General features: G+C 49.9%; 3 protein-coding genes and 3 pseudogenes across 3 annotated transcripts; 3 read left to right on the top strand and 3 right to left on the bottom strand.

The window, feature by feature from the left end:
- Positions 1–544: 544 nt before the first annotated feature.
- Positions 545–34154, top strand: LOC139001771 (vitamin D3 hydroxylase-associated protein-like). Its single transcript, XM_070403301.1, has 15 exons — positions 545–742; positions 19998–20111; positions 20251–20400; positions 20739–20872; positions 21721–21927; positions 22593–22633; positions 23046–23170; positions 24077–24202; positions 25089–25186; positions 25479–25578; positions 26045–26088; positions 26815–26854; positions 27265–27373; positions 28943–29088; positions 33834–34154. Exons 1-15 carry the CDS (start codon positions 545–547, stop codon positions 33960–33962), a joined length of 1761 nt encoding a protein of 586 aa, XP_070259402.1. The 3' UTR covers positions 33963–34154.
- Positions 5245–15883, bottom strand: LOC139004376 (NF-kappa-B inhibitor-like protein 1; annotated as a pseudogene).
- Positions 34155–52035: 17881 nt separating the features above from the next.
- On the top strand, positions 52036–61517 carry LOC139002387 (fatty-acid amide hydrolase 1-like). The gene is given in 14 exon segments (XM_070403711.1): positions 52036–52128; positions 52264–52397; positions 52478–52608; positions 52611–52683; positions 52934–52974; positions 53253–53366; positions 55678–55814; positions 56294–56391; positions 57598–57697; positions 57988–58028; positions 58891–58930; positions 59414–59522; positions 60044–60189; positions 60669–61517. Coding segments are annotated over 14 exon segments (1386 nt in total). The 3' UTR covers positions 60798–61517.
- A 7523-nt stretch (positions 61518–69040) lies between these two features.
- On the top strand, positions 69041–101805 carry LOC139001772 (vitamin D3 hydroxylase-associated protein-like). The gene is made up of 15 exons (XM_070403302.1): positions 69041–69238; positions 87719–87832; positions 87972–88121; positions 88459–88592; positions 89362–89568; positions 90234–90274; positions 90687–90811; positions 91720–91845; positions 92736–92833; positions 93126–93225; positions 93698–93741; positions 94487–94526; positions 94936–95044; positions 96608–96753; positions 101485–101805. Exons 1-15 carry the CDS (start codon positions 69041–69043, stop codon positions 101611–101613), a joined length of 1761 nt encoding a protein of 586 aa, XP_070259403.1. The 3' UTR covers positions 101614–101805.
- Positions 73244–76952, bottom strand: LOC139004377 (NF-kappa-B inhibitor-like protein 1 pseudogene; annotated as a pseudogene).
- On the bottom strand, positions 81017–81619 carry LOC139004378 (large ribosomal subunit protein eL15-like; annotated as a pseudogene).
- Positions 101806–107613: the final 5808 nt, after the last annotated feature.

A 107613-nucleotide genomic window follows, 5' to 3' on the forward strand; every position in this document is an offset into this window, starting at 1 on the left:
CCTTGCATCATCTCCCCTAGGGTGGATGCCTTCTGAGCCCTGCCTGCTCCCCCAGGTTTCCTTCCTTTATTCTCTGCCTGGGCCCCAGATGCCCCCCAGAGTGATTTGCTAACTCTGGACACCTATGGATTGTTCAGTCCACCTGGCCTGTGCGCCATATTAAGGGCAATTATCCTAAAAGCAACTGGAAACCAGAGGCAACCCTAGCAGGAACTGGCAGCGGTCAGACTAAGGTGCTGGGATCTGATGGGTGAGATCAGGGAGGAGGAAGAGAAGGAGGTGTAATCAGAGCCTGGTCATCTGTCCACCTGCAAGCTTGTCTCTGCCAAAGCCTCTTGCACTGAATGGCCTGAGGAACAGGGTCCTTGTCCCCAGGAAATCCAGGTGGAGGTAAGAACCAGCTGGGAGGATTTTGTGGCCTCCCACACCCAGGGCCTGGCTCTTCCCCTCGGGGCCCAGAAGTGGGAGGGTGCTCCAGCAGTGTAGCTGACAAATAAATACCAAGTGATTTTGAGGAAGCAGTTGATACATCCACACAGGCCCCATGATGCTGGAGATGCTATTGCTGCCTTACCCCCTGCTGGGGCTGCTCCTGCTGACCCTGCTGGGGGCCGCCCTGCTGGGGGCCGCCCTGCTTTCCAGGCAGCGAGCTCCAGCACGGAACAAGATCCCCAGGGCACAGAGGCGCAGGGAGGTGGCGCTGCAGCAGATGGCAGCCCTGGCACAGCGTCTCCGGGAGCAGGTGAGTAGAATTCAATCCCTGAAGCCCCCAGCCTCAATCTCAACAGGTGGGTCCTACCTCAGGACACACCCCTCTCATGGCCTCATCCCCTTCAGAAGACAGAGAGCCTGGGGGGACAGTCCCCCATTCCAGCTCTATGCTAGATCTTTGTGTCACCAGTTCCTCCCCATTTATGTCCTTCGAGCCCTTGAGGTCGAGGGCAGTGTGTCTTCTCTGTTCTCCTAGTGGCTCAGTAACATGGTGGTGAGCACTTGGGCTATTTGTTGAAATAAAATAAACTGATGGAGAAACTGAAGGCAGAGGGCCAGGCCTCTTTCAGCTCCAGACCATCCCCAAACCCCACTGAGACAGGAACCCTGGTCTACATATTCTCCCTCAGTCCACCACCCACTGGGTTTTGCATATGTTTGCTGAGCACTTGACAGATGCAAAACACAGGGGGGTCACTGGAGATAGGCTCCTCCTGGGAAGTTATGTAACTTAAAAGAGGGTTTTGACAGCCCGGATGGGGTTATTTCAAGGCATTGTGACAGCCATTAGGACTGGGTTGGGATTTGCAGGTGAAGTAACTGGGCCCTGGGTGTGTCAGCAAAGCCCAGCTAGAGTGGAGGCCAGAAGGGTGGGAAGGAGGGGCACGGAGACAAGCTCACACTGTGTTTGCATTCGCTGTATGGCCTGGAGGGTGTGACAGCCTCTTCTGGGCCATGGGCTCCCTGACTGCTCAAGGAAGGGTGGGCTCGCAGTAGCTTAGGGTCCCCAACTTTGGTTGATGGTGGTGGTCTTCCTTTGGACCCTGGGATCTGGGGTTGGCGAGAGCGCCTGAGGTACTGACCCTGTGATCTGGAGTTCCTGAGTGTCCTGTGCCATCCTCCGGACAGTGATTGATGGCCCCAGTGGGCAGCTTCTGTGCTGGAGCTGCTGCAGCTCCTGAGAATGTGTATTAATATTAATTGGGGCTAATTCGTTGGATGAATCAATCTGCCCCAAGAGAGCAGCTGCCCCTCGTTGGTTGATGGGAAGGAAATCGAGGCTAATGGGGTTGCTGTGGCGAGTCAGCATGATGGAGAGGGTTCCTGTGTGCGTGTGGTGACCCCAGCTGTGTGCGGTGTTGGGTTTAGGTTCCTTTACTGCTAACACCAGGGCCTGCCTGTGTGTGCCTCCTGCTGGTGAGGTATTGTGTGCTGCTTGTGCTTGCTTCTATGCCTGTGGTGTGTGTGTCTGGCTGGGTGTGTATGTGTCATGTTACTGGTTTGGAGTGTATACATCTAGATATGTTTGGGTCTGAATGTTTGATTGAGTGAGTTTATGTGAGGTCATGTGTCTGATGTGAAAGGACATCTGGATGGTATATGTGTGGGCATCTGGAATATATACCTATTGGGTACCTGGTGGGGCTGTGTGTGTCTGGTTGGCTGGGGGAGTGGAAAAGTTTGGGGTGAGGTCACCCATGGTGTCTCCAGCCTCCCCTCAAGGCTATAGGCGCTCTGTGCCTATTCTCTCCCCAACAAAGCTATCACAGGTCTGTCCTGGGCACCTCCCTAGTTGGGTCACTCCTCCGCCAGGGATACCCTCCAGGCCTCATATGTCCAGCTTTATGCCTCAGGGAAGTGGGAGGCTGAGACCTAGGCAAACCCTCATAGGGTTCAAACAGACCCAATTCAGTTCAGTTTAGCAAAATTTCACAGATGGCACCTGGGGTCTTGTTTTCTGCTGAACTCTGGGTCAGAGATCTTATGTCTGGCTCAGACTTGTCTTAAAAATGTTCTCACTCTGGGTGGGGTGTAGAGGAAACAGAGCTGTGCCAACCATAATGGGAAGCAACTCAGCCAAATGTGGTGAAAGCCAGATGCCTATGGAGCTGTGGGACTTGGCAGGAGGGGTGATTTGCTCTTTTTGGAGTAGGTCATGTGGGGAAGGCTTCAAAGAGCTGAGCCTTGAAGGATGTATGGGAGTTTTCCAAAAGGAGGAAAGAACAGGGTAGGCGATGCCAAGCAGAGAAAAGCCTGAGATAAGGGATGCTTCTATAGAACACATAGGAAAGATCTGCAAGGTCCACTGGGGGAAGCAGACAAGCTGCTCATTCTGAAGGCTGCTTACCAGAGGCTCTGATCACTTCAGGGGGAAATTGGCTGCCCTGAGGGTTGATGGTTTTTACAATATTAAGCATATTTAACCACCACTTTGGAAATATTAATAATAAATCAACATTCTAAAAACTTTGAAATATATTTTCTTTGATCTTCAAACCATGATAGAAGGCAGCACCAGGTGAGTGTGGAGAAGGCAGATGTCCCCTAGGCTGTGGAGCTGGGCAGGAGGCGTGATTTGTTCTAACCTGAACTATATATTAAAACAGCTTAAAAGTGATAGAAGTTGAGGCTCAATTCTTTCACCAAATGATTCTAACAATTTCCCAATAATTTCTTGATTTTTAAAAAAACTTGTGAAGGTCTTTTGATGTGACTCTCATCTTTTGAAGGTGTCTCTCTCTTTCAAAGCTCTCCCAGTAACTGAGTCATTGGTGACTGGAAACCTCATTAAGCAGAGACCCTTCCTCCTCCTCCTCCTCCTCCTCTTCTTCCTCTTCCTCTTCCTCTTTTTTTTAGAAATAAGTGATAAAGATTAATTCATGGGTATGAAAAAATGGAGACATAACTCGGCAAAAACCCAGAAATGTTTCTGAAGAAGAACAAAAAGTTGAGTTCTAATAGTAAAACTAGAGGCCAGTGCATGTAGGGTCCCTAGTGGCTCCCTCTTCTTCCTCTTCGGTAGAATCCTGGGCGGGGTGGGGGGGGGTGGGGGGGGGGTGGGGGTGGTGGTGTCCCCATTCCTACATTCTTAGCTCTATTATTGGTCCAGGATGGTTATCAGTCAGATGTCTAGTGATCTGGATGACTGATGGCAGGTGGTCTGGAAGATGCACACCAGGAGGTCTGGTTACACCCAGTGCTAAGGGTAATGATGTCAGGTTAATGTATACATGAGTCCTGCAGAGGTAATCAGGGGTTATCTGGAGATCTGATGTATGTCCAGGCACTGATGCAGGACTGGAAAATTCAGAAGTTTAAATTCCCAGGCTAATTAAAATGAGAAGAGAATCACTTCCTCAGCCTACTTGACTTTAGTATTTAGTAGCTTGACTATAATGAGTCCACTTTACCTCTTCGCTCTTTCCTCGGGACCTGGAGGAGAGATAGGACTGAGAAGCCAGAGGGGAGAGATGGCATCGGGTGTGGATCCCTGGTTGCGCAAGAACAGACAGCTCAGGTTACATAATTTGGCTTTCTGCCTACTTCCCCTGTTTACATTTTAGCAACTGAAATTCCACTCTCCCACAGGCTCTTCTTCCATTCATTCTGCTTCTATCCCCTGACCTTCCAGGACCTCCTTATGGCCCCCCAGCTCCAGCTGTCCTAACCCAGACTATCCCGTGACTCAGCAAAGGGGGAGGAGAGGAAAACTGGTTTCATTCCTTTTTTTTTTTTTTTTTTGTCTCTGTTCACATTCATCTCTCAAAAGAGTGGAGTAGACTGGAGGGCAAACTGGGCCTTCTGAGGACCAACCTTGCGGGTGGGCCAGCAGGGGCTTCCTGTCTCCAGCTGAGTGTCGAGTAACACTCCCTCCACGTTCTGCGTGGAGTAGGGTTTGGTATCTGAAAGAGGAGCCGCACACAAGTGAAAGAAAAAGACACGAGATAATTTTGCAATATTGGGGGACCAGGCGGGCAAGTCCCGAAGGACTTCCACTGATGCTCAGGCCGCTCCAAGCTTTTATTTGATCTTGGGTAGCCCTAGGGTAAGGAGGTTTGTCTGGGGTAGCCTTAGGGTAAGGAGGTTTGTCTGGGGTAGCCTTAGGGTAAGGAGGTTTGAATGACACATGGATTAGCTCATTGGTAGACAATTTCCAGAAATAGGCAGAGTATCTGATCAACAATAATCAACAAGGATCTACACAAGTATCTAAGGAATTAAGGAAACTAAGGTGGGGATGCTTCACCTATTATTACCTAAATTAACTGGGTGGTTCCTAGATTAACTGGGTGGTGCAGTTCTGACCTTTGCTAGGACTTCAAAGGTTACTAGCTTTTGGGGGTCTCTGTCTAAACTCAGCTAGTGAAGACAATGAATGGATTCCGGCAGCTGAGGGCACGTGTTAGTGTGTGTGCGGGTCACAGGTGTGTAGGAGCTGTGGGTTTTGGCAGGTGGGGTGGGACAGGAGATGTCATAGTTGATGAAAACCACAGCAATGGAAAAAGAGGAGGAGATACCGGGAATGAGATGTGGAACCAGGCCTTATTAGGAAAGGGCAGAGTCAAGGAGCAGTGGTGGTGACTTGTCCTCCCCAGCCAGCTCCTTTCAAGTTCCACTCCCACCCCACCACATCCTCTGCTATGCAGCATCGCCCTGGTCCTGGTCCTCGTCATCCCCATCTCTGACTGAGCCCTTCCTGCCGCCCTGCCTTTAAGGCTGCGTTCCCAACAGCTTCTCCTTGTTTCCCTGAAGTCACTGGTGGGCCTCCATGTGGTGATTCAGGACTTGAGAAAGAACTGTCACCTCTCCCAGCACGCGACCCAGATTCCAGGTCTCAATCTGGCTCTGGAATCACTGTAGGAAGCAGTTAAGGTGCTTCAAGTACCTCCTCAGAGCCCCCTGTCCCCCCGCCCACAGCTGGGGGTGGGGCCTTGCCATCAGGGCTGCAGCCATGGCCTCCCAGTCCTCTCCCCCAGGGCAGGGCCGGGACAGGTTGTCAAAGTGCCAGAGGCTGCCCATCCTTGCTTGTCTGGAGTGCTGAGCCCTGGGCTCTGGGTCTCTGTGAGCCTCCTGTGCCTGCTCCTAGGCCTGCTGGTCTGGCTCTCACGCAGTTCCTCCTCCTTGGCCCTTGGCTCACTCTCTAAGGAGCCACTGCTCTTCCTCCTGCCCTCATTCTGTGGGGGATGCGCAGATCCCTTTGCCTCAGGCTGCTGCTGGCACTTCTGGGCATGTTCCCGGGCCAGGTGATCTGACCAGGCTAAGAAGAACTCGAGTTCCTGGGCCTCATGGGAAGCATCGTTTTGGAGCTGCCCGTTGACCTCCTGCCACTCGTCTTCTAGTTCTCCCTGCAGCTTCTGTTTCCACTCGTTCTCCCTGTGCACCGCCTCTTCTTCCGCTTCAGTAGAATCCCAGTGGGGTCCCTAGCTCAGAATTTGCCTAGGAGTCTCCCATTCTTATTCTTTTATTTAAAAATTAAAAATAAATATATTTTTATTGATTTCAGAGAGGAAGGGAGAGGGAGTGAGAGATAGACACATCAATGATGACAGAGAATAATTAATTGGCTGCCTCCTGTATGCCCCACACTGGGGATTGAGCCCACAACCCAGGCATGTGCCCTGAATCATGACCTCCTGGTTCATAGGTCAATGCTCAACCACTGAGCCACACCGACTGGGCTCTCCCTTCTTATTCCGATAGCAGGGGGACAGCGACTCAGTCTAAGCATCGGGGCCAGTGTGTGGCACCATTTTCCCATGGCTGTCCTGGTGGGCAGGGTCAGGAGCTGAAGAAGCAGACAGAGGGCAGGGGCAATGTGGCAGGCGCAGGCCTGGTGCAGGGATGGGTGGGGGGAGAGAGGGGCTGCCTAGTATCTAATTTCTATATCAAGGCCTGGATGTTGCTGGAGGAGGTTGTGGGCCAGACAAGTACCTAAGGAAACACACTGTATAGGCACTAGCAGGGGGAAGTGGAAGTCTAAGCAGACTTGCAACATGAATGATCTCATTCCCTGGGTTGAGTTCTTGCTCATTTTCTACTGAACCAGTAGCAATTACACCCACAATTGCTAGATCTCCTAATGCCCTCTGAGATTTTACATAGTCAACATCTCTGTTGACAGTGAACTCATATATATTGTCACGAGGATCATATTAAATTACTTTGACCCTAATAGTACAGGCCTCAGTGAGAAGTTGTGTAACATAGTTAAGAGTGCTGGACTGCCCTAACTGGTTTGGCTCAGTGGATAGAGCGTGGGCTTGCGGACTGAAGGGTCCCAGGTTCGATTCTGGTGAAGGGCTGCTGGAGTCCAACCCCAGCAGATCCAGGGGTCCCCAAAGGTGTGGACGGAGTCTGTGAAGAAAGAATGACAGGGAGACAGCGTTCAGTTGATCAGCAGCTTAGCCAGGATCTCTAGCCAAGTTCTGGTTAGGATCTCCAGCCAAGTTCTGGCTAGGTTCTCCAGCCAGGTTCTCCAGGTTCTCCAGCCAGGTTCTCCAGGTTCTCCAGCCAGGTTGGGTCGCTAGGTTCTGTTTAGGTTCTCCTGCCATGTTCTCTCGCTAGGTTCTCCAGCCTGGTTCTGCTGCCAGGTTCTCTCGCTAGGTTCTGTCTCTAGGTTCTGTGTGCTGTTGTCTTGCTACATCTGTATTTATACCAGTTGATTCCAATCCTATCAATCTCTATTCCAAAGGTTAGGGCGTTTCTTAACTCCATTCCAGGGAGTAAAGATTATGTAGCTTAAGGGTGATTGTTTGTAGTTAAAGTGATTAACTACCCGCCTGGCACTTAGTTAAGGGGTTTTATTCCCTCCCTAACTTCAGGGGGAAATCCCTACCTGGGGAAACAAGCTTTCTGGGAGAGGTGACCTTGGTTAAAACACATAGCGCCAAGAAGGTGAGCAGACATATTAAGAACAGTATGGCATATACACCAGGTCCCTTGAAACATATGCTGTGCAGATGTTTCTTCCCTGCAGCGACTGTGTCAAGCAGCAAGGATGGACCGGCTCCCAGCAAAGGGCATGTACCTTGGTTGCAGGCACAGAGTGTGCAGGAGGCAGCTGATCGATGTTTCTCTCTCATCGATGTTTCTAACTCTCTATCCCTCTCCACTACTCTCTGTAAAAAATCAATAAAATATATTTTTTAAAAAAAGGAGTGCTGGGCTGCCTGACTCTGACACTTACAGCGGTGGACAAAAGTAGGTTTATAGTTGTGAGTATGTCAACATAGTTTACTCTTGTATTATTTCCCATACAAACAACTGTAAACCTACTTTTCCTAAGCATGTGTATTTTAAATAACTTCTCTGTGCCTTAACTTCCTCATATCTACAATGGGGATGATGATTAGAATAATACTATTTAATAATAGTAATTATAATAATAGTATAATTATAATCATTCAAGGATGATTATAAATATAGTATTGAATAATAGTAAACATTCAATAAATGTTTACAGTGGTGCCTGGGTACCTAAGCACTATCTACTAGTGCAGTGGTCGGCAAACTCATTAGTCAACAGAGCCAAATATCAACAGTACAACCATTGAAATTTCTTTTGAGAGCCACATTTTTTAAACTTAAACTATATAGGTAGGTACATTGTTATTAACTTAATCAGGGTACTCCTAAGCTGGCCTTTGCTAAAAATGTCCTCAATCTGATTGAGGTACGTTCGCTGAGGTCGACCCCTTCCAACTCTCCCATCCACACTTGTCTTGTATACTTGTTTTGTCTATCTGCTTTCGTTCATCCTCTCTATATGTCCACCCCCCACTTCTTCTATCACCACTTCTTCAAAATAGGCTCACCCAGGCTGAAAACCGACTTCTGCGCACGGGCCATGAAGTTTCAATCGCACTGTTTGTATGCGCCCGCACGTGGTATTTTGTGGAAGAGCCACACTCAGGGTGCCAAAGAGCTGCGTGTGGCTTGTGAGTTGCGGTTTGCCGACCACTGTTCTAGTATGTGATAATTCTCACTTTCGTAATCAAACTGTTGTCTTTGATGAGTGGTCATTTGGTGAGTCAATGAATTTGATCTATCACATGGAAATGACACTCAACAAGGTTGGTTGAAAAGGTGTGGTTGGGCCTCCCCCATCCTCTCCAGGTCACCAGTGTGCCTGCCCTGGGGAGGGCGGGGCAGAGGAACAGTCCCAGCAGACAGACACCTGCAGGGGCCCTCAATAGGATCTGGTGGTTTGCTCTCTCCACCTCTCCTCAGCTCTCTGAAAAGCTGCCACTTTGCCCTAGCTGGTTTGACTCAGTGGATAGAGCATCTCCCTACAGACTGAAAGGTCCTGGGTTTGATTCTGGTCAAAGGCACATGCCTGGGTTGTGGGTTCAATCCCCAGTAGGGGGCATGCAGGAGGCAGCCAATCAATGATTCTCTCTCATCATTGATGTTTCTATCTCTCTCTCTCCCTCTCACTTCCTCTCTGAAATCAAATTATATATATATATATATATATATATATATATCCTATATAATAAAAGAAAAACATGCAAATTAATCATCCCTCTGCTGCGCTCAAGCCACGCTCACAAGCCAATCAGGAGCGAGTATGCAAATTAACCAACTAAGAAGGCAGCGGCAACCAAGCTGGAGTGAGCAGGAGGCTTGGGTTGCCCCCGGTGATGGAGGAAGACAAGATTCCTGCCTGCCCTGGCTGGCCCTCGGCTCTGCTCAAGGCTACAAAGTTTCAATTATAGAAGATAAATAAATCCCAGATACCTGCTTCCAGCCAGCTATGGCCTCTGCTCAAGGAGGGGCTGGGAGCCTGGGTTTCCAGGAGCAACCCAGGCTTCCAGCCAGACTTGGGCTCTGCTCAAGACTACAAAGTTTCAATTATAGAAGATAAATAAATCCCAGAAAAAAAGAAAAGAAAAAATAGAGAGGCTGGGAGCTTGGGTCGCCGGGTGGCATGGCCAGCCTGAAAACGGCCCTCAGCCCCTCACCCAGGCTGGCCACACCATCATGGGGTGAGGGTTCCCCCCTGGGGGGCTTGGCCAGCCTGCAAACAGCCATCAGCCCCTCACCCAGGCTGGCCAGGCACCCCAGTGGGGACCCCCACCCTGAAGGGGGTGTGACCAGCCTGAAAATGGCCCTCAGCTCTTCACACAGGCTGGCCAGGCACCCCAGCGGGACCCCCCCCACCCTGATCTGGGACACCCTTCAAGGCAAACCAGCCAGCCTCCACCCATGCACCAGGCCTCTATCCTATATAATAAAAGGGTAATATGCAAATTGACCCTAACAGCAGAACAACTGGGAATGACTGGTCACTATGACCCACACTGACCACCAGGGAGCAGATGCTCAATGCAGGAGCTGCCCCATGGTGGTCAGTGCACTCCCACAGGGGGAGCTCTGCTCAACCACAAGCCAGGCTGATGACTGCCAGCACAGCGGTGGTGGTGGGGGCCTCTCCCTCCTCCTCAGCAGCGCTAAGGATGTCCAACTGCAGCTTAGGCCTGCTCCCTGCTGGCAGTGGAGTGAGTTTTTGCTAAGTGACTCAGAAGCAAGTGGACATCCCCCGAGGGCTCCCAGGCTGCCAGAGGGATGTCTGACTGCCAGCGTAGGCCCAATCCCCGAGGGAGCTGGCCAAAGCCAGCAGGTGGACATCCCCCGAGGGGTCCCAGACTGTGAGAGGGCACAGGCCGGACTGAGGGACACACCCCGAGTGCACACATTTTTGTGCACCGGGCCTCTAGTGTGTATATGTGTGTGTGTGCGTATGTGTGTGTGTATATATATATATATATATATATATATATATATATATATATATTGCCACTTTCACCAGTGGCCATGTAAGGACAACTGCCAGGGAGTTCTAGCCTCAGGGTTTTAGATGACACTGAGTACTTGCCCACAGGGATGCCACCAGGGGTATCATCTCTCTAGTAGATATGTAATTTAACCTTCAGTATTGGTGGTGAGCCTGTGGACTGGCAGTGAGTGATGGGGTGGTCCCTGGTGGGTCCTATTGAAAATCCTTAGGGATGGGGATCAGGCCAAGGGGTGGTCACAGGCTGACCCTCCACAGTCCCTGAGGGAATCAGAGGTTGTGCCTGGAGGGCCCCCATGGGCTGAGCATTAACCCTTTACTGCTGGACTGTGAGGAGTCCCAGCGAAGGGCCTGAAGCAGCTGGGGTGGTGGTATGCTCAGGGGAGTGAGTTTTTGCTAAGTGACTCAGAAGGATTTCAATATTTTAGCCACAGTGCAGCAGTGGGGATGCATGCTAACTGAATGCCCACTCTGTCCATGCCTGGGCCTTCCTGAAAGTCCTTGTGGCACACAGGCTGGGGAGTTATATTAAAAAAAATAATTTTTCATTTTTCAATTACAGTTGATGTACAATATTATATTTGCAGGCATACAACCCAGTGATTAGACATTTATATAATTTTCAAAGTGATCACCCTGATAAATCTAGTACCCATCTGACACCATACAGTTATTGACTATATTCCCTGTGCTGTAACCTTACATCCTTCTGACTATTTTGTAACTACAAATTTGCACTTCTTTTCTTTTTTTTTAGTTTTATTGCTTAAAGTATTACAAAGGGTATTACATGTTTTCTTTTTTGAACTTCTTTACCCTTTCATATTTTTCACCCAGCCCCCCAAATCTTTTCCCATCCAGCAGCTGTCAAAATGTTCTCTGTATCTATGAGTCTGTTTCTGCTTATTTTGTTTTTTAGATTCCACATGTAAGTAAAATCATATGGCATTTGTCTTTGTCTGACTTATTTCACTCAGCACAGTACCCTCGAGGTTCATCACGTTGTTGCAAATGGCAAGATTTCATTCTTTTTTATGCCTGAGTCATATTCCATTGTATATATGCACCACTTCTTTTTTATCCATTCATGTATTGCTGGACATTTACTAGTAGGTTGCTTCTATATCTTGGCTATTGTAAATAATGCTGCAATGAATGTATAGACGCATATGTCTTTTCGATTTAGTTTTTAGGGTTTCTTCAGACAAATACCCATAATTGGAATTATGGGGCTCTTCTTTGTCTCTTGTTTTAAGCTCTATTTTGTCTGATATAACTATTGCTACCCCAGATTTGTTTGTTTTTTCCATTTTCATGGAAAATATTTTCTATCCCTTTACTTTCAGTCACGTGTGTCTTTTGATCTGAAGTGATTCTTGTAGACAGCATATGTAGAGGTCTTGTTTTGTTATCCATTCAGCCACTGTATGTCTTGATTGGAGCTTTTAATCCATTTGAATTTAAAGTAATTGTTGATAGGTATGTATTTATAGCCATTTTATGTTTCATATTTTTTATCTTTTCTTTTTTCTTTTTCATCTTAAGAAGACCCTTTAACATTTCTTGTAATACTAGTTTGGTAATAAACTCCTTGAACTTTTTTCCTGTCACAAACTGTTTATTAGCTAAGACTTTTACAAACATTACTTATATTAGAGGTAACAATGGAGCTGGAGAGTATTATACACCCAAGCTGCATGGCAAGAACCACCAATAATGTGGTGGGAGTTGTGGCCCTTTCTAAGACAGGGCTCTTGCAGCCTGAAGATGTCAGCCCTCGCATCTCCCTGTGCTAGTGGGCTGGTGTGGTGATCCACTGGTTGCCAGGATTCCTTCTGATAGCCTTATGGAATCAATAAGGATAACCTCAAAGAATTTGTACACGTGGAATCTTTACCAACCCAGTAAGAACCCAGGTCTCTTAGAGCCCCACAGTGGCATCCAGCTTGCTCACTCCTCAGCAGGAGGCTGAAGGTTTTGAGAAAACTTTAGCTGGTTAACACCATGATGGAAAGGCTTGCTGTGGTCACACCCTTAGGAACTGGGTGTTTGAGGCCACCATGACTCACATGACATAACCTGCTTGGCCTTGTATCACAGCCTGCATATTTTATCAGGCTGAGTGGGGTGGGGCTGGGGGCCTGTGGAGTGCAGAGAGCTGACAGTACTGCCAGCAGCACACCCTGAGAAAAAAGTATGTTTCATAGGACTGCTGCTTCTTCCATAGCTCCTGGATGCACTTGTAAAAGCCCATCCTGCTTACCCGATGGCTGTAGCCTCCTTTTGCCTTTTCTTGTCTGGGAAGCTCTTCATCTGTCCTTCAGTTCTAAGTGATAGCTTTGCTGGGTAGAGAAATCTTAGTTGTAGGTCCTTGCTTTCATCATCTTGAATATTTTGTGCCAATCCCATCTGGCCTGCAAAGTTTCTGTGGAGAAATCAGCTGACAGCTTTATGGGAGCTCCCTGGTAGGTAACTAACTGCTTTCCTCTTACTGCTTTTAAGATTCTCTCTTTGCTCAGCCAGTGTGGATTAGTGGTTGAGCATTGACCTATGAACCAGGAGGTCATGGTTCGATTCCCAGTCAGGACACATGCCTGGAACTCAGACTCCATCCCCAGAAGGGGGGCATGCAGGAGGCAGCTGATTAATGGTTCTCTCTTATCATTGATGTTTCTATCTCTCTCTTCCTCAACCTTCTTATCTCTGAAATTAATAAAAACATATTTTTAAAAAAAGATTCTCTCTTTGTCTTTAACCTTTTGCATTTTAATTATGATGTGTCTTGTTGTAGGCCTCTTTGGGTTCATCTTGTTTGGGACTTTCTGTGCTTCCTTGACTTTTATGTCTATTTCCTTCATCAGGTTAGGGAAGTTTCTGTTACTATTTTTTTCAATTCCTTGCTCTCTCTCTTCTCCTTCTGGCACCCCCATGATGCAAATGTTGGTATGCTTGAAGTTGTCCCAAAGACTCCTTACACTATCCTCATTTTTAAAATATTTTTTTCTTGATTTTGGAGAGGAAGGGAGAGAGAGAGAGAGAGAGAGAGAGAGAGAGAGAAACATCAATGATGGGAGAGAATCATCAATTGGCTGCCTCCTTCACACCCTTAACTGGGGATTGAGTCCACAACCCAGGCATGTGCCCTTGACCAGAATTGAACCCAGAACCCTTCAGTCCATAGGCAATGCTCTATTCACTGAGCCAAACCAGCTAAGGCAGTCCTCATTTTTGACATCAAAATTACAACTAAACTACAGAACAACTATCATTCAGAACCACTAAAATCTGGCTGAATGGAAGTCCTGTGATTCTTGAATTTAAAAAGAAGTCACATAGAGACTGGCAGGAGGGGCTGAGATGCTGAGCAGACTGGTCCTACACTCATATGTGGCAGATAAAAATTGTGAGAGATATCTTGGTTGCAGAGATCCCCATGAAGAGGAAGGGGTCCCAGGGCCATCCAGTCCAGGGTTGTAGTACCAGGAAAAGAAGTTCCCATAACTTCTGGCTATAAAAACTAGCAGATATTGTGACTGAGGGAGACGGAGGGCAGCTGGAATCCTAGGCAGTTCCTGTTAACGGTCCTGTGCATGGACTTACTCGGACTCACTCCTTTAGAGCTCCAGCACTGGAGCAGCAGCTTGAAATGCACCAGAGATGTACAGGGAGGAACTGAATTGTCTGGCATCAGGATGAGAGTTGGCAGTGTGTGTGTGTGTGAGCTTTCTTCCAGACAGAAATGCTGGCAGAAGACATTATTCCTTTGATAACCCCCTTCCCCCACTACCCTGAACCTCCCAGCACAGACCTGGCAGGCAGATGCCATATCAGAGACTCCATCAATCTGGCTCACATTGTTTGCCCATCTCCTGGTGATTGCCTAAGGCACCACTCTACCCAACTTTCAATCCCACCCAAGCTGTTTCCAGTGACTTTTCCATGTGAATGGCCTGTCTTGGCTTATGCTTCATATCTTCCTAAAAATCTATCAAACAAGTAGCATCTGGCTTCAGTGTGTCCCACACCTCTCGCTAAGTGGTCCCAGGCCTGGCTCTAGCAATAGCCGGCCTTGGTTCGCAACTTGGCCTCAACTGGGCACCTCCAAGGTCAGCAGCTATCTGCAGTTCACTTTGTAGCTCATGCCAGGTGGCTCTGGGCAGGACACAGGTGGAGGCCCCAGAGCCAGAGTACCCAGTGGACAGCTTGAGGCCACATTGAAGCACCACCACCCAACTACCTTCACAAACAACACATTCAAGGGGTGGACTCAGTGAGCACAAAGCCCTGATGAAGTAAGTCCTGTTCTGTTGAGTAAGCCCCTGCACAGCTGGTCCTCCACAGTGGTCAGAGGTCATTGGTCAGTGGTCACAGCCAGTTCTTGCTTGATTGACCTGGGGGTAAATCCCTCCCATTGATGAGCCAACAATAATCAAGGCTCAACTATAAGAGGAGGTTACACAGCCCACATGTTGATCAGAGAGGCTGTACCACTGGATTCTACAGAACACCTACTACATCAGGCTACTCTACCAAGCCTGGGAGATGTAGCAGCTCTATCTAATACATAGAAACAAACACAGTGAGGCTGCCAAAATGAGGAGACAAAGAAACATGTCCCAAATAAAAGAACAGAACAAAACTTCAGAAAAATAACTAAACAGAATGGAGACAAGCAATCTACTAGATGCAGAGTTCAAAACACTGGTTATAAGAATGCTCAATTAACTTAATGAGAACTTCAAAAGCATAAAAAGAACAAATCAGAAATGAAGGATACACTAACTGAAATGAAGGGTAATTTACAGAGACTCAACAATCCAAAAAAATGAGGATAGTGTAGGAAGCCTCTGGGACAACTCAAGCATTCCAACACTCACAGTATCAGGGTGTTTGAAGGAGAAGAGAGAGGGCAAGAAATTGAAAACCTATTTGAAAAAATAATGACAGAAAACTTCCCTAACCTGGTTTAGGAAATAGAATAAGATGAAGCCAAAGATGTACACACCAAGACATATCATAATTAAAATGCAAAAGGTTAAAGACAAAAAGAGAATTTTTTAAAAATTAAATCTTTATTGTTCAGATAATTACATTTGTTCCTCTTTTTCCCCGCATAACTCCCCTCCTCCCAGTTCCCACCCCACCCTCCGCCCTCACTCCCCACCCCCTGTCCTCATCCCTAGGTGCACGATTATTATCCAATCTCCTCCTGCACCCCCCACACCCTTCCCCCGACCCCCGCAAGAATAGTCAGTCCATTCCCTTTCTATGTCCCTGATTCTATTATAATCACCAGTTCATTCTGTTCATCAGATTATTTATTCACTTGATTCTTAGATTCACTTGTTGATAGATGCGTATTTGTTGTTCATAATTTGTATCTTTACCTTTTTCTTCTTCTTCCTCTTCTTAAAGGATACCTTTCAGCATTTCATATAATACTAGTTTGGTGGTGGTGATGAACTCCTTTAGCTCATTAGATTTCTTGTACATCTCATTAAGTTTATTGGCAGTCTCTAGAAGACTCTTGAAAGACCTCAAAAGTGTGGTTTTGAATTCTATATCCAGCAGCCTGCTTTCCTCCAGTTCTGTCATTTGTGTCCTGTTTCTTTGTCTCGGCATTTTTTATGCTTCGCTGTGTCGATAGAGTGGCTTTCTGAGTTAAGTGTCCCAATTACCTGAGGTAGACACTCTTGGTGCACCCCCTTGTGGTCTTTGTGCGCAGTCTTGTTGTAGCTAAACCTTGATTGTTGTAAGGTAACACTGGGAGGGATTTGACCTCCAGGCCAACTGGCTGTGAGAATCAGCTGTGTTTGCAGTGGGAGAACTTCTGTCCTCTAGGGAGGTGCTAATCTAGCCTTTGCCTGAGGCTATCCGGCAAATGGCTCTGTGCATGGCTTGGGCGGGCCGGATCCCAGGGGATCAACAGGGCAGGCGGAGCAAGCAGTTATGGCTGCTCTCAGTCCCGTCCCCAGAGGCTCTGCCTCTCAGTGTCCCAGCAACCGCTGCAAACCTCAGAAAGAAAGCTGCCCTCGAGTTCCGACCAATGCCAGACAGTCCTGCTTCTCCCGTTTGAGTCTGGGTCCCTAGAGACTCGCCTGGAACTGGAGCTCAGAGCCTGAGACTCCCTCCCGATTGGAACAGACAACCGCACCCTCAGCCGCCAGCCCGTTCCGCCCGCACCTCAGCACCTTAGTATTTCACTTCCGCACTGCACCTCCTCTAAGTCTCGGTATGCTTTTCTCTTTCCTTCAGGTTGTGGAATTTCCACTCAGCCAGCCTTCCTGTGGTTCTGGGTGATGTCCGTTCCATCTTTTAGTTGTATTTTTGAAGTGGTTGTGCGAGGCAGCAATCTCCAGTGTTTACCTATGCCACCATCTTGGTTTCTCCCCTAAATTCCAAAGAGAGAATTTTAAAAGCAGCAAGAGAAAAGCAATTAGTTACCTACAAGGGAGCTTTCATAAGACTGTCAGTTGATTTCATAACAGAAACTTTGCAGGCCAGAAGATATTGGCAAGAAATATTCAAAGTGATAAAAAACAAGGACCTACACCAAGATTACTCTACCTAGCAAAGCTATCAGTTAGAACTGAAAGACAGATAAGGAGCTTCCCAGACAAGAAAAAGGTAAAGGAGTTCATTATCACCAAATCAGTATTACAAGAAATGTTAAAGGGTCTTCTTGAAGAATAAGAATAAGAATAGGAGGGAGAAGAAGGAGAAGGAGAAGGAGAAGGAGAAGGAGAAGGAGAAGGAGAAGGAATGAAACAAGATAAGCAATAAAATGCCAATAAATACATATCTATCAATTGAATCTAAAAAAAAGCAACAACAAAATAAAAGAACAAGCAGAACAGAAACAGACTCAATAGATACAGAGAACATTTTGATGACTGCCAGGTGGGGGTGGGTTTGGGGGATGGGTGAAAAAGGTGAAGGGATTAGTAAGTACAAATTGGTAGTTACAGAATAGTCAAGGTGGTATAAAGTGCAGCATAGGGAATATAGTCAATAATATTCTATTAACTATGTATGGTATCAGATGGGTGCAAGATATATCGGGATGATTACTTAGTAAATTATGTAATGCCAACGTAAGAAGTGTCCAAACCTGTAAGAACTTTTATGACTTTATTTGAGCCAAACTGATGACAATTGCTGGGAAGCAAAATCTCAATGGATTGAGAAAATGCTCCAGAGAATGACAGTTTTGCATCCTATTGTATACATTACAATCAAAAGAGGAGTCATAAGGAGGGTTTTATAAAATTCATTGGTGATAGATTAGGGAGGTGGGAGAAAGCAAAGTGGGAAAATCTACGGGATTGGATAAAAAACGTTAAATGAAGAGACACATACTTCTTTCACATTGGTGGGTGGAGGATAGTTAATAATTAACATTTATAGCACATAGAGTGGTATATATATATGTATTTTTTTAAAACAAACTTGAGTGTCTAGATCAAAGTTGTGTGTGCATCTTTTTGTTTTTAATATATTTTATTGATTTTTTACAGAGAGGAAGGGAGAGGGATAGAGAGTTAGAAACATCGATGAGAGAGAAACATCAACCAGCTGCCTCCTGCACATCTCCCAGTGGGGATGTGCCCGCAACCAATGTACATGCCCTTGACCAGAATCGAACCCAGGACCCTTCTGTCCGCAGGCCGACGCTCTATCCACTGAGCCAAACCAGTTTGGCGGTATATATTTTTTAAAATTTTTTATTAGTTAAGGTATTACAAATGTGTCCTCATCCCCCCCATTAACCCCCATCCTCCCTACCCCCCCCCCCCCCCCACACACACACACATAGAGTGGTATTCGGGGAGCAAGATAACAATGAGGGAACAAGATACCCTGACCTTGGGCTCTGGTGGGAGATTGTGCCTTGAGGAGTCTGGGAAAAAAAGGATAACTCAGACATTGAAAAGGTACGTTATCTTAGATGCAAAAAAGACAATAGACAGGCTCATTTAAGGTAAAGATCGCCTTTTTGTCAAGGAATATATGGGCCTAGGACTTGACAACCCTCCACAGCTCGCTTTCATTTAAGAAGTTTTAATTTCAGACCATAGAGCCAGTAGAGCAGCGGTTCTCAACCTGTGAGTCTCGACCCCTTTGGTGGTCGAACGACCCTTTCACAGGGGTCGCCTAAGACCATCCTGCATATCAGATATTTACATTACGATTCATAACAGTAGCAACATTAGAGTTATGAAGTAGCAATGAAAATAATTTTATGGTTGGGTCACAACATGAGGAACTGTATTTAAAGGGCCAGAAAGTTGAGAACCACTGCGAGGGTAATGGTGAAGATATAGATGACATGGGTTAAAGTCCAGGCTCCCTTACCTTGTGCAAGAGAGTAACCTCTCTGTGAGTCAGTTGTCTTCACTGGTGAAATGGAAATGATAAGAACACCTGTCCAAGGGTTTTTGTGAGGACTTAATGAATTGGTGCAGGCAAAGTATTTGAAGATGAACACATTGGTGTATCTGAAGATGAACACATGCTATATGCTTATTTTGAAAGCCTTATAAACCACACTGACGAGAATGGTGTTGTAACTTTATTCTGAGGGCAGTTGGGACCTATGATCAGATTTAGGTTATATAAGATCTTAAAAGGATCACCCAGGTTGTAGTGAAGAGGTTGAGCTGGAGGGGAAGAACTTGAGGCAGAGGGTCCAATGAGGAGGCTGTTGAGAAAACTGAGAAACACAGAAGGTTCTAGGCAGGAAGGAAGCTGTGGAGTCAGAGGTGGGAGATATGAAGGAGGCAAGAATACCTATTGGCAGTATGTATTGCTAAGGGAGTGGTCACTGGGGTCCTCCTGCCTCCGTGGGGGGATGACTCAGCAAGCGTGTGGATCCAGGCTCTGCCACTTACTAGCTGTGTGTCCTTGGGCAAACAGTGCTCTCTCTCTGTCCCTCAGGGTCTCGACTGGGGCTGAGGACTAAGGGAAGACAACTTTGCCTTCCTGAGTGCCTGCTATCTTCTAGGGCCTTGTCGTGGAGTCCTGAGGGGGTAGTGTTAGGCTTTCCATCATTCCCTGAAGGACCCAGCTCAGAGCAGGTGGGGGGCCTGTCTGTGGTCATCCTACATGACTGACTAATGATTGACTTTTAGTCCTTTCCTCTCTGAGGACACCTAGGCCATGGCAGGGGAAGGGGCCCACCCTGGGTTATCCAGTTGAGCCGTAGTGTGGCCAAGGCTGGGTCCCAGCTTTCCTGCCAGTCATGCTAGACTCTGGTCCTTTCCCAAGGTCAGATCAGCAGGGATGGGAGGACTAAATAAGAAGGAAATGTGGGATGCTGGATTGCTCCCCTGAAGGCAAATCACACAGAGCTGAACCTCATTCCCATAACCCCTGAGTCTCAAGATATGCATGTAATGTCACTCCCACTCGAATTGTGCCCCTTCTGAATAGCAACACTAGGGGTCAGACTCTCCTCTGTGCCAAGCCCTGGGCTGGGCATTGGGGAGGCAGAGACAGAAGGGAATATCTGTTTCCTGTAGGTCTTTCATGCCAACCTGGAGACAGACCAATAAATGTTTTTAATGCTAAGGGTGAACACAGGGATAGATATGTACTGAGCACATGTACATGTGTACAATGGAGTGTATGGGGAGTGATGTGGAGTGTGTGGCAGTGGGCCTGAATGGTTCAGTCTTTGATATCTGTCCTTCCCACCTCATTTCCACAGGAGCCAGGCCTGGACCCCAAACCCATCCTGGCGCTGCCCCTGGTGGAGCTGGCTCAGAAGCTGCAGGCGGAAGAGCTGAGTCTGGAGAGTGTCCTCTGTAGCTACTTAGAGGAGGTGGGAGTTAGGGGTCAGGGTGAGGACTTAAACCTGCCTCTGGGCTGGAGTGGGGATGGAGGGAGGGGCTGTGGTGACTGAATGTCCTGTCCCTGGCCTCACTGTGAGCCCTTATCTGGTTTCCCTCAATGTTGCTCAGGCGCTGAAGGTGCACCAGGAGGTGAACTGCCTGACAGATTTCCTGGAAGAATGTGAGGAACAACTGCAGGCATTGAAGAAGCTCAAGAAGAGTGAGAGAGGCCTTCTCTATGGGGTCCCCATGAGTCTCAAGGACCCCTATGACTGCATGGTGAGTCCTGGGGTGTATATTCTCAGGTGTACATGTATGTGTGGGTGCACACATGCCACTGAGCCTGTGAGTATCTGAGTGTGTGACATGGGCAAGTTACTTAGTCCAGGATGCACAGCTGGAAAGTGGCCAATGGAGACTGAACCCAGCAGCTGGGTTCAAACCGAAGCCCAAACTCTTAACCACCATGTTCTTCTGCCACCTGTGAATCCACCTAAGGTGCTGCAGTGTCTCAGAGGGTGTGAGAATGGATGTGGGTGGGGGTCGAATGGGGAAGAGTCTGTTCACTGTAACTACCCTGACCCCCAAGGACTGGAGTTAATGTCACTTTCCTGCAGGGCCATGACTCTACGTGTGGCCTGGCACAGTTCCTGGAGAAGCCAGCGGCCAAGGACGGGGTCCTTGTGAAAGTGCTGAAGGCCCAGGGGGCTATTCCCTTTGTTAAGACCAACATCCCCCAGACACTGCTCAGGTCTCTGAAGTGGGCAGGCTGGGGCCGGGGCTGGGGCCAGGGCTGGGGCCGGGGCTGGGGCCGGGGCTGGGGCCGGGGCTGGGGCTGGGGCTGGAGCCAGGGCTGGGGCTGGGGCTGGGGTCAGGCCCAGGACTGAAACAGCACCTTGAAGTCCTGATTTAGAGCAGAGGGTGAGGTGGGAGTCAGTCATGCAGGCCTCAAGGACGAAGGTTCTTGGGCAAGTCTTTGTGCCCTCTGAGCCTCAGTTTTTTCCTCGTGTGTGGGCTCAATGGTTTCTAAAGGCTCCTGGGCTTGGAGGGTCTGAAAAGTTATGTCTCTATTTCTCTCCCAGCTTCTGTCTCTAATTGGTCTTCTCATCTTGTAGTCTCTCCTCCCCATTCATCCTTTAGTGTATCCAGTAAAAACAAAACAAAACGAAACAAAAACATTGGTTTTAGAGAGAGAGGGAGAGAAACATTGATGTGAGAGAGAAGCATAGATCAGTTGCCTCCTGCACACACCCAATCACACCCTGATGGAGGATTGAATGTGCAACCTGGGTATGTGCCCTGACCAGGAATCAAATGTGCAACCTCTTGGTGCATGGGACAGCACTCAACCAACTGCGCCACACTGACCGGGGCTAGCACGTCCATTTTTCTGACAGCAGAGCTGTGGGCTCCTTGCTCCTTATTTTAGGAGGTGATTGGTGCCTGCTATGGGTCTTTCCTGCAGCAGCGGCATCTCACCTCAGCCCTGGGAGGAGCTCATGAGTTGAAGCAGCCGGTGGTCAGCCTCTATGTGGGGAAGGGGCAACATTCCCCAGTCAAAGCTTCACCTCCCAACTCCTTTTCTTCTGCATCCCTCAGCTTTGACTGCAGCAACCCCATCTATGGACAGACCCGGAATCCTTTGAACTTAAAGAAGACCCCTGGAGGGTCTTCGGGGGGTGAAGCTGCTCTGCTGAGTAAAGGGGGTTCCATCCTGGGCATGGGTACCGACACAGGGGGCAGCATCCGCATGCCATCCAGCTTTTGTGGTGTCTATGGCCTCCGGACCTCAAGAGACCGCCTCAGGTACTCAGTGGTGGTGCTGGGGTGGGGGTGGGAAGAGCAGGCTTAGCCCAGCCTAGAGGAATTAGGGGTCTGGAGAACAGAGGGGCCTGGTCCACACATTAACTCTCATTCACTCAGCCTAGTACTAGGGGAAAGTGGTGAAGGTAAGAGGGCTTCAAATAACTCCTGCCTCAGCCACAGCATGTTTGTTACAGGTGGCAGTGGAATAGACCTTCCACTCATTCATTAACTCATTAGTTCATTCATTCAGTCATCTTTCATTTATCCATTTACCTACACTTTGAACTTTTAGAGGCAGGGCAAGGAAAGGGAAGGCTTCCTGCAGGAGGCAGCATTTGGATTTGGTTTTGAAGGCTGGACATGCAGAGACAGTATGGAGTCCAGAAGGCTGTACTGTAAGCAATTAACTGCTTGGAGCAATATGTGTTCATGGAAGAGCTAGAAGAGGAAGCTACGGAAGTTGATACTTTAGAGCCTTGAAGGGCAGTCAAAGAGATCAGAGTTTGTGTTAAGGGGAATAGTGAGTTATGAGAGGGTTGAAGCAGCTCTCATACCTGTGTGTTAAGCTCTGGGGGAGTGCATTGGCTGGGTGCTGAAGCCTCCTTGGCACCCAGGCCCTTCCCTTCAGGTGCTGAGCTGGGCTCTTGGTGGGTGGGGATTTGCAGCTACACAGGAATTGCCTCTGCTGTGAAGGGCAAGAAATCAGGTAAGCTCCTGTCTGTGCCTATTCAAAAACAAACCAGCCAGCCTTTCTCCAAAGGACATTTCACTCAGCCTCGATGTCAGACCGATCAGCCCCGCTGTTGATAAAGGCATCTGGGAGAAGGGACTTCATGGCTTCTGCCTGGCCTCCCCTAGCCCAGTGATTCTTGCCCCACTGAGAAGTGCATTCTGTTACCTTGCTTTAATCTTTCCTGTCCCAGATGAGATTCTCCCTCCAGGCACCAGAGCTGCTTTGGCAGGTTTATCAACTGCACCTGTCCTCGATCCCTGACCCAAAATGGCCCCCATGAACTCTTCCTTTGGCCCTGATCATGGCCCTGGGCCCCACCCTCTGAGGCCAGGGAGTGGGGGGTCCCCAGAGCAGAAAGGATGCCTCCTTCCCCTCTGCTGTGCAGTGGCCACCGTGGCTGGCCCCATGGCCCGGGATGTGGACAGCCTGGTGTTGTGTCTGCGAGCCCTGCTGAGTGAAGACATGCACCAGCTGGACCCCACTGTGCCTTTCATGCCCTTCAGGGAGGAGGTAAGCCGGGTTGGGGAACAGACCTGGAGGGCTCCTTCCTCTCCCCGCCCCTCATCCCTCATTGACCAGTCTGCCAACCCCTCTGAAGATCTCATTTCCTAGTCCAAGGTGCAGCAAGCAAGATGCCCACATGTTCAACTCCCTACACACATCCTGGTATGATCAACCTATGATCATTGTCTGTCATCCATTCTTTGCCTCTGTTGATCTCTCCATCCTTATCCTGTTCTGACACTTCTTTAGCTTAAAAATGCTCATGTCTATTCATCTACTAATACTTATTTGCCCACCCATTCAACTCCAACTATTCATTCATCCACCTACTCCTCTATCCATTCAAATCTCTGCCTACCCACCCATTTACCTTCTCATACATCTACCCACTCATTCATTCATTAATTGATTTACCTATCGGTTTCATCCACCCAGTCACTCACGTCCCCATCCATTTCTTCCTTTTTTTTTAAATCTTCACCGGTGGATATTTTTCCATTGATTTTTGGAGAGAGCGGAAGAGAGAGGGAAAGACAGAGAGAAATATTGATGTGAGAGAAACACATGAATTGGTTGCCTCCTGCATGTGCCCAGGCCAGGGCCTGGACCTGGGAGGAGCCTGCAACTGAGGTATATATCCTTGACTGGAATTGAACCTGGGACCCTTTGGTATGCAGGCCAACGCTCTATCCATTGAGCCAAACTGGCTAGGGCCCCATCCATTTTTTGTTATTCCAGGGGAGTCTCCAGAGGAGCTAAAGCCTGAAAAGTATATAGGAAAGCCTATATGTGGGTAAGGCCAGCTGTGGCCCAAGGCCCCAGTCTATAAGTCTGGCTCCTGGAGAGAGTGAGATCACCTTGTCCCCAGCCCAATCTCCCATCAGAGCCCTACTCTTCTCCTCTTGCCCCCAGATATACTCCAACACCCGGCCCCTTCGAATTGGCTACTATGAATCAGATGGCTTCTCTCAACCATCTCCTAGCATGGCCAGGGCTGTGAGGCTCACCTGCAGACTGCTCCAGGATGCAGGACATGAGGTAGGCTTACTTAGCCCTGGGGAAGGGGGGTGGAGTTTGGGGAGAAGGCTGGACTGGTGAGGATGCTGGACTGGACCATTCTTGGAGAGAAAGGAAATTATATCCAGCATGTGCTGGGGTGTAGGGGAGGCCAGGGAAGGTCAATAGGGAGGAAAAATAAAGGAGACATATGTACTACTATCTGTAATACTTTAAACAATAAAATAAAATTTAAAAAAATAAGAAAGAAAATTATATCTAAGTTTGGGCTGCTGAGATCATTGTGTTTTCCCTAAATTCCATGGAGAAGATGGACTAAGAGGATATAGGGAAGCGGGGAGGGGGAAGCTCACCTTGTGAGAAAGGCATCATGATTCTGTGGTTTCTCCCTTCAGCGGTGGGGACTCAGGGATTCACTCATAAAATTCCTTCAGCCTTAAATGGCCATAAAGATCTTCCTGTCTTCAAAATCCTCCTCCCCGTCCTCCCTTGCCTCTCATGTCCCAGTGGCTTGTCCTGGCCCTGCCTCCCCTTTGAGAACTGCTGCTTGGCCACACACGTACTATGTGACCTTGGACCACTCTCTTAACACCCTGAGCCTCAGTTTTCTACCACATGGGGCAGCTGTGCAGGTTACTGGTCAGTGAGGTCACATGTGTAAAGCATTTGGTCTGAGGCTGGATCACAGTGGAGCAGGCAGGAAATAGGGCCTGGTCCAATTCCCATCACATCCCTATGAGGGAGTGGGCATGGCACCCACCCACAGGCCTCCCCTGCCCTGCTGAGGAGCTGAGGTAGAAGGAGATGAGTGACGTGATCTTCTCTCTTTAGATCCTGAGGGATGCGGAGAGAAAACAGAGCTGGGTGGGAAAAGCTCCAGGCCCTGACTCAGCCTCTGTCTCCACAGGTCATTCCCTTCTCCATCCCCCGGATAGAGTATGCCATGCAAAAGCTCTACACAGGGGGTCTGTTTGCCGATGGAGGGGCCACCCTTCTCGAGAAGCTGTATGTTTGATGGGACTCAGACGTGGAACATGGTGGAAATGGGGTGGGAGAGGGGACCTGTGGGTCTGGATTGGTGGGATGCCAATGGCTAATTGTGTGGCCTTAAGTCATCTATTCAGGCCTCGTTTTCAGAATGAACATGTTCCGGGTTGGTGGTGGTGGAAACAGAAGTGTTTCTTTGGGTCTGACCTCCCTCTGTGGCTTATCTATGGAGGGGGAGTTGGGTGGGTGTGGGAGTCAGTCCATGACTGAAAAGCTGTAACTGATGTGCCATGTGCCTGTGGTTCCTCAGTGAGGGAGACATTGTGGACCCCTCCATGAAGGCATTAGTCACCGAGCTCCGCCTGCCAGACCTGCTGAAGTGTATCTTGGCCAGGATCCTGAAGTACATAGTGAGTGTGGGCCTAGGATGGGGAGGGGTTCAGAGGGGGTGAGACCCAGAGAGGAAGAAGCTCAGAAGGGGGGAAGGTTGACTCAAGGAGTGGGGTAGAGTCAGAGAGGAGCGTGAGAATGTTGGTGGCTCAGAGCTGGATTCAAGAGCAAGAGGAGCTAAAAGGGGGGAATAGAGGCTACAACAGAGGAGTGTTCTCAGGGAGGGGAGGAAGCTTAGAGAGGCTCTGATAGGGGAAGGGCATCTTAGAGAGAGGAAGGGGTTTCACAGAAAGAGAAAGGGATTTAGAGAGGGGTGAGGGCCTGAAGGAAGCTCAGGGCGGTGTGAGGTGGTAGTGGCTTATGAAGGATTGAGGGCTCCATGTCAGTGTACCAAGCAGAGTTGCTCTTCCTGGACCCCCACCCAGGGCAGGTTGGCACTGGCCTGTGGTTTCTGAAGTTGGTGGCCCCCTCTCTTCTTACCTCTAGGAGCCCCGATCTGCCCAGAATTTGGAAATGATTCGTGGAGTGAAGTGAGTAGTTGAGTCTCTTCAGGTTCAGCTCGCCAGGGTTTTGCATGGGGTGGTGATAACTGAGTGAGGGGCATGTGGTTAGAGTCGGTGTTCACTGGGGGCAAAGACAATTTAGACTTTGGGATCTAATTCGGGTTTTAGAGTCATGCCTGACACTGGGTTAAATTTAGACATTTGGGTGGGTTTGGGATTGGGGTTTGATTTGGAGGTAAGCTCTGAGTTTAGGCTAGAATTGGGTTAGGTTGTGGTAAAGGTTGGGTCTGAATTGAGGTTAGATTTGGGCGGGGTTGAAGTTGGTTTGAGTTGGAATTGGGGTTAAGGTTGGAACTGGGGTGGGGTTGTGGGTTGAAGAGAATTCTGATTTGGGCTTGGCCTGGTGGGACTTGGAGTTGAGTTGCTGGTTGGAATTGGGGTTGAGTAACCTGAGGGCTGACCTGGAGCCTCACAGGTGAAGAAAGGAACTATAGTTTTGGGGGGCACTTGTGAGTCCTTGTGGCTGGTGGTGGTAGTGGGGTATCGACCAGAGGATGTGTACTCTTGGGAACATTGGACAGGCGAGGTGTCTTGGCGAGGGGACAAGACACAGGGTTATTCCCAGCCCATCAGCTGATGTGCAGCCTGCACTGAGGCCAGGCCCTGCCACTTGGGCATCATGCCCCATTTGTATAAGAGAAGATCCTCCCAATCTGCCCTTTGGACTTCCCAGTGTCTTCCTCATTCCTCCAGGACACCCAAGAAACTGTGGGAGCAGCACACAGCAGTGCAGGTGATGTGTGCCTGGCAAGACCTCAAGGGACTGCTGGATCAGGGGCAGCAGAAGCCTGGTGGTGACACGAGTGGCCAGACAGGGGGCAGAGCTCTGTCCTGGCCTGCAGGGGAGGCCTGGCTGGACCTGGATGGGAAGGCTTAGTGACCTATGAGGTTAATCTAGTTCATCTCTCTGGGGCCTGGATGATATGTTGTCCCGCAAATCACTGTAGTCTGAGACTCCTCTTCCCATCCTTTCACCTTAGCCCCTGGTAAGATCCTGACCATTCCCAGATGTCTCAGTCTGCCTCTCATAGCTTCGGAATTCTTCCTGGTGCTTAAGCCAACTCAGCCTGGCAGCACCTGACCTTGTCCTGCAAACAGTGACCTCTGCTGATCTTATCCCTCCTACCCCTGTTGTTGCTGCAGGAATATCAGCAAGAGTTCATAGCCAAGTGGAGGTCCTTGGACCTGGATGTGCTGCTGTCGCCAGCTCTGGACCCTGCCTTCTATATAGGCTATCCTGCCAAAGCATCAGGTGAGAGGACACTGGGTCCTGGTGGGGTTAGACAAGGAGTCCAGGACTTCTGAGTCCGGCCACAGCCTATGTGACCTTGACCTTTGTTTTCATTCACCTAAAAACATTTTTTCTCTTAAATTGAGATAAAATTCAGGTAGCATAAATTCACCATTTTAAAGTGTATGATTTAACAGTTTTAGTATAATCAGAATATTATGCAACCACCACCACTATCTTATTCCAGACCATTTCCATCACCTTAAAAAAAATATCGTACCTGTTAGCAGACACTCTCAATTTCCGTTTGCTTTAAAAATGAACTTTTAAAAGTGAATTTCCATTCGCTTTAAAAATGAAAAAAGCACAGATGCTCCTCAACTTAAGATGGGGTTATGTATCAATAAATCCATTGTAAGTTGAAAATATCTAAGTCAAAAATACATTTAACCTGGTGAACATCAGCTTAGTTTAGCTGGTTTCTGCTGAATATGTATAAGTAAAGTAAAAAAAAAAAAAAAGCAATCAAGCCATCATAAGTTAGGGACCATCTGTATAAGCTACATGCAATAAAATTCACAGAGTGCAATTTAATCCATTTTGACAAAGGTATATAGTGGTATCACCACCACCATAATAAAAATATAGAATAGTTCCATCACTGATCAAATTTCTCTCATGTCCCTTTGCAATTTTTCCCTAACCTTACCCTGCCTCGCCTCCCCCACAACCACTTAATCTGCTTTCTCTCACTATAGATGTGCCTTTTCTAGGATTTCATATAAACAGAATCATAAAATAGGAGGCTTTTGTGTCTGGCTTCTTTCACTGAGCATGTGCATTCACTCTTAGCATGCTTTGTGCTGCCCCATTTCTAGAGGTGTCTGTAGCCCAACCCACCTGAAATGCAGGCCTCAGCATAGGGCAGTGTCTGAGGCATCACTGGGTCTCGTGCCCAGAACAGGTGCAGTGTCAGGGGTGATGTCAATGCAGAATGAAAACCCACCTCAAGCCTGGAGTCCTCTCCCCTGGGTCCCCCACAGAGGCTGCCCAAAGGCACACCCACACCGTGCTCTGCTCTCTGCTGTCTGTAGGCATCACGGCCACTTCTGTGATGCTCCGTCCCTGCGCACAGGTGGCTGTGGCCATAGAGAAGTCTTTTCAACTCAGGTTTGCACTGCACACGCCAGCCATCTTGAAGCCTAGTGTATTGGAGGGCATGGGCGGAATCTCTGCCACTCACCAGCTGTGCAGCCTGTGAAAAGCCATCTCTCCCGTCTGGCACCTGGGTTTCTTCATTTGCACTCAGGGAATAGTAATCCCCATTTCGCAGGGGTGGAGAGGATTCAGAGAATCAGCAATGCAGAGATGCCCTGCACTGAATAAGGCTTGGACAGTGCGATTCTCCTTCCCCAAGCCTTGTGGGAAGAGCAGGGAGTGTTTGTCAGGTGATTCCTGGGGCGATTTCAAGCCCACAGGGATGCAGTTCCGAGAAGGACCGGAGGGGGAGTGCTTACTCACGTCACATTCTTCCCCACTGGAGTCTTTGGGAGTTGGTGATTTCCTGGGCTAACCTGGGTCTTCCTACAGCTAGCAGCTCTTACCACAGCCTGTACAATATGTTGGACTTCCCTGCTGGCGTGGTGCCTGTCACCACTGTGACGCTACAGGACGAGGAGGAACTGGCCTTCTACAAGGGATACTACGGAGATAGTAATGACAGAAACTTCAAGGAGGTCAGTGTCCCTCTCCTTACCTCTCCCCCAGGAGCACAGACCAGTACTGAGTCTTGCCTCCATTGCCGGCAGCCGGTCCATCCTTGCTGTTTCAAGGGACCTGGCGTATATGGCATACTGTTCTTAATATGTTTGCTCCCCTTCTTGGCGCTATGTGTTTTAACCAAAGTCACCTCTCTGAGAAAGGTTTTTTCCCCAGGTAGGAATTTTTCCCTGAGGTTAGGGAGGTGATACAACCCCTTAATTAAGTGCCAGGCGGGTAGTTAAGCTACATAATCTTTACTCCCTGGAATGGAGATAAGAAACGCCCTAACCTTTGTAATAGAAATCGACAGGATTAAAATCGGCTGGTATAAATACGGATGTAACAAGACAATAAACGTCAGATCCTAACCAGAACCTAGCCAGAGAACATGGCAAAAGATCCTGGACAGAACCTGGCTACAGAACTTCACTGGAGAACCTAGACAGAACATGGCAAAAGAATCTGGATAGAACCTGGCTAAAGAACCTGGCGACTGAACCTGGCTGGAGAACCTGGAGAACCTGGCTGGAGAACCTAGGGAGAGAACATGGCACCAGAACTTGGTTGGAGTTCCTAACCAGAACTTCGCTGGAGATCCTGGAGGGAGAACCTCCCTATGCTGATGAACTGAAACCAGTTTCCATGTCATTCATTCTTCGCCGACTCTGTCCACACCTTTGGGGATCCCTGGACCCGCTGGGGTTGGACCCCAGCAATAGGCGCCCGAACAGGGACCCTTAGGTAAGCCCCCCGCACTCGGACAGATAGGACTCCACCGTAGAAAGAGGGTGGATAGTCTTCGTTGACTCCATCCACACCTTTGGGAACCCCTGGAACAGGATTCCCCTAGGTAAGCCCCCCCCCCTCATTGAGAACCCCCAGACTCGGGACAGATAGGACTCCACCAGGGTGCTACAGACCCCCCTATAGAGGATAAGTAGGGTAAGAAGGTGGATAGTACAGAACTTAATTGAGAAGATGTGCCATACTGAGTCCAAGAAAGAAGACTCTGTATTGATCTTTAGATTAAGAAGATGTGCCATACTGAGTCTAAAGAAAAAAGACTCCGTATTGATCTTTTAACACATATGCTTGCTAGCAGAGGAGTTAAGGTTACTCCCAGTCAGACGGAATGTTTTATACAAGAAGTATGTCCATGCTTTTCTGAGGAAGGAAAGGTGCCGGAAAGGTAAATGTAGAGGCATGGGAGAAGATAGGCCCAAGGAGCCTTATCCTTAACCCCACTGCAGCCTTTCCACCCCAGAAAAGTGCAGGATTGGCAAGCTCTCCCTGAGGTGATAGATCAGGACTCAGGTAATAGCAGAAAGTGCCAATCCTACTCTTAAAATGGATACAAGAGAGCATTTGGGGTTTTTCTTTTTAATGCCTGCTTTGGATTGAGTAAATGCATTACGTGCGTCACCACAATGGACCCAGAGAAGCTCCTTGTCCCATCGTTCCAAGACTTAGAGTTGCCCCAATGACAGAAAAGCGGAAAAAAGAAGAAAAGGAAGGCTATGCAAGGGACTGAGGTGCCAACATGGGATCAGCTGAAGAAGTTAACAACTGAGGCCCAACAGATGGTAGAAAAGCAAGAAGTGGAAGCTACTCTCTCAGCCAAGTCCGAGGACTCTGAGTAAATCAGCAAAAGAAACTTTCATTTAGCAGAAACTCACTTATTTCGTCAAATGGAAAGACTTACTTACAGGAGCCTGGAAGGGACCTGATGTACTTTTAACCTGGGGGAGAGGAGATGCTTGTATATTTCCACAGGATGCAGACTCACCTGTGTGGATTCCAGACCATCTAATCCGACCTTATGTCACACCACTCTCCATCTCCTCCTCATCCTCCTCCTCCCCAGTATCATCCATATTGTCCAACCCAGAGGGCACACCTAACTCCTCCCGTACACCGACACCACCATCAAGCACGGCCCTAATGGACCCTTTGATGCAGCCCTTCAACTCGCTGACACTTTGGGAAGCCTGTCGCCAATGATGAGGACCTCTAGCCAGATCAACAAGGACAACCAAACCACCGACTTGAGGACAGCTGAAATCCCTTGACTGAAGAGATCAGTAACCTTCTACAGAAACAAGGCTCCTTGTGCGCTTCATCCACTATGTTTATAGCTATGCTTATTGTCATTGCTTGCCAGTCTTCTTCTGAGTCTTAAACAGCCCAATCTGAGAGGTGGCCACTGATTTGCATGCGCTATCATTTAAAAAATAAAAAAGGGGGAATTTGCCGGGAGCCGGTCCATCCTTGCTGTTTCAAGGGACCTGGCGTATATGGCATACTGTTCTTAATATGTTTGCTCCCCTTCTTGGCGCTATGTGTTTTAACCAAAGTCACCTCTCTGAGAAAGGTTGTTTCCCCAGGTAGGAATTTTCCCCTGAGGTTAGGGAGGTGATACAACCCCTTAATTAAGTGCCAGGCGGGTAGTTAAGCTACATAATCTTTACTCCCTGGAATGGAGATAAGAAACGCCCTAACCTTTGTAATAGAAATCGACAGGATTAAAATCGGCTGGTATAAATACGGATGTAACAAGACAATAAACGTCAGATCCTAACCAGAACCTAGCCAGAGAACATGGCAAAAGATCCTGGACAGAACCTGGCTACAGAACTTCACTGGAGAACCTAGACAGAACATGGCAAAAGAATCTGGATAGAACCTGGCTAAAGAACCTGGCGACTGAACCTGGCTGGAGAACCTGGAGAACCTGGCTGGAGAACCTAGCGAGAGAACATGGCACCAGAACTTGGTTGGAGTTCCTAACCAGAACTTCACTGGAGATCCTGGAGGGAGAACCTCGCTATGCTGATGAACTGAAACCAGTTTCCATGTCATTCATTCTTCGCCGACTCTGTCCACACCTTTGGGGATCCCTGGACCCGTTGGGGTTGGACCCCAGCACTCCATCCCTGTGGATGGGTGAGGGCAGGGTAGGATGGGTCTGGGCATTCCCAGGGTTTAGCCTTTATCACTTCTGCTAAAGTGATAACGTGTCACCCCATCCCCGAGGACACACCATTTAATGTCCAGGTCATCCTCTGTCCTTGTCAGGGGAGAATATTTTACAAAAACAGTGGTCTGCTCGACACCTCTGTAAGGAAAGTCCAATGCAGAGGCAGGAAGGGTGGATCAGGGCAAAGGCCCCGGGGTAAGAGCTTACTGGGAAACAACTGGATACCGCCCTTCTCTGGGCCTCAGTTTCTTTGTCAGAAAAAAACAGGAATAAAAAAGTCTACTTGGCAGAATTATGTTAAAGGTTAAATCAAAAAAGACTGAAGCAATTGGCATAAGGTCTTATATGTAGGAAGTGTAAATGCTACTATTATTAATTCAGAGGTGACTTACCAAAAGGAAATGTTTCTATGGGCCTATTCAATGCAGGGTCTAAAATAACAACCCTGACTTGGGTGAAAGAGAGAAAGGGAGAGAAAGAGAGAGAGAGAGAGAGAGAGAGAGAGAGAGAGAGAGAGAGACTGACTTTGAAAAGTATGCATGTGTCTGAGTAAGACATTAAGTAACTTATTTTTCTGGAAATTATTTTATTTTATTTTTTACTTACTGATTTTAGAAAGAGAGAGGAAGGGGAGAAAGAAACATTGATATGTTGTTCCATTCGTGCATTCATTGGTTGATTCCTGAATGTGCCCTGACCCAGGATTGAACTCGCAACCTTGGTATGTTGGGATGACACTCTAATCAACTGACCTACCTGGCCAGGGCTGGGAATTGATTTTAGTGGTAGAATTACCAGTGGAACTGCTGAGAAAATAATAATAATGACACTATCTAGTGTGTCTTGAGCTCTTCCTCTGTTCCAGGAGCTGTTTAAAAGTGATATATAGAGTGCAGCCATAGTGGCTCAGTTGGTTGAGCATCGTCCTGTGCACCAAAAGGTGGCCAGTTTGATTCCTGGTCAGGGCACATACCTGGGTTGCAGTACAGGAGGCAACTGAGGCAACCGATTGATGTTTCTCTCTTACATGGATGTTTCTCTCTCTTCCTCCTCCCTGCCCCCCTCTCTCTTTCTCTCTAAAATCAATAATATATCCTCAGGTGAAGATTAAAAAACAAAGACAGGCATTCACAACAGATGGCTATTGTTGTGTTGGCTCTTGTCATTTTTCTATTTGACAATCTAAGTAAGAGATAAGAGGTCAGTGCCCCTGACTAAATAATCGGGTATTACACGCTTTAAAAATTCTTGCTGCACACTAGTGTGATGGAAAAGTGCTGTCATAAAGCAATGAAAACATGTTTGAATTGCTACAATTATGTTTGGATTTCATGGCAGGCACTCAGGCTCAGCCTCATGTTCCCGGGCTTGTGTTTGGAGTCAAGGCACCTCTTTCACTGCAGAAGTGTAACTAGGTTCTGGATCAGGGACTTGCACATTCTTCTTTCCTGTGCTAAGGACATGGGCTGGATACTTGGTTTTATATTTCATTGTTATAGTCAGCTCTTTGCACAAGGAACAAGTTTCACCCTGGAGAATTGTAGACAAAGTCAGAACAATTTTTCCAGGTTTTACCGAGAGCTGAGGAAGCCTGGAACTCTGAGATCCAGGAAATCTCTATCTTAATCTGGACTGGAGATGAGATATTTGGATTAATGCATACCTACGGGAGGTGAGGAGGGGTGGGCAAGGGGCTTGTGGGCAGGAAGCAGGCTCTGATTTACAGACACTCTCTCTGAGCAGGCGGTGGAAGGATCCGTGGGGCTCCCAGTGGCTGTGCAGTGCATCACTTTGCCATGGGAAGAGGAACTCTGTCTTCGGTTCATGAAGGAGGTGGAGACCTTGACCAAGAACCAGAGGGAACCCAGATGAGAGGCTATTTCTTTTGGAGATCTTCCTACATCCTTATCCAAGTCTGTTCCCAATGCCCCTTCCTTCTCATGAGTGCCATATCCACCTCCTATCTCCTCTGGAAGCCCACCATATTCCTTTTCTTTGTAGTTTTTTTCTGTCCTTGTAGGTGCTTCATTGGTGGACTCAAAGCCACTCAAGATGGGGATCAGGTTGAAGGTCTCAATAAACATTTCTTACTGGCCAGCCTTGTGATTTCTGATCTAGGTGGACTATAGCCTCCTGACGGCCTTCTTCCTCCAGCTGTCTTCCTCCAGCTCAGTCCCCCAGATGCTATCCCAGATTGCAGCAGAGGGGAACGAGCCCCAAACTGAGAGGCTGCAGGCGTGGGTTCAAGTCTTGGCTCTGCCACTGGCTTGCTATGCAGTGCTGGGCAAATTCCTTCCCCTCTCTGGGTCTGTTTTCTCACCTACAAATTGAAGGAGGTAGATTTGATCACTTAATTATTCTGTGAGCTGTGATTCCTAGGTATTTCCGTGACAAGCACTTGCCACGGCCCCCACTGGGGTCTAGAGAAAGTTTCAGAGAGCAAGACCAAGGAAGGGAAGCCTAGTCAGAGCACACCCTGGGTTGGGACCCAGGCCTCAGCTCACAGTCTGGTGCTTTGCCCACAAAGTGCTAATTTCTTGGTGTGACCCACAGCACCTCCCGACGTCCTACATGTCCTCTGCCTTGGCTCTGCTGGAGCACAGCCTCCCTCATTTCCTCAAACGGGAGCCCTCTTGGCAGCAGGATGCGCTCTGCCTCTGTTCAGACTTTCCTTTTAACCTGAACATCACCACTGTCCTTTCTGTCCTGGAGGAATTGGCATTTGTCCTTTGTCAAATGCCAATTCCTCCAGGAAGCCTTCTTTGATCCCGCCAACTCCATCATGACCTTCCCTTTATCTGATCTCTTGAGATCCTCCTGTATCAAAACTTACCCTTCCTCCTAGAAGGTAGCTCAGTTGATTAGAGCATTGTCCCAACACATCGAAACCTACCCTTCCCACTCCTTTCATCACCGGGTCTTATCAGTATGGGGACAGTGGCAGCAATGAGGCAGAAGCACTACCTTGTGTCTGCAGTGTGGAAACCGCAAGATAGCTGCCTGGACCAGGCCTGTTACCGCCGTTGGGCCCATAATTTGTCACACAATGCAAAAATCACTTTTGAAGAAACATGCCCATTCTATTTCCAGTTGCTTGTTCCAGACGGACTATGCAAATGCACTGAGTGGCCAGATTATTATGACCATCCCATCAGTACTTCATTGACACTTCCAAAAATAGTGAATATTTAAAACTTCCTAAGCAAATACTCTCAAGGTTTTATTATTATTATTATTTGCAGAACTAATTCACTTCATTGTACTGATGGGGTGGTCATAATAATCTGGCTACTCATTGTAAGAAGCGTTTAATGGAATTTCTGAAATGAAAGTTAGTCAGAAAAACAGATTTTAGATAACTTTTATTTATTCTCTAAGTACATGAAAACTAGCATCCAAAAGCATTCTTCAGTATTTATGGAGTAAAGACCTCATTAGAATGAATAACTGAAACCTGCCTACCTCACAGTGTGGGTCTGAGAATAAAAAATATATGAAAGTACAGAGAATCTACACTAATAAAAGAGAAACATGCAAATTGGTCATCACTCCCCTATGCCCACCAGCCAATCAGGATGAGTATGCAAATTAACCCAACAAAGATGGTGGGTTAATTTGCATATGCAGGCACAAGGCGAAGACTGAAGGCTCCAGCTCAAGTGAAGACTGAAGACTGAAGACGACTGAAAACTGAAGAGGCTTGGCTTCTCTGCTACGGCCGGAGCGAAGGCCTGGGTCCCGGGTGCCAGAGAAAAACCGGTGCCAGCAGCCAGGGGAAGGAAGGCCTATTGCACGAATCTCTTCGTGCAACAGGCCTCTAGTATATTATAGAAACCATATACCTAAAACCTATATGATTTTATTACCCAATGTCACCCCAATAAATTAAAATATATATGAAAGGTTCTTGTAAGTAGTAAAGATATACACTGAGTGGCCAGATTATTATGACCACCCCACCAGTATTTCATTGGGCCACCTTTTGCCTTCAATACTGAGGCAATTCTTCTTGGCATTGACTCCACAAGATGTTGAAAGGTGATGTGAGGAATCTGACACCATGCCTGATGAATAGCACTGTCCAGTTCTGTGAGATTTGATGGTTGTGGAACCAGCTGCCTGATGGCTCTTTTAACTTCATCCCACAAATGCTCAATTGGATTGAGATCTGGTGATTGTGGGGGCCACCTAAGCAAGGTAAAGTCTCCCTCATATTCTTGAAAGCACTCCTGCACAATACGAGCACTGTGGCATGGCGCATTGTCTTGTTGGAAGAAGCCATCTCCATTGGTGTACGCCATCAACATGATAGGATGAACTTGATCAGCAATGATACTTAGGTATGTTGTGCTATTCAGATGTTTATAATGGTCTGTCCCTCTAGCAACTTCAGCACGAAATTATAGCTAATTTGCCTACAAACATCAGGTGGTCATACTAATCTGGCCACTCAGTGTATATGGACAAAAGGAAAACACACACACACACACACACACACACACACACAACTTCCCCTTCCCCTATCCCATTCCTCTTAGTAGTCCCACTTCCAGTCAACTAGGAAAACCAGTGAACTCATCGCCCCTTGTGCTTGACAGCACAAACCTTCTGGAGATAATATCTCAGTGCAAAGGGATTGAGTCCATCCATCCATCCATCCATCCATCCATCCATCCATCCATTCAGCCAGCCATCCAACATTTGTTGAAGACCTCCTCTGAACACAAATGGTGGACTTTCAGGCAGAAAAAGGCCTGAGCTTAATTAACTGAGTTGAAGACCCCAGGAGTCACACTAGAAGGGCAGCCCTGACTCCACTTAAAATAGAAGAAACCATCTGGGGTGTCCAGGTGCAGGGTGGACTGAGCTACTGCTGCTGTCACTATGGCCTCCATCCGTCTCCAGGCTTTACCACAGTCTGAGACCTCTGCTGGAAGAGCCTCGGGGCTTACCCTCACTCAGTGAGCAGGGCTCCTGCTCTGTTCTTCCTCCCCTTTAGAGGGAGGTCTAAAAGGTTCAGAGATGGTGGGGTAGCGGGGAGCCAGGCAGAGAGGTTTTATTTATTTTTTTACCTCAAGTGCCTCCTGCCTCCTTTCCCTGCGGCTTACTGGCTGTAACAGTCTGGGCACCAGGGGGCAGCATTGAGCTTCATACAGCCCAGACATTACTGCACTGCTGCCTTTTAATTAGATCCACTGTTACCAGGACTTTTTCAGTCGGATCCTTGTCCAAACTCCATTGTGAAGATGGGGACACTAGAGGGTGAAAAACTAAAGATAGGGGGACACAGAAATAAGCCAGGTGCTTTGACTTGGTAAAACATTTGCGTATTTTAGGAGATAGGGGGTGGAATTCTATTTTTTGGCTGAAATTAGCCTGGAGAAAATACCAGATACCAGGCTAAGGGACTGAGTAAGCCCCACCGTGGGGCCAGAATTCTCTCCAGGCTGGGATTTGTCTGCTTTCTCTTGAGCTGACATTTGGGGTCCACATCTGCCTTCCTCCCCAACTCCAGCTCCCACACTGACCTCTAACCTCTTACTACCTCCCAGCATCACCTCTACCTGGTCTGTGTGACTGTAGGCAGGGCATTGGCATCCTCTAAGTCTCTTGCGTAGGGGCCTCTCTGAGGCCCGTGTGTGGGTGCACATGGGGCCTCCAGGGACATGATATCCCCTGCGACCCCCCTTCTCCCTCTAGTACTTCCACCTGGGAGGGCTTGGCCTGGGTGCTCATATACCCAGGCTCGGCCTTCTCGGCGGCCCTAGGCAAATCTCCCAGCTTCTCTAAGCCTCCGTTTCTTCTGTAAAATGGAAATAATGATGGCATCTGTCACAGCCTCAGGATGAGACAGATCCACAGAAGGTGAAGGCCCAGCGGAAGATGACCTGGGAGTTGCTGTGGGGTGAGAAGCGGGCATGGTCCGGGTGTCTGTCCAGCATTCACTGGAAGAGCCAGCTCCTCCTGGGAAAGCCTGCCTGAGGGCAATAGAGGACTTCAGCTCAGGAACAGGGAGATTCTCAGGGCCAGATGTTCTACCAAGGCCATGGCGAGGCCCCGTGGGAAGGGGGCACCTTGGGTTCTAGTCTCCTTTCTGCGCTGTGGCATATGGGTAAGGCCTATCCCCTTTCTAGGCCCCAGTCTCCCCTTTGGCTGCAGGGGGAAGGACTGTCAGCATGTCTTGCCCCCCACCCCACCCGCTTCATTTCGAAGGCTCTGCCAGTCGGCCTATCGTCGTCCCCTGACCCCGCACCCCTCGCTGGCGCTGGGACTTACCGGCTTCTCCACCCCACCCACCGCACTCCCATCTCGTCACGTAGCCAGGCCCACGAGGGCCCGACAGACCGACCCTAGCGGGGGCGCCCCCTCCTCTCCCGCGCACGGACAGACAGACGGCCGCGGCGGAAACCCGCCCCGAGTCGGACTCCCTTTCCAGCAGCCCGGCCGCTGGCTCCGCAAGGGCCGCCCCGCCCGCCGCGCTCCCCGGGCGCCCGCATTAAAGCGCATATGCAAGCCATGAATTATCACCTGAAAGGAGTCAATTACCGGCTCTAAAAACCAGTGTCTGCGCCGGGAGCGCCCCGGGCCATCCGCCTATTTACGGAGCGATTTCCCCCGCCCGGCCTCGCGAGGGAGAGAGAAGGGGGAGACGGAGCCGGAGACGGGGAGGGAGAGGCTAGAGAGAGGGGGACAGGGGCAAAGAGCCAGAGACACAGGGAGTCAGGGAGCCAGGGAGAGAGACCGGGAGGGACAGCGAGACCGAGATGAGAGCCAAGCGCACCAGGCGAGGCAAAGGCAGCTGGGGTGTCTCTTCCAGAGCAGCAGAGAGGGAGCCCTGTGCCCCCCCGCACCCCCACCCCCAGTGTTGGAGTGAGGACCCTAACCTCCAGGGCCCAGGGAGCTGCTCTGCTGTCTCTCGGGCAGTGGAGCTGGGGGACAGACCTGGGGCTCAGGAAGTGAAAAGGTGGGGAGCATAGTTTTCAGAGAGGCCTGTCCTAGCAGGAAACTGGGAGCCGGCTGCGGGGTTGTCCAGTGTGGGGTGAGCTGAACAGCGTGGCCTTGAAAGGAGGAACGAGGGAGGGAGGAACCAAGGGAGGATAGAGCCCGAAGGGGGGAGAGGGGGCTGGGAGCGTCTGTGCGTCTCCTCCGCATTGAGAGCGAAGTGGTGACACCAACCCCGTGGGCTCCGTCCCGTCTGCCCCCCAGGCTCTCAGCCCACTCAGTAATTCTTCTCTGCCAGGTCCCTGCCCCTAGCACAGCCCCGGGGTGGCCCCTCTCAGGTGCCTCCGGCTGGGGAGAGGTGGGCGTCCTACGGTGCCCGCGGCGGCAAGGTTCTCCCGGAAAAAGCTGCTAAGCAGGTTGCGGGCATTAATCAGGTCCGCGAGCCCAGTCTGTCTCCGCTCCCAGTGCTCTTGGTTGGCCTTTCCCGCAGGGGCTCCGGCTGTCCGCGTCTTCAGGGAGTTGGGGCTCGGGGGTGCGCGCGGCTGAGGCGGGGCCGGGCCGAGCCGTGGCGCCGAACCGCTGCGCTCGTGCTTCTGAGGACGCCCTCGGGAAGCAGGTGCCCCTCGCGTCCCCCCAGCCGAGCCTCACGCCCTGCGCGAGGACGCGGGAGCTACCCCAGCCCGGCCGCCAAGCTGGGCCTTGACCGTTGCGCGCCCCCAGCCGCGGGCCCGTTGCCCGGCAACGGCGCGCTCCCGAGCGGGCCTGCGGCCGCGCAGATCACCTCCCGCTCCACCCGCGCAGAGGAGCGCGGATCCCCGGCGGATCCAGGCCGGGTTTTGCGGCGAAACCGGCGAGTGCTGATTCTTGTGTCGCTAGTGGTCTAGGCAGCTCCGAGCGGCGGGCGATCGTGGTGCTGGACGAACTGTGGGCCGCGCTCTCGGGCGCCTCCGGGGCTGCCCTGGCCTGCTGCTTGGTGGCGGCGGCGGTGGCCCTGCGCTGGTCCGGTCGCGGGAGGGCGCGGGGCGCGGCGGCCCGGGCGCGACAGAGACAGAAAGCGGCTCTGGAAAGCATGGACAAGGCGGCGCAGCGCTTCCGGCTCCAGGAGACGCGCGGGGTCGGGGTCCGGGGTCGCCGGGTGGGAGTACCCCCGCAGCACTTTCAGCTGCCCGGACGCGCGTGTGGGGGTTGGGGGGAGACAGCGCAGGTGTGTGGGCAGCGCAGGTTTGTAACTTTCGCAACCCTTTCTTGTTCAAATGCATTCCGAGCTCTTCCTGAGCCAGGTAGGGCCAAGGGGAGGAAGGGAAAGGAAAGAGACAGGGAGGTAGTTTTGGAAGGCCATCACGGCGCTAGGTCCAAAGAGAAGCCTTGCTCCGTGGCAAAAGAATCTCAAGATCACTTGCCGGTTAGAATGCCAAAACGCTGGCATGGGAACCGATAGGATGCCAGGGTTAGGACTTTGGAATCGCTGGCGATGGCCAAGTGAAAGCGGAGAGCTTACAGTTCACACTCATTGATTTGTGCGTTAGGAGCCAGAGAAGGACTGGCCCAAATGCACCCGGGATTATGGACAGCCAGCCCGACTGGAATGGAAGTCTCCCCAGCTCCTTCCGCTCAGGTTGTGGTGGCCGGCTCCTGACAAGCCCCTTCCGTGAGCAGGTTTAGTTCCAGCCCTTCGCTGTGTGATCTGTCAACAGCTCCCTCTAGATCAGATCAGTGTGTGTTTGGGGGTGGAGGAGGGGCTTAGAAGAGAGGGCTTTCTCTCCGAGTATATGAGACAGAAATCAAAATGCTAAACGGTGGCAGCTGTATGTGCTGAGGGAGAAGAGACTTGCCAGGAGTGTTTGTGAGGGTATGTGTTTTGATAGGATTCCCATCTGACAGGTAGGAAGGCAGCCCAGGTGATGGGGACAACAGGAGGCAGGAGGGTGTGCCTAGGTGGAAGACTGGTAAGGAGTCACAGAAAATTGCATGTCACAGATTCTCAGGTGCAGCAAGTGATTTCTGAGTTGGAGTCGAGCTGGGACCAGAACCTAGATGTCCAGTGGGGCTCTCCAGCCTCATTCCAGCGGAGAGGGGCAGTGGAGAGATATTAGGAAAGGAGACCCGACAGGCCCGGGGTATGGCCTTCATTGTGGTGAGGTTTTGGCTAGATGATGAATTCACTCCATACCATTCCTGGGACAGCAAATGTCATATTTGTTTATTTATTGAAATCAAAATATGTTTGGTTCCAGCCTTCATTCATCAAGCTGGCTGAAAAATCTACCATCAGTTTGAGTTCCCCACGCTCAGATTGGGAGACCCGGGTGTTCAGTCCAAACTGGTCACTCCCCCTACTTGAGCACAGGTCCTTCACTGTCTCGTCCTCCTCCTCTGTCCAAGCTCCGAGGTGCCCCACGCAGGGATCCACCAAGTCCTTCTGTGCAGCCCGCTAAGTTCTGCCAGCTCCAAATGCTGCGTGGGACAGCTGCAGTCGTCTGCCCACAGTGTCTGCCACAGAGCTCCTCTCCCAGTCCCAAAGCACCCACCAGCTGGCAGGAGTGTGGGGTGGTTGAAAGGTGGGTCTTCCCTCACTTCAACTCTAAGCATTAGTAGTTTCCCTCTGGAGAGGCCACCTTGCATTAATTCTAAGAAATGGATTTCCTAGGGCAGAAGTTTTGGCCTTGACATACAAAGAGCTGTTTACACACCCTCCTTTGAGCCAGAGAGCTTGACCTCAGAACCGCAAAGCTTGGCTCTTCCAGGTGGGGAAGCCAGGAAATTACCTTTTGGCTTTGCAAAGACTGGAGAAGAAAGGAAGAGCTACCTCAAGAGTCTTACTGTTTTGAGCTAGGAGCCAAGGGTTGGGATCTTGATGACAATAGCTTTGTAGGCCTTTGGGGCAGGTAGGAGGTGGGGTGCAGTCAGTCCCGCCTGAGCCTCCCTGACCTTAACACACCCTCTGCTTGGCTCTGGAGTCACTGTATGACAGGGAGGTGGGGTTTGAGGCTGTCTCAGCAGCCTTCCTTCTGAGGCTTTCTCTGCCCAGCCCTGAACAGCAAGGGGCACTGAGGTAAGCAGGCCCTAGGAGAGTCCAGCAGCTTGTATACAGCTCCCCCCGATGGACTCCAAAGCTTGTTGGGAGCCCAGATACCTCATGTATTCCAAGGCAGTGCTGGAGGAGGGGAGAATCATAAACATTTCCTGAATCATTACAAGATAGTTATCTCTCTAGATCTAGAACAACTCTGGAGTAAGGCATGTTTATGGTAATTCTCTGTTGACAAAGTGAGGCTTAATGACCTGTAACAACTATTTGTCCATTTGCCTCCTAAATGAGTTTTGATATCCATTCTAGAGGGAAGAGAGCATTAAAATTAGGACAGAGACTTTAACCAGGACATAACTGGGAGGGTCTGTGGGAGGAGCTGGGGCTTATGGGAGGAGTTCTGGCACTTGGTTATTGGATAGCCTTACATGGAAGAACCTTATGTTTATAACAGAGTTCTCTCATTGCAACAACTCCCTCTACCCTTTAACTTCCACTGCCTCTTTATAATGTCCCCTCCATCTTGGTTTGGTTCAGTGTGTGCATGTGGTTTGCCATTTTGATTCACCCTAGAATGCAATCTTTCTTTTTTAAAAAAATATATCTTTACTGATTTCAGAGAGGAAGGGAGAGGGAGAGAGAGATAGAAACATCAATGATGAGAGAGAACCATCGACCGGTTGCCTCCTGCATGCCCTCCCATAGGGGATGGAACCCACAACCTGGGCATGTGCCCTCACCAGGAATCAAACCGTGATCTGGTTCATAGGTCGGTGCTCAACCATTGAGCCACACGCAGCCAGGTGCAACTTCCCGGAACCAATTCCAGCATGTCATAATTTCAAGAGTCATCAAAAACTTGGGGACTCAACAGGGTTGAGTCACACATGTAGTCACCTGTTGGGAATGGCTAAAGGCATTTCCCCAAACCTGAATAGGAAACTGATTGTGGCTGCCAGACAGTTAAAGGGCATCTTAATCTACATGTTATTGCCTCCTACTGGCCAAACACCTGTACAGCCATAGGCTAATTCCCCCAAACTGACAATGCTTCTGTACCCTTTGAAACCTTTCCCTTTGAAGTGTATTATCTCCACCTTGCCTTAGGACAAATTGTGTTAATAAAAGCAAGGGTCCTAGACAAGGAGGGAGTCTTCAGTTCCTTTAGCTGAAGGTCCTCTGACCCCCAATGCCTTTCAAAATTATATCTGGTCTCCGGATTCTTTATTAGTCTCTGGATTCCTATGTCATCTACCCACAGTGCCTCTTCCAGATTCCTGAACCCTTCTTGATGCTGGAACAAGAACCCCAGCATGCAACCCTTTCTTTTTCCTGAATAAATTCTTTTTTAGTAATGGAATACCTAGTTCATTCCATTGTTTTCAGTCTACAAGGGGGAGCACTATAAATAGAATATTATTGCTGAGAAAAATATCACAGAAAGTTCAACTGCTCATGCCTCTGTGTCTTGGCATTTGTAATTTTACCTCGAATGCCTTTCCCCCACATTTATTACAACTCCTTTTGTCAAAATCCCATTGGTCTTACTTCCTTCAAGTGGATCTGACCTGTAGTTCTAGCTCCTGGCCTTTTTCAAAGCCCACCTTGAACCTGATTTTAACACAGAATGAGTCAGTAGATGAATTTGTTACTGACAAGTTTGGGTTCTTGTTTCTTGATATAAAAGAATTTAGACCAGGGACACTGATAAAACCAAAGGCAGATATATTGAAGCTCTGCAGAGGGCAAGATAGGTTCTCAGGTTCTGTGCCCTAAATGTGGGGCTTAAAGGGTTTTTTTTTTTAAATTAAATCTTTATTGTTCAGATTATTACAGTTGTTCCTCTTTTTTCCCTCCATAGCTCTCCTCCACCTGGTTCCCACCCCACCCTCTGCCCTTACCTCCCTCCCACTGTCCTCATCCATAGGTGTATGATTTTTGTCCAGTCTCTTCCCACACCCCCACACCTCTTTCCCCCTGAGAATTGTCAGTCCACTCCCTTTCTATGCCCCTGAATTTTTAAAGCATGCAATACCTGACAGTTCAGTCAGCGGCACTGACCTCTTTCCCCTTAGGTTGTCAAATTTAAAAAATGACAACAGCCCTGGCCAGTTTGGGTCAATGGATAGGGTGTCGGTCTGCAGACTGAAGGGTCCCGGGTCTGATTCTGGTTGCAGACTTGCTCCCAGGCCCCAAGCCTCGAGAGGGAGGCAACCAATCAATGTGTCTCTCTTACATGGATGTTTCCCTCTCTGTGTGTCTCCTGCTCCTTTCCACTCTCTCTAAATAATCAATGAAAAAAGTATCCTCAGGTGAGGATTAACAACAACAACAAAATGACAACAGCCAACACAACAATAGCTGTCCAGTGGGAATGTCCTGTCTTGAACCATAAATATATAAGTCGAATAATAGAGTTGCATCTTATTGGTCACATTGCATAATAAGGTTGTGTCTGATTGGTTAATTCTTGGTACCAGAAATCCTTATATACAAAGTATAGGCAACTGATTTTTTAAAAAATCACTTGGGAGAAAAAGAAACAGTTCACAAATGACAGAAATGGAGGAAAGCAAACTACTGGATATAGAGTTCAAAACCACGGTTATAAGGTGTTTTCAAGAATTTCCTAGAAACCGCTGATAAATTTAGTGAGACCCTCAATAAATCTAGTGAGACCCTCGAGGATATGAAAAAGGACCAACTAGAAATTAAGCATACACTGACTGCAATAAAGAATATTATACCGAAATCCAACAGCAGACTAGAGGATCGCAAGAATCAAGTCAAAGATTTGAAATACGAAGAAGCAAAAAACATCCAACCAGAAAAGCAAAAAGAAAAAAGAATCCCAAAATATGAAGATAGTGTAAGGAGCCTCTGGGACAACTTCAAGTGTACCAACATCCGAGTTATGGGGGTGCCAGAAGAAGAGAGAGAGCAAGATACTGAAAACCTATTTGGAGAAATAATGACAGGAAACTTCCCCTACCTGGTGAAAGAAATAGACTTACAAGTCCAGGAGCACAGAGAACCCCAAAAAAGAGGCCCACACCAAGACACATCATAATTAAAATGCCAAGAGCAAAGGACAAAGAGAATCTTAAAAGCAGCAAGAGAAAAACAGTTAGTTACCTACAAGGGAGTACCCATAAGATTGTTAGCTGATTTCTCATTAGAAACTAAGCAGGCCAGAAGGGAGTGGCAAGACATATTCAAAGTGATGAATAGGAAGAACCTACAACAAGAGTTGAACGACCCTTTCACAGGGGTCGCCTAAGACGATCGGAAAACACATATATAATTACATATTGTTTTTGTGATTAATCACTATGCTTTAATTATGTTCAATTTGTAACAATGAAATTGGGGGTCACCACAACATGAGGAACTGTATTAAAGGGTCACGGCATTAGGAAGGTTGAGAACCTCTGGGTTAGAGCGTTGGCTTGTGCACCGAAGGTTCATGGGTTCGATTCCTGATCAAGGGCACGTACTTGGGTTGCAGATTCTGGTCCAGAAGTATGCGGGAGGCAACTGATCCATGTGTCTCTCTCACATCGATGTTTCTCTCTCTTTCTCCCTATTCCCCCTTTCCACTCTCTCTAAGAAATCAATGAAAGACCTAGCTGGTTTGGCTCAGTGGATAGAGCATCAGCCTGAAGGGTCCCAGTTCGATTCCAGTCAAGGGCACATGCCTGGGTTGCAGGTTCGATCCCCAGGAGGGGGTGTGCAGGAGGCAGCCAATCAGTGATTCTCTCCATCATTCATGTTTCTATCTCTCCCTCTCCCTCTTGAAATCAATAAAAATATATTTTAAAAAACCAATGGAAAAAAATATCCTTGGGTAGGATTAATAAAATAAAAACAATGATCACATATTTATATAATTGGGAGGAAAAACAGTCTTGCTATTTTTATTGTGAAGTGAGAAAGGTAAGGTGTAGTACTGTGTATATAGTATGATCCCTCTGTGCAAAATAGAATATATGTCAGCAATTACATCCATTGTGGGTTTTCATAAACATTTTTTCCCCTATAAGGTTAATCAGAAACTGTTAACTATGGTTTTGTTTTCAGAAGAGGGACTGGGCAGGATGGTCCCAGAGATGAGGGAATGTTCACTTTTCATTTTTATACCTTTTTAAAAATATATATATATTTTTTATTGATTTCAGAGAGGAAGGGAGAGGGAGAGAGAGACAGAGAAACATTAATAATGAGAGAGAATCATTGATTGGCTGCCTCCTGCACGCCTCACACAGGGATCAAACCCACTACCTGGGCATGTGTCCTAACCTGGAATTGAACCATGACCTTCTGGTTCATAGGTCAATGCTCAACCATCGAGCCATGCCAACTGGGCTTATTTTGTATGCCTTAAAAAAAATATCCAGGGAAGAGCTAAATGTTGCATCATCATGATGGGCTAGCTAGAACATGTGCTGTCTTGATTTGAACTAATAGAGCTGTTATACCAACAAATAAGTTAAGCCTTTAGAATGAATTATAAGTTGTAAAAGTAAATGAATTGTATTGCATGTGAAAAAAAATCCAGGGATTATTTAGTGTATATAGAGAAATCATGGATCCATTTTTAAAAAAAAAATCCCAAATAAGTATTGTATCTGTTTAACAAATTAAGGGAAGGGTGCTGTATGATGGGTGCATGTGGAGGGTATGAGTGGTGGTGTCGCATTGAGGGGTGCAGAGGAGTCTGACAGGATCGTGCCTGGAAGCACCTCCCGGAACATGCTTGTGGTGTAAGGAGGTTTTAAGGGGAAAGGCAAGCCCTGGTTGAGCTTTGCACAATCTGGGCAGGCAAAAAGGAAGAGTGGGTGGGAGTGATAAGACTTTGGCAGGGCGGCCAGCTAGGTGGTCCCTGGGTGACCTGGGAGAGAAGGGATGAGCACCAGTGAGGATCTTGGTAGAGGTGATGGAGAGGTGGCATTTTCCAGAGCTGCTTGTGAGGCTTGGTGAGTGATTGGATGCAGGTGGGAGGGTGAGGGAGGAGTCCAGGCTGACTCCCGTTTTCTTACTTTAGCACCTGGATGGATGCAGCCCTTCCCTGAGTGAGGGTATACACGGAGGAGGATGAGAGGGAGCTGGTGGAAAGCAGGGGAGCAGGCTCAGGGGGAAGGACTCGAAGGGGTGGGCACCATTGGGAATAGCCCTATGACTGGGTTGAGCTCAGTTGAGTCAGGCTGGGTGGAGGAACTGGAGGTCATTGGGGAAGTTGGAGAGCAGAGAGAGCCACTGGAGTGAATGACTTCTCCCAGCATCAGAGAGGGAAGAAGAGGTGCCCCGAGGGAAACTCAAGGAGTCTCTGTCTGGCACCTTCTCATCCATCAAATCACAGCTGAAATGTCACCCCCTGGAGAGGCCTGCCCAGGCCATCTGGGTCAGTTCTCTGCTGTTTCATCACAGCACTCTGTTTATTTGCTTTGTCACACTGTGGTCTATTTATTACTGTTTATTTGTTTATTTTCTTGAATGTAAGCTCTCTGAAAGCGGGGCCTTGCCTATCTTAGTTACCTCTAAATTCATAGCCTCTAACAAAGTTCTTGACACATAGAGGATGCTCAGAAAATGTTTGTTGATGGACCAAGTGGATGACAGAAGTAGCCAAAGGGCAGGAGGAGAATCAGAGAGGGTGGTATCTCCAGGCCAGGAGAGAATTGAAGAAAGCTGGTGTGTGGTCAGGGAGACATGGAGCAGAATAAAAAGGAGAAGCTCCTGTGGGATTTGGCAACAGGGAGGCCCCTGAAGATTTTGACAAGAGCAGGAGACCATAGAGGTGAGAATTGGTGGCTGTGGCTCGGATCTCCTCTAGCCCCTGTTCAGGAATTAGTCCAGTGCCCTGGAGGAGGAAGTGACTGTGTTTGCCGGTAGGGGCTGATCCCAGGGACTCTAGGAGCCTTTGAGGCCTGGCAGTGAGGTGTTTGATCAAATGTCTCCTTCAGAGAGCTCTTCCCTGACCACCCTCTACCTGTATGCTGCCCGTTTCCCTCATCCATGTTTATTTCCTTTACATTATATCTCACTATCTGAAATTCTTATTTGTTAACTTATTACCTGCTCACTCGCAACCTGCACCTGGTATAAACCCCCCAAAGCATGCACATGCCTTCTTTGTTCACTGGTATCACCCCTGCTTAGTGTGGCACCTGGTACAGAGTAGGCACCATCTCTGTGGAATGAATGAAGAAATCCTCTTCTGTATGTGGCTCTCAGCTGCAGCCTAACCACGCAGCATGGGCTCTTCTTGTTTTCACCCTCCCCTGCTGGTTGGGTGGCCAGGTGCAGGTGGACAGCCAGTGGGCAGCCTGTGCTGAGCGGGCAGAGAACTGGAGTTTGCCTGTATGGTCCTAAGCAAGGCACTTCCCCTCTCTGAGCCTCAGTTTCTTTACTGTGCAAGGGGAACGGTAGTAGATTTAATAAAAACATAGAGCACACCAGCACGGCGCCTGGCACACAGTAGGCAGCCATTGAGGGTGGTTTAATAATCCTCCTGGGCCAGGACCTTCCAAACGCTCAGAGGTTTCCTCCTGGAGCCAGGCCCGTCAGACCTTTCTCTGTAATGTGCAGGTTCTGACTATCCCAGGCCTGCTGAGTCATGTCTGGAAGACACAAGTTTTCATTTCTGGGACGGGGTGAGGGTGGGGGAGGGGGAGGGGAGTAGATGCCCTGGGTTGAGTTGCTGGGATGTGTAATAATCGCATGTTCTTGTTATAGTAGTTTGTTTGCTTGTGTTTTGAAATTAGTGTTTTCTGGAGTGGGCATGCCATTTTTATCACCACCATCGATGCACGATGCCCGCATGACTGCTTTTTTCACATCCTCATCAGCATTTGGGACTGTTCTTATATTTGGTGTGAGGTGTTCTGGTCTATGTGCCTCACTATCTCACTATGGTTTTGATTTTGCCATCTGTATATCCTCCTCAATGAAGTGCCTGTCCATGTCTTTTGTAATTGGGTTGTTTGTTTTCGTTTTGAGTGTTTTTGGTGTGTGTGCATTCACATTCTACCACTTGGATGTAAATGTGGTTTCCAGTATTTCCCTCCAGTGGACATTTTGTCATTTCATCGTTCACAGAGCCTAGGTTTTTAATTTTTATAAGTTCTAATTTATTAAAAAAAATCAGCCTGGGCATGGCTTCTCCCTGGGTGTCTGTCCAGGAAGCTTCTTGAAGAGATAATATCTGCCCTGTCCCAGGTGGCAATGGCTGGGTCACGGTGTCAGATTTGTGGATGGGCATGTCTGGCATGGATTGGCATGTGGCGGTGAGCATCTGCTTAGTAGATGTGGGGTTTTGAGGACATGGGACAAGGTGTCTGCTGCAAGCATGTAGGGCCTGCAGGGAGCAGGACTGATCTGAGGTGTCTCCCCAGAACCCCGACCTGGACTCAAAGGCGCTGCTGGCCCTGACTCTGCCTCAACTGGTACAGAAGTTACACAATGGGGAGCTGTCCCCCCAGGCTGCACTCTTCACCTATGTGGGAAAGGTAAGGGTGGCTGGCCAGCCAGTGATCTTCCCTGCTCCTTCCTATTTGCTCTCTTGGTACAGGTTGTGGGGGAAACCTGGCCTGGAGTTTATCTTGCTGAGGGCCATTGTGGGACCACAGTGCTAGGGGCTGCCAGGGAGGAAAGGAGCCAGAGGTGTGTGTGTGTGTGTGTGTGTGTGTGTGTGTGTGTGTGAGAGAGAGAGAGAGAGAGGCAGGTTGAAGAGGCTGATTCTGTGTATGAGGAGGGGACACTGATCATGTTGTCTTTGCTAGAAAACTGGCTTTCATCCCAGACTTCCCTCTCCCTCCTGCCCCCACCTCATTGGTCACCAAGTCTAGTCTGTTCCTTTTCTATGGCTCTCCCTAGTCCACCCCTTGTCCCCATCCCTCTTCAGCCGCCCTGGTCCTCCAGCACTGTCTCCCTTCACGCTCAAGCACCAGCCTCCTGGACAGATCCCTTCAGGCCTCCAGTTCTTCAGACTCTCATTCTGTTCCGCCTTTGTCTCCAGCATCCTCTCTGGCCAAAGCCTCGTGGAGCTTGGGGCATCAGTGTAGCTCAGATGTTGGCGGTTCTAGGGCCTGGCATGTTCTGTGCTGGCTTGTGTGGAGTTCCTTTTGCCGATTGGCTCTTCTCCCTCTTCTTTGCCCTGCTTGGTATAACAAGCTCCCCTAGCTGAGCCTTCAGGCCTAGAGGACTGCCCTTCCAAAGCCTTCCCTGACCCTCCCCCCGCTCCCAGCCCAAGTTAGGTTTCCTCTTTAGTGTTCACTTTCTTTTGTTTGTTTTGTTAATCCTCACCCGAGAATATTTTTCCATTGATTTTTAGGGAGAGTGGGAGAGAGAGAGAAAGACAGAGAGAATTATCAATGTGACAGAAACCTATCGAGTGGTTGCCTCCTGCAGGAGCCCTGACCAGGGCCTGGGTTGGGGGAGGAGCCTGCAATCAAGGTACGTTCCCTTGACTGGAATTGAACCTGGGACCCTTTGGTCTGCAGGCCGATGCTCTATCCACTGAACCAAACTGGCTAGGACTGTGTTCACTTTCTAATAGCACATTTCTCATCCCATTATAGGGCCTACTTTGTCTTTCTCTTTCCCATGGCAAATGTGAGCTTTCTTGTCACAGAACTTCTTATTTGTCTTTGCACCTTAGTGCTGGACGCCATATCTTTTATATAGTAAGTGCTCAAGAAATGTGTTTGAAATATGTTTGTGCTTTATGAGTGTGACTTTTGCATGATTTCTTGAATGAGATCACAGGAACCCTAACTGGTTTGGCTCAGTGGATAGAGCGTTGGCCTATGGACTGAAGGGTCCCAGGTTCGATTCTGGTCAAGGGCATGTACCTTGGTTGCGGGCACATCCCCAGTAGGGGGTGTGCAGGAGGCAGCTGTTGGATGTTTCTCTCTCATCAATGTTTCTAACTCTCTATCTCTCTCCCTTCCTCTCTGAAAAAAACAATTAAATATTTTTTTTTTTTTTTTTTTTTTTTTTAAAGAAAGAGATCACAGGAAAGCATTCTGGTTACAGATTGGCTTCCTACCTTCATGCCTTGGGTAGCCCGGAGACAGATTTCATGGGCCTGAGTGTGGTAACAGGACCGACACCCATTTTCTCAGATGTTTCACAGGAACAAGAGTATTTACTTAAACTGAACCTCACACTCCCCTGACCTTTCCCTCCTGTAGGGCCCTGTTGAGTGTGTGTCAGCAAAGCCTAGTGGCCACCAGCCACAGTGAGGGTGTCCTTACTCCAGTCAAGCGCCCACCCCCTTCACTGTGAGTCAGTGACTCCTCCATGTGACTTGATGATCAAATTCAAGAGCTCCTGGGAGAGGGGAAGCTTAGCTGGGGGAGATGAGGGCCAGGCCTGGGGCAGAGGAGCGTGTGCTGGGCTCTGGGAGGCGAGAGCCTGGGTCTAGCCCTGCATTGTGCTGACACCCAGTGTGGTTTGAGACGGGGATCTGCCCTGACGGCCTCACTGGGCAGAGAGGTGGCTGAAGGAGGAGGAGAGTGGCCAAGGCTCATCTCATTCCCTCTGGGGGGCTTCTGATGCCGGTATCTTGCTCTTTCGAGTGCCCTCTTGTGCCTTGCCCCTGGGATGCCTCTCTTTCTCCGTCTCTGGGGGGTTGAAGGCCAGAGATAGCCTGGGTGAGGCTGGGGCCAGATGTCCCCAGTGACGTGGATGCTGGGCCCTAAATTATCCTCTGCGCTCATGGCTACCCTTCCCCTGAGTATAATTCAGAAGGCCAGTTTTATGCTGTGTGTATTTTACCACATTTCCTTTAAAGGCCAGCCTCACTGTGCCCTGTGTCCATTTCTCCCTCCCCTAGGCCTGGGAAGTGAACAAAGAGACCAACTGTGTGACCACCTACCTGGCAGACTGTGAGACTCAGCTGTCTCAGGCCCCCAAACAGGGCCTGCTCTATGGTGTCCCCGTGAGCCTCAAGGAGTGCTTCAGCTACAAGGTATGCCCTGCCTTAGCGTCAGGCCTCAACTCCTCCGCGTCCCTGCCAACAGCTCTGTGTCCTGGGTTACCCTGGGCCCTCAGAGGAAATGTCAGGTCCAGAGGCCTTGAGCGGGCACCACGGTGTGCTCTGTCTTGGCCTGTGACAGGGCGGTGGGAGTGGACCCTCTGCTGCTGAAAGGGCCCTGACTCATCAGCCATGTCCCTCTCGGTGTCCATCCCTCCTTCTAGGGCCAGGACTCGACCTTGGGCTTGAGCGTGAATGAGGGGGTGCCAGCAGAGTACGACAGCGTGGTGGTGCAGGTGCTAAAGCTGCAGGGCGCCGTGCCCTTCGTGCATACCAACGTGCCCCAGTCCATGTTCAGGTTGGGTCTCATGGGTGTGGGGAGGAGGCAGGGTCACCTGTGCCAGGGTGACATGGCCAATCCATCCCTGCTTCCTCCAGCTATGACTGCAGTAACCCCCTCTTTGGCAAGACCACGAACCCATGGGATCCCTCTCAGAGCCCAGGTGGCTCCTCAGGGGGAGAAGGAGCCCTCATTGGAGCTGGAGGATCCCTGCTGGGCTTAGGCACTGACATGGGGGCAGCATCTGCTTTCCCTCCTCCTTCTGTGGCATCTGCGGCCTCAAGCCTACAGGGAACCGCCTCAGGTATGGTGTAGGAGGTGGGTGGAGGGAGCTCTGGGTCCCTTGTGGTGTGACCTTGGCCTAGCTTCTCGCCTCTCTGGGTTCCTGGCAGGGGTTCCCTGCCTGGGGTTTTTCTGGGAGGGACTCCCACAGCTCCACGCTGGCCCTGGTTCCTAGCTGCCACGTGGTAAGATTTCTGAGCTACTGTGTGGGTGAGGAGTGGGGCAGAGGTAGGCTCTTTCTTGTTCCCAATTATCTTGTGTTTCTTATCCAGCAAGATTGGTCTGAAGGGCTGTGTCTATGGACAGCTGGCAGGTGAGGTTTGTGGTTCCCTTAGTGCCCTGGAGGCGGCGGTGGTGGTGGTGGTGGTGGTGGGCGGGGGGGGGGGGGGGGGGGGGGGGGGGGGGCGGTTGCCTGATCCACCTCTGCCCCTGCCTCTTCTGAGGACAGAGTTTTGTCCCCAGGCCACTCTAGGTCTGAGCTCCTACCTCCTTATCTCTGTCCACACTCCTGGGCCATGGCCCAGCCCCTTACTTGGACCCAACCCCAGAGCCCAGTGGTGATCTCTCTTCCCTCCCCTCCCCACCTGACAGTACAGCTCTCAGTTGGCCCCATGGCCCGGGATGTGGAGAGTCTGGCGCTGTGCCTGCGAGCACTGCTGTGTGAGGACATGTTCCGGTTGGACACCACTGTGCCCCCCTGCCCTTCAGGGACGAGGTGAGCAGGGATGGGGGTGGGTTCAGTTGTCACTGGTGCTCCTGAGCCCAGAGGGCAGCCCCCAGGCAGTGTGGGAGGCCTTGGAGGCCCTGTCTCCTGAAAACCAGCCCCTAGGGGCCGGAGACCAGGGTCAGCTGCTGCTCCACAGATAGCCACTAGATGGAGCCCTTGCCTGCATTTAGAAACTCAGTCTTCCAAATTGTCAGCTGGCAATCTTGGCTGAGGACAGGTCCCACCTTCTAGCCCCAGCCTCTGCTGCTGCCACCGGGGAACCACTTCCCAGCACCAGAACAACTTGAGGGAGAACTGATGTGCCTCCTCCGTGTTTGACCCGCAGCAAACAGGAGCCTTTCTTCAGTATTTGCGTCCATACCCCCAACCTCCTTTGTGATGCTTGGCATGTAGGCTGAATAAGGACAGTTAAAGGCAGACCATCTGAGAAAGCTGGGATCTGTGGGCAGTGTTGAAAGCTGGCTCCCCAAATACCACCAAAACAGCCTGTGGATCGGACAAAGCTGAGTTTACTAGTTTCTGTGGTGAGGGAGAATGCTGCCCCAACAGAACCTTAGTAGCACTAGGGTGGGGAGGAGTGAGCGGGGGAGGGGAGGGGGACAGAAGGGGCAAAGTGGGGATATTTGTTGAGATTTTGAAGTCTGGTTTTTTAAGGTGAGTATTTCAATGTGGGGGTTTGTAAGGATCATCTACACTAATAAAAGAGAAAAATGCTAATTAGCGTACGACCACTACCCTTCCCATTGGCTAATCAGCATATCCTTATGCAAACCAACTGCCAACTAAGATGGCAGTTAACCGCCAACAAAGATGGCGGCTAATTTGCATATGCCCAATGATGGGAGGCGAAAGGGGAAGGACTGAAGAATGCTGATCAGCAACCCAGGTGGCAGGCAAGAGCTAGGGGGTGGGCAAAGGCCGCCTTTCCCCACCCCCCAGCAGGTGATTGCCATTGGAAAGCCGGGCAGCAAACCCTACCCTGGGGCTGGGGTTGCCGGCTGGCCTGTGCCAAGCAATGGTGGCAATCGGAGGTGTGAGGGCTGGGGCGCAGGCCATGGCGATCGGAGGGCGGGAGGGCCCAGTGCAGGCCAGGCGACCCCAGGGGCCGGGGTTGTCGGCTGGCCTCCACCCAGGATCCCCATGGCATCGGAGGGCGGGAGGGCCCAGGCACAGGCCAGGGGGCAACTCCGGACCCCACTGGGGCCGGTGTTGACAGCTGGCCTCCGCCCAGGATCGCCATGGCATCGGAGGGCGGGAGGGCCCGGCCGCAGGCCAGGTGGCAACCCCGGACCCCACTTTGGCCGGGGTTGCCAGCTGGCCTGGGTGGAGCAATCCCCATAGGATCTGAGCCTGACCAGGGGCTGCACCTAGGGATTGAGCGTGCCCTCTGCCACCTGGGAGCAGGCCTAAGCCAGCAGGTCGTTATCTCCCGAGGGGTCCCAGACTGGGAGAGGGCACAGGCCGGGCTGGGGGACCCGCCTCCCCCCACCCCCAGTGCACAAATTTTTGTGCACCGGGCCTCTAGTGATGTAATAATAGTTTAGGATTGGTGGACACAGCAAGGTGAGGATTTTGAGGTGAGGGATTTAAGGAGCCTTAACGTGTAAGGTGTCATTTTACCCTTCTGTTGAAGAGTTGAAGGGTCTTTCAAGAAAGGAAAATCCTTTGCACTTTATGTATAAAGCATTCAGAAGCAGTCAAGTTAGATGGATGCAGACAGTGGCATAGTGAAGCCATGCGAATGCAGACAGTACACTGAGCAATGCAAGCTCCATCACTCCCTCACACAGCCCAGGTCTCCTTGGGAAGGCGGAGGCCCCTGGGCAGGAGAGTGGGCCTCAGTGCTCCTTGGCAGGTGGGAAATCTGGGCTGGATGGCGTGAGCTCCCCTCCCCAGCAGAGGAGGATGTCCTAACGGACCCCCTCCCCGAGAAGGAGGAGCGGTGGAAATGAGGTCTGGGACAGTTTATCATGGGAGTCAGGTCCTGCATTCTTGACACAGGCAGCAGATAGGACATAGTATTGTCACTCTGCATTGGTGGCCTTGGACCGGTGTCAGCACCCCTCTGGGCCCATCTCGTTATCTGGATCTGAAGCCTTAATTTCCTCATATGAACGAGGGAATCTGCAGGGTCGTCGTGGAGTTATTCTGAGAAAGGGCTGGCCTTGCTGGCAGTCTGTTTTCAGGGGTTGCGGGCCTCAGCCTAGCAGCTGTGTGAGGCTGAGTGGCTTCGATCTCGGGAAGCCCCACCTCGGGCCACCCTCTCCCGACCGGATTCTGACTCTTTGCTTCGTCTCCAGGTCTATGCAAGCTCTCGGCCCTTGCCTGTGGGGTATTATGAGACAGACAAGTATACCATGCCCACTCCAGCCATGAAGCGGGCCGTGCTGGAGACCAAGCAGAGACTGGAGGCTGCTGGCCACACGGTATGGCTGCAGGGGCCCAGAAGCCCTGGCATGGCCTTCCTTCAGGGAAGCCTTCCTGGCCACCACCCCTTCCTGGCATCCTTGCACCCGGATTGTTTTGTGGTTGGGCTGGGAACTGAGTCCCTGTGGCAGCAGTATAGACAGGGCTAATCAGGAGTGTTGGGGTAAGTAATTGATGGTGGACTCAGCCTCGTGCTAGGGATGTGTGATGGTGGCTTTGGGAAGCCTCATCCACCACATGGTGCACAGCTGCCTGTTGGTTCCTGGGGCCCTGAGATGGTGGGCCAGTGGGTGTTGGTCTGCTAATCTCAGACCAGTTCAGGTGTGGCTCCGGGAAGTAAGGCCACCTTGGTGGCTGCAGTGAGAGCTACCATGCGGCAGAGTTGGTCCAGTCCATCCTCAGGGCCACCTGGGCAGCACGGGGGAGGACAGACCCAAGGGTTTCTAGGGGTGGGAGCTCATACCTTCCAATCCTGCAGCTGGTTCCCTTCCTGCCAAGCAACATACCCTACGCTCTAGAGACGCTATCGACCGGCGGGCTGTTCAGTGATGGTGGCGGCAGCTTCCTACAGAACTTGTGAGTGATGATTGTCTTCGGGGTCTGCGGTGGAATCAGGACAAGGGTAGACCCAGAGAGAGCAGTGGAGTGCTTTGATCTCCAGGGACGCGCCACCTGGGGGAAGAAGGGGGACAGGCCTCAGCTGAACACAAAGAAGGACGATGCGTTCTGGGCAGGGACCCGCTGCATTTCCAACTGCAGGTTGGGCCTGGAGATACCTCACCAGGGACAGTTTGGAAAGGTGCCAGCGCAAGGGGAGGCTGGACTGAGCATGTGCGGTCTGGCCCCGAGCTGAGCTCTTTGGGAGGTAGGAGATGGGCAGGGGCCTACCTGACTGTCGGGAAAGATGAGAGATAAGGGCAGGATCAAGCAGGAGGGCAGGGGTCTAGACATCATGCTGTGATTTGAGGCTCTTCTTTTTTTCTTTTCTTTTCTCTTTCCTTTTCTTTTCTTCTCTTCTCTTCTCTTCTCTTCTCTTCTCTTTTCATTTCTTTTTTCTTTTCTTTTCTGCCTCTTTGGAGAAGAGGCCCTTCTGACTTGAGCCATATCCTTCCCTTTCGAGCAGGTCCTCGGTTTTCTGTCAACTCAGTGGGTTGGACCAGACCCGCTTTAAGGGACTTTGCAGAGCTCACATTCAGAGAGGCTGGTTCCACTTGAATGTTTCAGACCTTAAAGACTGACAGGCAGAGGACAGGCCTGCAAAGGTGCCTCTGGTGACACGCCTGGGCTTACTGGACTTCCCCCAGTGGTCGAGGATGGTCCAGGCTTCGTGGAAGGTGCTACGTATCATTCTGGCCATGGAATGAGGCCCAGGCTCAGCCACCTGAGACCTTTCCTGAGATCTAGAACCAGGAACAGCCTCAGAGACAAGCATCACGGGTGGCCCACTCTGGACAGCCCCATGGGTGTCTCCAGGCTGGCGTCAGCAACAGGGGGTACCCTCAGTATCAAGCCCTGGCCAGGGAGATGTTGCCCTCAGTCCTTATTGCTCTGAGCTGAGTTTGCCAGGGAGTGTGACCTGCTAGTCCTGAGGAATTAGCAAAAACTAGTCACACATTTGAAAGGAGGCAGTTAAAGGGATTGGAGACCAGCGGTTACCAGCGTGTGATGAGGAGAGAGATGGACAAAGGTTGCTGAATAGAAAATGGAGGACCCAGTGGGTGGGGGTAAGCCAGGAGGGATGCCTTGGGTGGGAGTGGCTGGACTGGACCCTTTGTCTCCCAGCAAAGGTGATTTCGTGGACCCCTGCTTGGGGGACCTGATATGGATTCTGAAGCTGCCCGAGTGGCTTAAAGGACTGCTGGCTTTCGTGCTGAAGCCTCTGGTGAGGGCACAGGGAGTGGAAGGGGTGGGGTGGGTGAGGGGGAGCTTCTGGGGCTCTTCCCCTTCTCATCAGCCTCTCCTGGCAGGCATGGCCTCTTCTTCCCAGCCTCCCACCCAGACTCCTCTGCTCCTCCCACCCCTCTGGTCTTTAGTCGTCCTGCATGCTGAAGGGGGTGCCACTTGGGACCTGGGGGAGGAACAGAGAGAGGAGGCATGGTGGCTTGGCCTGAGGAAGATTGTTGTCAGCACCTGGCCCAAAGCTGAGTCACTGACTCTGTGTCTGTCCTGCAGCTCCCATGGTTGGCAGCCTTTCTCAGCAGCATGAAGTCTCGGTAAGAAAATTTCCATGTCCCGATGCCTGCCTCTCTCTTCCTCAGACCTGGGTTGAAGTGGTTTCTGACAGGAAAAGAGGTGGGAAGTAACTTCTGAGACTGAGAGTGGCCCACACAGGTGGCAACTCTGTTAGTCAAGATTTCCAGCTTGACCAGTGCTGAGGACGAGAGCTTCCTGTCCCCAACACTATTCAAATCGGAGACCTTGAGTTGGAGTCTATTCCACAGTCCCTCCGTGGCCTTCAGGTGGGACCTGCAAGTTGTCTTAGCAAAGCCCAGGTCTGGCTGGAAAGCGGGCTGGAGGGAGATCACAGGATGGGAGTGGTGGGGAGGAGATTACCCTGGCTGGGGCATGGGTGGGAAGGACCAGGAAGGAGTTGCTGTGCGGCAGGGGACAAGGGGATGCTGGAGGCCCTGTGAGGATGCTCTTTGGAGAGATCTGAACTGAACTGAGCTGCACTGGGTCTTGCCTGCCCCTTAGTGGCTGGAGCAGGAAAATCAGGGCAGTAGCTGCCCCATTTTCAGGCCCTGGCATCCTGTGGGCTTGCTCCTTTTCTCACCACAGGGCATTTAGGACCTTGGACAGCTCTGCCCCCTCCTCAGGCCTGGTCTGGTCCTGCCTCTGAGGTGGAGTCACTAAGTAACCCAGCCCAAGTCCCCTGTGGGGCCTGATCTTCTCAACAGGACAGTAGGGATGTGAACTTCTGCCCTGCACTGCTTCCCTCTCAGAGCTCCCATAATGTTGAGAAGGGTCTGCAGGAATGAGATCCGGGAGGTGTTAAGAGTAGGGGTCTGATGTTGCTCACTCCCTTATCCCCATGGCTGTGACCATTGTGGCTGGTGACTTCACTTCCTCCGCCAGCTCCACTAGGAAGCTCTGGGAACTGCAGCACGAGATCGAGGTGAGGCACAGCCCCGAACTAGACTAGGGTGGGCATGGGAGGGGTGGACAGGGCACCTGCCAGTGGGCTCTCTTGGGCACTGGTTTTATTTGTCTTCTGGAGCAGCCTGTTATTCCCCCTCCCTGGACAGGCCTGCTCGGGTCCAGCTCTCTGACCCTCACTTGCCCAAATGCACATCCTTGGGGGCTGGGTCAGCCCAGGGCTCATACTCTGGAAACCTCTTCTTCCGTATGGTGCTGCCTGTCACCAGGCACTATGTGGCCCTGCCCTGGCCAGAAGAATGGTGCCTACAGTTCCTGTAGGAGGCGGGGAAATCACTTCCCCTGAAAGCAGACCTGCCTGTGTGCCCTGAGGACCTCCATCCCATTGTGGCTCCCCAGCCCCCAGCCACCCCAGCCCCCAGCCACCCAGTGCCTGCATCGAAGAGCTTATGGGCTGGGCTGGGTCTGAGTGCTTCACCCGCTGTGCTAGTACCCTCCCCAGGTGTACCGCAGCTCTGTGATTACCCAGTGGAGAGCACTGGACTTGGATGTGCTGCTCATGCCCATGCTGGGCCCTGCTATGGACTTGAATGCCCCAGGCAAGGCCACAGGTGAGGCCTGCTTCCCCACCATGCGCCTGACAGCCCCACCCATCCCTTCTCTTCTATGAGTTCTGCCCTTTGCCTGGCCAGGCTGCTGGGAAGGAGAAGAGGAGGAGCCCTGGGGAGGATCTGGCTCGTAGGCGACTCATAGTCTGGCTGGCTGCAAAGATGGGATGTCTGGGATGGAATGAGCTCCCTGTCCTCCACACTATTCAAGTTGGAGATCTTGAGTTACAGAGTCTGTGGTTTGGGGAGGTGGGATTTCGATAAGCCAAGAAAACAGGAGTGACATTCCAGCTGGGGAAGCTACATGGGCAGAGGCTTGTGGCAAACCCCAGCAGGCTCTCCAGCCTGGCCTGCATCTGGGTTCCTGGGCTTTGTCATTCACTCAAGTCTCAGCCCTGGGAGAGAGCCTATCCCTGCCTGTGGAGGTCGGCTGCCACTTCACGGGATGGGAGACTGAGGCGCAGACAGGACAGTTGGCACCGAAGGTCACCTGACCTGCTCCAGCCACTTGTGCTGTGTCTCAGGGGCCATCAGCTACACTCTGCTCTACAACTGCCTGGACTTCCCAGCGAGGGTGGTGCCTGTCACCACAGTGACACTCGAGGATGAGGCCCAGATGGAGCATTGCAGAGGCTACTTTGGAGATATGTGGGACAAGATGCTGTGGAAGGTGAGGACATGGGGACTGGCCTGGCCAACTGCAGGTCTCCCTTCTCCTGGACTCACCCATTCCCCAACACTAGCTGCAACGGAGGAAATAGATAAGCACATGTAGGTCTTGCCTGTCTTTCTTTTCTTTTCTTTTTAAATATGTTTTTATTGATTTTTAGAAATAGAAGAAGGGAGAGGGATAGAGAGATAGAAACATCAGCAAGAGAGAAACATCATCGATCGGCTGCCTCCTGCACGCCCCCACCCGGGATCGACCTTGCAACCTGAGCATGTGCCCTGACCATGACCTCCTGGTTCATAGCTTGACGCTCAACCATGAGCCACACCAGCCGGCCTTGTCTGTCTTTCTTAACACAAGACCCCGAAGGATGCGTCTGGGCTTGCTGTGCTGCCCCTCCTCTCCATCTGGGGTGCTTCCTGGCCCGGGGGTGGGTCCTGCCTTGCCGCCTCCCATTCTTATCCCTGTGTCCCCTGCAGGCCATGAAGAAGAGTGTGGGGCTGCCTGTGGCCGTGCAGTGTGTGGCTCTGCCCTGGCAGGAAGAGCTGTGTCTGCGGTTTATGCGGGAGGTGGAACGACTGATGACCCCTGAAAAGCAGCCATTCTGACTGCTGCCTGCCCAGCCACCCAGCCGGCTCCAGAGGACCCACTGGATCTGCGTCCAGCCTGGTCAGGGCACAGCTGCCATCCTGCGAGGAAACGTTCACTTGGGGCAGAGGCTGCCTCCCCCTCCCCTTTCCAAGAAGCCAAGACCCCCTGAGTCTGGACCTTGCCCCTCAGTCTGGTCCCCAGTCTCTGCCCTGATCCCCTCCCCATGTGGCAGCCAGTGGGTATGCCATAGGCAAGGCCCCACTAACAGTCAAATAATGGTTTCTAGTCTGTGTACTTTCTGGCCGTCACTGTAGGGCACTGGGGGTTGGAGCCTTGACCTTTTAGAGCCCGATTCCAGCCATGTCAGTTTCCTGCTCCCAAACCTCCCCTGGTTCCCATCATACAGGATGGACACAGGCTTCTCCGAGTGGGTGTTGCACACCCAGCACTTCACCCTCCCCCGCGCCCTGCCTTAGATGAGATCCTGCTTTGCTAGACATTGCCCTTTCTCTTCTTCCTTCCTTTGATCCTTCCTTCTGCTGAGGAAGCCCTTTCTGCTCCTCTACCTTTAGATACTCTGAGGCCCAGCTCAGACCCCTTTTCTCCAGAAGGCCTTCCCTCCTGCCTCTGAGCCTTGGAGTAGGTGGCCAGTTTCTCAGAGTCTGCCCCACATGCTGGGCATCTGTGTGTGGGGAGCTGCCTCTCAGCACGCTGGCTCTCCTTGATGGCAGGGACCCTATTGTATATCTTTGTCCTCAGTGGCCAGCACCGGGCTGGACACAGGGTAGCAGGGAGTCAGGAGTGCTGACCCTCAGCTGGCACCATTGGAGTGCTGACCCCTCTGGTAGTGAGTCCACAGGCCTGGGGAAGTGAGCACCAGACAGGCGATCTGGTAGAGAGTGCTCACGGGCCGGCCAAGGCTTCCTGAAGGAGGAAGGCCTCTGTTGAGTCTAGATGATTCCCAGAGGCTGAGTTGGGGGATGAGGACATCCCAGGGAGAAGGAACAATAGTACACCCAAAGACCAGGATGAGTTTGGCAGATGGAGGCATGTTGAATGGGTGCAGGAGAAGGAGCAAAAATGTAGGTGGTGTCAGATCCAAGTGGATTTGAGGGGCCAGTTTAGGAACTGGAATCCTATCTCAAGGGCAATGGGGAGCTCTTGCAGGGAGGAAAGTAGACTGGATGGATAGAGGCTGCAGAGGGATAAAGAGGTTGCTCCATTTTCCTAATCGGGAAGGAGGCCTGAAGCCTGAGCTAGGGTGGGGATCCAGCAGCAGAGAGAGGTGGTTTGGGAATTGACTGTTGAAATGCAAGTGAGCTATCAGCTCAGTCTGCCAGGTCACCTCTCACTGCACTGCATTGCTTGGCAGGTGGAAGGTTGGCTGGCTTGTGATAGACTTCCTGGCCCTACCAGCAGAACCCCCTCACTCCTTCTTGTCCCCCCTACCCCTCAGCCCTAGCGCTAACTCCCTGCTTGCTGTAGAAGGTGTTTCTGAGCCTGAGCCTTCTGGTAGGGTAGGCCATAGGCTCTCACCTGGCCTACTTCAAATTCTTTTCCGGACCAGCTGCCTTGCCAAGGAAGGCTTGCCTCTCCATTCTGATCTTTCTTCTCCTCCAAAGGTGCTTCCCCTCAAGGTTGTACAACCAGTGGTAACTGCATTCTCTGCCAAAGGTGTCTCTGCCTTGGTGGGGCCCCACACTTTGGAGCTGACTAGAGGGCCCAACCCACATGGATGCCTGTACCGGGATGACTTGGTAGTTGTTGTACTTTGCCCTGGTTCCTTGTAACAGCTGTGTCATTTCACCTCATACTATTCCATAAAGCTACCCGCCATCTGCCCAGTTTCCTCCTGACCAATTTCTCTTTTTGGTTATTAATATTCTTGTGGCTTCAGATGCAAGGCTGCATTCCTTCATTCCTTCACCCTAAAGCCCCAGCATGGGCATACCCACCCTGTGCTGAATGGTCCTGGAACTCAACCAAGCCTGGTTTCCATCCTTGGGCCCCTGGGCTGGTGGGGGTGGTGGACGTTGACACAAACACATCTGTTCCCCAGGTGATCAGCGGTGGGGAAAAGGGAAGATAAGGGACCAAATGCTGCCAAAACACGGAGGAGGTGGTCACTGCGCAAGTACCATCTCCACTGCTTCGCTCTAATCCAAGCAACCTACCTCCTGGATGCTGCAATAGCCTAACTTGGCTCCCTGTGTTCATCGTCACCTGTCCCCCAACCTACTTTCCAGATAGTAGCCAGAGTGCTCCCTTAAAAGTGTATATCAGATTGAGTCACTTCTCTCAAGACCTGCCAATGACCCATCCCATCCAGAATAAAATCCAGGGTCCTTGTGTCCCGTGAGGCCCTGTGTGAAGTGGCCCTTGCCCACCTCTCCAGCCCCACCTTGGGTGTCTCCTCTCGTTCTCTGTGCTCCAGCCACATGGGCACCTTTTGGTTTCCTGATCATCTCAAGCTGGTCCGTGCAGCACAGCCTTGGTGTTAGCTGTCCCTGTGCCTGGAACACTCAGCGCCAGTGTCACCTCCGCTGATCACCCACTGGTTAAGCAGTTGCCCTGACCCTTCCTAATGTCACCCTTTGTACTTGGCATTAACACTATCTGGGACCATATGATTTTTTTGTCTCAACTCGAGCTTCCTGAGAGCTGTGCTCTGTCTTGCTCGTCACTGTATTCTTGGTATGTGGAATGGTGCTTATAAGGCGCTCAATTCTGTGAACATTCAGTGAGCTTGCACTAGGGGCCAGTCTCGTACTGGGTGCTGGGACTGCGGTGATGAGGGATGGGTTCTTGTCCTCTTGGAGCTTACATTCAGGAGGGTACTTGCTGAATGACCGGAGGACGGGAGGCACCTGGTGTGCAGTGAAGACCCTCACTAATGCATGGAGTGATGCATTTACTCTTCATCCAGTAAAAGCAGGGAGGGTGTATTGAATGACATTTACCAAGTACTTACTATGACCCTTTTAGGCACTTAACAGTTACCATTTAATTCACCTAGTAACCAAATTGTAGGCATCGTTGTCTTGCTTGTGACAGACTTGTTGGCCCTACCCTGCCATGTCCCATTTTATAGAAAGGTGACACACTTTTCCCAGGGGCCCACAGGTAGAAGTGGGGGAATGGGAATAAAAAAACTGTGTCAGTCTTTGTCAGAACCTATGCAGTGAGCTTTCTAGTATCCACTGGTGCTGAGGCAGAGAGGAGTGACAGCAGAAGCCAACCACTTCCTCTTCCTGTCTGACCAGTAGTCCAGTGGCATCAAGACACTTTAGGTCATATGGCCACTGCCTGTCTTAGCCTTTCCTCCCTTCCTGCATGCACTGCCACAGCTTCTTGCCTGGTCTTCCCTATCTCCAGGCTGTTCTCCAATTGTCCTTCATATCACAGTTGGGTGGCCCTTTAATTTTTAAGTAAATCATACATGATGCTCAGTTGACTTATTTTAAAAAATACATATTTTCATTGATTTCACGGAGGAAGAGAAAGGGAGAAAGAGAGAGAAACATCAATGATGAAAGAGAATCATTGATTGGCTGCTTCCTGCATGCCCCTTACTGGGGATCAAGCCTGCAACCTGGGCATAGCCTTTGACCAGAATTGAACCCAAGACCCTTGAGTATGCAGGCTGATGCTCTATCTACTGAGCCAAACCAGCTAGGGTGATGCTCAGTTTATTTCTGTATCACATGTTCTCTATTTCTGTTGCCGGATCCACAAGATAATTAAGTGGTAGTGGTAATAATTTTCTAATAGTTTATCTTGTTACCTCAGATTATTATTCAGTGCTCTGATTATTGTAGTGTTAAAAAAAACCCTAAAAGATAGTGGCTTGAAAAAAATCACAATTTCTTAAGTCCAGAATTCAGGCAGAACTTGAGTGGTTAATACTTCTGCTCTATGCGGCATTAACTGGAGTCATTCTCCAATGATAGTCAGCTGACCGATGACCTAGTCTGAAGTGACTAAAATGATTTCACTTACATTTATGCTGCTTTGGTGGGCACAGCTGATAGGTAGGTTCAGCTGGGCCCTTCCCCACTCCATGCAGACTCAGGGCCTCTCCACATGGTCACTGAAGCAGGGTGGTCAGACTTTTTACATGGTAGCTCAGGGCTCCAAGAGTGAGCATTCTGTCCTGGCAAGTGTGGCTCAGTTGGTTGGGCATCATCCCGTGCACCGAAAGGTTGCTGTTTGATTACTGGTCAGGCCACATGCCCTGGGTTGTGGGCTTGATCCCCAGAAGGGGGCATGCAGGAGGCAGCTAGTCGATGTTTTGCTCTCACATCAATGTTTCCCTCTCCATTTCTCTCTCTAAAAAACAACAAAAAAAATATTTTTAAAAAAGAGTGAGCATTCTAAGGAGCCCTTCCAGAAGCTGCAAGTCTTCTTGTGACCTAACTTCAGAAGTTCATAACATCCTTTCCATAATCTATTGGGCCAGTAAGTTAGTAAGGCTGTCCAGGTTCAAGGAGGGTGAGGAAGGGACTCTCCCTCCCAATGGGGGAATGGTATATGCATACAAGGAGTTGAAGGGATTGATGGTGGCCATCTTAGAGAAAGCTACCATATTCAGGGAATGGGTGACCTTTGTAAATATGTAAATCTGGTCACACCTAAGATCTTTAGTATCACTTGTGCTCAGTCCAGACGCTTGGCGATGACCTACAAGGCCGTGCTTGAGCTGCGTGCTGCTGCACACTCTGTTCTCCTTCCTGAGTGTCCACATCCTGGCCACGTGGCCCTCAGGTGCACACCTCCCACCTCGAAGCCCTTTGCTCACCGTGCTTGCTCTTCCTGGAGTGCTCTTCCTATATCGCCAAGACTTCTGCTTATCCAAGGCATGGGTGGTTGTCCTCTTACAACTGTCAGGTGTGTTGAAAGGGCTTATTGAAAGCAGGGACTGTGACTTAATGATAGTACTAGGCTTGAAGTTATGTCTCATTATTTCACTGGAAACTATGGGCATCACCATTTCTACTTTATAGACAGGGAAACAAGTTGAGGGAAAGTTGCTGGTTTGTCCAAAATCAAAGACTTGAACAGAGAAGACCTGAACCCACATGCCTGACTCCTTTGCACAATCATCCCAAGAACATGCACTGAACACCCTTTGGGTGCCAGGTTCTCTGCAAGGTGCCCATGTACACTGGAGACAGAAGCAGCACCCATGTGCTGTGCGCTGCTGCTGGTGTCTATTTGTAGGAGGTGTCTGTCATGTCCCTGTCCACCGCCCCTTCCTCTCCCTGGGGTTGTGCTATTGGAGTTCAGGACACAGTCAGGGGACCTGCCATTATTTCTATTAGACATCATCTTTTGGAGTCACCCCAAGGCTCCAACCTACTGAGAGCCTTTGGGATTCTGGCACTGTTGCTCACTCTTTCTGCTCTGCCTCCCAGCTTGTCTACCCACAATTCTGAGCACTGGACCTCTCCAACTTCATCCAAGTCACCAATAAGTATATGGATCAGATTAAGGCCAAGAAAAGAGCCCTGGGGTGTTTCTCTCCAGATCACCCCCCAGGGCAGCCTGATCTGCTGCACCCTTAAGAGATGGCCATATAATTAAGTACTGACCCTCCCAACCAGCCTTGGTTGGGTCTCCCAAGTTCCCAACATGTAGATTGGGAGTGGTGACTCTGGGCGCCTTAGGCAGGAAATGTTACAGAGTCAGGGCTGTGTGGGGTTTGCCATTGTATATCCAGCATCCTGCACAGTGCCTAGTACTCAACGGGTACCCAGCAAAGGCATATTGAATGGAGGAATGCGTGACTTGTTATTAGTGAACCCATTTTGGTCTCTTCTGATACTTCCTTCTCTTGTCCCCAACAGGAAATATCCCAATCTGTCCCTGCCCTCTACCTTCCATAAGGACAAATAACCTCCAGTTCAACCTATAGCTTTCTCCTGGTCTGCAATTCCTGATCCAGCCACTTCCCCCAACTCCCTACCCCTTCCGTTCCTCCATTCCTCCAATATATCTATCGAATTCCTCTCACAGTGCGCCCAGGGTCAGCAATCAGAAACAGTCCCTGACTGAATGGAACTTTCATTCTGCTAGCAAACAGACATCAAATGCACAATCACACAGAAACACTTGTCAGGAGTTCAATGAAGCAGAAGCACTACTTTATTTTATGAGAGTAAACGAAATTGGACCTGACTCAGCCTGGAGTATCAGGGAAAGCTTCTGAAGGAAGTGACATTTAAGCCAAAAGCTGCATTGTCACAGAAGCCAAGGAACAAACATACTACACATTGTATGCGGGAAACGTATTTATACGTTTTACGTTGACTGTAAGAAGTAGAGCCACCTGTTAGCACATGATAAAAACTACCAGCAAACAATGTATTAAGAAGGGTGGAGGTGAAGCTTCAAATGCTGCTGATTTAGCTCAAAGGAGAGCCTTGGGATGACCTGGGCATAAAGCGGACTGGATTGGGGGAGGAGTGAGTGAAAGGCAATCTGAAAGGTAATCTGAGGAGCTTGGCTGGGAGGGGGAGGAGCCATGTAAGGAGAGTAGCTATGAAGGACACAGATCTAAGAGATTTGTTTTTTAATTCCCATCCGAGAATATGTTTAATGAGAGAGAGAGAGAGAGAGAGAGAGTAACATCGATTGGTTGCTTCCCATATATGCCCTGATGGAGGGTTGAACTGGCAGCCTAGGTATGTGCCCTGACTGATCCTGCAACCTTTTTGGTGTATGGGATGATATTCTAATAAACTGAGCCACCCGGCCAGCGCTGAGAGAATTTTTTTTAAGATGGAGGAGACTTAAGCACGATAATGCTGCTAGGAAGGAAGCCATCAGAGATACACACAGCTAAAGGTGGGGATAGAAGGCTCAACCCGTGTATCAGTCCTCCCTTTAAGAAATATTATTGGGCACCTGCCATGTGTCAGGCACTTTGAGAAAGGCTGACAAGGCCTTTGCTCTTTGGCAACTTATTTTTCTAAGGAGGGAAGCAGGACATAAACATATAAGGCATTTTAAGTTTCTAGTAAATACAATGAAGAGATAAAATGAGGTGAGGTGATAATGAAGGGGTGCAATCCAAAAAAAGGTGATATAACAAGGCCTCTGGTGCTGTGGAGGTGATGCAGGTGCCAAAGGGTCCAGAGGAACTGAGTCACCAGGGGAGTGCCAGGGTTCAGTGCGGGATGTGGGGTAGGGGATATGTCAGAAAAGAAGAGCAAGTACATGGGGAGTGTGCCGACAGGAGGGCTAGTTCCAGCGGCCCCTTAGAGGTGACAAAGTCAGAGTGTCAGAGGGTGGTTACCCTTACCAACAGGTCAATGTCTGACCCTCAGGGCCAGGATGCAACATTGCCAACCACAAACCCATCTCCATCCCACCAAACCTGCTGCTTCTGACTTGCCAGTTTTGAGAGTAGAGTCACCCTTCTCGTCTGAGACAGAGGACTGAAACATCCAACAAGAATGGAAGGGCTCACACAACCAGTCCCTCCTGCCCTACTGCTTCACAGCTTCCCCATCTTTCTTGTCCTTCCTCCAGCAAGTCACCTCCACCTCCTCACCTCCCCAGACTCCTCCCCACTGCCCTCCGTGCCATAGGGAGCTCCTGGTCCAAGGAGAAAATGGATGGCTCTGGAAGAGAGTGTGGCCTTGCTTTGGGAATAGGGAATGAAAGCTCCCCTGGGATGACAGGGGCAGGGTGAGGGCTATGCAGGCCTCACTTCCTTGCATCATCTCCCCTAGGGTGGATGCCTTCTGAGCCCTGCCTGTTCCCCCAGGTCTCCTTCCTTTATTGTCTGCCTGGGCCCCAGATGCCCCCCAGAGTGATTTGCTAACTCTGGACACCCATGGCTTGTTCAGTCCATCTGGCCTGTGGGCCATATTAAGGGCAATTATCCTAAAAGCAACCGGAAACCAGAGGCAACCCTAGCAGGAACTGGCAGCGGTCAGACTAAGGTGCTGGGATCTGATGGGTGAGATCAGGGAGGAGGAAGAGAAGGAGATGTAATCAGAGCCTGGTCATCTTTCCACCTGCAGGCTTGTCTGTGCCAAAGCCTCTTGCACTGAATGGCCTGAGGAACAGGGTCCTTGTCCCCAGGAAATCCAGGTGGAGGTAAGAACCAGCTGGGAGGATTTTGTGGCCTCCCACACCCAGGGCCTGGCTCTTCCCCTCGGGGCCCAGAAGTGGGAGGGTGCTCCAGCGGTGTAGCTGACAAATAAATACCAAGTGATTTTGAGGAAGCAGTTGATACATCCACACAGGCCCCATGATGCTGGAGATGCTATTGCTGCCTTACCCCCTGCTGGGGCTGCTCCTGCTGACCCTGCTGGGGGCCGCCCTGCTGGGGGCCGCCCTGCTTTCCAGGCAGTGTGCTCCAGCATGGAACAAGATCCCCAGGGCACAGAGGCGCAGGGAGGTGGCCCTGCAGCAGATGGCAGCCCTGGCACAGCGTCTCCGGGAGCAGGTGAGTAGAATTCAATCCCTGAAGCCCCCAGCCTCGATCTCAACAGGTGGGTCCTACCTCAGGACACACCCCTCTCACGGCCTCGTCCACCTTCAGAAGACAGAGAGCCTGGGGTGACAGTCCCCCATTCCAGCTCTATGCTAGATCTTTGTGTCACCAGTTCCTCCCCATTTATGTCCTTTGAGCCCCTTGAGGTCGGGGGCAGTGTGTTTTCTCTGTTCTCCTAATGGCTCAGTAACATGGTGGTGTGCACTTGGGCTATTTGTTGAAATAAAATAAACTGATGGAGAAACTGGAGGCAGGGGGCCAGTCCTCTTTCAGCTCCAGACCATCCCCAAACCACACTGAGACAGGAACCCTGGTCTACATATTCTCCCTCAGTCCACCACCCACTGGGTTTTGCATATGTTTGCTGAGCACCTGACAGATGCAAAACACAGGGGGGTCACTGGAGATAGGTTCCTCCTGGGAAGTTATGTAACTTAAAAGAGGGTTTTGACAGCCCGGATGGGGTTATTTCAAGACATTGTGACAGCCATTAGGACTGGGTTGGGATTTGCAGGTGAAGTAACTGAGCCCTGGGTGTGTCAGCAAAGCCCAGCTAGAGTGGAGGCCAGAAGGGTGGGAAGGAGGGGCACGGAGACAAGCTCACACTGTGTTTGCATTCGCTGTATGGCCTGGAGGGTGTGACAGCCTCTTCTGGGCCACGGGCTCCCTGACTGCTCAAGGAAGGGTGGGCTCGCAGTAGCTTAGGGTCCCCAACTTTGGTTGATGGTGGTGGTCTTCCTTTGGACCCTGGGGTCGGGGATTGGCGAGAGCACCTGAGGTACTGACCCTGTGATCTGGAGTTCCTGAGTGTCCTCTGCCGTCCCCGGACAGTGATTGATGGCCCCAGTGGGCAGCTTCTGTGCTGGAGCTGCTGCAGCTCCTGAGAATGTGTATTAATATTAATTGGGGCTAATTAGTTGGATGAATCAATCTGCCCCAAGAGAGCAGCTGCCCCTTGTTGGTTGATGGGAAGGAAATCGAGGCTAATGGGGTTGCTGTGGCGAGTCAGCATGATGGAGAGGGTTCCTGTGTGCGTGTGGTGACCCCAGCTGTGTGCGGTGTTGGGTTTAGGTTCCTTTACTGCTAACACCAGGGCCTGCCTGTGTGTGCCTCCTGCTGGTGAGTTATTGTGTGCTGCTTGTGTTTGCTTCTATGCCTGTGGTGTGTGTGTCTGGCTGGGTGTGTATGTGTCGTGTTACTGGTTTGGAGTGTATACATCTGGATATGTTTGGGTCTGAATGTTTGATTGAGTGTGTTTATGTGAAGTCATGTGTCTGATGTGAAAGGACATCTGGTTCTGTATGTGTCTGGACATCTGGATGGTATACGTGTGGGCATCTGGAATATATACCTATTGGGCTGGGTACCTGGTGGGGCTTTGTCTGTCTGGTTGGCTGGGGGAGTGGAAAAGTTTGGGGTGAGGTCACCCATGGTGTCTCCAGCCTTCCCTCAAGGCTATAGGCGCTCTGTGCCTATTCTCTCCCCAACAAAGCTATCACAGGTGTGTCCTGGGCACCTCCCTAGTTGGGTCACTCCTCTGCCAGGGATACCCTCCAGGCCTCATATGTCCAGCTTTATGCCTCAGGGAAGTGGGAAGCTGAGACCTAGGCAAACCCTCGTAGGGTTCAAACAGACCCAATTCAGTTCCGTTTAGCAAAATTTCTCAGATGGCTCCTGTGGTCTTGTTTTCTGCTGAACTCTGGGTCAGAGATCTGATGTCTGGCTCAGACTTGTCTTAAAGATGTTCTCGCTCTGGGTGGGGTGTAGTGGAAACAGAGCTGTGCCAACCATAATGGGAAGCAACTGGGACTTGGCAGGAGGGGTGATTTGCTCTTTTTGGAGTAGGTCATGTGGGGAAGGCTTCAAAGAGCTAAGCCTTGAAGGATGTATGGGAGTTTTCCAAAAGGAGGAAAGGACAGGGTAGGCGATGCCAAGCAGAGAAAAGCCTGAGATAAGGGATGCTTCTATAGAACACATAGGAAAGATCTGCAAGGTCCACTGGGGGAAGCAGACAAGCTGCTCATTCTGAAGGCTGCTTACCAGAGGCTCTGATCACTTCAGGGGGAAATTGGCTGCCCTGAGGGTTGATGGTTTTTACAATATTAAGCATATTTAACCACCACTTTGGAAATATTAATAATAAATCAACATGCTAAAAACTTTGAAATATATTTTCTTTGATCTTCAAACCATGATAGAAGGCAGCACCAGGTGAGTGTGGAGAAGGCAGATGTCCCCTGGGCTGTGGAACTGGGCAGGAGGCGAGATTTGTTCTGAACTAAACTATATATTAAAACAGCTTAAAAGTGATAGAAGTTGAGGCTCAATTCTTTCACCAAATGATTCTAACAATTTCCCAATAATTTCTTGATTTTAAAAAAAACTTGTGAAGGTCTTTTGATGTGGCTCTCGTCTTTTGAAGGTGTCTCTCTTTCAAAGCTCTCCCAGTAACTGAGAGTCATTAGGTGACTGGAAACCTCATTAAACAGAGACACTTCCTTCTCCTCCACATCCTCCTCTTCTTCCCCCTTCTCCTCCTCCTTCTCCTTTTCCTCCTCCTCCTCATTCCCTTCTTCCTCTTCCTCTCCTTCCTCCTCCTTCTTTTTTAGAAATAAGTGATAAAGATTAATTCATGGGTATGAAATCTGGAGACATAACTAGGCAAAAACCCAGAAATGTTTCTGAAGAAGAACGAAAAGTTGAGTTCTAATAGTAAAACTAGAGGCCAGTATAGGGTCTTTAGCGGCTCCCTCTTCCCTAGTGCACCGCCCCTTCTTCCTCTTCAGTAGAATTCCGGGGTGGGGGTGGGGGTCCCCATTCCTACATTCTTAGCTCTATTATTGGTCCAGGATGGTTATCAGTCAGATGTCTAGTGATCTGGATGACTGATGGCAGGTGGTCTGGAAGATGCACACCAGGAGGTCTGGTTACACCCAGTGCTCTGGGTAATGATGTCAGGTTAATGTATTCATGAGTCCTGCAGAGGTAATCAGGGGTTATCTGGAGATCTGATGTATGTCCAGGCACTGATGCAGGACTGGAAAATTCAGAAGTTTAAATTCCCAGGCTAATTAAAATGAGAAGAGAATCACTTCCTCAGCCTACTTGACTTTAGTATTTAGCAGCTTGACTATACTGAGTCCACTTTACCTCTTTGCTCTTTCCTTGGGACCTGGAGGAGAGATAGGACTGAGAAGCTAGAGGGGAGAGATGGCATCGGGTGTGGATCCCTGGTTGCCCAAGAACAGACAGCTCAGGTTACATAATCTGGCTTTCTGTCTACTTCCCCTGTTTACATTTTAGCAACTGAAATTCCACTCTCCCACAGGCTCTTCCTCCATCCATTCTGCTTCTATCCCCTGACCTTCCAGGACCTCCTTATGGCCCCTCCACCCCCACCCCAGCTCCAGCTGCCCTAACCCAGACTATCCAGTGACTCAGCAAAGGGGGAGGAGAGGGAAACTGGTTTCGCTCCTTTTTTTTTTGGTCTCTGTTCACATTCATCTCTCAATAGAGTGGAGTAGACTGGAGGGCAAACTGGGCCTTCTGAGGACCAACCTTGTGGGTGGGCCAGCAGGGGCTTCCTGTCTCCAGCTGAGGGCACGTGTTAGTGTGTGTGCGGGTCACAGGTGTGTAGGAGCTGTGGGTTTTGGCAGGTGGGGTGGGACAGGAGATATCATAGTTGATGAAAACCACAGCAATGGAAAAAGAGGAGGAGATACCGGGAATGAGATGTGGAACCAGGCCTTATTAGGAAAGGGCAGAGTCAAGGAGCAGTGGTGGTGACTTGTCCTCCCCAGCCAGCTCCTTTCAAGTTCCACTCCCACCCCACCACATCCTCTGCTATGCAGCATCGCCCTGGTCCTGGTCCTCGTCATCCCCATCTCTGACTGAGCCCTTCCTGCCGCCCTGCCTTTAAGGCTGCGTTCCCAACAGCTTCTCCTTGTTTCCTTGAGGTCACTGGAGGTCCTCCATGTGGTGATTCAGGACTTGAGAAAGAACTGTCACCTCTCCCAGCACGCGACCCAGATTCCAGGTCTCAATCTGGCTCTGAAATCACTGTAGGAAGCAGCCAGGGTGCGTTGAGTACCTCCTCAGAGCCCCCTGTTCACCCCCGAGTGGGGGTGAGGGAGGGGGTGGAGGCTGGCCATCAGGGCTGCAGCCATGGCCTCCCAGTCCTCTCCCCCAGGGCAGGGCCGGGACAGGTTGTCAAAGTGCCAGAGGCTGCCCATCCTTGCTTGTCTGGAGTGCTAAGCCCTGGGCTCTGGGTCCCTTGAGCCTCCTGTGCCTGCTCCTAGGCCTGCTGGTCTGGCTCTCACGCAGTTCCTCCTCCTTGGCCCTTGGCTCACTCTCTAAGGAGCCACTGCTCTTCCTCCTGCCCTCATCCTGTGGGGGATGGGCAGCTCCCTTTGCCTCAGGCTGCTGCTGGCACTTCTGGGCATGTTCCCGGGCCAGGTTATCTGACCAGGCTAAGAAGAACTCGAGTTCCTGGGCCTCATGAGAAGCATCGTTTTGGAGCTGCCCATTGACCTCCTGCCACTCGTCTTCTAGTTCTCCCTGTAGCTTCTGTCTCCACTCGTTCTTCCTGTGCACCGCCTCTTCTTCCTCTTCAGTAGAATCCCGGGGGGGAGGGGAGGGGGGTCCCTAGCCCAGAATTTGCCTAGGAGTCTCCCCATTCTTATTCTTTTATTTAAAAATTAAATATATATATATATATTTTTATTGATTTCAGAGAGGAAGGGAGAGGGAGTGAGAAATAGAAACATCAATGGTGACAGAGAATCACTGATCGGCTGCCTCCTGTATGCCCCATACTGGGGATTGAGCCCACAACCCAGGCATGTGCCCTGAATCGTGACCTCCTGGTTCATAGGTCAATGCTCAACCACTGAGCCACACCGACTGGGCTCTCCCTTCTTATTCTTATTCCCATAGCAGAGGGACAGCGACTCAGTCTAGGTTTCGGGGCCCTGGTGGGTGGCAGTGTGCAGCGCCATTTTCCCGTGGCTGTCCTGGTGAGCAGGGTCAGGAGCAATGTGGCAGGCACAGGCCTGGTGCAGGGAGGGGTGGGGGGAGAGAGGGGCTGCCTAGTATCTAATTTCTATATCAAGGCCTGGATGTCGCTGGAGGAGGTTGTGGGCCAGACAAGTACCTAAGGAAGCACACTGTCTAGGCACTAGCAGAGGGAAGTGGAAGTCTAAGCAGACTTGCAACGTGAATGATCTCATTCCCTGGGTTGAGTTCTTGCTCACTTTCTGCTGAACCAGTAGCAATTACACCCACAATTGCTAGCTCCCCAATGCCCTCTGAGATTTTACATAGTCAACATCTCTGTTGACAGTGAACTCATATATATTGTCATGAGGATCATATTAAATTACTTTGATCCTAATTGTACAGGCCTCAGTGAGAAGTTGTGTAACATAGTTAAGAGTGCTGGGCTGCCTAACTCTGACACTTATAGATGTGGACAAAAGTAGGTTTATAGTTGTGAGTACGTCAACATAGTTTACTCTTGGATTATTACCTACTACTGTAATTATTATATTATTTTCCATACAAACAACTTTAAACCTACTTTTCCTAAGCCTGTGTATTTTAAATAACTTCTCTGTGCCTTAACTTCCTCATATCTACAGTGGGGATGATGATTATAATAATAGTATTCAAGTTAATAAATGTTTACAGTGGTGCCTGGGTACCTAAGCACTATCTACTAGTACAGTGGTCGGCAAACTCATTAGTCAACAGAGCCAAATATCAACAGTATAATGATTGAAATTTCTTTTGAGAGCCAAATTTTTTAAACTTAAACTATATAGGTAGGTACATTGTTATTAACTTAATTAGGGTACTCCTAAGCTGGCCTTTGCTAAAAACGTCCTCAATCTGATTGAGGTACGTTTGCTGAGGTCACCCCTTCCAACTCTCCCATCCACACTCGTCTTGTATACTTGTTTCATCTATCTCCTTTCTTTCATCCTCTCTGTATGTCCACCCCCCCACTTCTTCTATTGCCACTTCTTCAAAATAGACTCAAACTGGCCGAAAACCGACTTCTGTGCATGGGCCACGAAGTTTCAATCGCACTGTACGTGCGCGCCCGCACGTGGTATTTTGTGGAAAAGCCACACTCAGGGGGCCAAAGAGCCGCATGTAGCTCATGAGCCGAGGTTTGCCGACCACTGTACTAGTATGTGATAATTCTCACTTTTGTAATCAAACTAATGTTGTCTTTGATGAGTGGTCATTTGGTGAGTCAATGAATTTGATCTATCACATGGAAGTGACACTCAACAAGGTTGGTTGAAAAGGTGTGGTTGGGCCTCCCCCATCCTCTCCAGGTCACCAGTGTGCCTGCCGCAGGGGCAGAGGAACAGTCCCAGCAGACAGACACCTGCAGGGGCCCTCAATAGGATCTGGTGGTTTGCTCTCTCCACCTCTCCTCAGCTCTCTGAAAAGCTGCCACTTTGCCCTAGCTGGTTTTGCTCAGTGGATAGAGCGTCTCCCTACAGACTGAAAGGTCCTAGGTTTGATTCTGGTCAAGGGCACATGCCTGGGTTGTGGGTTCAATCCCCAGTAAGGGGCATGCAGGAGGCAGCCAATCAATGATTCTCTCTCATCATTGATGTTTCTATCTCTCCCTCTTCCTTCCTCTCTGAAATCAAATATATATATATATATCTCCTATCTAATAATAGACAAACATGGTAATTAACCATAACTTCGCTACCCTTCCCATTGGCTAATCAGGGCGATATGCAAATTAACTGCCAACAAAGATGGCGTTTAACTGCCAACAAAGATGGTGGCTAATTTGCATACATAGGCTCAATGATGGGAGGCAAAAGGGGAAAGACGGAAGAATGGTGGCAGGCAAGAGCTGGGGGGCAGGCAAAGGCACCCCCCAGCCAGTGATCGCCATCCGAAAGCCTGGCAGCAGGCCGGTGATCGCCATGGCGATCCGGGGTGCAGGACCCCTGCGGCAAGGGGTGCCGGCTGGCCTGCGGCCCCCTGATCTGCGATGGCGAAAGGAGGGGCGGGGCCCCAGGCACGGCGGCACCCCGGGCACTGGGTGCAACTGTGCCTGCGGTCGGTCCCCTGATCTGCGATCGTGAAGGGAGAGGCGGGGCCGCAGGCATGGCAGCATCTTGGGCACCGGGTGCATCCCCAGGGTGCAGCCGTGCCTGCAGCCCTCTGATCTGCTATCACGAAGGGAGGGGCGGGGCCACAGGCACGGCTGCACCCAGGGGACCGGGTGCAGGCCCAGGGTGCAGCCATGCCTGCGGCCCTCTGATCTGCCATGCGAAGGGAGGGGTGGGGCCACAGGCACGGCGGCACCCTGGGCACCGGGTGCTGAGGTGCCTGTGGTCCCCTGATCTGAGATCGGGAAGTGAGGGGCGGGGCCACAGGCACAGGAGATCGGGGCTGGTGGGGTGACCGCAGCGGTCCGCTAGCACTCACGCCCCCAACCTGCTCTCCCTGGGAGTCCGGAACAGAGGGCGCTCTCCCTGGGAACCTGGAAATCCACCTCCCAGGGCAACTGCGCAGAAACCAAGCCTGGTGAGAGGGCGACCTACCCGGAGGCCATGCAGCTTTTATAGTTGAAGTCGCCCTGGATGGAGGACTGGGGGTAGCAGGGATCAGAGTTGACCAAGTCAGCCATGGAACCCCAGGTCCCCGCTGAATGACTAGAGCACATGGACTTCAATGGTCCTCAGTCACTTGCTGAGCAGCAGTCAGCCTGGACCAGGAATCAAACCCAAAACCTGACAGAATGGAACCCAAACCTTTGCTGTGGCAGAGGAGCTCTGACCCACAGCAGGGGCCAGGGCACACCAGAGGGATTTTGTTGAGGGGCCCTGACAGGCAGCACCCTGAGCAGTGGGTTAGAACCTCCTCCTGATACAGCAAGGTTGCAGGTTGGATCCCTGGTCAGGGCACAGACAAGAAACAACCAAAGAGAGCATAGTAAGTGGAACAACACACCGATGTTTCTCTCGCTCCCTTCCTCTCTCTAAAATAATCAATAAAAATGAAAATAAAAAATAAACCCTTTGGCCCTAACCAGTTTGGCTCAGTGGATAGAGCATTGGCCTGTGGACTGAGGGGTCCCGGGTTCAATTCTGGTCAAGGGCATATATCTTTGTTGGGGGCACATCCTCAGTAGAGGGTGTGCAAGAGGCAGCTGATTGATGTTTCTCTCTCATCGACGTTTCTAACTCTCTATCCCTCTACCTTCCTCTCTGTAAAAATCAATAAAATATATTTTTAAAAAATAAAAATAAACCCTCTGGCTTGCAGAGTTGCTAAAACAGTTAGAAAGCAAAGTCTCATCCTTTCCCATTCATTCAACAAATACTTCATATGCTCCTTCAATAATCACACTGGGAATGGGTGTTTGTTTGTTTGTTGTTTGTTTGTTTTGGTTAATCCTCACCTGAGGACATTTTTGCATTGATTTATTTTTATTTTTATTTTTTTTACAGATAGTGGAAGGGAGGGAGAAAGACAGAAACTAATATGAGAGACATCAAATGGTTGTCCCTTGCTGAATCCCCAACCAGGGCCCTGGATTAAGCCAGCAACCCAGGTATATGCCTTTGATTGGAATCCAACCTGGTACCCTTCAGTCTGCCTGCAGAAGCACTATCCACTGAACCAAACCAGCATTTTTTTTTTCTTTTTAAGTCCTCCTCTAAGGATATGTTCTTTTCATTGATTCTAGAGAGAGAGGAAGGTAAAGGGAAAGAGAAAGAGAAACATCGATCAGTTGCCCAAGCAACCCACAACCTGTGTATGTGCCCTCACCTGGAATCGAACTCATGACCCTTTGGTGCATGGGAGGACACTCTAACTACTGATCCACACCAACCAGGGCCTGGAGGCACAATGAGTTCCCTCAGGGGGAGTGCTGCTCATCCAGAAGCCAGGCTCATGGCTGGTGAGTGCAGCGGAGGTGGCAGGAACCTCCGCGGCAGCACTGAGGAGCAGCAAACCGAGTGGTAGGGAGCAGCAAGCAGGTGGGCGGTAAGGAGCGAGGGGTCCCAGGCTGTGAGAGGGCACAGGCCGGGCTGAGGGATTCCCCCCCACCCCCAGTGCACAAATTTCGTGCACCGGGCCTCTAGTATCCTATATAATAAGAGAGAAACATGCAAATTAACCATCCCTCCACTGTGCTCAAGCCACGCCCACAAGCTAATCAGGAGTGAGTATGCAAATTAACCCAACTAAGATGGCGGCGGCAACGAAGCTGGAGCGAGCAGGAGGCTTGGGTTGCCCCTGGTGATGGAGGAAGCCAAGATTCCTGCCTGCCCTGGCTGGCCCTCAGCTCCGCTCAAGGCTACAAAGTTTCAATTATAGAAGATAATTAAATCCCAGAAAAAAGAAAGAAAGAAAGGAGAGGCTGGGAGCTTGGGTCGCCAGGTGGTATGGCCAGCCTGAAAATGACCCGCAGCTCCTCACCCAGGCTGGCCACACCCCCATAGGGGTGAGGGTTCCCCGCTGGGGGCTTGGCCAGCCTGCAAACAGCCATCAGCCCCTCACCCAAGCTGGCCAGGCACCCCAGTGGGATGCCCACCCTGATCTGGGAGACCCTTCAGGGCAAACCAGCTGGCCCCCACCCATGCACCGGGCCTCTATCCTATATAATAAAAGGGTAATATGCAAATTGACCCTAACAGCAGAACAACTGGGAATGACTGGTCACTATGACACACACTGACCACCAAGGAGCAGACGCTCAATGCAGGAGCTGCCCCCTGGTGGTCAATGCGCTTCCACAGGGGGAGCTCTGCTCAGCCACAAGCCAGGCTGATGGCTGCCAGCACAGCGGTGGTGGCGGGGGCCTCTCCTGCCACCTCAGCAGTGCTAAGGATGTCCGACTGCAGCTTAGGCCTGCTCCCCGCTGGCAAGTGGACATCCCCCGAGGGCTCCCGGGCTGCCAGAGGGATGTCTGACTGCCAGCTTAGGCCCAATCCCCAGGGGAGCAGGCCTAAGCCAGCAGATGGACATCTTCCGAGTGGTCCCAGACTGTGAGAGGGCACAGGCCCGGCTGAGGGACCCCCTGAGTGCACAAATTTTTGTGCACCGGGCCTTGTGTGTGTGTGTGTGTGTGTGTGTGTGTATGTGTGTGTGTGTGTATAGCCACTTTTACCAGTGGCCATGTAAGGACAACTGCCAGGGAGTTATAGCCTCAGGGTTTTAGATGACACTGAGTACTTGCCCACAAGGGTGCCACCAGGGGCATCATCTCTCTAGTAGATATGTAATTTAACCTTCAGTATTGGTGGTGAGCCTGTGGACTGGCAGTGAGTGCTGGGGTGGTCCCTGGTGGGTCCTATTGAAAATCCTTAGGGATGGGGAGCAAGCCAAGGGGTGGGCACAGGCTGACCCTCCACAGTCCCTGAGGGAATCAGAGGTTGTGCCTGGAGGGCCCTCATGGGCTGAGCATTAACCCTTTACTGCTGGACTGTGAGGAGTCCCAGCGGAGGGCCTGAAGCAGCTGGGGTGGTGGTATGCTCAGGGGAGTGAGTTTTTGCTAAGTGACTCAGAAGGATTTCAATATTTTAGCCACAGTGCAGCTGTGGGGATGCATGCTAACTGAATGCCCACCCTGTCTATGCCTGGGCCTTCCTGAAAGTCCTTGTGGCACACAGGCTGAGGAGTTATATTTAAAAAAATAATTTTTCATTTTTCAATTACACTTGATGTACAATATTATATTTGCAGGCATACAACCCAGTGATTAGACATTTATATATCTTTCAAAGTGATCGCCCTGATAAATCTAGTACCCATCTGACACCATACAGTTATTGACTATATTCCCTGTGCTGTAACCTTACATCCCTCTGACTATTTTGTAACTACAAATTTGCACTTCTTTATCCTTTCATATTTTTCACCCAGCCCCCCAAATCCTTTTCTATCTGGCAACTGTCAAAATGTTCTCTGTATCTATGAGTCTGTTTCTGCTTATTTTGTTTTTTAGATTCCACATGTAAGTAGAATCATATGGAATTTGTCTTTGTCTGACTTATTTCACTCAGCACAGTACCCTCGAGGTTCATCATGTTGTTGCAGATGGCAAGATTTCATTCTTTTTTATGCCTGAGTCATATTCCATTGTATATATGCACCACTTCTTTTTTATCCATTCATGTATTGCTGGACATTTACTAGTAGGTTGCTTCTATTTCTTGGCTATTCTAAATAATGCTGCAATGAATGTATAGACGCATATGTCTTTTCGATTTAGTTTTTAGGGTTTCTTCAGACAAATACCCATAATTGGAATTACTGGGCCCTTCTATGTCTCTTGTTTTAAGCTCTATTTTGTCTGATATAAGTATTGCTACCCCAGCTTTGTTGTTTTTTTTCCATTTTCATGGAAAATATTTTCCATCCCTTTACTTTCAGTCATGTGTGTCTTTTGATCTGAAGTGATTCTTGTAGACAGCATATGTAGAGGTCATGTTTTGTTATCCATTCAGCCACTGTATGTCTTGATTGGAGCATTTAATCCATTTGAATTTAAAGTAATTGTTGATAGGTATGTATTTATAGCCATTTTATGTTTCATATTTTTTATCTTTTCTCTTTTCTTTTTTATCTTAAGAAGACCCTTTAACATTTCTTGTAATACTAGTTTGGTAATAAACACCTTGAGCTTTTTTTTCCCTGTCATAAACTGTTTATTAGCTAAGACTTTTACAAACATTACTTATATTAGAGGTAACAATGGAGCTGGAGAGTATTATACACCCAAGCTGCATGGCAAGAACCACCAATAATGTGGTGGGAGTTGTGGCCCTTTCTAAGACAGGGCTCTTGCAGCCTGAAGATGTCAGCCCTCGCATCTCCCTGTGCTAGTGGGCTGGTGTGGTGATCCACTGGTTGCCAGGATTCCTTCTGATAGCCTTATGGAATGAAATAAGGATAACCTCAAAGAATTTGTACACGTGGAATCTTTACCAACCCAGTAAGAACCCAGGTCTCTTAGAGCCCCACAGTGGCATCCAGCTTGCTCACTCCTCAGCAGGAGGCTGAAGGTTTTGAGAAAACTTTAGCTGGTTAACACCATGATGGAAAGGCTTGCTGTGGTCACACCCTTAGGAACTGGGTGTTTGAGGCCACCATGACTCACATGACATAACCTGCTTGGCCTTGTATATCAGCCTGCATGCTTTATAAGGCTGAGTGGGGTGGGGCTGGGGGCCTGTGGAGTGCAGAGAGCTGACAGTACTGCCAGCAGCACACCCTGAGAAAAAAGTATGTTACATAGGACTGCTGCTTCTTCCATAGCTCCTGGATGCACTTGTAAAAGCCCATCCTGCTTACCCGATGGCTGTAGCCTCCTTTTGCCTTTTCTTGTCTGGGAAGCTCTTCATCTGTCCTTCAGTTCTAAGTGATAGCTTTGCTGGGTAGAGAAATCTTAGTTGTAGGTCCTTGCTTTCATCATCTTGAATATTTTGTGCCAATCCCATCTGGCCTGCAAAGTTTCTGTGGAGAAATCAGCTGACAGCTTTATGGGAGCTCCCTGGTAGGTAACTAACTGCTTTCCTCTTACTGCTTTTAAGATTCTCTCTTTGCTCAGCCAGTGTGGATTAGTGGTTGAGCATTGACCTATGAACCAGGAGGTCATGGTTCGATTCCCAGTCAAGACACATGCCTGGAACTCAGGCTCCATCCCCAGAAGGGGGGCATGCAGGAGGCAGCTGATTAATGGTTCTCTCTTATCATTGATGTTTCTATCTCTCTCTTCCTCAACCTTCTTATCTCTGAAATTAATAAAAACATATTTTTAAAAAAAGATTCTCTCTTTGTCTTTAACCTTTTGCATTTTAATTATGATGTGTCTTGTTGTAGGCCTCTTTGGGTTCATCTTGTTTGGGACTTTCTGTGCTTCCTTGACTTTTATGTCTATTTCCTTCATCAGGTTAGGGAAGTTTCTGTTACTATTTTTTTCAATTCCTTGCTCTCTCTCTTCTCCTTCTGGCACCCCCATAAATCAAATGTTTGTATGCTTACACTATCCTCATTTTTAAAATATGTTTTTCTTGATTTTGGAGAGGAAGGGAGAGAGAGAGAGAGAGAGAGAGAGAGAGAGAGAGAGAGAGGAACATCAATGATGGGAGAGAATCATCAATTGGCTGCCTCCTGCACACCCCTAACTGGGGATTGAGTCCACAACCCAGGCATGTGCCCTTGACAAGAACTGAACCCAGAACCCTTCAGTCCATAGGCCAATGCTCTATTCACTGAGCCAAACCAGCTAAGGCAGTCCTCATTTTTGACATCAAAATTACAACTAAACTACAGAACAACCATCATTCAGAACCACTAAAATCTGGCTGAATGGAAGTCCTATGATTCTTGAATTTAAAAAGAAGTCACATAGAGACTGGTAGGAGGGGCTGAGATGCTGAACAGACTGGTCCTACACTCATATGTGGCAGATAAAAATTGGGAGGGATATCTTGGCTGCAGAGACCCCCATGAAGAGGAAGGGGTCCCGGGGCCCTCTAGTCCAGGGTTGTAGTACCAAGAAGAGAAGTTCCCATAACTTCTGGCTGTAAAAACTAGCAGATATTGTGACTGAGGGAGACGGAGGGCAGCTGGAATCCTAGGCAGTTCCTGTTAACGGGCCTGTGCGTGGACTTACTCGGACTCACTCCTTTAGAGCTCCAGCACTGGAGCAGCAGCTTGAAATGCACCAGAGATGTACAGGGAGGAACTGAATTGTCTGGCATCACGATGAGAGTTGGCAGTGTGTGTGTGTGAGATTTCTTCCAGACAGAAATGCTGGCAGAAGACATTATTCCTTTGATAACCCCCCGCCCCCACTACCCTGAACCTCCTAGCACAGAGCAGGCAGGCAGATGCCATATTGAAGACTCCATCAATCTGGCTCACATTGTTTGCCCATCCCCTGGTGTTGCCTAAGGCCCCATTCTACCCAACTTTCAACCCACGCAAGCTGTTTCCAGTGACTTTTCCATGTGAATGGCCTGTCTTGGCTCATGCTTCATATCTTCCTAAAAATCTATCAAACAAGTAGCATCTGGCTTCAGTGTGTCCCATACCTATTGCTATGTGGCCCCAGGCCTGGCTCTAGCAATAGCCGGCCTTGGTTCGCAACTTGGCCTCAACTGGGCACCTCCAAGGTCAGCAGCTATCTGCAGTTCACTTTGTAGCTCATGCCAGGTGGCTCTGGGCAGAACACAGGTGGAGGCCCCAGAGCCAGAGTACCCAGTGGACAGCTTGAGGCCACATTGAAGCACCACCACCCAACTACCTTCACAAACAACACATTCAAGTGGTGGACTCAGTGAGCACAAAGCTCTGATGAAGTAAGTCCTGTTCTGTTGAGTAAGCCCCTGCACAGCTGGTTCTCCACAGTGGTCAGAGGTCATTGGTCAGTGGTCACAGCCAGTTCTTGCTTGATTGACCTGGGGGTAAATCCCTCCCATTGATGAGCCAACAATAATCACGGCCCAACTATAAGAGGAGGTTACACAGCCCACATGTTGATCAGAGAGGCTGTACCACTGGATTCTACAGAACACCTACTACATCAGGCGACTCTACCAAGCCTGGGAGATGTAGCAGCTCTATCTAATACATAGAAACAAACACAGTGAGGCTGCCAAAATGAGGAGACAAAGAAACATGTCCCAAATAAAAGAACAGAACAAAACTTCAGAAAAATAACTAAACAAAATGGAGACAAGCAATCTACTAGATGCAGAGTTCAAAACACTGGTTATAAGAATCCTCAATTAACTTCATGAGAACTTCAAAAGCATAAAAAAGAACAAATCAGAAATGAAGGATACACTAACTGAATTGAAGGGTAATTTACAGAGACTCAACAATCCAAAAAAAGGAGGATCGTGTACAAAGCCTCTGGGACAACTTCAAGCATTCCAACAGTCACACTATCAGGGTGTTCGAAGGAGAAGAGAGAGAGCAAGAAATTGAAAACTTATTTGAGAAAATAATGACAGAAAACTTCCCTAACCTGGTGAAGGAAATAGAATAAGATGAAGCCAAAGATGTCCACACCAAGACACATCATAATTAAAATGCAAAAGGTTAAAGACAAAGAGAGAATTTTAAAAGCAGCAAGAGAAAAGCAATTAGTTACCTACAAGGGAGCTTCCATAAGACTGTCAGTTGATTTCTTAACAGAAACTTTGCAGGCCAGAAGATATTGGCAAGAAATCAAAGTGATAAAAAACAAGGACCTACACCAAGATTACTCTACCTAGCAAAGCTATCAGTTAGAATTGAAAGACAGATAAGGAGCTTCCCAGACAAGAAAAAGGTAAAGGAATTCATTATCACCAAATCAGTATTACAAGAAATGTTAAAGGGTCTTCTTGAAGAATAAGAATAAGAATAGGAAGAAGAAGAAGAAGAAGAAGAAGAAGAAGAAGAAGAAGAAGAAGAAGAAGAAGAAGAAATGAAAAAAGATAAGCAATAAAATGGCAATAAATACATATCTACCAATTGAATCTAAAAAAAGCAACAACAAAATAAAAGAACAAGCAGAACAGAAACAGACTCAATAGATACAGAGAACATTTTGATGACTGCCAGGTGGGGGTGGGGTTGGGGGATGGGTGAAAAAGGTGAAGGGATTAATAAGTACAAATTGGTAGTTACAGAATAGTCATGGTGGTGTAAAGTGCAGCATAGGGAATATAGTCAATAATATTCTATTTTTTTTAAAATATATTTTATTGATTTTTCACAGAGAAGAAGGAAGAGGGACAGAGAGTTAGAAACATCAATAAGAGAGATCGATCAGCTGCCTCCTGCACGTCCCCCACTGGGGATGTGCCCGCAACCAAGGTACATGCCCTTGACTGGAATCGAACCTGGGACCCTTGAGTCCGCAGGCCGACGCTCTATCCACTGAGCCAAACCGGTTCGGCTCAATAATATTCTATTAACTATGTATGGTATCAGATGGGTGCAAGATATATCGGGATGATTATTTAGTAAATTATGTAATGCCAACGTAAGAAGTGTCCAAACCTGTAAGAATTTTTATGACTTTATTTGAGCCAAACTGACAACAATTGCTGGGAAGCAAAATCTCAATGGATTGAGAAAATGCTCCAGAGAATGACAGTTTTGCATCCTATTTTATACATTACAATCAAAAGAGGAGACATAAGGAGGGTTTTATAAAATTCATTGGTGAAATGGACATAAGACCCTGGCGGGTAGGGGAGGCCAGGGGATTGTCAAGGGCGGGGGAAAAAAAAAGGACACATATGTAATACACTTTGTAATACTTTAAGCAATAAAAAAAAAATTCATTGGTGATAGATTAGGGAGGTGGGAGAAAGCAAAGTGGGAAAATCTACGGGATTGGATAAAAAAAGTTAAATGAAGAGACACATACTTCTTTTACATTGGTGGGTAGAGGATAGTTAATAATTAACATTTATAGCACATAGAGTGGTATATATATATTTTTAAATTCTTTATTAGTTAAGGTATTACAAATGTGTCCTCATCCCCCCCATTAACCCCCATCCTCCTCCCACCCCTCCCCACATAGAGTGGTATTCGGGGAACAAGATAACAATGAGGGAACAAGATACACTGACCTTGGGCTCTGGTGGGAGATTGTGCCTTGAGGAGTCTGGGGAAAAAAGGATAACTCAGACATTGAAAAGGTACGTTATCTTAGATGCAAAAAAGACAATAGACAGGCTCATTTAAGGTAAAGATCGCCTTTTTGTCAAGGAATATATGGGCCTAGGACTTGACAACCCTTCACAGCTCGCTTTCAGTTAAGAAGTTTTAATTTCAGACCATAGAGCCAGTAGAGCAGCGGTTCTCAACCTGTGAGTCTCAACCCCTTTGGTGGTCGAACGACCCTTTCACAGGGGTCGCCTAAGACCATCCTGCATATCAGATATTTACATTACGATTCATAACAGTAGCAACATTAGAGTTATGAAGTAGCAATGAAAATAATTTTATGGTTGGGTCACAACATGAGGAACTGTATTTAAAGGGCCAGAAAGTTGAGAACCACTGCGAGGGTAATGGTGAAGATATAGATGACATGGGTTAAAGTCCAGGCTCCCTTACCTTGTGCAAGAGAGTAACCTCTCTGTGAGTCAGTTGTCTTCACTGGTGAAATGGAAATGATAAGAATTGGTGCATGCAAAGTATTTGAAGATGAACACATTGGTGTATCTGAAGATGAACACATGCTATATGCTTATTTTGAAAGCCTTATAAACCACACTGACGAGAATGGTGTTGTAACTTTATTCTGAGGGCAGTTGGGACCTATGATCAGATTTAGGTTATATAAGATCTTAAAAGGATCACCCAGGTTGTAGTGAAGAGGTTGAGCTGGAGGGGAATAGACTTGAGGCAGAAGGTCCAATGAGGAGGCTGTTGAGAAAACTGAGAAACACGGAAGGTTCTAGGCAGGAAGGAGGCTATGGAGTCAGAGGTGGGAGATAGGAAGGAGGCAAGAACACCTATTGGCAGTACGTATTGCTAAGGGAGTGGTCACTGGGGTCCTCCTGCCTCCGTGGGGGGATGACTCAGCAAGCGTGTGGATCCAGGCTCTGCCACTTACTAGCTGTGTGTCCTTGGGCAAACAGTGCTCTCTCTCTGTCCCTCAGGGTCTTGACTGGGGCTGAGGACTAAGGGAAGACAACTTTGCCTTCCTGAGTGCCTGTTATGTTCTAGGGCCTTGTCATGGAGTCCTGAGGGGGTAGTGTTAGGCTTTCCATCATTCCCTGAAGGACCCAGCTCAGAGCAGGTGGGGGGCCTGTCTGTGGTCATCCTACATGACTGACTAATGATTGACTTCTAGTCCTTTCCTCTCTGAGGACACCTAGGCCATGGCAGGGGAAGGGGCCCACCCTGGGTTATCCAGTTGAGCCATAGTGTGGCCAAGGCTGGGTCTCAGCTTTCCTGCCAGTAGACTCGTGTCCTTTCCCAAGGTCAGATCAGCAGGGATGGGAGGACTAAATAAGAAGGAAATGTGGGATGCTGGATTGCTCCCCTGAAGGCAAATCACACAGAGCTGAACCTCATTCCCATAACCCCTGAGTCTCAAGATATGCATGTACTGTCACTCCCACTCGAATTGTGCCCCTTCTGAATAGCAACACTAGGGGTCAGACTCTCCTCTGTGCCAAGCCCTGGACTGGGCATTGGGGAGGCAGAGACAGAAGGGAATATCTGTTTCCTGTAGGTCTTTCATGCCAACCTGGAGACAGACCAATAAATGTTTTTAATGCTAAGGGTGAACACAGGGATAGATATGTACTGAGCACATGTACATGTGTACAATGGAGTGTATGGGGAGTGATGTGGAGTATGTGGCAGTGGGCCTGAATGGATCAGTCTTTGATATCTGTCCTTCCCACCTCATTTCCACAGGAGCCAGGCCTGGACCCCAAACCCATTCTGGCGCTGCCCCTGGTGGAGCTGGCTCAGAAGCTGCAGGCGGAAGAGCTGAGTCTGGAGAGTGTCCTCTGTAGCTACTTAGAGGAGGTGGGAGTTAGGGGTCAGGGTGAGGACTTAAACCTGCCTCTGGGCTGGAGTGGGGATGGAGGCAGGGGCTGTGGTGACTGAATGTCCTGTCCCTGGCCTCACCGTGAGCCCTTATCTGGTTTCCCTCAATGTTGCTCAGGCGCTGAAGGTGCACCAGGAGGTGAACTGCCTGACAGATTTCCTGGAAGAATGTGAGGAACAACTGCAGGCATTGAAGAAGCTCAAGAAGAGTGAGAGAGGCCTTCTCTATGGGGTCCCCATGAGTCTCAAGGACCCCTATGACTGCATGGTGAGTCCTGGGGTGTATATTCTCAGGTGTACATGTATGTGTGGGTGCACACATGCCACTGAGCCTGTGAGTATCTGAGTGTGTGACATGGGCAAGTTACTTAGTCCAGATGCACAGCTGGAAAGTGGCCAATGGAGACTGAACCCAGCAGCTGGGTTCAAACCGAAGCCCAAACTCTTAACCACCATGTTCTTCTGCCACCTGTGAATCCACCTAAGGTGCTGCAGTGTCTCAGAGGGTGTGAGAATGGATGTGGGTGGGGGTCGAATGGGGAAGAGTCTGTTCACTGTAACTACCCTGACCCCCAAGGACTGGAGTTAATGTCACTTTCCTGCAGGGCCATGACTCTACGTGTGGCCTGGCACAGTTCCTGGAGAAGCCAGCGGCCAAGGATGGGGTCCTTGTGAAAGTGCTGAAGGCCCAGGGGGCTATTCCCTTTGTTAAGACCAACATCCCACAGACACTGCTCAGGTCTCTGAAGTGGGCAGGCTGGGGCTGGGGCTGGGGCTGGGGCTGGGGTCAGGCCCAGGACTGAAACAGCACCTTGAAGTCCTGATTTAGAGCAGAGGGTCAGGTGGGAGTCAGTCATGCAGGCCTCAAGGATGAAGGTTCTTGGGCAAGTCTTTGTGCCCTCTGAGCCTCAGTTTTCTCCTCGTGTGTGGGCTCAATGGTCTCTAAAGGCTCCTGGGCTTGGAGGGTCTGAAAAGTTATGTCTCTATTTCTCTCCCAGCTTCTGTCTCTAATTGGTCTTCTCATCTTGTATTCTCTCCTCCCCATTCATCCTTTAGTGTGTCCAGTAAAAAAAAAAACATAACAAAAACATTGGTTTTAGAGAGAGAGGGAGAGAAACATTGATGTGAGAGAGAAGCATAGATCAGTTGCCTCCTGCACACACCCAATCACACCCTGATGGAGGATTGAATGTGCAACCTGGGTATGTGCCCTGACCAGGAATCAAATGTGCAACCTCTTGGTGCATGGGACAACACTCAACCAACTGCGCCAAACTGACCGGGGCTAGCACGTCCATTTTTCTGACAGCAGAGCTGTGGGCTCCTTGCTCCTTATTTTAGGAGGTGACTGGTGCCTGCTATGGTTCTTTCCTGCAGCAGTGGCATCTCACCTCAGCCCTGGGAGGAGCTCATGAGTTGAAGCAGCCAGTGGTCAGCCTCTATGTGGGGAAAGGGCAACATTCCCCAGTCAAACCTTCACCTCCCAACTCCTTTTCTGCATCCCTCAGCTATGACTGCAGCAACCCCATCTATGGACAGACCCGGAATCCTTTGAACTTAAAGAAGACCCCTGGAGGGTCTTCGGGGGGTGAAGCTGCTCTGCTGAGTAAAGGGGGTTCCATCCTGGGCATGGGTACCGACACAGGGGGCAGCATCCGTGTGCCATCCAGCTTTTGTGGTGTCTATGGCCTCCGGACCTCAAGAAACCGCCTCAGGTACTCAGTGGTGGTGCTGGGGTGGGGGTGGGAAGAGCAGGCTTAGCCCAGCCTAGAGGAATTAGGGGTCTGGAGAACAGAGGGGCCTGATCCACACATTAACTCTCATTCACTCAGCCTAGTACTAGGGGAAAGTGGTGAAGGTAGGAGGGCTTCAAATAACTCCTGCCTCAGCCACAGCATGTTTGTTACAGGTGGCAGTGGAATAGACCTTCCACTCATTCATTAACTCATTAGTTCATTCATTCATGCATCTTACATTTATCCATTTACCTACACTTTGAATTTTCAGAGGCAGGGCAAGGAAAGGGAAGGCTTCCTGCAGGAGGCAGCATTTGAGTTTGGTTTTGAAGGCTGGACATGCAGAGACGGTATGGAGTCCAGAAGGCTGTACTGTAAGCAATTAACTGCTTGGAGCAATATGTGTTCATGGAAGAGCTCGAAGAGGAAGCTATGGAAGTTGATACTTTAGAGCCTTGAAAGGCAGTCAAAGAGATCAGAGTTTGTGTTAAGGGGAATAGTGAGTTATGAGAGGGTTGAAGCAGCTCTCATACCTGTGTGTTAAGCTCTGGGGGAGTGCATTGGCTGGGTGCTGAAGCCTCCTTGGCACCCAGGCCCTTCCCTTCAGGTGCTGAGCTGGGCTCTTGGTGGGTGGGGATTTGCAGCTACACAGGAATTGCCTCTGCTGTGAAGGGCAAGAAATCAGGTAAGCTCCTGTCTGTGCCTATTAAAAAACAAACCAGCCAGCCTTTCTCCAAAGGACATTTCACTCAGCCTCGATCTCAGACCGATCAGCCCCACTGGTGATAAAGGCATCTGGGAGAAGGGACTTCATGGCTTCTGCCTGGCCTCCCCTAGCCCAGTGATTCTTGCCCCACTGAGAAGTGCATTCTGTTACCTTGCTTTAATCTTTCCTGTCCCAGATGAGATTCTCCCTCCAGACACCAGAGCTGCTTTGGCAGGTTTATCAACTGCGCCTGTCCTCAATCCCTGACCCAAAACGGCCCCCACGAACTCTTCCTTTGGCCCTGATCATGGTCCTGGGCCCCACCCTCTGAGGCCAGGGAGTGGGGGGTCCCCAGAGCAGAAAGGATGCCTCCTTCCCCTCTGCTGTGCAGTGGCCACCGTGGCTGGCCCCCTGGCCCGGGATGTGGACAGCCTGGTGTTGTGTCTGCGAGCCCTGCTGAGTGAAGACATGCACCAGCTGGACCCCACTGTGCCTTTCATGCCCTTCAGGGAGGAGGTAAGCCGGGTTGGGGAACAGACCTGGAGGGCTCCTTCCTCTCCCCTCCCCTCATTCCTCATTGACCTGTCTGCCAACCCCTCTGAAGATCTCATTTCCTAGCCCAAGGTGCAGCAAGCAAGATGCCCACATGTTCAACTCCCTACACACATCCTGGTATGATCAACCTATGATCATTGTCTGTCATCCATTCTTTGCCTCTGTTGATCTCTCCATCCTTATCCTGTTCTGACACTTCTTTAGCTTAAAAATGCTCATGTCTATTCATCTACTAGTACTTATTTGCCCACCCATTCAACTCCAACTATTCATTCATCCACCTACTCCTCTATCCATTCAAATCTCTGCCTACCCACCCATTTACCTTCTCATACATCCACCCACTCATTCATTCATGAATTGATCTACCTATCTGTTTCATACACCCAGTCACTCACATCCCCATCCATTTCTTTCTTTTTTTTTTTAAATCTTCACTGGTGGATATTTTTCCATTGATTTTTGGAGAGAGCGGAAGAGAGAGGGAAAGACAGAGGGAAATATTGATGTGAGACAAACACATTAATTGGTTGCATCCTGCATGCGCCCAGGCCAGGGCCCGGACCTGGGAGGAGCCTGCAACTGAGGTATATGCCATTGACTGGAATTGAACCTGGGACCCTTTGGTATGCAGGCCAACGCTCTATCCATTGAGCCAAACTGGCTAGGGCCCCATCCATTTTTTGTTATTCCAGGGGAGTCTCCAGAGGAGCTAAAGCCTGAAAAGTATATAGGAAAGCCTATATGTGGGTAAGGCCAGCTGTGGCCCAAGGCCCCAGTCTATAAGTCTGGCTCCTGGAGAGAGTGAGATCACCTTGTCCCCAGCCCAATCTCCCATCAGAGCCCTACTCTTCTCCTCTTGCCCCCAGATATACTCCAACACCCGGCCCCTTCGAATTGGCTACTATGAATCAGATGGCTTCTCTCAACCATCTCCTAGCATGGCCAGGGCTGTGAGGCTCACCTGCAGACTGCTCCAGGATGCAGGACATGAGGTAGGCTTACTTAGCCCTGGGGAAGGGGGGTGGAGTTTGGGGAGAAGGCTGGACTGGTGAGGATGCTGGACTGGACCATTCTTGGAGAGAAAGGAAATTATATCCAGCATGTGCTGGGGTGTAGGGGAGGCCAGGGGAAGGTCAATAGGGAGGAAAAATAAAGGAGACATATGTATTACTATTTGTAATACTTTAAATAATAAAATAAAATTTAAAAAAATAAGAAAGGAAATTAAATCTAAGTTTGGGCTGCTGACATCATTGTGTTTTCCCTAAATTCCATGGAGAAGATGGTCTGAGAAAATATATGGAAGCGGGGAGGGGGAGGCTCACCTTGTGAGAAAGGTATCAAGATTCTGTGGCTTCTCCCTTCAGCGGTGGGGACTCAGGGATTCACTCTTAAAATTCCTTCAGCCTAAAATGGCCATAAAGATCTTCCTGTCTTCAAAATCTTCCTCCCCCTCCTCCCTTGCCTCTCATGCCTCAGTGGCTTGTCCTGGCCCTGCCTCCCCTTTGAGAACTGCTGCTTGGCCACACACGTACTATGTGACCTTGGACCACTCTTTTAACACCCTGAGCCTCAGTTTTCTACCACATGGGGCAGCTGTGCAGGTTACTGGTCAATGAGGTCACATGTGTAAAGCATTTGGTCTGAGGCTGGATCATAGTGGAGCAGGCAGGAAATAGGGCCTGGTCCAATTCCCATCACATCCCTATGAGGGAGTGGGCATGGCACCCACCCACAGGCCTCCCCTGCCCTGCTGAGGAGCTGAGGTAGAAGGAGATGAGGAGTGACGTGATTTTCTCTCCTTAGATCCTGAGGGATGTGGAGAGAAAACAGAGCTGGGTGGGAAAAGCTCCAGGCACTGACTCAGCCTCTGTCTCCACAGGTCATTCCCTTCTCCATCCCCCGGATAGAGTATGCCATGCAAAAGCTCTACACAAGGGGTGTGTTTGCCGATGGAGGGGCCACCCTTCTCGAGAAGCTGTATGTTTGATGGGACTCAGACGTGGAACATGGTGGAAATGGGGTGGGAGAGGGGACCTGTGGGTCTGGATTGGTGGGATGCCAATGGCTAATTGTGTGGCCTTAAGTCATCTATTCAGGCCTCGTTTTCAGAATGAACATGTTCCGGGTTGGTGGTGGTGGAAACAGAAGTGTTTCTTTGGATCTGACCTCCCTCTGTGGCTTATCTATGGAGGGGGAGTTGGGTGGGTGTGGGAGTCAGTCCATGACTGAAAAGCTGTAACTGATGTGCCATGTGCCTGTGGTTCCTCAGTGAGGGAGACATTGTGGACCCCTCCATGAAGGCATTAGTCACCCAGTTACGCCTACCAGACCTGCTGAAGTGTATCTTGGCCAGGATCCTGAAGTACATAGTGAGTGTGGCCTAGGATGGGGAGGGATTCAGAGGGGGTGAGGCCCAGAGAGGAAGAAGCTCAGAAGGGGGGAAGGTTGACTCAAGGAGTGGGGTAGAGTCAGAGAGGAGCATGAGATCCAGTGAATGTTGGTGGCTCAGAGCTGGATTCAAGAGCAAGAGGAGCTAAAAGAGGGGAATAGAGGCCAGAAGAGATACGTGGTCTCAGGGAGGGGAGGAAGCTTAGAGAGGCTCTGATAGGGGAAGGGCATCTTAGAGAGAGGAAGGGGTTTCACAGAAAGCAAAGGGATTTAGAGAGGGGTGAGGGCCTGAAGGAAGCTCAGGGCGGTGTGAGGTGGTAGTGGCTTATGAAGGATTGAGGGCTCCATGTCAGTGTACCAAGCAGAGTTGCTCTTCCTGGACCCCCACCCAGGGCAGGTTGGCACTGGCCTGTGGTTTCTGAAGTTGGTGGTCCCCTCTCTCCTTCCCTCTAGGAGCCCCGAACTGCCCAGACTTTGGATATGATTCGTGGAGTGAAGTGAGTAGTTGAGTCTCTTCAGGCTCAGCTCGCCAGGGTTTTGCATGGGGTGGTGATAACTGAGTGAGGGGCATTTGGTTAGAGTCGGTGTTCACTGGGGGCAAAGACAATTTAGACTTTGGGATCTAATTAGGGTTTTAGGGTCATGCCTGACACTGGGTTAAATTTAGACCTTTGAGTGGGTTTGGGATTGGGGTTTGATTTGGAGGTAAGCTCTGAGTTTAGGCTAGAATTGGGTTAGGTTGTGGTAAAAGGTTGGGTCTGAATTGAGGTTAGATTTGGGCGGGGTTGAAGTTGGTTTGAGTTGGAATTGGGGTTAAGGTTGGAACTGGGCTGGGGATGTGGGTTGAAGAGAATTCTGATTTGGGCTTGGGTTTGCTGTTGGGCTTGGCCTGGTGGGGCTTGGAGTTGAGTTGCTGGTCGGAATTGGGGTGGAGTAACATGAGGGCTGACCTGGAGCCTCACAGGTGAACAAAGGAACTATAGTTTTGGGGGGCACTTGTGAGTCCTTGTGGCTGGTGGTGGTAGTGGGGTATCGACCAGAGGATGTGTACTCTTGGGAACATTGGACAGGCAAGGTGTCTTGATGAAGGGACAAGACACAGGGTTATTCCCAGCCCATCAGCTGATGTGCAGCCTGCACTGAGGCCAGGCCCTGCCACTTGGGCATCATGCCCCATTTGTATAAGAGAAGATCCTCCCAATCTGCCCTTTGGACTCCCCAGTGTCTTCCTCATTCCTCCAGGACACCCAAGAAACTGTGGGAGCAGCACACAGCAGTGCAGGTGATGTGTGCCTGGCAAGATCTCAAGGGGCTGCTGGATCAGGGGCAGCAGAAGCCTGGTGGTGACACGAGTGGCCAGACAGGGGGCAGAGCTCTGTCCTGGCCTGCAGGGGAGGCCTGGCTGGACCTGGATGGGAAGGCTTAGTGACCTATGAGGTTAATCTAGTCCATCTCTCTGGGGCCTGGATGATACGTTGTCCGCAAATCACTGTAGTCTGAGACTCCTCTTCCCATCCTTTTACCTTAGCCCCTGGTAAGACCCTGACCATTCCCAGATGTCTCAGTCTGCCTCTCATAGCTTCGGAATTCTTCCTGGTGCTTAAGCCAACTCAGCCTGGCAGCACCTGACCTTGTCCTGCAAACAGTGACCTCTGCTGATCTTATCCCTCCTACCCCTGTTGTTGCTGCAGGAATATCAGCAAGAGTTCATAGCCAAGTGGAGGTCCTTGGACCTGGATGTGCTGCTGTCGCCAGCTCTGGACCCTGCCTTCTATATAGGCTATCCTGCCAAAGCATCAGGTGAGAGGACACTGGGTCCTGGTGGGGTTAGACAGGGAGTCCAGGACTTCTGAGTCCAGCCACAGCCTATGTGACCTTGACCTTTGTTTTCATTCACCTAAAAACATTTTTTCTCTTAAATTGAGATAAAATTCAGGTAGCATAAATTCACCATTTTAAAGTGTGTGATTTAATGTTTTAGTATAATCAGAATATTATGCAACCACCACCACTATCTTATTCCAGACCATTTCCATCACCTTAAAAAAAATATCGTACCTGTTAGCAGACATTCTCAATTTCTGTTTGCTTTAAAAATGAACTTTTAAAAGTGAATTTCCATTCGCTTTAAAAATGAAAAAAGCACAGATGCTCCTCAACTTAAGATGGGGTTATGTATCAATAAATCCATTGTAAGTTGAAAATATCTAAGTCAAAAATACATTTAACCTGGTGAACATCAGCTTAGTTTAGCTGGTTTCTGCTGAATATGTATAAGTAAAGTAAAAAAAAAAGTAATCAAACCATCATAAGTTAGGGACCATCTGTATAAGCTACATGCAATAAAATTCACAGAGTGCAATTTAATCAATTTTGACAAAGGTATATAGTGGTATCACCACCACCATAATAAAAATATAGAATAGTTCCATCACTGATCAAATTTCTCTCATGTCCCTTTGCAATTTTTCCCTAACCTTACCCTGCCTCGCCTCCCCCACAACCACTTAATCTGCTTTCTCTCACTATAGATGTGCCTTTTCTAGGATTTCATATAAACAGAATCATAAAATAGGAGGCTTTTGTGTCTGGCTTCTTTCACTGAGCATGTGCATTCACTCTTAGCATGCTTTGTGCTGCCCCATTTCTAGAGGTGTCTGTAGCCCAACCCACCTGAAATGCAGGCCTCAGCATAGGGCAGTGTCTGAGGCATCACTGGGTCTCGTGCCCAGAACAGGTGCACTGTCAGGGGTGATGTCAATGCAGAATGAAAACCCACCTCAAGCCTGGAGTCCTCTCCCCTGGGTCCCCCACAGAGGCTGCCCAAAGGCACACCCACACCGTGCTCTGCTCTCTGCTGTCTGTAGGCATCACGGCCACTTCTGTGATGCTCCGTCCCTGCACACAGGTGGCTGTGGCCATAGAGAAGTCTTTTCAACTCAGGTTTGCACTGCACACGCCAGCCATCTTGAAGCCAAGTATATTGGAGGGCATGGGCAGAATCTCTGCCACTCACCAGCTGTGCAGCCTGTGAAAAGCCATCTCTCCCGTCTGGCACCTGGGTTTCTTCATTTGCACTCAGGGAATAGTAATCCCCATTTCGCAGGGGTGGAGAGGATTCAGAGAATCAGCAATGCAGAGATGCCCTGCACTGAATAAGGCTTGGACAGTGCGATTCTCCTTCCCCAAGCCTTGTGGGAAGAGCAGGGAGTGTTTGTCAGGTGATTCCTGGGGCGATTTCAGGCCCACAGGGATGCAGTTCCGAGAAGGACCGGAGGGGGAGTGCTTACTCACGTCACATTCTTCCCCACTGGAGTCTTTGGGAGTTGGTGATTTCCTGGGCTAACCTGGGTCTTCCTACAGCTAGCAGCTCTTACCACAGCCTGTACAATATGTTGGACTTCCCTGCTGGCGTGGTGCCTGTCACCACTGTGACGCTACAGGACGAGGAGGAACTGGCCTTCTACAAGGGATACTACGGAGATAGTAATGACAGAAACTTCAAGGAGGTCAGTGTCCCTCTCCTTACCTCTCCCCCAGGAGCACAGACCAGTACTGAGTCTTGCCTCCATTGCCGGCAGCCGGTCCATCCTTGCTGTTTCAAGGGACCTGGCGTATATGGCATACTGTTCTTAATATGTTTGCTCCCCTTCTTGGCGCTATGTGTTTTAACCAAAGTCACCTCTCTGAGAAAGGTTGTTTCCCCAGGTAGGAATTTTTCCCTGAGGTTAGGGAGGTGATACAACCCCTTAATTAAGTGCCAGGCGGGTAGTTAAGCTACATAATCTTTACTCCCTGGAATGGAGATAAGAAACGCCCTAACCTTTGTAATAGAAATCGACAGGATTAAAATCGGCTGGTATAAATACGGATGTAACAAGACAATAAACGTCAGATCCTAACCAGAACCTAGCCAGAGAACATGGCAAAAGATCCTGGACAGAACCTGGCTACAGAACTTCACTGGAGAACCTAGACAGCACATGGCAAAAGAATCTGGATAGAACCTGGCTAAAGAACCTGGCGACTGAACCTGGCTGGAGAACCTGGAGAACCTGGCTGGAGAACCTAGGGAGAGAACATGGCACCAGAACTTGGTTGGAGTTCCTAACCAGAACTTCGCTGGAGATCCTGGAGGGAGAACCTCCCTATGCTGATGAACTGAAACCAGTTTCCATGTCATTCATTCTTCGCCGACTCTGTCCACACCTTTGGGGATCCCTGGACCCGCTGGGGTTGGACCCCAGCAATAGGCGCCCGAACAGGGACCCTTAGGTAAGCCCCCCGCACTCGGACAGATAGGACTCCACCGTAGAAAGAGGGTGGATAGTCTTCGTTGACTCCATCCACACCTTTGGGAACCCCTGGAACAGGATTCCCCTAGGTAAGCCCCCCCCCCCCTCATTGAGAACCCCCAGACTCGGGACAGATAGGACTCCACCAGGGTGCTACAGACCCCCCTATAGAGGATAAGTAGGGTAAGAAGGTGGATAGTACAGAACTTAATTGAGAAGATGTGCCATACTGAGTCCAAGAAAGAAGACTCTGTATTGATCTTTAGATTAAGAAGATGTGCCATACTGAGTCTAAAGAAAAAAGACTCCGTATTGATCTTTTAACACATATGCTTGCTAGCAGAGGAGTTAAGGTTACTCCCAGTCAGACGGAATGTTTTATACAAGAAGTATGTCCATGCTTTTCTGAGGAAGGAAAGGTGCCGGAAAGGTAAATGTAGAGGCATGGGAGAAGATAGGCCCAAGGAGCCTTATCCTTAACCCCACTGCAGCCTTTCCACCCCAGAAAAGTGCAGGATTGGCAAGCTCTCCCTGAGGTGATAGATCAGGACTCAGGTAATAGCAGAAAGTGCCAATCCTACTCTTAAAATGGATACAAGAGAGCATTTGGGGTTTTTCTTTTTAATGCCTGCTTTGGATTGAGTAAATGCATTACGTGCGTCACCACAATGGACCCAGAGAAGCTCCTTGTCCCATCGTTCCAAGACTTAGAGTTGCCCCAATGACAGAAAAGCGGAAAAAAGAAGAAAAGGAAGGCTATGCAAGGGACTGAGGTGCCAACATGGGATCAGCTGAAGAAGTTAACAACTGAGGCCCAACAGATGGTAGAAAAGCAAGAAGTGGAAGCTACTCTCTCAGCCAAGTCCGAGGACTCTGAGTAAATCAGCAAAAGAAACTTTCATTTAGCAGAAACTCACTTATTTCGTCAAATGGAAAGACTTACTTACAGGAGCCTGGAAGGGACCTGATGTACTTTTAACCTGGGGGAGAGGAGATGCTTGTATATTTCCACAGGATGCAGACTCACCTGTGTGGATTCCAGACCATCTAATCCGACCTTATGTCACACCACTCTCCATCTCCTCCTCATCCTCCTCCTCCCCAGTATCATCCATATTGTCCAACCCAGAGGGCACAGCTAACTCCTCCCGTACACCGACACCACCATCAAGCACGGCCCTAATGGACCCTTTGATGCAGCCCTTCAACTCGCTGACACTTTGGGAAGCCTGTCGCCAATGATGAGGACCTCTAGCCAGATCAACAAGGACAACCAAACCACCGACTTGAGGACAGCTGAAATCCCTTGACTGAAGAGACCAGTAACCTTCTACAGAAACAAGGCTCCTTGTGCGCTTCATCCACTATGTTTATAGCTATGCTTATTGTCATTGCTTGCCAGTCTTCTTCTGAGTCTTAAACAGCCCAATCTGAGAGGTGGCCACTGATTTGCATGCGCTATCATTTAAAAAATAAAAAAGGGGGAATTTGCCGGGAGCCGGTCCATCCTTGCTGTTTCAAGGGACCTGGCGTATATGGCATACTGTTCTTAATATGTTTGCTCCCCTTCTTGGCGCTATGTGTTTTAACCAAAGTCACCTCTCTGAGAAAGGTTGTTTCCCCAGGTAGGAATTTTCCCCTGAGGTTAGGGAGGGGATACAACCCCTTAATTAAGTGCCAGGCGGGTAGTTAAGCTACATAATCTTTACTCCCTGGAATGGAGATAAGAAACGCCCTAACCTTTGTAATAGAAATCGACAGGATTAAAATCGGCTGGTATAAATACGGATGTAACAAGACAATAAACGTCAGATCCTAACCAGAACCTAGCCAGAGAACATGGCAAAAGATCCTGGACAGAACCTGGCTACAGAACTTCACTGGAGAACCTAGACAGAACATGGCAAAAGAATCTGGATAGAACCTGGCTAAAGAACCTGGCGACTGAACCTGGCTGGAGAACCTGGAGAACCTGGCTGGAGAACCTAGCGAGAGAACATGGCACCAGAACTTGGTTGGAGTTCCTAACCAGAACTTCACTGGAGATCCTGGAGGGAGAACCTCGCTATGCTGATGAACTGAAACCAGTTTCCATGTCATTCATTCTTCGCCGACTCTGTCCACACCTTTGGGGATCCCTGGACCCGTTGGGGTTGGACCCCAGCACTCCATCCCTGTGGATGGGTGAGGGCAGGGTAGGATGGGTCTGGGCATTCCCAGGGTTTAGCCTTTATCACTTCTGCTAAAGTGATAACGTGTCACCCCATCCCCGAGGACACACCATTTAATGTCCAGGTCATCCTCTGTCCTTGTCAGGGGAGAATATTTTACAAAAACAGTGGTCTGCTCGACACCTCTGTAAGGAAAGTCCAATGCAGAGGCAGGAAGGGTGGATCAGGGCAAAGGCCCCGGGGTAAGAGCTTACTGGGAAACAACTGGATACCGCCCTTCTCTGGGCCTCAGTTTCTTTGTCAGAAAAAAACAGGAATAAAAAAGTCTACTTGGCAGAATTATGTTAAAGGTTAAATCAAAAAAGACTGAAGCAATTGGCATAAGGTCTTATATGTAGGAAGTGTAAATGCTACTATTATTAATTCAGAGGTGACTTACCAAAAGGAAATGTTTCTATGGGCCTATTCAATGCAGGGTCTAAAATAACAACCCTGACTTGGGTGAAAGAGAGAAAGGGAGAGAAAGAGAGAGAGAGAGAGAGAGAGAGAGACTGACTTTGAAAAGTATGCATGTGTCTGAGTAAGACATTAAGTAACTTATTTTTCTGGAAATTATTTTATTTTATTTTTTACTTACTGATTTTAGAAAGAGAGAGGAAGGGGAGAAAGAAACATTGATATGTTGTTCCATTCGTGCATTCATTGGTTGATTCCTGAATGTGCCCTGACCCAGGATTGAACTCGCAACCTTGGTATGTTGGGATGACACTCTAATCAACTGACCTACCTGGCCAGGGCTGGGAATTGATTTTAGTGGTAGAATTACCAGTGGAACTGCTGAGAAAATAATAATAATGACACTATCTAGTGTGTCTTGAGCTCTTCCTCTGTTCCAGGAGCTGTTTAAAAGTGATATATAGAGTGCAGCCATAGTGGCTCAGTTGGTTGAGCATCGTCCTGTGCACCAAAAGGTGGCCAGTTTGATTCCTGGTCAGGGCACATACCTGGGTTGCAGTACAGGAGGCAACTGAGGCAACCGATTGATGTTTCTCTCTTACATGGATGTTTCTCTCTCTTCCTCCTCCCTGCCCCCCTCTCTCTTTCTCTCTAAAATCAATAATATATCCTCAGGTGAAGATTAAAAAACAAAGACAGGCATTCACAACAGATGGCTATTGTTGTGTTGGCTCTTGTCATTTTTCTATTTGACAATCTAAGTAAGAGATAAGAGGTCAGTGCCCCTGACTAAATAATCGGGTATTACACGCTTTAAAAATTCTTGCTGCACACTAGTGTGATGGAAAAGTGCTGTCATAAAGCAATGAAAACATGTTTGAATTGCTACAATTATGTTTGGATTTCATGGCAGGCACTCAGGCTCAGCCTCATGTTCCCGGGCTTGTGTTTGGAGTCAAGGCACCTCTTTCACTGCAGAAGTGTAACTAGGTTCTGGATCAGGGACTTGCACATTCTTCTTTCCTGTGCTAAGGACATGGGCTGGATACTTGGTTTTATATTTCATTGTTATAGTCAGCTCTTTGCACAAGGAACAAGTTTCACCCTGGAGAATTGTAGACAAAGTCAGAACAATTTTTCCAGGTTTTACCGAGAGCTGAGGAAGCCTGGAACTCTGAGATCCAGGAAATCTCTATCTTAATCTGGACTGGAGATGAGATATTTGGATTAATGCATACCTACGGGAGGTGAGGAGGGGTGGGCAAGGGGCTTGTGGGCAGGAAGCAGGCTCTGATTTACAGACACTCTCTCTGAGCAGGCGGTGGAAGGATCCGTGGGGCTCCCAGTGGCTGTGCAGTGCATCACTTTGCCATGGGAAGAGGAACTCTGTCTTCGGTTCATGAAGGAGGTGGAGACCTTGACCAAGAACCAGAGGGAACCCAGATGAGAGGCTATTTCTTTTGGAGATCTTCCTACATCCTTATCCAAGTCTGTTCCCAATGCCCCTTCCTTCTCATGAGTGCCATATCCACCTCCTATCTCCTCTGGAAGCCCACCATATTCCTTTTCTTTGTAGTTTTTTTCTGTCCTTGTAGGTGCTTCATTGGTGGACTCAAAGCCACTCAAGATGGGGATCAGGTTGAAGGTCTCAATAAACATTTCTTACTGGCCAGCCTTGTGATTTCTGATCTAGGTGGACTATAGCCTCCTGACGGCCTTCTTCCTCCAGCTGTCTTCCTCCAGCTCAGTCCCCCAGATGCTATCCCAGATTGCAGCAGAGGGGAACGAGCCCCAAACTGAGAGGCTGCAGGCGTGGGTTCAAGTCTTGGCTCTGCCACTGGCTTGCTATGCAGTGCTGGGCAAATTCCTTCCCCTCTCTGGGTCTGTTTTCTCACCTACAAATTGAAGGAGGTAGATTTGATCACTTAATTATTCTGTGAGCTGTGATTCCTAGGTATTTCCGTGACAAGCACTTGCCACGGCCCCCACTGGGGTCTAGAGAAAGTTTCAGAGAGCAAGACCAAGGAAGGGAAGCCTAGTCAGAGCACACCCTGGGTTGGGACCCAGGCCTCAGCTCACAGTCTGGTGCTTTGCCCACAAAGTGCTAATTTCTTGGTGTGACCCACAGCACCTCCCGACGTCCTACATGTCCTCTGCCTTGGCTCTGCTGGAGCACAGCCTCCCTCATTTCCTCAAACGGGAGCCCTCTTGGCAGCAGGATGCGCTCTGCCTCTGTTCAGACTTTCCTTTTAACCTGAACATCACCACTGTCCTTTCTGTCCTGGAGGAATTGGCATTTGTCCTTTGTCAAATGCCAATTCCTCCAGGAAGCCTTCTTTGATCCCGCCAACTCCATCATGACCTTCCCTTTATCTGATCTCTTGAGATCCTCCTGTATCAAAACTTACCCTTCCTCCTAGAAGGTAGCTCAGTTGATTAGAGCATTGTCCCAACACATCGAAACCTACCCTTCCCACTCCTTTCATCACCGGGTCTTATCGGTGTGGGGACAGTGGCAGCAATGAGGCAGAAGCACTACCTTGTGTCTGCAGTGTGGAAACCGCAAGATAGCTGCCTGGACCAGGCCTGTTACCGCCGTTGGGCCCATAATTTGTCACACAATGCAAAAATCACTTTTGAAGAAACATGCCCATTCTATTTCCAGTTGCTTGTTCCAGACGGACTATGCAAATGCACTGAGTGGCCAGATTATTATGACCATCCCATCAGTACTTCATTGACACTTCCAAAAATAGTGAATATTTAAAACTTCCTAAGCAAATACTCTCAAGGTTTTATTATTATTATTATTTGCAGAACTAATTCACTTCATTGTACTGATGGGGTGGTCATAATAATCTGGCTACTCATTGTAAGAAGCGTTTAATGGAATTTCTGAAATGAAAGTTAGTCAGAAAAACAGATTTTAGATAACTTTTATTTATTCTCTAAGTACATGAAAACTAGCATCCAAAAGCATTCTTCAGTATTTATGGAGTAAAGACCTCATTAGAATGAATAACTGAAACCTGCCTACCTCACAGTGTGGGTCTGAGAATAAAAAATATATGAAAGTACAGAGAATCTACACTAATAAAAGAGAAACATGCAAATTGGTCATCACTCCCCTATGCCCACCAGCCAATCAGGATGAGTATGCAAATTAACCCAACAAAGATGGTGGGTTAATTTGCATATGCAGGCACAAGGCGAAGACTGAAGGCTCCAGCTCAAGTGAAGACTGAAGACTGAAGACGACTGAAAACTGAAGAGGCTTGGCTTCTCTGCTACGGCCGGAGCGAAGGCCTGGGTCCCGGGTGCCAGAGAAAAACCGGTGCCAGCAGCCAGGGGAAGGAAGGCCTATTGCACGAATCTCTTCGTGCAACAGGCCTCTAGTATATTATAGAAACCATATACCTAAAACCTATATGATTTTATTACCCAATGTCACCCCAATAAATTAAAATATATATGAAAGGTTCTTGTAAGTAGTAAAGATATACACTGAGTGGCCAGATTATTATGACCACCCCATCAGTATTTCATTGGGCCACCTTTTGCCTTCAATACTGAGGCAATTCTTCTTGGCATTGACTCCACAAGATGTTGAAAGGTGATGTGAGGAATCTGACACCATGCCTGATGAATAGGACTGTCCAGTTCTGTGAGATTTGATGGTTGTGGAACCAGCTGCCTGATGGCTCTTTTAACTTCATCCCACAAATGCTCAATTGGATTGAGATCTGGTGATTGTGGGGGCCACCTAAGCAAGGTAAAGTCTCCCTCATATTCTTGAAAGCACTCCTGCACAATACGAGCACTGTGGCATGGCGCATTGTCTTGTTGGAAGAAGCCATCTCCATTGGTGTACGCCATCAACATGATAGGATGAACTTGATCAGCAATGATACTTAGGTATGTTGTGCTATTCAGATGTTTATAATGGTCTGTCCCTCTAGCAACTTCAGCACGAAATTATAGCTAATTTGCCTACAAACATCAGGTGGTCATACTAATCTGGCCACTCAGTGTATATGGACAAAAGGAAAACACACACACACACACACACACACACACACACACACACACAACTTCCCCTTCCCCTATCCCATTCCTCTTAGTAGTCCCACTTCCAGTCAACTAGGAAAACCAGTGAACTCATCGCCCCTTGTGCTTGACAGCACAAACCTTCTGGAGATAATATCTCAGTGCAAAGGGATTGAGTCCATCCATCCATCCATCCATCCATCCATCCATCCATTCAGCCAGCCATCCAACATTTGTTGAAGACCTCCTCTGAACACAAATGGTGGACTTTCAGGCAGAAAAAGGCCTGAGCTTAATTAACTGAGTTGAAGACCCCAGGAGTCACACTAGAAGGGCAGCCCTGACTCCACTTAAAATAGAAGAAACCATCTGGGGTGTCCAGGTGCAGGGTGGACTGAGCTACTGCTGCTGTCACTATGGCCTCCATCCGTCTCCAGGCTTTACCACAGTCTGAGACCTCTGCTGGAAGAGCCTCGGGGCTTACCCTCACTCAGTGAGCAGGGCTCCTGCTCTGTTCTTCCTCCCCTTTAGAGGGAGGTCTAAAAGGTTCAGAGATGGTGGGGTAGCGGGGAGCCAGGCAGAGAGGTTTTATTTATTTTTTTACCTCAAGTGCCTCCTGCCTCCTTTCCCTGCGGCTTACTGGCTGTAACAGTCTGGGCACCAGGGGGCAGCATTGAGCTTCATACAGCCCAGACATTACTGCACTGCTGCCTTTTAATTAGATCCACTGTTACCAGGACTTTTTCAGTCGGATCCTTGTCCAAACTCCATTGTGAAGATGGGGACACTAGAGGGTGAAAAACTAAAGATAGGGGGACACAGAAATAAGCCAGGTGCTTTGACTTGGTAAAACATTTGCGTATTTTAGGAGATAGGGGGTGGAATTCTATTTTTTGGCTGAAATTAGCCTGGAGAAAATACCAGATACCAGGCTAAGGGACTGAGTAAGCCCCACCGTGGGGCCAGAATTCTCTCCAGGCTGGGATTTGTCTGCTTTCTCTTGAGCTGACATTTGGGGTCCACATCTGCCTTCCTCCCCAACTCCAGCTCCCACACTGACCTCTAACCTCTTACTACCTCCCAGCATCACCTCTACCTGGTCTGTGTGACTGTAGGCAGGGCATTGGCATCCTCTAAGTCTCTTGCGTAGGGGCCTCTCTGAGGCCCGTGTGTGGGTGCACATGGGGCCTCCAGGGACATGATATCCCCTGCGACCCCCCTTCTCCCTCTAGTACTTCCACCTGGGAGGGCTTGGCCTGGGTGCTCATATACCCAGGCTCGGCCTTCTCGGCGGCCCTAGGCAAATCTCCCAGCTTCTCTAAGCCTCCGTTTCTTCTGTAAAATGGAAATAATGATGGCATCTGTCACAGCCTCAGGATGAGACAGATCCACAGAAGGTGAAGGCCCAGCGGAAGATGACCTGGGAGTTGCTGTGGGGTGAGAAGCGGGCATGGTCCGGGTGTCTGTCCAGCATTCACTGGAAGAGCCAGCTCCTCCTGGGAAAGCCTGCCTGAGGGCAATAGAGGACTTCAGCTCAGGAACAGGGAGATTCTCAGGGCCAGATGTTCTACCAAGGCCATGGCGAGGCCCCGTGGGAAGGGGGCACCTTGGGTTCTAGTCTCCTTTCTGCGCTGTGGCATATGGGTAAGGCCTATCCCCTTTCTAGGCCCCAGTCTCCCCTTTGGCTGCAGGGGGAAGGACTGTCAGCATGTCTTGCCCCCCACCCCACCCGCTTCATTTCGAAGGCTCTGCCAGTCGGCCTATCGTCGTCCCCTGACCCCGCACCCCTCGCTGGCGCTGGGACTTACCGGCTTCTCCACCCCACCCACCGCACTCCCATCTCGTCACGTAGCCAGGCCCACGAGGGCCCGACAGACCGACCCTAGCGGGGGCGCCCCCTCCTCTCCCGCGCACGGACAGACAGACGGCCGCGGCGGAAACCCGCCCCGAGTCGGACTCCCTTTCCAGCAGCCCGGCCGCTGGCTCCGCAAGGGCCGCCCCGCCCGCCGCGCTCCCCGGGCGCCCGCATTAAAGCGCATATGCAAGCCATGAATTATCACCTGAAAGGAGTCAATTACCGGCTCTAAAAACCAGTGTCTGCGCCGGGAGCGCCCCGGGCCATCCGCCTATTTACGGAGCGATTTCCCCCGCCCGGCCTCGCGAGGGAGAGAGAAGGGGGAGACGGAGCCGGAGACGGGGAGGGAGAGGCTAGAGAGAGGGGGACAGGGGCAAAGAGCCAGAGACACAGGGAGTCAGGGAGCCAGGGAGAGAGACCGGGAGGGACAGCGAGACCGAGATGAGAGCCAAGCGCACCAGGCGAGGCAAAGGCAGCTGGGGTGTCTCTTCCAGAGCAGCAGAGAGGGAGCCCTGTGCCCCCCCGCACCCCCACCCCCAGTGTTGGAGTGAGGACCCTAACCTCCAGGGCCGAGGGAGCTGCTCTGCTGTCTCTCGGGCAGTGGAGCTGGGGGACAGACCTGGGGCTCAGGAAGTGAAAAGGTGGGGAGCATAGTTTTCAGAGAGGCCTGTCCTAGCAGGAAACTGGGAGCCGGCTGCGGGGTTGTCCAGTGTGGGGTGAGCTGAACAGCGTGGCCTTGAAAGGAGGAACGAGGGAGGGAGGAACCAAGGGAGGATAGAGCCCGAAGGGGGGAGAGGGGGCTGGGAGCGTCTGTGCGTCTCCTCCGCATTGAGAGCGAAGTGGTGACACCAACCCCGTGGGCTCCGTCCCGTCTGCCCCCCAGGCTCTCAGCCCACTCAGTAATTCTTCTCTGCCAGGTCCCTGCCCCTAGCACAGCCCCGGGGTGGCCCCTCTCAGGTGCCTCCGGCTGGGGAGAGGTGGGCGTCCTACGGTGCCCGCGGCGGCAAGGTTCTCCCGGAAAAAGCTGCTAAGCAGGTTGCGGGCATTAATCAGGTCCGCGAGCCCAGTCTGTCTCCGCTCCCAGTGCTCTTGGTTGGCCTTTCCCGCAGGGGCTCCGGCTGTCCGCGTCTTCAGGGAGTTGGGGCTCGGGGGTGCGCGCGGCTGAGGCGGGGCCGGGTCGAGCCGTGGCGCCGAACCGCTGCGCTCGTGCTTCTGAGGACGCCCTCGGGAAGCAGGTGCCCCTCGCGTCCCCCCAGCCGAGCCTCACGCCCTGCGCGAGGACGCGGGAGCTACCCCAGCCCGGCCGCCAAGCTGGGCCTTGACCGTTGCGCGCCCCCAGCCGCGGGCCCGTTGCCCGGCAACGGCGCGCTCCCGAGCGGGCCTGCGGCCGCGCAGATCACCTCCCGCTCCACCCGCGCAGAGGAGCGCGGATCCCCGGCGGATCCAGGCCGGGTTTTGCGGCGAAACCGGCGAGTGCTGATTCTTGTGTCGCTAGTGGTCTAGGCAGCTCCGAGCGGCGGGCGATCGTGGTGCTGGACGAACTGT

The sequence above is a fragment of the Myotis yumanensis genome, unplaced genomic scaffold, assembly GCF_028538775.1.
Source record: "Myotis yumanensis isolate MYYU_CA2020_CCGP unplaced genomic scaffold, mMyoYum1.0.hap1 SCAF_2, whole genome shotgun sequence".
Classification (NCBI taxonomy): Eukaryota; Metazoa; Chordata; class Mammalia; order Chiroptera; family Vespertilionidae; genus Myotis; species Myotis yumanensis.

Coding starts and splice junctions, on each gene's coding strand:
- LOC139001772 (XM_070403302.1), top strand. CDS start 69,041: ATGATGCTGGAGATGCTATTGCTGCCTTACCCCCTGCTGGGGCTGCTC. Junction 69,239..87,718: donor CACAGCGTCTCCGGGAGCAG/GTGAGTAGAATT, acceptor TCATTTCCACAG/GAGCCAGGCCTGGACCCCAA. Junction 90,812..91,719: donor TCATGCCCTTCAGGGAGGAG/GTAAGCCGGGTT, acceptor TCTTGCCCCCAG/ATATACTCCAACACCCGGCC.
- LOC139001771 (XM_070403301.1), top strand. CDS start 545: ATGATGCTGGAGATGCTATTGCTGCCTTACCCCCTGCTGGGGCTGCTC. Junction 20,112..20,250: donor TCTGTAGCTACTTAGAGGAG/GTGGGAGTTAGG, acceptor AATGTTGCTCAG/GCGCTGAAGGTGCACCAGGA. Junction 23,171..24,076: donor TCATGCCCTTCAGGGAGGAG/GTAAGCCGGGTT, acceptor TCTTGCCCCCAG/ATATACTCCAACACCCGGCC.